Below are 144,179 nucleotides of genomic sequence, written 5' to 3' on the forward strand. Positions count from 1 at the left end.
CGTATTCGTTAATACTCGAGTATACACTTGGGGACTTTTCTAACGCATCACTTTTCAAACTTGAATATCCCAGTTATGAGTAAAGATATTGCTTAAAAATTTTACATACGATCACTTGACTACATTCTATGCAAGCTTATGATAAAATCATTCATCCGTGACGATTGGATGCTTTAGCACGTGGGGTAGGTGTGGTTCCATATTTTTGCACGTGGAAATGTTGAAACGAGATTTATTTCTAGTTTTATTTCAATTTAATTATTTTAAGTGGGTTCTTACACCAGAAAAACATAAAATTAATTTACAAAACAATATAGCTCGTATGAATATTCAGGAGCCCAATCGCGCACTTTGCATTTTACATGCTACCTTTCCCACTTACTTAAGCGTCCGATCGTCACGGATGAATGATTTTATCCTTAGCTTGCACATATATTAGTCAAATGATCACATGTTCAATTGTAAATAAAAAATATTTACTCATTACTGAGAGTTTTAAAAGTGTTGCGTTAGAAAAATCACCAAGTGTAGTAAAAGGCGTTATACATGTTATTCCAATTTAATTTCAGTTTCATAATTCTAGGTAAGTTTTTACACAAGAAAAACATAACATTATTTAAAGAAAAACAATATGGCTCGTATGAATATTCAGGAGCGGCTCAATCAGCATGTTCCAAGCCGGTCAGTTATTAAGACGTGTTAGTTATGCGTTTTACTTTTCAAATTGTTATTATTTAACTTTGTACGAGTTTGCGAATTTGACTTTTGAAGTGACGTTTTTAATTTGTTAAGTTATATATTTTGTTGTTTTTCAATTTCAATTAAATTTTCAGGAATTATCAGATATGTATTGAATTATTCTTGGTCCAAGTTTCAACACAAGCCGTTAAAAAATAAGGGAGCTATATTGATATGATTTAGTGATGCGTTAGAAAAAGTCTCCAAGTGTAAAAGTTGCAATTGTTTGTGTGTTGCCTTACGTTCTTTTTAATGTATTATTTCTTTGTATAATACATATCAACAAATAAAAGATATTTGTTGGATTTGGTGGAATATCGATCTTTATTCACGTGTGATCGAAGAAAAAAATAATATATTTTCTACAACAAAAGCAACTTTATGTGTCGGTTTCAAAGTTATTTGTCATGAATTTAATTGAAGTAAATTGCATTTGTTTTATAGTACTCTTCAAAAGATAGTCCATTGAATTTATTTTACATTTCTTTTTCATTTTTTATGCCTTTTCACGATTAAAATAAATATAATATGTTGACATAAAGGTCGATTATACACGATTAACAATATTGACCATTTATTTTATCTCAAGATAATACACAAAATGCATCCTCTAAAAAAATCGAAGGCCTTATATGTAAAGTTAGCATACCCAAAATCTTTGTGAAATCATGACAAGGTGTGAGATCGTACAGTTATACACATCTTTCTATCTCCTGCCAAAGGCGGAGGGATATATACTTGACTGTGTCCGTCCGTCCGTCAGTCTGTCCGTCTGTCATAAAACGTGTCGGGGATATATCTCAGACACTATAAAAGATATCAACATGAAATTGCATAGGTGTATCAATGAGGAGAAGTGCAATGCACAAGAACCATAACCCTGCACTTTCTTAAATAATATATGATTATATTGCCCTTTGTTTGTTTGTTTTTTGTATGATGAAACTTTTCAGGGATATATTTCAGTGTCCATGCAATATTTGAACATGAAACTTCATATGTGTAATGATATTTATGAGGAGATTAGCTTTAATTAAGAACCATAACCCTTCACTTTCTAAATAAGAGTTATTGTCCTTTGTTGTTTTTTGTATGATTGAACTTTTCGGGGCTAGATCTCGGATATTATACAGCAAGTCAGCATTTGTTTGTATAGGTCCCTGGTTTTTATAAACAATTTTATGTATACACTACGTGTCCATGAAAGTAGCTTGCGCTCTTAAAGGGGCCTTTTCACAGATTTTGGTATGTTTTGAAGTTTGTCATTAAATTCTTGATATTGATAAGTGTCAACATTGGATATAAAAAGCTCCAGAAAAACAATCAAGAATAAAATTTAAAAACAGAAAAAAAAGTAACCCTCAGCAGGGCTCGAACCACTGACCCATGGAGTCCTTTAGTATTAAAAAGTCTACCACTGAGACTACTCGGCCATCCGTCCGAATACAATACCAAATGTATTTTATACTTTATATAAGCAATCTTCGTAGTTTCACAAAATATAACAACAATAGAACTCTCCAAATTACTAATTCGTTTCGCGTTGTAACGCTTTATAATTTTCGGGTTTTTAAATCGTCAAAAGATGCATATGATGGCTTTTTTAGAGCATGTTCACTATTACACTTTCATCACAAATATCATAACTAAAACTTGAAAATCTGAAACAACTTTTTTCAATTTTGTCAATTTACCCAAACGTGAAAAGGCCTCTTTAAAGTTATGTTTATGGTACTCACAGTTGAACAAAATCGCATCACACCAAACTATTATGATTATTATTGTCCCTCCATATTTGTCTAATAAATGACGAAGTTATCAAACCAATTTATTAAGAACCATCAAAACGTTTTAAGACACACATCTGATTAACAATTTATATTAAGAGTAGGTATTTAAAATGCAATATTTACTTTCATTGTCGTATTGATGCAGCATGTATTACCAAACATATTTGTTTATAACAATTTATAATCAGATGAAACAATTATAGATCTATCTCACAACATAAGCATGAAACAAGCAAAGCCTGATGAGTGCAACTAAATAAAAATGGTTTTATGATATATATTATTTGTTTCATAATAAAATAGTCATGCTCGGAAATTATCATATAACGTTCATCCTTAAGATGTTCACAGATTCTACTGACTTATTTTATGATAATAAAATTCTATTTTAATATTTTATTCGTAGCCCTCTTCATTACGACAATTTAAAAGGTCTGATGCAGGAGATGTAGCAAGCAGCTTTATTGCATCATGGCGTCATACGTTTGTCCAAGTCGACTGTGTATGACACAAGTCATTAACAAAAACTTACTGGTTCGCATTAGAATTCAGATTAATTAACAGCATGTCTATGTTTAATTCAAGATTTCAAGTTTTAAACACTTATGTAATAAGTTTTTTTTTCAAAATATAATGTAGGATTGGATAAACTTTCACTTTGAAAATGTGTTTATATGTTAAACAAATACCTATTTCTCATCATTTCGGTCAACTTATGAAGGGATATCGCTCGCAATGACACGAAGCAAAAGTTGTTTTGCAGTAACGCAAATTTCTTCGTGCAACATTTATGGACTGTCCACAACAGGCAGTATTTAAATAAAAATTCTATTCGGAGTTAATCATACAATTTATTTTAAAGTTCGTCAGTGCCGAAGTTTCTCTGAAATAACATAAAGCGTAAAATACATACATGCTCTTTCAATCCTTCCTAAATTGGGATTGACGTCAGTGCGCTTTAATTGGGCTTCACTCAGTACAATAGTGCTTCTTCCATTATTATCACCTATCACTTTTTATTTATAAGATGTACTGAATGTAATATGTATGTGGGTTTAAGTGCTCATATCGTTTAATATGAATCTATTTTATATTAATAAATAGTTAGTGTACATATCCGTGTAAGAAGAACGAGTCTGTCAATAACATTTTTCAATCTGCCATAAAATTGTTATTGGTTTCCTTTCAATCATGATATTTATTTCATAAATACATGTATGTTATTTAAAAGTGAATTTTTAGAAACTTGTACACTTACCTACGCACATGGTCGCACTCTTGTATAAGCATGAATGCAACATTGATTGTATATTATATAGCTGAATGTGTTCGTTGTCAACAATAAAACGTACGTTAACGAGTCATTTTCATTGTTTGTTTACATGAATACTAGGAAATTAAACTAAAGTATTTTACTGTTACCAAGACATATTTACAATCGTATTCTTTTCTCATTTCAGTTCTCGTCCTGCAACAAAACCAAGACCCCGACTTATAAAATAACTAACAACAAGTAAAGATGGTGGTTGAACCTTCTGGTTTATACTTATATATGAGGTTACGATAAGAACATTCCTAAAATGTAGAAATGAAAAAAGTAACTGAAAAAAAACTATTCATTAATGTTGATACGAAGCATAATGCTATTTCAAACTTCATGGTCATGTAAAACATCTTACGAGAGCGATGCTATGGGAATAATGAAACTCCGGGAAAATGTGTCTTGTTCTGAGAAAGCTGGACTTAATTCATGTGCGTAAAGTGTCGTCCCAGATTAGCCTGTGCAGTCTGCACAGGCTAATCAGGGACGACACTTTCCGCCTAAACTTGATTTTCGGTAAGGGGGGACTTCCTTGAAACTCAAAATACCATTAAAGCGGAAAGTGTCGTCCCTGATTAGCCTGTGCGGACTGCACAGGCTAATCTGGGACGACACTTTACGCACATGAATCAAGCCCAGTTTTCTCAGAACAAGACACATATTATCAGGAGCATATTCACAAGTAAGAAACAAAATCTCCTAAATGCACATACATGCGTATGCACATGCGGATAGTGGATACAATGCGTTCTCTTATGGTTCCTGGTAATTTTGATCAAAGAAAGATGTGCAATCTTTAAAGGGACCTTTTCACGTTTTGGTTAATTGACAAAATTGAAAAAAATGTTTCAGATTCGCACATTTTCGTTGTAGTTATGATATTTGTGAGGAAACAGTAATCATGAACATTTACTATGCTCTAACATAACAGTTATATGCATCTTTTGACGATTTAAAACATGAAAATTATAAAGCGTTGCAACGCGAAACGATTGAAGAATTTGAAGAGTTTTGTTGTTGTAGTTATATTTTGTGACACTACGAGGATTGATTATATATGTACATGTATCCAATACAACACTCACTGTATAAGCACGGATGACCGAGTGGTCGAAGCGTTCGACTTTTATTTCATGGGTCAGTGGTTCGAGCCCAGATGAGGGTTACTTTTTGTCTTTCTTTTATTGTATTCTTATTTTTTACTTAGGCTTTTAAGATCCAATGTTTACAATCATCAATATAAAGCATTTAATCCCAAACTTCAGTACAGGCCAAAATCTGTGAATAGGTTCCTTTAAAGGTATACATATATATTAACCATATCGTGATAACAAGTTTATCGTCATTATCGACTTTTTACCCAAACATGTATACAACACAATTTTATAAGAATTTGATAACAAAAAAAAGTTAAATGATCACAATTCAAAGAAATAAATCTTATGCACGTGTCTTCACTTACATTGAAGAGGAATCATACAAAAGAACACATACAATAATAACAGTAATTAATAATGAATCAAACTTTAAACAAAATGCAAATGGCCTTTTACTAAAAGAGATTGTTGAATAAGATTACCGTTCAATGACCATTTGTGGTTTCGAATGGTTCAATCGGTACAAAAAATTTTTACTAATCAATCCGCGCAAGAAGATTAGTTTTACATTTAGTCATATGCAGTACCCAATTTATATACAACCTTCTGGCCAGTTTTTATAGTTATATAAACATCTATGTTTGTATTGATTGTCATATTGTATTGTATTGTATTGTCATGTCTATTGTACGCTAGAAACTAGTGTTTTATAAAATAATTCGAAAATCATTTGAACATGTTTTTTTTTAAACATACGCATTTATTTTGTTGACCACATGAGCACAAAAGATATTACTGCTTCAATAAATTAATCATAAACTCGATAAATTTTATAATATTTGTTGAATATGAGTCATTAAAACAAGCGGTCAAATGTTGAAGCTATCGCCTTTGCAGTCATTTCAAAAAATATATTTTGTTTTTTTGTTTAAACATGCGACACCAGTCCGGGATGTTTTGCAACTTTCTCTTGTACACAGTGTGCACAGTGAACCAAAGTACATACACCATATAAAGCATAAGCGATTCTCAAATGAGAATTGCAAATTATGCAATGAGAATATCGAAAATGTCCGAATAGAATACAGCAGTCAAAACATTAGCGAATCTTAATGAAGCACTACAAATTATGCAGCGTGAAAATCTATTGAGTCTGCATGCTAATCTATTTTATTGGTCTTTATGGTAACTGATTTGCCAAAGAGTATCCTGGGAAATACTTGTTTCTCATCCAGCGGTCAAATAATGTGATTACCTTTAACGAAAGGTGGAATTATAGGGTCGTAAATGGTTTTCACTCTGTCGAAATGTTGGCCATAATTATGACGGATTTATATTGCGCGATGATGGTGTATTAAGCATTTTTATTTTAACCAAACGACAGTACAGGCAAAAACCTGTGTAAGTTGCATTTAACAATCTCGAAATAGCAACAGTAGTGTTATTAAACGTTACAATTTTAATTGCTATTCAAATACGCATTTATACAATTTCTTCGGAAAGGACCCAAGAGCGAAATGTATAAAACAAATATCAGACATAATGGCTGAACTATTCATGCATACTTCAACCTTCAAACGAGTATAACATAACTAATAATACAGTTATATGTACCATAATTATTTTTTATAAGAACCTTTATGACGGCATGTTTGTTTCTATTGCTTTTCCGAAACCGAATTGTTAAATCTTATTTATTAATAATTATCTTAAGTCATATTTACAATGAAGTGAACAATACAATTAAACACTGCACAATGTATTTGATAGTTCAATTAATCCGTAAAACTGTAGAAAACACCGATACGTTACGAACAAAAATGATATCATCCAATTCTAGTATTATACTACTACTTCGAGTTCATAGTATACTTAGGGATTTCCATAACAAATTAAACGTTGAAGGAAACACTAAAACAAAACATATCGCAACATTTTGAACCTAGAGACCCTCATTATCATGCATTTTTTAAAGATTATATGAAGCCAAATTGATTGAAACAATAATAACCATAATTATGCAAGAAAGAACTTGAAGATAATCAACGTTCACTGCTTTACGGCCATCTTTTAACCGTTTTTTTTTCTCCAGTTGAAGGTTTAACGGAAACTGTCAAGGTCTAATCATGTAGTACAACGAAATATCCCTACATAAATAAATGGGGCATTTTCCTATACAGAATATGTTGTCTTGAAACAAAGGGTGTTGATTTATAGTTTAGCTTTGCACACCTGCTTATTTTGTGTACTGTAACCTTAAGCATAGTCAGAACATAGTTACATCCCGTGTTGGCATAAACGAAAGTAAATTGTAAGTTAAATAAAGTACCAGGCTATTCAGCAGGTAAACATTTACAGTTACATCATGTAACGTGTAAAGAGACCAAAACTTGATAGTTGCGGACTTGCAAATCGAATAGATAGTGCGATATAAACTATTTTGTATATTATCGAAGTTTGATATCGAAAGTAGGAAACCATGAATTGCGTGTATTTGAAAAATAGGAGCCATATAAATAGAAAAGCTTTTCTAACCTCTAAACGGGATACAATCAATGAGAACATTTCATACTATATCTCAAAAAACCCATTAATTCTCACTTGTTTCAATTGATTATCTTTTTCATAATTTTTCGACAACCTCGTCTTATAAATCTTGAAATAAGCACATACCTACCTTGTGCCTACCTTTTGTCTTCTAGGAAATTTCAATAGCTCGAACAGCTAGTTGATCTTTTAAACTTCTTCCCTTTTATATATCCACGCCGGTGGGAATTTGTATTGCTATTTATGTCACGAGTTAATCAAATTTTCTTGTTTTACCACTATTCAGTCAAAACGCTAAACCAACTTTAATGTGTGTAGCTTTGTTTGAAACGAAATTATAATAAAAAATAGTTTGTTATTTTGATTGAACGACTTCGCTACATACAGGCATGATATTTGCAGATGTTTCGTATATAGTTGTGTCGCGTGAATACCGCTGTGACAACCCCAAGGGTCAATGTCTAATTTTGAGTTTAAATGTTTAAAAAATAACAATGCCGACATAGGGCTTATCCGGACTGTTCATTTTAATTTGATTTAGAGATTTCGAAATAACTTTGAACAAAATTTATTTTTCATTAGATGCCATGTCACATGTAACAACCACATGGCTGCCTCAAAGATGAAGGCCGTACATTGAGGACCGATTGTGACATAGTATTTGACACACTTAAAAATAAACATACACTTGTCCTTTTCAGTGTTCATAACAATTTAATTATATTTATTTAATTTCAACACAACGTTTCCAATCTTCGTAAAATAGTCTAAACTGTAAGTTAAATGTACTGGCCTATTGGCCTAATGACAATAACAAATTGTGTGACCGTAATGATCGGCCGTCTCTTCCTCTCTAGCTACCCTCAACTGGCGAACAGTGTATTAATATAGATTGGAACACCTAATGCTGACGTGTCAATTTCCGACGGCAAAATCACTTGCCCAAAGGTAGCGAAGATGAGATAGACAAATAGGGAAGTACGCTATTTACATGAAATCATACAATATTCAATCCGCATGTTGCATACCACAAGACATCTTTAATGAACGAGATAAGCAATGATTAATTAACTTGTGTTATTTTGGTTTGTTTTGACGTTATTTAAAATTACCATCTGTGTTGGTCATCTGATATCGTTCTGAAGCATGTATTTGCTAATTCATTAATTAACTGGACTCTTTGTATGTAGGATATTGCTTATAGTAGGAATTTTAGCGAATTGAATTTATGTTGTGTATAATTTTCTAATGCGTATAATATTGTGTATACTTAAATTTAATAAAATATTTAACTCGTTACGTTGCACGATTTTAAGATTCGATACTTCATGCGGTCAATGAATGACTTGTTCGCTCTTAAAATTGGCAGCGAATATATTCAACTTTATACAGCATTGAATTCAAAGGCGTTATGTCTATATCAAAGCGGATTGTATCTCTATTAATATGTGTCATTGATGGATCGAGTCGTAAATGTATGAGAATATGCATGTTTTTGTTTAAACGGTGTACATATTATATGTTTACTGCACTTTTAATCATGCGTACTTTTCCGCACGATTCCCAAAATTCTTTCGCTATATTAGCCTCGGTCTTCACTTTTCTGCGGGAATTTAATTTGATTTCGTCCCTTTTTTTACAAAAAACAAGAAGCGTTTCCTGTTAGTTTAAAAAATAGTAACTTTTTTAACAGAAAAGTTTAATAAGGCACACTAAGATCCTAAGGCTCAATGCGACAAATATTTTTTTAACTTTAAATTTTCCAGCCTTAAAATCAATTGAATAATTAAATTCGAAATAATTACGAATCGCACTCGCCCTTTTTAGATATTATTATAATTATTATTTGGTTTTTTTTCCTATTTTAATTATTTAGTTTACAAAAGCGCTATTGCAATATATTCCATGGTGGCAATAAAGCTCTTCAAACACTTTTATTTTTAATTTAGTTATCGTTTGCATCCAAACCTATGGACTTTGAAATGGCATCTGTAGCCTATATGCTGAGAGTGGAATACAGTTTACCGTCTTTCGAAATGCTTCCGGATAAACGTAGCAATCGACATCCGGCTGCGGTTGATTCAATGAAGAAAATGGCAGCAAATTCGTTTTCAAAATCGACAATATTATTTATTTTATTGAAAAGAAGGGTAAGCATTTATAACTTAGTTTTGTACTCGGTTCATTTTGTTTAATTTACACAAATTGGAATTATGATAAGTCATGCATTGCGCATGCTTTTGTGGAGAGATCGTGTCTTAGCGTGGTGGCATATGTTGGTAAGTTTCCATTTATTTCCTACAGGTTGATGAGCTAAGGAACGAGATATGGGTTTGGAGCATAATTGCTGCTGACGGATCATATCCTTTGGAAATTGAATTTGATTATCCTTTGAATTATTCAAACTCACAGCGATCTGCTGGAACAATTCCGACCACAACTTGTTCAACAAGCCAGTCCGTTACCAACCCGCCATATTATAATTCAATTGCATCTACGCAAGCATCACCAACAACCGTAGTTGTAGCTCCACACGGCACTCAGAATATGTCACAACGGACATCCTCACCTGAAACATCCGGTTTTTGCGAACGTTATCGAATTGTCGTTGTAAGAAGCTTTAGTGAAATTGGGACTGTTTCTACACAAAATGTCATAGAATATCAAAATAATTTGGACTACGATACCGTTGATGATTTTGTATGCATAGCTGTGATTAGATAAGATAATGTTTGTTTACTAAAAAAGTGTAATTTTACCATGATGTTTATTGTTCACTTTTTGTTACATTTTGTTTTATTGCATCCGTTTTATGTATGAAGGTTTATTTGTTATATAAATACACCATTTTATATATTAACGTTTTTTTGTATATTCAAAAAATATTCTATTTACACCATTGCGTATCTACTTCTATGTATTGTTTTTTTGTATTTCTTTGAATATTGTTGCATGATGCATTGTGTGGCTAGCCGTTTTACATACTTAATGGGGTTTTTTGTTGTGCATGTTCAATGCTTTGGAAAATATTGAATACGTGTTCGTTTTTGTTCTTGCGCTGTCAATGCTGTCTCAGAGGGACAAAACTTAATCACACCGAACACCTTCGATTATTATTACCTCTCTATAGTTTTATAATAAATGGCGAAACTCTCCTGACGACATGCTACTGATCTTAAAATTAAACTTTTTAACTCGTGTTGTATTAATAATTCGTACAAATTGATTATCTATGACATGTTTTATTGGCTTGTACTTTCGTTTTTATTAATTGGTGTATCAAGTGGGACCAAAAACCATAGAAAACAATATACTTTGGAAAAACTTACACATGGCGTTGAAAAAGAAAATTGATAAGATTTTTCGACAAAATATATTATTCTTCAAATGTATTGTAAGAAAGTAATATAATTCATAAATCAAAGGCATTGTGTGCATGTTTTTACATTTATTAATATTATGCAGTGAAAATTCGTGTGTTGAAATGGTTCAATTAGTACAGGCCTTTTTATCAAAGTTTTAAAATCAATCAATCGTTGTCCAATGCGATTAAACTCGCAATTAGCTATGTGAAATAAATAATATATATACACCTACCCTGACACATGTTCACCAAAATATATAATCTTTTTAACATTGGTTGCCAAACAATAAACTGTTACCATAAATAAAACAGCCATTGAGTTGTCATTTGGAAACTTCTTTTTCTAAAATACATGCGTATTTTGTTAGCAGTATGAACACTAGCATTCCATTCAAATGCCAATGCTTAAATTAATTTATCAAAAGCTCGATAAATTGATGGCCAGTGGTCATAAATAATGTAACAAGTGGCAAAATAGTATTTTTAAAGATGTTGCAGTGAATACACCCCGTTTTCAGTTATTGAGACAGAAATTCATGTTATTTCATTTTTATGTTTTCGCTATTGGAATCATTTCCCGTTTTTGTTTTATTTTTCAGTTTCCTTGTTTATGTTTACAGTTTTTACCTGCCTAATAGTTTTGCAACGTATGATATAATCTTTCTCGGATACAAACTTCCTGGTCAGGTCAGGTCCTCAAATCAACGTTTGTAATTGTCGTTTTAAATGGATTATTTAGTTCGCATTATTATTATTTGGTAACAATCTGCTGATACTTAAACACAGGAAATCAACCAAGAAATACAACAGCATATAGATATTAAGTTTGATGGACTTTTGATCGGAATAGGAATATTTGTGAAATAATCCGAACGTAATATAAAACATGCAAACTACTCTAGCCACCTGCTTGTTCCGGTTAATGTTGTTTCAGTTGATTGAAAAATTTTCAGCACAAAGTCGCAACGATACTGACATACTCTTATAATACATTAATGAATAACTTTGTTGTTTCGTACCTACACTGCTGACAACAGCATTTGCAAACCATGGGAAGCCTTTTGTGTACAAAAGCACGTTGGCGGCGCATCTATGTCTGGTAGCATGTTGTTTGTGTCATATCGTTTCGTTTTATTTTATAAATCATTTTCAGCAAATGTTTTCGGACGAAAATCTTACTCATAACGCTTATGCAGAAGAATTTAATTCGAACCATGACTTCGAAAATTTCGAAAATGTGTTAGGTGACCTTGATAACCAATTAACATATAACGAAGTAGTTAAAGCTATTGCCCTCTTAAAGAAATGTAAATCGCCTGGTTTAGATAAATTGCTCAACGAATATTTTATAGAAGCCTGCGATATTTTGGCTGGTTATATAACAACGATTTTTAACATCATTTTGAATACAGGTAAATTCCCGTAAGCTTGGACAGAAGGGATTATTATCCCTATACATAAGAAGGGTGATAAATCCGATCCTAGTAATTATAGAGGTATCACCTTATTAAGTAACTTTGCAAAATTGTTTACATGTATACTCAATCAGCGAATATCGACATGGTGCGAAAACAATGATGTAATATCTGACGCGCAGTTCGGGTTTAGAAAAGGCAGGTCAACTATAGATGCAGTTTTCATACTCCATTCAATTATTGAAAAATATGTTAATATGAACAGACGATTGTATTGTTGTTTTATTGATATGAAACGTTGCTTTGATTCCATATAGTTAAATGCTTTATGGCTCAAGTTATATAAGTCGAATGTGGACGGCAAAATGTTGCGCATTATACGCAGTATGTACCAATCAGTCAAATGCTGTGTTAGACATTGCAACACATACTCCGAATATTTTAATATAGCAGTCGGGCTAAGGCAGGGGGAGATAACATCGCCGATACTTTTTTCTCTTTTCGTAGACGATCTTGGAATGTTTTTACAAAATAGACATAATGCGGGAATAAATATACAAGACATATGTTTAATTATACTTCTGTTTGCAGACGATATGGTTGTCATAGGTGAAACGCCGGAAGATCTACAACAGGCTATCGACCGTTTATATGATTATTGTAATACCTGGTGTTTGCAAGTTAACATTCCAAAAACCAAAATTATTGTTTTCCGCAAACGCGGAGCTATCAAACGTTATGAGCGGTGGGTATATGGTAACGAAAGCATAGACATTGTAAACGATTTTATATATCTGGGTGTAACACTTAATTATACAGGGAACTTTAATCTCAATACTAACACTCTGCGTGGTAAGTGTCTAAAGGCACTTAATATATTGCTATCAAACTTGAAAAACTATAGTTGTACACCTAAGGTAGCTTTACAGTTGTTTGATGCGTTTGTTTCTTCAATTATTACATACTCGGGCGAAATATGGGTTTTTTCAAAGTGTAGCGAGTTGAAAAAATTGCACCTTAAATTCTGCAAAGCTGTTCTTAGTGTAAGGAAATCAACTTCAAATGTAAGCGTTTACGGCGAAGTTGGTAGACACCCGTTATATATTAACAGATATGTACGCATAGTAAAATATTGGTTTAAAATAACTAAAAGTGAAAACATTATATTACGATCCATACTGGAAGAAGGTTTGGCTGACTTAAATGATAATAAATGTAACTGGTTCGGAAAGGTCAGGGAGTTACTATGTAAATACGGATTCAATTATGTGTGGTCTAATAACTTAAAAATAAATGAGGCAACTTTTTTGTCTTTGTTTAAACAAAGAGTTATCGACGAATACCTACAAGAGTGGAAACGAGATATTGATGATAAGAGGGTACTCATTGTTTATAAAGCATTAAAAACAACCTTTTCTCTTTAATCATATCTCGAGACGATTTTGTTAAGAAATCTAAGAATGGCGATAACGAAATTACGCATCTGTGCACATAACCTTAGAATTCAGACAGGTAGATATGATAGAATGGAAAGAAATATGCGACTCTGCCAATTATGTGACAGCAACGAAGTGGAAGACGAATTCCACTTTCTGTTGAAATGCTCCAAATTTGTCCAAATCAGAGAAAACTACATTAAAACTTATTATAGAGTCAGACCTAGCATGTTTAAACTCACGCAGTTATTAACCACACAAAGTAGAAGTGAAATGTTCAAGTTAGGCAAGTTCATATCAGAGGCACTAACTATTCGCCAAGTTTATATTCATAGTAATGTATAATTGTGTTATATGTATAACTGTAGTGTTATATGTATAAATGTAGACTGAATTAATTATGATACATTATGCTATAAAGTGATAGGCTGCATGTAACCATGCTGTGTAACTATTGTATGCTGATGTAGTTGTTGCATTAACATTAAGTATAAATAAAATTCGGTATTCTGTGTAATACTAACATTTAACTGTGATTCAAATTGTATTATGTTTTGTTCTTTAAAAGGATACTGATTTATTTTATTGATCATGTTGTGTAACTATTGTATGCTGATGGAGTTGTTGTATTAACATCAAGTATAAATACAATTCGGTATTCTTCGTACTAATAACATTTTACTGTGATTCAAATTGTATTATTTTTTGTTCTTTAAAAAGATATTGATTTATTTTATTGATCATGTTTTGTAACTATTGTATGCTGGTGGAGTTGTTGCATTAACATCAAGTATAAATAAAATTCGGTACTCTGTGTACTTCTAACATTTTACTGTGATTCAAATTGTATTATTGTTTGTTCTTAACATAGATTTTGATTTATTTTATTGATCATGTTGTGTAACTATTGTATGCTGATGGAGTTGTTGCATTAACATTAAGTATAAATAAAATTCGGTATTCTGTGTAATACTAACATTTTACTGTGATCCAAATTGTATTATTTTTTGTTCTTTACATAGATATTGATTTATTTTATTGATACAACGACATATTAAAGCAGTTCCATATATAGCTAGATACACTGTTATCATGTTTGTCTAAAATAGCTGTAAAGTTCATCCATTACCAAATTATGATATTTCTGTAAGAAAAAACGACTTACTATATTCATGTATTTTGTATTATCATTTTGTTTAACACTAGAAACTGTAAAGTTTATGTGTAATAAAATTCTGTTCTGTTCTGTTCTGTTTGATACAAAATGTTGTACATGGCGTCAATATGAAACGGGTTGATGAAAAATGTATGAGCATATAACCTACACATAATGTTATAATTGTAAACTTTCACAATTATATATCTCTTGCATATACATTTTTTTCACGCGAAATAAAGCCGGTGGACCAAAAGTCGACACAACATTGAGTTGGTACTATTAAATTATTAAGAAATCCCGATGGTGAATTGCAAATTATGCAACGTCTATATCGTCTTTGTAAGCACTAAATGGGTGATCTATTTTATAGGTTTTTCGCTCCATTAATTTGTCAAAGAGTGTTCTGGGAATGCGCGATTCTTTTCTGGCGGTCAAGTAAATTGACCGGCGTTAAATAGTTGTTAAAGGGTGCATCTCCGTCTAAATGCTGGCCATGCAAATTATTGATTCATGAATAACGTTTGTGGAGTGGTGCATATATGTCAACAAAATGCAATATACATACAGATAATTGTGTCATTTATATTTTGCAATCCCGCTTTGGTTATTGTGGAAATCAATGACATTAAATTTGAAATCTATTTCCATTAATCATTAAACAATATAATAACATGTTTTAGAAAAGGACCCCAAGTGGGTAATCTGTTATAAAACAAATCAGACACACAGGTGGGAATAAACCAATCTTTTTTTCATACTTAAAACATGACAAGAAAGTGAAATATAATAGGCAAAATAATATATGCACATGCTCCAGAATTCTATTTTGTACTAAACTGCCTGACGCATATTTACATCTAGCTCAATTCCGAAAAAAACGTCGCGTATGAACACATCCGCAGCCATAAGTGGATTATTAAACAATAGTGTACATATATATATATATATATATATATATATATTCATGAGTTGCCGAATGATGTATAAATGATGTACGACTTCCATTTCGAGAATTAAATTAAATAAGTTACCATTTACTTGTAATCGTTTTAAGTTCATCCAAAAGAAAAGGAGCAAACGTATTGCGCGAAATCGCACGTATTTTGTGTAAATTCAATACCATGGCAGATATAAATTTATTATTGATCATCGTAAATATATTTTAACGTGTTTATTTGAAGCACGCCTATAATTGGAAAGTGCTGTTTTAATATAAATACATTACTACAAGTTTACCCGTGGAATTCATTCGCAATATGCATGTTATCGGAGCAATATTGTCCATGACTTAAAATTATTTTTTGTCAAGACTCAATTCAGTTTTCTCTACATTGTCATGAAATGTTCTCGTATAAAATCTTTACCTCTGTGAGCATATAATATTGCAAGAGTGCAGGCTCGTCCGTAATTATGCCTGAAAGGAAAATGTCCGTCTTGCGTTAATTTGCATGATTACATTAACACACTAATTCTGGTAACACCATAATTGCTTAATAACGTATTGTCTAAAGATGTTTTGGTACATTAATTGATATTTTATGTGAACACATTGCTATTTTGAGCTAGACTCAATGTTTAGTGCAACGGTATGTAACTAAAAACTCGTCCATGAAAATTGTTTGCACCAGTAATTTTCATGCTGTTATCATGGGGTGTTAAGTTAATTTTCACAGAAAGTTTAATATTTTAATAACTTATTTACTTTATTTAATTTAGTATATAACGTATTGAGTATGTATGGTTTTAAGTAATAGAAAGACCTTTCTTTACATTATGTGAAAACCCGTAAAGAACATCAACTGATTACTGTCATACGTGTTTATTTGTATAGTAATGAAAGTTTCAAGTGTTATTGTTTTATTAGCAGTACTATGGAAAAGGTGCCTGTGTAATGATCATATCAATGAGATCTGTTAGTAAACATTCAAGTACATTTTATGTATACAGGGTGCAGGATGAACGCGGTTTACACCAGGACCTGACATAATGTAAAAACATCAAGAAAATCTTCAGTGCATAAATGACAGTTTTTTGTAGTTTCTGCCTTCTGCCCTAGACATGAATCCTGGAATACGTTCGGAATCGATGGAGAGTAAGTTGGTTCCTTTTTCCTTATTCAAATAAGGATTAAGGAACAATCTTCATTCCTTATTAAAGCATAGCATATCTTATATAGGGTTTTAAAGAAACTTAATGCATATAATTCTTAGGTGAATCTAAACAAAATAACTCGAATACATAACCATTATGTATTCAGTTACATGTTCATGTTTCTTCTTCGGGCTTGCAATGATTTCTTGTTTAAACCGAATCGGCTTTTTTATTCGAATACTTACTTCACATCAACAGAACCTAAAGCATATAACATTATTTTACATTTTTGTGATACAAAATACAATCAAGCATATTTCAACATGTTTAATTTTATATATAATTCACAGTCAGCTTTAATAAACACAAATAAAGTCAGTTTAATATTTTATATTTGTTTATGCCTTTTTGCAGTCTCATTCAAGTCATACACGTAATGTGTCTATTCAGCAGCATAAATGATACATTTTCCCAACAAGAAGTCCACGTTTAATTATCAGTGTTTGAAGAATGTATCGTGTGTGTGCGATGAATTCCAGTGAAAAGCATTAAGCATTCAAATATATCTATATGTACATACATAAGAAAATGCATTCACAAGAATATTCTGTGTCTAAAAGGCGTTTATAATAATTAATATTTTTTTAAATGTTATCATCAATGTCTTATACAATTAATATTCATTATATACATTATCAATTAATACGTTTTAGACATCTTTATTTATTTTATGTTATGAATAAACATATACTTTTTGTATCACAATAGATGTATAGTTGATATCTTTCGATTGGGCTGGTATTTTCATTGTTCGAATTATATTTTTATTATTAATATTTATTTAGGATGCTACTTGCACATATTTTTATGTAAATATGTGTTTCATTCAATATCAAAACTGTTACTTATTGCGGTCTAAATAAACTTCAAATAAAACAAAAAAAACACAATCGATTGGTGATAGGATATCAAAGTTTGTTGTTGTTTTTTTCAGTTTACATAACATTTCTTACTTTTATGCACAGTTTAAGTATTTTTACAAAAAGCCAGACACTTGTTTTTATACAAAACTGTTTCAAGAAAAGACAGGTGCACTAGAAAACATATATCTTTAACAATTATGATAAAAGTCATTTTACATGCAAAATTAATTCGGTCTAAACAATCTAAAAATAAAACAAACAAAACACAATCGATTGGTAATAAGAACATCAAAGGTTATTGTTAATGTTGTTTTAGTTTACATAATATTTCTTCCTTTTACACACAGAAATAAATGCTTATTTTCAGAGCACAAAATAGATTTGTTTTTAAACAAAACTGTTTAAAGAAAAGACAAGTGCAATATAAAACATATATCTTTAACAATTATTATAAAAGTCATTTTACATGCAAAACAAACAGGGATAAACACATGTTATAACACATTCTGATACTGTCTTACATCTCCACGAGTATAGCATTCGTACACGACGGATGCGATTACAATAACATAAAAGAGAGCACATGGACTTGCTAGGATATTTTTCACTTACATAGCAATACGTTACACAATACCTGCATAATGCACGTCACCTACTAAGTTTGTGGTAATAAAGGGTCATAAAGGCCTCTTGTTTGTTCCAGTTATTTTTATATCATCTGCAAACTAATTTACATGTTTACAATCATGGTCACACACAGACTAGTTCCCCTATTTCGACCCTGGATCTGAAATGAAAAGAAAGAAATTGTAAGTAAACGCGTCCTGTACATGCATACAGTCATAGATAACTTGGCTCATGCCATTCTTCACATCGATTGTTATTCTAAAAAGACGTAAAGTACCAACCCAATCTACGGATCTGGTGCACATTTTGCGTCTGCAAGTCGGTCATTGTCATCTCCTTCAAATTTATTTTGCATCTGCAATAAGAGAACATTATTTTTAATCAGCAATCGATGCATGCAGCATACTTGCAGTGGATACGCTGAAGCAATTCTAAATGATTCAATCAAGTGTGTACGTGCTCTTCCTATTAACAACACATAAACGATTTCGATCAGTAAGGACGACAGTAATAATTTTCTATTAGCAGATTAACAAATCTAGATTGTGTATGTATACCGTTTATGAATTGATATAAAACAAAAAAGATTCACACACACTCTGACAAGTATCATTCGGAAGAATCTCATAATATCACATAAGGATTTCGGTTATGATTTCCAAGTCTGCTATAATATAATATGCTTACGATTTTCCTTGGATTTTGACCAACATCACTTTCCCCGGTGCCTTTTCGAACATTTCTTCGGTGGACAAAGAGAGGTCAGACGGAAACGGACGCCAGATGCCCTGGGGGTCACACACCTGCCAGGTCGCCGTTGGCTCTTTATACGAAAAATAATTATGCATGTATTTCTTCTATTTGAGCCGTTCTCTGTGAAAGGGGGGTTGTGTATGTACGTCAAGTGTCGTCCAAGATTAGCCTTTGCAGTCCGCACAGGCTAATCAGGGACTACACTTTCCGTCGTAACTGGATTTTTGCTAAGAGGAGACTTTCATAAAACGAAAGATATCATAAATGCGGAAAGTATCGTCCCTGATTAGCCTGTGAGGACTGCACGTGCATTAAACCCGCTTTCCACAGAGAGAAGCTAATTTGTTATATACACTCGTCAAATCAAGTTTAATTTTACAAACAAAAATATAACGAACATTATTATAGTATCCTAATGTTTTTTTGTTTATTTTTATTATCATTATAATACAAAGTATTATTATTGTTATTATCATTATTATTCATAATTTGTTGTTATGATGGACATAACTAAAATTTGATACATTACTTTGCCCTTGCGAAATAAAGCAGAAATACGAACCTTTCACTTTTTCGCTGTAAACGAAAAATATTTCAATTATTTAAATGACGCAGAATTTTATTAATTTCCAAATTATATATACATGCAATTTACATATCTATCAACCGATTCCTAAATTTAAAAAACTTTTCTTGAAAGCCAAATGTAATGATCACAGGTTTACTAAAATCGGTTTTATTCTCTCACAATGTCCGAATAACGATTAAATAACATATGAATTATTGACAAATGTATAATAATGATATTGTTGATTTTGTTGAGTTGTTGTAAACAGAACATTATACTTACACAAGTTTTACGTGATACTTATTTCTGTAACCGTAGCTGTAATTTCCCCGTACACCGTGAATCCATAGGACCTGTGAATGTGTTTTATCTGAACAGTATGCGTATACATAACAGTTATTCTTTATTTCAAAACAGTAAATACAAAATTGGTATATAACGATAAAGTAACTTACTAAAAAACAGGCGAAACGTTAAAAAGTATATGATAATTGGTGAACAAACTTAAAGTACATCAACATTATTATCGTAAAGATATCATAAACATCAAAATGGACACATACATAAACGACGCTGCCATCAATTTTAGTGACTACTCCGGGATTGCCCGGCCCTCCATCCTGGTCCTTCCACTTCCAGTCGGGGCCTGCAAGTAGTACACATTTGGTATTTATCAGATAAGTGTGGACTTCTTGGGTCCGTCTTATTAGATATATAAAATAACTTAGCAACAACATTGCGTATTTAAGCTTACTAAATACCTCGTTCAACCACCGCTCCGATTTTCATTATGGAATGGTCGACATACTTCTCCTCTGTAGGTTTAACGTCGTACTGACCAGAGACTCCATACCGACACTTTTCTTCGTCGCCATTCTCCCAGATAATGGGCAGATATCCTGAACAAATGAGCCGCGTTCTGAGATAACTGGGCTTAATGCATGTGCGTAAAGTGTCGTCCCAGATTAGCCTGTGCAATCCGCACAGGCTAATCAGGGACGACACTTTCCTCTTTTATAGTATTTGTAGTTTCAAGGAAGTCCCTCCTTACCGAAAATCAAGTTTAGGTGGAAAGTGTCGTCCATAAATTAGCCTGAGCGGACTGCACAGGCTAATCTGGAACGACACTACGCACATACATTAAGCCCAGTTTTCTCAGAACAAACCTCGAATTATTTACAGTCTATTCATATTTCGTATTTAATCTTTAGGGTATGATGAAATTATTATTAGCAATAGCTGAAAACAAAATGTTAGTTTACAAGATAAAACTATGAAATAACATTACTACCATTCTGCCGTTTTCCAATCACTTTGCCAATCTGGTTAAGACGTTTACGAGCCTCCTCCCAATTCGGATTCGCTTTCACAGGCGTCGCAAAGTCGAGTTCAGCCACTTCGTCGATTTCATCTTCGACCGATGCTTTGTCAACTTCTGTTTCCTCGGATCCGGCATGATTCAGTGGAATGTTTTCTTCTTGAATTGGTTCTTCGCGGAGTTTTAAAACTTTAGATCGCGTTGAACGCGATTTGGCGCCATTTTCGGTTTTTGAATCATCAGACGCCTTGGCTTGATGTTCATGTGTTTGGCTGCCTTCAGCAACATTGCGCGTAAGGTCTCTCGCCGAATTAAGCATTTCGTGATTGTTGTGAACTTCCGTGCCTTCGGTTTTCACACTTTGAGAGCCCATACGGTTTTTCTCGGTAAAATTTCCATCCGATTGTTTTTCTTTCGTGGTTTTCATGTGTTCCTGCGTTTTAACATCATCAACGGACGCTTGTTCCGTCTGTGTCTTAGAGCGTTCGTGTTCCCTTAACGTGTGCGCCTTCTCTTGCTCTTTAGGCTTAAAGTTGTCAATATTTGTTGACATCTCTACCTACAAATACACAATCATACAAATATGACAACGGTATAGAATGTGCATAAATCGTAATAGGACTAACGCTGTATTTTATATTCAAAGCATATTTTTAAAAGATATACCTACCTTGGATAAAGGATGAAAATCAGTATTCTGTAGTTCTTCTTTCGCCTGATCGTGACTTTGTCTACCGGCTTTTATATTTTCTATATATGTGTCCAGTGCCATCTGTAAAACAAAAATAATCATTGACAAACATTGCACACATTAAAACACGTTACTAAATTAATGTACGCTAAAATTATTGAGCATTTAAATCAATATGTAATTCCTTAACTTCTGATGTACTTGTTTCGTCCGATACAGAGACCTTATTCCATATGGCATGTCAAATCATTTATTGATAACATACCTGCACTCGGAAGTGTTCTACTAAATAATCCACGTGTTCAACGTTAAATACTCTGTTATTTGAGACCTTCGCCAAAATGTCCTAAAACATATCATATTGAAATAATAATTAGCATTGATTAAAGCCAAGAACACAAGGCAACATCTTAACATCTTATCCGTAACCGCATGGTAATCTTTTAATCTGACGAATGCAAACAAAAGAATAATAATTAGACGCATTAAAAAAATGTCATACTTTTATATAATTTATATAATTTTTTACAATAAAACATGCGAATGTAAGCAAAGCGATAGAAATTGGCAGCATATAAAAAATATACCGTAATATTGTTCACATTTATTTTCAATTGAAATTCATTTATTTTACCTGACAAGAACTTGGATTCACGAGCAAGCAGTCGATTCCATGAAGAACGTCCCATTTCGAAACAAGAAGGTCATGCAATTCTTGGATTTCTCGGTTCGCCTGTTCAAGGAGCATAATATTAAAATACAAACACACTTTGCATTACGACTTTTTATATAACAATTGAGTTACTTATGTCAGAATATTTCGTTTGAGTATGTTTGTACCAAAACAAGAAATATTGTCAAACCAGTTTGATAAAAAAACTTTCGTCGGAAAGAAAAAATATAGATATGAAATTAAATATATAAATGGATTGCCATAACAAATGATTTACAAACCATATCATTTGAGTTCATGACATCCTTCCCATACAACTTTTGTTTTTCAGTCACAAACCCGTCAGATATTACGATTATCCTTGGGCGAACGGTCACGTGGTTAAGTCTTAGATTCCCACCTGTAATTGATTGGTCGCTATAAAGTATCAACACTTATTACCAATATAACATCAATTTTGACTTGTGCCGTAGTTTAAAATCATATACAAATTCAAAATCCAGCGAACAACTTTCAATTTTACAAGTAATCATTCAAAAGATATTATTTAATGATTTGAACGAATATCATGTCAAGTAAGTCGAAAGAAAAATCCAACACTTTTGTGTAATACTAAAATTAAGCCGCGCTCTAGAAAGTCTGGGCTTTATGCACGTGCCTGACATGTGGTCACATATTAGCCTGTGCTGTCCGTACAAGCTAATCAGGAAAAAGAGAGAATAAAGGGTTAATGTTGATTATAGATTAGGTTTATCATGCGAGACTTAGAAAACAAAAAGCACGAGCCTTGGCGAGTGCTTTTTCGTTTTCGTGCCGAGCATGATAAACTTGATCTATAATCAACACTAATCTATTATTCTTTTTATACCACTTTTTATTCAGTGAACCTTTTTATTTAAACAAAATTAGTTTTCATGAGTGTTTGTCGTACTTTGATAATGACTGTAGTGTAACCAATGTCAGTGTATTACTCCGCGTTCCAAAACTAACCGCTGATCAAATAATCATTTTTGTAAATCGGAATATCGTTCTGTGACAAAGAGTCGTGCATTATTAATTACAATTTAAAGGGATCTTTTCACGGTTTGGTAAATTGACAAAATTGAAAAAAGTTGTTTCAGATTCGCAAATTTTCGTTTTAGTTATGATATTTGTGAGGTAACAGTATTACTGAACATTTACCATAGTCCAATATAGCCATTATATGTATCTTTTGACGATTCGAAAACCTAAAAATTATAAAGCGTTGCAACGCGAAACGATTGAATAATTTGGAGAGTTCTGTTGTTGTCGTTTAAATTTACGAAACTACGAAGATTGCTTATATTAGGTCTAAAATACTTCACCTGTGTACACTCGACGGAATAGCCGAGAGGGCTAACTCGTTTTACTTCAGACTAACTCCAGGACTCCGGCGGTCACTGGTTCGAGCCCTGGTACCGGCTACTTGTTTTTCCTTTTTTAATTTTATTCTAGATTTTTTACTGGAGCTTTTAAGATCCAATGTTTACATTTATCAATATAAAGCATTTAATGACAAACTTTAAAATATGCCAAAATCTGTGAAAAGGCCACTTTAATTCATATTAAATTGCAAATCTACAAGTTTTATAACATTAATATAACATTTAGTTGTTATATACAAGGAACTACATTTGTAAACAACGTAGCCTAACACCACACACAGGTGAGAAGGTGCGTGGGAAAAAAGTAGTCCCGATTCGACACGTGCCGTGGTTTATAGCAGAAATTTAATTAACGGGGCTTGTATCAACCGCAATCGCTGTAAAATTGGGATAAAAAAAAACTTTAAACGCACAATTCCAAATAAAAGGAAAGTTATGGCGCACCAAAGGGGTCGAAACTTTAACTTATGCTGCAGCAGAAAAAAATTCCTGCCCGAGCAGCATGTTTTCTGCGGCAGCAGAAAAATCCTGCTCGACCAGCATTTATTTTTAGAATAAGCCCTTGAACCCGTCAGCCAATCAAATTTGAGCTTACAAACGGACGACATAAGCTTCCTCTACAGAAACGGAATAGACCTGATAATAGCTTTAGAAAAACTGCAACAAACTCATAATCTGTGTTTTTATCAATTATTATTAAATTCTGATCCTTTTTTTCGTAGTGTTTCATAAAATACCGGCAATCTGATTCTGATTGGCTGATGCCATAATCTAAAAATAAATGCTGGTCGAGCAGGATTTTTCTGCTGCAGCAGAAAAAAATGCTGCTCCAGCAGCAAATTACTGCCCGAGCAGCATCGATATGCTGCTCGGGCAGTAATTTGCTGCTCGAGCAGCATTTAAATGCTGCTCGAGCATTTTTTTCAGCAGCAGAAGTTAAAGTTTCGACCCCTTTTGGTGCTCCATAGAAAGAAGCGTCCCTAATAAGCCGGTGCGGACTGCTTAGGCTTATTTAGGATAATACTTTATGCACATGAATTACGTTTTCTTAAAGTGCGGCTTAATTTTATAAAAGTGAATATACCTCGCTTGGTCAGCTCCGTAAGACACAGTGCCAATCCCAGCCACAACGGCGATGTTTCACCAGTGGTAAGGTTGTCTAGGTTAAAGAAAAAGCGTATGATGTTATATGTGAGGTATTGAGCCTCAACGTTGAAATATTAATTTCTATGTAAGTCTTACTATTTAAAGACATTAAACACTTTGCAAAAACTACTTCAGCTTCTTTCAGTTACTTTTGTTTAGGAAATTTACTGTTGAAAAACCCAATTTTGATGCAAACAAAGTATAACGTCGAATACGAAATCTTAGATAGCGTTAACATTGTCGGACAATCAAACGGATATTCATACCACATACCGAGCTGATTGCGGATCAAATCGTAGTTGTTTGTCAAATGTTGTAGTACGGCATTCTTCTTGCCGAATGTTACCAAGGAAACATTTTCTTCCAGCTCGTGTTCGATAGAGTTCTTTTCAATTCCTGAAAATGTTCTGGCATTTTGAAACAAAGTCGGAATCAAAAACGTCACTTATTATTTTTGTAATAAAAGATTGATTAAAGTCAAACAGTGTTGATGACAGAGTATTTGGAAATATGACTCGATTGAAACTGATGAGACTGAATTTCAATAAATATATATAGCTTACTCGAAAATAGAATGGTCAAGTGCTGTGTAACGCGTTGAGAAAAATGTGTACTTTAATTTTAAAATCATGTATCGTCAAGCCTCGCCATGCGAAGCTTTTTTCACTTTGCCGGATATATTAAAGTAAACAAATAACTGAGCTTAAATTTTCTATGAATTAATTGTTACACAAAGATTCGTTTGACCGAAAAATGAATACTGTGTACCCTACCATCTAATAGCCGCAAGATCGCATCCTTTGCCTCTTGCAAAGGTTCACCCTCCATGCTTCCGGACAAGTCTAGGCAAATTGCAGTATCTGTGCCCTGTGACTTCACATCACCGCAACATTCAGCTTGACATAAAAAAATGCAATAATAATCATTAATGGGACGTGCTGGGACGTGCTCTGTAAAAGGGGGTTTAATGCATGTGCGTAAAGTGTCGTCCTAGATAAGCCTGTGCAGTCCGCACAGGCTTATCGGGGATGACACTTTCCGTTTAAACTGGATTTTTTGCAAACGAAAAGGTCCATAAAAGCGGAAAGTGTCGTCCCTGATTAGCCTGTGCAGACTGCACATGCTTATGTAGGACGATACTTTACGCACATGCAGTTAACCCCCTTTTTACAGAGCACGGTTCATTTATATTATTTCTCATTTATTGCACTGCAATTAAGTTATTTGCTTGAACTGTATAGTAATATCTTATGTTATCAAAATTTTAGTATGAGAGGATACATATAAGCAATATCACAGCTATTATAACAACTAGTTATGCTCTGAATACGCTACCAGTCTTGAGAGCAGATTTATAAATATACATGTTATTTTTACCTGATTCAGCACACGTTTGTAGCAATGAAGACAGAAAAGCATCAGTAACCATTCCATCGTTAGTATCTGAAAATATTTCATAATTTTAATTAATACTAATATGAACAACTAACAAACCAACTTGAATTATATTTATATAAAAATGGATATGTGACATTTGTAAATGTTTTCAAAAGAAACTGCATATTAAGCATTTTTTTTCATCACACCAACTGCCAATCTTTTCGCATACCTGATTCGAATGGCTTGGACGGCTCGTCGAAAGGCTTCTCGATTTTTCTCGGACCGTTTAAGACTAAATCTCTATTCGAAAATGATATTGATCCATGATTAGGAACTTCGCGTGTGTCTTGACTGAGTCTGAAAAATAGTTGCATCAGAGAATTACAAAAATGTATAAGCTGTGCGTACAGTTATCAACATTTCATTTATCATTATTTTGGCTGAATATTTTCAACATTCAGTTCAGCACTCAATCATATCATGTTTCGCAATTTAACCAATTATCATCACTCATAATTAAAGGCTATTGAGGCATTGCATGGATTCACTTCGCCTTAAGATATATATCCGTCTAGTGTGCTAAAGCCGCAAACATTTACAAAAGTAAAAGACGCCAGACACACACGCACACACACCTGTTGTCAACAGAGCCGTGGTACTTCCTCAGGGGAGATGCTGTTGGAGGCTGGCTTTTGGGCGAGACATTTGGTTTACTTGAGCTTGCAATCCCATATGTTTTCCCTTTGTCTTCTGATCAAGTAATAACATTTATTGAGTATAAAGAACGGCAATACGAAATTAAATTATACACAATATGTCATTTCTTTACATTTATCGACTTTCTTTTTTCCTTAATACATGAGCTGTTTATTGCTTAATGTTATATAATCATCTTTGTGATATGACTATTTTTTCATTTAAAATAAGAGATTAAATTTCGGTGAAAAAAATCGTAAAATTTGGCTGTAAATGTGGAATTATGAAATTACAGTACGTACGCTTATCTGAGAGAACATATCTGTAATTGTATCCGTGTCGATTATCCTCTTCAAATGTGGTTGTTAGTTTACGTAAAAACTTATATGGCATAGGTCTCTTATCTGATGAACTTTCTGTTGCATCAGGCGCATCTGTTCTGGAGGATGAGACAATAGTGAAGTTCAAGGCTGTTGGTTTTGTCCTGTTATTTGTAGTGTGTCCTTCTGTGACACTTCTTTCGCTCTCATTAGTCGTTGATGTTTCTGCCGTACTTGCATCTAGTTTTCGTGGTGTGGGGGTCGCTGTACCGTCTTCCTTGTGTCGAGTTATGTCTTCCTTTTCGAAAGGTTTTCCCTTTCCTGATTTAGCTCCGACGTCCGCAGTGTTTATACCGAGAGGCAAACCCTCAGACTGCGTATTACTCTCTTGAATATTACTGTGACTATCTGCCAATTCCTTCGAAGGTGTTGAATGTAAATTAATGTGTCCGTTGTCCGCGACATCAACCCTCATTATAGAGACCTCCCTCTTACTAGCTGGTGTCTCAAAATCTCCATCATCGTCATACCCTTCCTCCACCTCCTCCTCTTCCTCGTTGTCATCATCGTCGCTGCTGCTATCCTCACTTGTTTCTACGTCATTTTCTTCAGTATCTCTATCGACAGTTACGTTCCGTACTGTCTTCAGGACTTGTTGAATCCCAACTTTTAAAATATCTTGATGGTTACCGCAAACAGGACATTGGTCAGCTAATCCTTTCTTTTCAGAAGAATGATTTCTCACATCACTGGGTTGAATTACAATACATTGCTTCTGGATAGAATCTACCTTTTCAGTTAATTTGTCGATCTGGGTTTAAAATAGGAATACTCTAATGAACTAATAGTGTATATATACACATGGCTTATAACTGTTATTTCTGATTCAAATAAAATGCCTACATATATTTTTTGCATTAGTTATACTTATATTATAAACTTTATTGTAGCAAAAAAACAGTTGCGGACAAATGTAAAGTCTTATTGACCAAGTTTTTGAATAATATTATGAGTTATATTTTATAGACAATCTCGAACAAAATATTCTTATATACATCAAATCAAAACATACGGTCGAATGACAACCAATTGCGTATTGACGATCTTACAATATCGACGTTTTATGCCATAAGCAAAAATGGTAATAAATTGAAATCACTAGCTACGTTGAAGTAAGCATTGAAATCACTAGCTACGTTGAAGTAAGCATTGAAATCACTAGCTACGTTGAAGTAAGCAAAACTGTTTTAATGTAGAATGGTGCTTTTGTTTTAAATACGTCGCAAATTACTTGGCTGTAAATGTTTTTTACAAAGCTCTAATATCATTTTAGAAAGCAATCACTAGATGAATCATTAGTGTTTCCAATGTTTAAATATAAATGTGATTATTTAAAATCTTCATTCAATATGATATAATGCCCCAAAAACTTTATACATGCATAATAATGCAGACTGCCAACTTGTTGCTAACCTTTTTATGCAATCTGCGGACCATACGATGCAACTCATTGCCATCATCATTTGCTGCACGTTTCTTATTTCGGGGGCTTTTACCCACACTTGATTCGTCACCCATCACTAAGAATACAAAATAGCACGTGCAATGTGATACGTATGCTAAATCTGCAATAAGAGAGAGATAGGAGTACAATGTACAGGTCGTCGATTCGAAACAAGACAGTTTGTCGGGTACACCAATGACATGTACTTTTACGCGTCACGATAAAATCAACTAATTGTCGTACTGCATGTAACGCTCACATGGAGATAGAAATCGCAGTTATTAAATGCATAAATAGAATATCTAACAAATATTACAACTTCAATATCGTATTATATGGATTTGCCTTACACGTAAAAATGGATTTGAATCTATTACAAAATATCGTTTTGACAATTCAATTTTAATCGCAAGTTTTAATGTCAACAAAAACGGGTGATTACTCAAGAGGACATTAGCTTGTTTGTTGATTTTGAATTTCGCTCAAACCAAGCGATATCAGAGATAGAAAGTAGGAAAAATTTCCGAATAGGTCAAGATGAATTTTTGTTTTGGCACACAACTTCTAAATAAACAAAAAAGACTTCCGTACTAGATAAAAAAATCAGGTAAGATTTAAAATAGTATAAGCATACTTTCAACGAAATATTTTAGTTATCAACGAAATCGAAGATATGATAAAACTTGTTTAACAAATAAACAATGCTTATATAATTAAAAACAAACGCACTTATATTTTTATCACTTGTATCAAATCGATATTCAATATCAATAAACGGAAAACTGATAAACTATGGAGGGGTCAGTAGATATCCTGCACGTGCTTTATTGTATCCAAACTTCCAACTTACAGATTGCATCTGCGATTGGGATAACTTTCAACACTCTACATTATAGAAACACATTATAATCGCCATTGTGTTTTAAGTGCCTTTATGTAATAACTACTTAGGAGTCTTTACTGCATGTAGTATAAGACTTATTTTCGAATGACGCGGCTCATTTAATACCACAGGAGTCTGGCTACATGCGACATTCTAAAAATGTGTCCTCGAACCCGGGACATTTAGTTTGCGAGTCCCACATTGATCCACTGCACAATTAAAGTGCTTCCTAAGTGGTGTGTCCCTGTTTTCTTTACACTGGTAAACATATCTTATAGACGGTGACGAGGAAGTTATATATAGAATTCTTAAAATAAGTTAATAAAAAAAATCGTGTTTTTTCAGGCTTTTTAAATCAATGTAGGCAATTGTTGTATAAATCGACGCGTTTGCATTCCAGCTGGCTTAAATCACAGGAAAAAATGACTGCTCGTATCTCTTTTTCTCTGCCAACTTTTGAGAATTTCTTTAAACCCTCGTATAGCAAGATTGTAGAGTTGTCTAGTGCGATTATTTGCCCGCTATATAAGAGAGCGTTGCACGTCATATCGCATACTGTGTCAAATACAAAAACACATTAAAATGTGTTCAAATGAAATATAAACAATACAAATCACATTAAGCTAAATTTTTATATTCAGCTAAATGCGGAAGATATAAAGAATTATTATAGAAATAATTATTTTATTTATTTATTCTACTTTCGATTTGAATTTTTTTCATCAAGAACATAATTTCCTCCACATGTTAACATTGTTACATTTTCACAAATCTTAGTCAAATTATATAACCACTTTAAACTGTATATCTTACTTGTATGCCAACAAAAGCTGCGTCTATTCAAACTGAATTCCATAAAATTGTATATTCAATCAATATTTATATTATTTAGCGTAAATTTAAAATACGTATCTAATACCTGACCGGAACTAAACAAATCAATTGTTCGCATATTTTAACATCATTATGTTTAGTCTTAGTAATATTTCATTAAATTACCTGTATGGAATCCTTTAACGAAAAAATGTAAGAGTTTATGCTACAAGTTAAAACAAAAGTGCATATGAAAACCCGATGCTAATTTTAGACCGAAATCGAAAGTACAATTGTAATTTATCTATCAAATATTCAGGATTTGTCAAGGGCAAATAAGGCGTGTAACTGTTCAGTTAAATTATTTTTAAGAGTAATACGTTTATTGAATAGCTGATTCAAAGTTAAATACCTCTAATGAACTTCGTGCCTTATTTCGTACATTTCAGTTACCCCTATAGGTCTCCGAGAATGTGCTTAAAACTACGATAATATGGTCAAATTCAAAACAAGATATTTGTTCTTATATTAACCTCTACTGTATATCCTAACTGTCCCTGTGAAAGAGAGTTAATACACACGCTTTGCATATGTTAGTCCCGGTTTCGATTCCCGCGGGAAGGCTAACTGTTTTAATCAACGTTTTTATACTAATTTTAGAATCCAATTTATTCGCTAAGTCGAAATTCTCCTTCCGTATACATTACAGAAAACGTATGTTGAAATCCCAAGGTTTTAATAATTCTTTTCTGATATGTGAAGCAGTGTATGTACCATGTAAACAAAGTGATTGTTACGATAGAAGTTGATTATGAAATACCCGTCATTACATAATTATACGTGTGTTTGCACAATTGATCTATTATTTTCTGTAGCTGCCCCACGTCTTGCCCATCTGCTTGGTATTTCTTTGCCGCCCTTTCTCCCGCTTCCATTGGCGGTTTCAAATAAAGGATTGCAGACTAGGTAAGGGTGTGACCTATCCATCGCAAACGTATCGAAAAGATAACGTCTTCAAAAGGCTGCTGCTTTGTTCTTCTCCAAAGGTCTTCGTTGGTTATCTTGTCTATGGACATCGAATCTTTAGGATTTTCCTGATGACGACCTGGATTTTCTTTATGGTGGTGAGAGTGGTTCTCCAGTTTTTTGCTCCGTATGCCGTATAAGAGCCTTAACTTAATGTTGATGCTCATCGTGCTGGTTCCCTAGATGTTTTTCGCTGATAGAAGGCTGCTCGTGCTTTACCAATGCGGGTTCTGACGTCTGCATCCGTTCCTCCATTGTTGTCTAGGATTTTAATCGACCATCATCACGTGGTGAATAATGACGACATGTTTTGCTAAGAAATCGTCAAATCTCTTCGCATAGGTTGCGAAGGCAATATTAAAAGGAAATGATACGATTTTGTCAAATATTTATGAATTTATATAAAATGTGTAAAAAAAACTTATTAAACATATATTTCAATATAAATTAAAATAAAAGTTAAGAAGAACATGTTTCGAATAATTCGAAATAAGCCAGATATTTAATTCTGAAATCGAAAATGTCTGTACAGTTGAATTCATAAATATTTGACAAAATCGTACAATCTCACTCTTACATTTAAGTACATGTGATGCATTTTCACAATGAAAGCTGGAATGTTAAAAATAATTTGTAGGCGATTTCGCAAGCCTATTTCGTCTGTCGTCAGAATCCAGTACTACCAACACCCCCCCCCCCCCCCCTCCCTCCACAGTCATAATACTTCATTTGAAAGTATTGCGGGTACGAATGTTGCATAAATCAAAATAATTGGCTAGGTTGTTGTTACACATTAATAAAATCATACTGACTTAAGCTGGATCATCCCTTTTTAAAATTCAATACAACACTACAAACATAATATTTTCATAGTCTTAGGGTTGGTAGTGATATCAATATCTCCTATTTTGACCAGCACAATTAAGGTAATATTAACACAGGAAAGTGTAATTAAAAGAAAGTAAACGTTAAACAAGTTCATGAAACAAAATTCAAGATTCAATGAACTTTAAGACAAAATAATTTCAAAGCGCTGTCAGTAAGGACGCGCATACTTGTTCTATTGTGTTGTGTTAATTAACCTATCACAAATTAAATGTTTGGGAATTCCATATAGTGTGCATGAACTTTCTACTGGAATAGGCTTTATTCTTTAATTCTTTATTCATTCTAATACAGCATCCATCAACTTAAGCTGATTTTATTTCACACCCATAAGTTACAATAAGTTTGTATAGGAGATCTGCATAGCTTTTATCGAAGAATTAGTTTTAAACAGAGGCATCACAATGTTAGACTTGAACAATACATCATATGACTATTAATCAACTGTTTCTTTACGACTGTTATGTCTTCTTAACACGATATCAGTACTATAATATCACTATTTCTACCGGGAACTACCGGTATAAAATTACACAACCAGCGTTCACTAACAATATAAACTGACCACAATAGGGTGTTTCTTTTGAATATCCTGCAATTTGCAACATAAATGTGTTGTGTCATGGGGGTCAGTAAATCTCATAAATTTCCTGGACAAACTTATTTCATCGTAGGCTTTTTCAAGTACGAAGCGCACATCTGTATGTCATAAACTACCCTACATAAATGTGCATACAGGGCAAATGATTGCAGAAATAATAACATAAGAATTCCAACCCCCACACTCCGCCCCCACACAAGATATGTGGCGATGCTTAGATTCAAACTAATGCTTAACAAATTGACAATGTGGCACTCCAATTGAGATTGCCACTGAGAGATACAACTGAGTATCAATGAACAAATTCTGGGTCAGGATATGTTTTTATAATTTGGAAACAAATATGCTCTTTATGCCAAATATAGAATCTTGTAGCCGACAAATGCCTTATAAATCAACACAATTTCAATAGATCTTATGTAAATGCAATACAAATATAGCAACTGCTGCTAAATAATCACTGTTTTTTAACATCCTAAAAATCAGAACACCTGTGAAACAAGTGTTTCTGAAGTAAAGTTGTAAATGTACGAGGTAATTTAAACAGTCTCCATAAACATATCAATAATACTCTTAAAAATTGACTGTTACTTAACATGTATCACATAATAATCTTTAAAAAAATAATGAATACATTTTCATGTGGTAGTGTCTTTTGACTTCTGTTTCTTTCTGTTAATTATTTTCTCTTTCTTTTGTTTCCGTTTTTCTTCCTGTTCTGCCATCCTTGAGCGATGTTTTCTGAACTTCATCTTTATCATCTTTTTCCTCTTCCTTTCTTCCTCATCTGGATCCTACACAAATTCGAAAAACAACAAGAGATGTGTTTGTCAGAAACACAATGCCCCCAATTGCGCCACTTTGAAAATTGTTTTTTTTTATTTTTGACCTTGAAGGATGACCTTGACCTTGAACTTCAACCACTCAAAATGTGCAGCTTCATAAGAACGCCGCTTTGAAATTAAAAAAAAAAAATTACCTTTGACCTTGAAGGATGACCTTGACCTTGAAGGATGACCTTGACATTGATCTTCCACCACTCAAAATGTGCAGCTTCATGATAACGCCGCTTTGATTTTATTTTTTTTACCTTTGACCTTTAAGTATGACCTTGACCTTGAAGGATGACCTTGACCTCGAACTTCCACCACTCAAAATGTGCAGCTTCATTAGAACCCCGCTTTGAAATTTATAAAAAAAATTACCTTTGACCTTGAAGGATGACCTTGAAGGATGACCTTGACCTTCCACCACTCAAAATGTGCTGCTTCATGAGATACACGTGCATGCCAAATATCAAGTTGCTATCTTAAATTTTGAAAAAGTTATGGCCAATGTTAAAGTTTTCAGACAAACAGACGCCATATATTTGACATTTGACCTTGAAGGATGACCTTGACCTTCACCTTTCACCACTCAAAATGTTCAGCTCCATGAGATACACATGCATGCCAAATATCAAGTTGCTATCTTCAATAGTGAAAAATTGAAAAATGGCCAATGTTAAAAGTTTTTTTCAAATGGACGAACAGACTGACATACACACATACACACATACTGACATACTGACTGACGGACAGTTCAACTGCTATATGCCACCCTACCGGGGGCATTAAAATTGGTTAGAAAAGAAAAGTTCATTTAAGGAGGCAGAGGAAATTTGCTCAAGCCTTCCTGCTCTGGGCAAAGGATTTATCAGAAACTGATCAATAAGTTGGTGTTGAATGCAGTTTTGTATGACACACTGTCTAATGATGGTGAACAAATGTGCCAAATGATTTTAAAATCTCACAATGAATAACATAGTTATGGTCCGGACAAGCTCATTTATGGCCATTTTTGACCTTTGAACTCAAAGTGTGACCTTGACCTTGGAGATAGCGACGTAATTCTTTTCCGCAACACACCGTCCAATGATGGTGAACAAATGTGGCAAATGATTGTAAATTCTCACGATGAACGACATAGTTATGGCCCGCACAAGCTCATTTATGGCCATTTTTTACCTTTGAACTCAAAGTGTGACCTTGACCTTGGAGATACATGTATCGACGTAATTCTTTCGCATGACACACCGTCCAATGATGGTGAACAAATGTGCCAAATGATTTTAAATTCTCACAATGAACAACATAGTCATGGCCCGGACAAGCTGTTCTGCCCGCCCGCCAGCCAGCCCGCCTGCCCACCGACATATGCCAATCTAATACCCAGTTTTTTTCTTCGGAAAACCTGGTTAAAAACATAAACTACATGCTTCCGCTTATAAAATATATACAACATCCCAAGGCTTAGGAAACATTAACCACCACGATTGTAAGCTAAGAAAATAGTTTCCGCATATATTGGTTTAGAAAACTTAAAATCAAACACCTCAGCTCTAATAAACAGAAACAACAAATCTAGGCTTAAAAAAAAAAAACCACAAGCCTTGCCTAAGAAAATCTAAACCACGTGCTTAGATTTTGACAATTTTAACCAATATATGTTGTTTTGTTTTAAAAACCTAAACCACTAGCCGTGGCTAAAAAACATAAACAAAAGGCTTTGGCTTAGAAAACATTCAACACAAAACAAGGCTTAGAAAACATAAACCAAAAGCCTAAGCCCACAAAAACATGAACCATTTGGCACCACTTACAAAGGACCTGGACCTTTCACCAAGGGTTGCAAGACTTGTGAGTGAAACATTTTTCCTATATAGCAAACATTTTAGCTAATGTATTTTTTTAATTGCATAATGAATGATAAAGTTTCAGTCCAGACAATGCTGTAATTTAACAAAATTCGACATTTGAACTGTAGTTTACAGTTTGGGTCTGACCTTTGACATGATCCACTTATAAACTATTGATTATGAATTATCTAGTAGTTTTTGTGTTGTTTGTTTTTTGTTTCATATGTTTAAAAATAAATTCCGCTGATAAGTAGCTAAAAACCATGATTACTTTCCTTTTGCTTGACTCATGTTGAAAGGGAAATAAATGTGACATAAACAATCATTTTGCACATTCATAATTACTGAACTTCATCAATTATCTGGGTGTAATAATCCATGTAATTGAAGCTCACATGAATTTGCCATTATCATTTTCCATATATCTACATAATGTTGCATGAGACATTATATATGACTCTCACATGCAGCTAAAAAAAGAACAAAGGAAAACCAGATTTGAGCTAAAATGAAACTAAAAATTTATCTGAATGGTCTGAAGATGCTTAAGTATATGACCTGTTTTAACAAATTCTGTTCAGCATGAAACACTTAAAATTCCATGTGCATATACAATAAGCACTTTGTTTTAATTTCAACTTAATAATTGTGCTCACAACAGAAATTCTGGTACAATGCAATGGCCACGACTGGTCAGAACATATCTTTGAATTTCATTTTATTTATCAAACATTATCAATATTGCTTTTCAAAACAATTTCAAATGCCCCTGCTTAAAATGGTGTTATAGGTACATAAAAACAAACTAAAATGGCACCGTGACAATCCTCTTTAATGATGCCCATCCAGTAAAAACCAGAGCTTTGTCACAGACGTGACGTATACCCCCAAGTGCAGCATTGATACAGACTATTTTGCATGCTGTCTTCACAAAATAAGAGAATCTAATTTATGGCGATTTTTAAGAATTATTATGCCATTATCATTTATGGCCTTTTTTGACCTTTGAACTCAAAGTGTGATCTTGACCTTGGAGATATCAACGTAATTCTTTCGCTCGACACACCGTCCAATGATGGTGAACAAATGTGCCAAATGATTTTAAAATCTCACGATAAACGACATAGTTATGGCCCGCACAAGCTCATTTATGGCCATTTTTTACCTTTGAACTCAAAGTGTGACCTTGACCTTGGAGATATCGACGTAATTCTTTCACGTGACTCACCGTCCAATGATGGTGAACAAATGTGCCAAATGATGTTAAAATCTCACAATGAACAACATAGTTATTGCCTGGACAAGCTCATGTATGGCCATTTTTGACCTTTTAACTCAAAATGTGACCTTGACCTTTGAGATATCGACCTAATTCTTTCACGCTACACACCGTCCAATTATGGTGAACAAATGTGCCAAATGATTTTAAAATCTCACAATAAATGACAAAGTTATGGCCCGGACAAGCTCATTTATGGCCATTTTTTACCTTTGAGATATCAACGTAATTCTTTCGCACGACACACCGTCAAATGATGGTGAACAAATATGCCAAATGATTTTAAAATCTCACAATGAACAACATAGTTATGGCCCGGACAAGCTTTCGGGACAGACCGGCAGACCGACCGACAGACCGACAAAGTGACTCCTATATAGCCCCCATTACTATTGGTATAATAAATATGCCATTAATATTATCATCACCAATACCATTTGTTTCAACATCATCAGCGTCATCATAAATACCATCATCATAAAGATAATCATCATCAAAAACATTTTTTCCTGATGTATACCTTGCCATCCTGAATGAGTTTCTTTCTCTTGTTTATCTCTTTTTGCTCCCCAAAATCTCTTTCATCCAATTTCTGAAGTGAAAAATAAATGATGTTTTTGTTTAAAAACGTTTTTTTGTTACAAATCACGATCATTGGGTACTTGATATTGACACAAAATAATACCTGATATATTCATCAAAACAAGAGGGACAATATGGCTCTAGATAAGTCATATTTGTTTACAAACTAAATATAGAACAACTACACAAAGTTACACAACAAATATTTATCCTGTGACCCTTTAGGTTTCAAAAAAGAAGACTTTTAATGTATTTACTTACACTGTAAAAGTCTATATGAATTATGAGACCCCTGAGGTATGGCTAGTTTTGACCCAAAGAACATAATTTGAATAACTTTGGTACAGGATCAATTTAGGATGATTATACCAAAAAAAATTGAAAAACACGGTCAGAGAAGATTTCAAAATTTTCCTTTATAAATCTATAAAATATCATGTTGCACCTGGGATGTGGCCAATTTTGATCCAAAATGCATGATTTAAACAAACAAAGTAGAGCAACACTGTAAAAGCTTACACAACAAATATTAAACCCCTGACACATGGGGTTTAAGAGACAATTTTTAAGGTTTCATATTTTTTTTTATTATGTGACCTCTGCAATGTGGCCATAGTTGAGCTCTGGGGGATTATTGACACAGTAAATATTAAACCCCTAGCTGTTGTGGCTTAACAAAAGCAGATTTGCAAGGTTTCATTTTTGTAAATGTTTTTTACATAACATATGCAGCTGACCAGATCATTTTTTACAACTGAAAGAGGGTGACCTAATGATAATTCCTCTTAAGTTTTGTTTAATATTCCCAGCAGTTTATGATATGTCCTTTGAATTAAATGTTTATGGAAGAGGCATGATAAAAAAGGCATCCCAAAAGCTCACCCAGTGTATTGCAGAGGACAGCTCATAAAAAAAACTTTTTCTATATAACATTCTTCTACCTTCATTTTTTGTGAATTTACCTCAAAAGTATTTATCATTTGTTTTATTGTTGACAAAACCTAAACAACTTATCAAAATATTTGGAAATAGGTAACAAAATGATCATGTAAATTTTTGCTTCATTTAAACTCTTCATTTCAACTCCTCAATCATACAGATTTTGTGACGCAAAAATAATTTAACTTCAAAGACAAGTATGATGTAAAAAAATTAAACCAATATATTATACTCAGGAATGTTATCTTAAAATTAAAAAAATGCAATAAATCACTTGATATTGTGTGGGGTTTCAAATCCAGAATAAACAAAGTGTTTGATCTAGATAATTACAGTGATATCTCATACTTTTGCTGTTGTTATAATTATTTCATATGGAAACTGAAAGATTTATCATTTGTTAATATCATTAATTATGATTTCATGTTTACAATGTCCCTACTTGCTTCATTATTTTTTGCCAGTCATTGTGTGAACTTAAAAGAAGAGTGAACATATTTTCGCATTTCAACACACAAATGTCACTCCTATAAAACTTATAAAACTTGAAAATATCCCTGTTACAGTATTCAATATTTGGCCCAAACTTGGGAACATAAGTTTTACCAGCAAATACTGCTGGTTGACTGATAAAAATCCATCTTCTAAAACTATAATCACCAACATTTCTTCAATCGTGACTACATGTGTATCACTATTTATTGATACAGTATTTATGGTCTAAGAATGAAACCAATTAGAAAATCATCCCACAAAATGGGTGGACAAAATATTCAGTAAAATGTTATATAATTTTACCTTCGATTAAAAGTACTTCTGTTGGTATTTTTTTATTTCTGCATAACTGTGATTGACTGCTTGTTCACACGTCATGCTTAATTACTTAAGGATGGATGAGACTTATTGAATTGCTTTGCATAAATTTAACATGAACTTTTCCAACAAATACGTAAACAAAATGACAATTAAAACACAATCAAATATCAGATCCTGATTAATAAATCATCATTTCTAACAACACCTAATTACTTTGCAAAATCCAAAAAAAATAACTATCACTGTTTAAAGACAACAGCAAAACAAATTACCAGTAATGATTATCATTTTGTCATTTATGCAAATTTGACATAAACATTCTGACTTTAAAAACTTGATTTTTTTGTCCAATTATAAGACACACCAGAATGTAAGAATGCAATTTTTTGTCTGAAAAAAGTAATGACTTTTATATAGGAAAATATAGTTTTTATGCATAAGACTATATTACCCCTACTATTTCTTCCTCGCTGTGTTTAACCATATATCATCTACTATTACTTATACAATAGTACAACTTCTTTATACTCGAATATTTACATTATTTTCAGTCATGTGCATGCGAATAATAAAATAGCATTTGATAACATACAGGTCAATAACCGGTAAAAAACAGATACAAATAAACACAATATATTGTAAGAACACGTAAGATCTACCTAGGGGGTGATGAAATCTATTAAACAGTATAATTCAGGATCGTATTTCTTATAACTAGAGGTTCTTTTATGAATTTACATATATTGGAAATAACTAATCTATCCCAAGAAACTATAAACTTGTGGAATTTATACAATGGGTTAATATCAAAAGTAGGGTTAATATGTTTGTTTTCAAAAATTAGTGTAACATCAGCAAATACATATGATATGATATTCGTCTTCTAAATCAGTGTCATAACAATTTAAACAATTATGTTCATTTCGTGGAATGTTGTTTTGGGCATATCTGCCAATTTGATTTCTTAACAGGAGAGCAGAGACTCTTATTCTTACAAAAAATAAACGCATACGTCTAGGAAGAAACTCTTATTTCTTCATATTCAATACAGATTTATAAAAACACAAACTTCATCTGCCTTGTGTGCTACCATACAACAACTCCTATTTCTGCCTTCTTGTGTGCTACCATAATACACCTACTATTTCTGCCTTGTGTGCTACCATACAACAACTCCTATTTCTGCCTTCTTGTGTGCTACCATAATACACCTACTATTTCTGCCTTGTGTGCTACCATACAACAACTCCTATTTCTGCCTTCTTGTGTGCTACCATAATACACCTATTATTTCTGCCTGCCTCTATGCTACCATAATACACATACTATTTCTGCCTACTTGTGTGCTATCATCACATACCTGCTTTTTCTGCCTTCATCTATGCGACCATAATACATCTACCATTTCTGCCTCTCTATGTATGCGTACACAATACACCTGCTATTTCTGCCTCCCTTTGTGCTATCATAATACACCTATTATTTCTGCCTCCCTGTATGCAACAATAATACACCTTCTATTTCTGTCTCCCTGTGTGTTACCATAATGCACCTTTTATTCCCCCCCCCCTAGTAGTTTTACTACTAAATACACCTGCTATTTCTGCTCCTCTCTATGCTACCATACAAAACCTAGTTTTTCTGCCTCCCTCCATGCTACCATAAAACACCTACTATTTCCGCCTCCCTTTGTGTTACCATAAAAAACCTACTATTTCTTCCTCTCTATGAACTACCTAATAAACCTACTATTTCTGCCTACTTGTATTCTTACATAAACACATACTATTTTTGCCTTGATATGTTTTACCATGATACACCTACTATTACTGTCTCCCTGTATGCTTCCATTAAACACCTGCTATTTCTGCTTCCTTTTGTGCAACCAAAATACACTGACTATTTCTGCCTCACTGTATGCTACCATATTACACCTACTATTTCTGCCTCCCTGTGTACTACCATAATAAACCTGCTATTTCTGCCTCCCTGTATACTACATTGTATCATAAAACACCGACTATTTCTGCCTCCCTGTGTACTACCATAATACACCTGCTATTTCTGCCTCCCTGGTTACTATCATAATACTCCTACTATTACTACCTCCCAGTATGCTATCATAAAAAACTACTATTTCTGCCTCCCTCTACATGTATGCTTCCATAATACACCTACTTTTGCCTCCCTGTGTGCAATCACAATACACCTACTATTTATGCCGTTCTGAATGATACCACAATACACTTGCTATTTCTGCCTCCCTTTATGCTATCATAATACTCCTATTTCTGCCTCCCTTTGTGCATAATACACCTTCTATTTCTGCCTCCCTGTGTACTACATAATACTCCTACTTTTTCTGCCTCCCTGTGTACTACTTAATACACCTTCTATTTCTACCCACATGTATGTTACCATAATAAACCTATTATTTGTGCTTCCCTTTGTGCTGCAAAAACAGACCTACTATTTCTGCCTCTCTTTATGTAACCATTTTACACATACAATGTCTGCCTGCCTGTGTACTACCATACAAAACCTACTATTTCTGCCTCTTTGTGTCCTATCATAATACACCAACTATTTCTGCCTCTCTATATGTTACCATAAAACACCTTCTATTTCTGCCTCTATGTATGTTACCAAATACACCTACTATTTCTGCCTCTCTGTATGTTACCATAAAACACCTTCTTTTTCTGCCTCTCTGTATGTTACCAAATACACCTACTATTTCTGCCTCTCTGTATGTTACCATAAAACACCTTGTATTTCTGCCTCTCTGTATGTTACCAAATACACCTACTATTTCTGCCTCTCTGTATGCTACCATAATACACCTACTATTTCTGCCTCCCTTCGTGCTACTGCAACTTCAGTAAGAATCTTCATCATTTCTTTCTCATTAGTTGGATACTCCTGTAATTTGGTTTCTGAAAAGAAATTGTTTACAATTCCCTCATATTCATGTTTTGAGAAACATGACTAATAAAATTTATACACCACCAAGACCTATGACTTGTTTTCTAAAGGCACTTAATTAAAATGAGCCTGGGTTATTCTGACGTGCTAGGCCTATTATTGTGTAAAAAGAAGTTCTGGAAACGCTAAAAGACGGTTTTGTAAAATTTACATTCATGCTAAATAAAGAGATCCAAAAAACTTTAGACATACAAATAACTTCTCTTTTTTTACAAAAGCAAAACCACAAAGACTACATTTTATTTTTAACAAAACTTTTTAACATTTGGTTTGTTTGTTATTTGTTTTGCATGTATTAGCATAATAGCTTCACTGTGTTTTTTCAATACCTAAAACAAGAGGGCCATGATGGCCCTGTATTGCTCCACTGTTTTTTTATGCGAAAAAAGCGTGCAATGAGCATGGGTTGAAATGTACTCAAGCATTTGACTTGGGAATTGTCGCACAGGTCCTTTGCTTATAACGTAGGTACATTTATCTCTCCAAAAGATATTATTGTTCTTTCTATTTCACATATTTTTAGATGCTGAAGATCAAATCTACGCATGTTCTACAAGATTAATGAAAGTTCCTTCATTCAATCATGAATCTTTTTCCAAAATTCAAAAAAGTGTTAGTAGGTTTCAAAGTTTCTGTTACTAACACGTATATAGTTCATGACATATGTCAAATACCTAATGACGTAGATCACCTGAACTTTACTTCATTCTTGAGGCATTAGTGAGTGTAGCAGGATTGTTAACGTGGTGAAGAAATTGTTTATTGTACAAAGAAGATATTTGCCTTAGGAAACATAAAGTTACAAGTTTTTCAGATTCATGAGGTGCCGAAAGGCAGTAGGAATGATAACTTTGTAGAGGTTGTTTGTTAAACAAAGTAAATATTTATGAGACAAAAAATTGAATTATAATTCATCAGATGTTGCGATTATGGCAACACTACTTGCATATGGCGTGAGGTTTAAAGAGATATCATGACAAACAATTAGCTTGACCTAACTCTCCTTTACTTTTTCCATCTGACGTTCCAATAGACCATAACTCCTTCTGAAGAGTTTGTTTTCGTTTTGAAAACAGGACTTCGAGTTTCAAAAAAGAGAAATTGCTCATGATCATGCTCTTACATTTTTGGATTTCTCAAATGTCTGATATAAGTCTTTGTATATAAACTTTCATTGAACATGTCATGGTTAAACCTCCCACGGAATTCCACCATAATTAGTGTCCAATGAAAATTATTGGTTTCAACGTATAATAACATCAAATAAAAGAGGTTGTAATTGTGTAGTTGATATGGTGTTCACCTTGTAACCAGGTGGTCCTAGGTTTCATCACCATCCAGTTAATATTCTTAAGATTCATAAGAAACCAAGTTCTGCTCTTCACAGGAAACACTCTCAAGAATGTTTCTATAAGTACAAGCCTACATTTTTAATGAAATAAACCTTAAACAGGTCTTCCGCGGTCGGAGAAATATGCCCCCCCCCCCTAAACAAAAGGGCTTTGAACTAGTGACCCGAATTTCAATAGGGGTCATCTACTTAACAAGGCCAATTCGCATGAGAAACATCAAGCCAATCGGTCAACTAGTTAATGAATAATTGATAAGAAAAAAAATCACACTTATTGTGACAGTGACCTTGACCTTTGACCTAGTGACCCAAATTTTGATAGGGGTCATCTACTGTCCAAGGCCAATGCACATGGGAAGTATCAAACCAATCGGTCAATTGGTTGACAAGTTATTAATTGGAACAATTTTCACACTTAGTGTAATAGTGACCTTGACCATTAACCTAGTAACCTCAATTTTGATTCATTGACAAGTTATTGATCAGAAAAGCTTTTCCCACTTATTGTGCCAGTGACCCTGACCTTTAACCCGTGACACCAATTTCAATATGGGTCATCTACTGTCCAAGCCCAATGCGCATGTGAAGAATCAAGCCAATTAGTGAATCAATTCACGAGTTATTGATGGGAAACGATTTCACACTTAATGTGTAACAGTGACCTTGACCTTTAACCTAATGATCCCAATTTCAAAAGGGGTCATCTACTGTCCAAGCCCAATGCACATGTAAAGTATCGAGCCAATTAGTGAATCAGTTCAAGTGTTATTGATGGGAAACGATTTCACACTTAGTGTGTAACAGTGACCTTGACCTTTGACCTAGTGACCCCTATGTCAATAGTAGTCAACTACTGTCCAAGGCCAATGCACATGGGAAATATCAAGCCAATTGGTAAATCAGTTGACAAGTTATTTATCGGAAAAGATTGTAATGTTAATGTGTAACAGTGACGTTGACCTTTTACCTAGTGACCCCATTTTCAATAGGGGTAATCTACTGTCCAAGGCCAATACACATGTGAAGTATCAAGCAAATCGGCCAATTGGTTGACAAGTTATTGATTGGGATAATTTTCAAACTTAGTGTTATAAGGACCATGACCTCTGACCTAGTGACCCCAATTTCAATAGGGGTCATCTCCTGTCAAAGGCCAATGCACATGTAAAGTATCAAGCCAATCGGTCAATTCGTTGATGAGTTATTGATCAGAAATGATGCTCACACTTAGTGTAATAGTGACCTTGACCTTTAACCTAGTGACCTCAATTTTGATAGGGGTCATCTACTGTCCAAGGCCAATGCACATGTGAAGTATTAAGCCAATCTGTCAGTTGATTGACGAGTTGTTGATAGGAAACGATTTTCACACTTAGTGTGATAGTGACCTTGACCTTTGACCTAGTGTCCCCAATTTCAATAAGGGTCATCTACTGTCCAAGGCCAATGCACATGTGAAGTATCAAGCCAATTGGTCAATTGGTTGAGGAGTTATTGAATGGAAACAAACAGGTCTAATGACATTCAGACTTCAGAGTGGTCTACCAACATGGTCTACCATTAGACAGACCAACCTGCATCCAGCAAAACAATATACCCCTTCTTCTTCGAAGAGGGGCATAATCAGTGATTTTTTTTGCTTTAATTTGTTACAGCCTGTGCCTTTTGAATTGGGAAAATAAGCGCGATAAACCGTGAAATTGGGAAAAATAGCGCGATAAACCATGAACTTGGGAAAAATTAGGCATTATAAATAGGATTATAAGTAACAGAAGTGATATTGTGATATTGTTTTTAAGTGCATGTTCAGGGAGTTTTCTAGAAAAGGAGTCTGGTCAAATTGTTGTTTTTTTAATCAATAAAAGTGGCAAGTTTGGGAATGATTTATGGACAAAAATGACTAAATTCAAGTTATATATTTTGTAAGTTTTATGAGACTTCTTTCTAAAAAAAAAAAAAAAAAAAAAAAAAAAATTTATTTTTTTTTGGAAGTTGGGCTTTTTTTGGGAAATTTTGGTCAGAATTTTGGGAAAAAACGTGTATTTTTGCGATTGGGAAGCAGCCGAAATTCGGCTGTAAATTTGAGCAAAAAAAATTACTGATAATAAGTAAGTGTAATATAATACAATATACTTCATACTTATAGTGGCTTCAATGGCATGAACCAACTTGATGTCAAATTGGGTCACCAAGGAAACAGCCATACCTCCGCGACCTGAAAACAATGAAAAATGTCTCAATTTGACTGAATGTGCACCATTCCTGTCTAAATAATAACAGTCTCTGAAAAAATCAGCAGATATTGTATGAAATTTTGTTTTCAGAGTGTTACTTGAGAAAGATCAAAATGATACGCATTAGGAGAAAGGGGGGGGCTTATTAATCATCTGAACCTTAATTAAGCTTGACTGGTTGATTTACGGTGATTAAGCTAGCAAAATTGCCTAATCACGATTTTTGAGACATCTAATTAGTTTCCATTTCCAATGGTGCAAATTTAACAAATTAAACAATGTAAACAATGATTTTCTAAAACAGTTACAGTACAGACAGGTTTGCTTTGACATATGTACGATTATCAATTTCCTTTTTTTCATATTTACTATTATCGGATCAAAAGATTGTTGCTTTCCAGACTTCAATTTAAACAGAATTTAAAATAGAATTGTCATTTTATTGTTAATAAGTTGGCTTATAAAAATTAATTAAAACGAAAACTTTGCCACTCAGTTTACCCAAGTAATATAACAAAGTGATAACAAAAAACATAACAAGGATTCATTTGATAGAGAACAATTACTCTTTGTATAAATATAAAATCAATGAAAACTCATCAACCAAAACTTATGCAGCAGCTATTAATGTACATTAACCCTTTAACACTTGGATACGTATTTTTCATGCATGTGCAGTTCCTTAGAAAGTTATATTTAATTTAAGACCTTTCTTACTAGATTCAAGTTTTAAAGGCTTCATTTCCAACCCTAAGATACTGATGAGCAGCAAACAGCATAAAACCTGAACAGACTGCGAGTTACTCGTAGGCTGTTCTGGTTTTATGCTGTTTGCACATAGCAATTATCACTTTGCCTCTGAGTGGGAATGGGTTAATCTACATTATATAATAAATAAGAAAAGCTGAGAGGGAAGTGTGTTATCCACATAAACAAGAAAGTTATAATGACCTTAAAGCGCTCACCTGAGTCAACAGACACCAATTGTTGAAGAGTTGACCTGGTGAGTCTTTGACACCTCTTTACCAAGATTCAAACATGGTTTCAATATTTTCAAGATTAACATTCTAACCAATTTTCATCCAGACTGAATCACAAATGTGGCCTCTAGAGTGGACAACTTTTTTTTTAAAGATTTGAACTTGAGACCAAAATTTACGACAGACAGGGCCCAAAAAAGATGGGCTCTCCGTTGTAGTGACAGCCATTGTGTGAATATGTTTTTTGTCACTGTGACCTTGACCTTTGACCTAGTGACCTGAAAATCAATAGGGGTCATCTGCCAGTCATGACCAATGTACCTATGAAGTTTCATGATCCTAGCCATAAGCGTTTTTGAGTTATCATCCGGAAACCATTTTACTATTTCGGGTCACCGTGACCTTGACCTTTTACCTAGTGACCTGAAAATCAATAGGGGTCATCTGAGAGTCATGATCAATCTACCTATCAAGTTTCATGATCCTAGGAATAAGCGTTCTTCAGTTATCATCCGGAAACCATTTTACTATTTCGGGTCACCATGAACTTGACCTTTGACCTAGTGACCTCAAAATCGATAGGGGTCAACTCCGAGTCATGATCAATGTACCTATGAAGTTTCATGATCCTAGGCATAAGCGTTCTTGAGTTATCATCCGAAAACCATTTTCCTATTTCAGGTCACCTTGACCTTTGACCTAATGACCTCAAAATCAATAGGGGTCATCTGCGAGTCATGATCAATGTACCTATGAAGTTTCATGATCGGAGCCATTAGCGTTCTTGAGTTATCATCCGGAAACCATTTTACTTTTTCAGGTCACCTTGACCTTGACCTTTGATATAGTGACCTGAAAATCAATAGGGGTCAACTGCGAGTCATGATCAATCTACCTATCAAGTTTCTTGATCCTAGGCATAAGCGTTCTTGAGTTATCATCCGGAAACCATTTTACTATTTCGGGTAACCGTGACCTTGACCTTTGACCTAGTGACCTGAAAATCAATAGGGGTCATCTGCGAGTCATGATCAATGTACCTATGAAGTTTCATGATCCTAGGCATAAGCGTTCTTGAGTTATCATCCGGAAACCATTTTACTATTTCGGGTCACCATGACCTTGACCTTTGACCTAGTGACCTGAAAATCAATAGGGGTCATCTGCCAGCCATTATCAATCTACCTATGCAGTTTCATGATCCTAGGCATAAGCGTTCTTGAGTTATCATCCGGAAACCATTTTACTATTTCGGGTCACTGTGACCTTAACCTTTGACCTAGTGACCTGAAAATCAATAGGGGTCATCTCCGAGTCATGATCAATGTACCTATGAAGTTTCATGATCCTAGGCATAAGCGTTCTTGAGTTATCATCCGAAAACCATTTTACTATTTCAGGTCATCTTGACCTTTGACCTAGTGACCTCAAAATCAATAGGGGTCATCTGCGAGTCATGATCAATCTACCTATCGAGTTTCATGATCCTAGGCCTAAGTGTTCGTGAGTAATTATCCGGAAACCATTCTACTATTTCGGGTCACCGTGACCTTGACCTTCGACCTAGTGACCTCAAAATCAATAGGGGTCATCTGCGAGTCATGATCAATGTACCTATGAAGTTTCATTATCCTAGGCCTAAGCGTTCTTGAGTTATAATCCGGAAACCACCTGGTGGACGGACCGACAGACCGACATGTGCAAAGCAATATACCACCTCTTCTTCAAAGGGGGGCATAAAAAGAGCAGATATATAATCCCATGTACTTAATGAACTACTAGTTTTGCACAAAATAGCAAGATGTCCATACATTCAGTTTGGTAAGAGAACCAGTTGCTGCTTGTTATCAATGCAATTGTACTCAGTCACATATGACATGAGTTGTACAGATTTTATCTGCATAACTTATCCAATCTTTTAAATAATGTCTTTATTAATAAGGTTGCATCAAATTGACACTTAAACAAATGAACAAAGGAGGCATTATAAAGTCACCACCACAACTCTATGACAGTAATAACAGTAATAAAGTTGAAGTTTACTATAGATGGACATTATTTATTTCCTTATTTGCAAAGTTTGTAAACCACAACTAAACACGATAGTTTTGGTATGCATGTAAATCAATTATTTTATTAACAGAGTAAATAATGATATTGTTTTTGGGTCTTGACACAAAACAATCAAAAGTTTAAAAAAATGACCATTAATGTAAAAAGGTGTCAACAATAACAAAAAACGTGATGCATTAAAAAGTACCTATTGATGCATTCAATAGCAATTAAACCAGAAAATATCAGCAAAAGTTCAGCAAGTATGATGCTATTCATAATAATAAATTAACTGATAATGAATTAATAATTAGATGATTACTTCTTCAAAGTCTGTATAAAATGTTTCAAAAGAGAAGTGATGTTTCAGTGCAATTATTGGATAATTTTGCAGACTCATTTAAATGTAACTGACAATTGTGCAAGCATCTAATGATTTCAATAGGCTTGATTATGATTGCTGATGTTTTTACCTGCTCTAGCCGTTCTACCAACTCTGTGCACGTAGTTTTTAGGCTTGTTTGGGATGTTGTGGTTGATGATAAGGTCGACTGTAGGAATGTCCAAACCTCTACAAGCAGAAAGAAGTGGAATATTGGTATATTACGTAAATATCCCATGTTAAATCATGTAACTATCAAACATTTCATTTAACTTGTTAACATTCTATATCAGATCCCAGAGTGTCATCTTCAAAGCTTGAGTTCAGATCAGTTTTAAGTTGTTCTCTGAAGTGTTGTTTTGTCAAAGTATGAATCAAATGTGATCATAAATAAAGAAGTTATGGCAATTTAAGCAAAATTTATTAATTTGACCTTGAGAGTCAAGGTCATACATTCGAGACGTCCCGATCTCGGCAGGACAGTCCTGCTTTTGGGCTCTTTGTCCCGGCATCCCGATAAGAGACGATTTGTCCCGACATTCGTTAAAAACAATGTAAGGTCTACAAGTTCCCTATAAAATTCGCTTTTCAAGCTCTTTCTGGCTAAAACTTACCATCACTAATCCCTTTATTGCCCCCAATTAACAACCCACTTGTACTACTCGAGTGCACCAATGTGGTTTTTGACATCAGCGATTTATCGGCAACTTATTGATTTAATCAGGCATTCACACCATGGTGTTTTTATGATAGGGGTCACTAATTGCTATCGAAAGATGTATCGTACAAAAATAAACGCCACCTGCGTTTGTATTTCATGGCCCAATTAAGTCTATTATCCTGTGTATTATACAACCTAAGGTTATAAAACCTGTCAAAACACAGATTTTGTACATCAAACAAATTAAATGCTGACCAATACACATTGATGTTTCTCACAAATTAACTTTTGTTTTCGATTGATTTTCAGAAAATAATTTGTACATATTGCATCAATCTAAATTTAGATTTTATTTACGATTGGTTGAATAAGAACAGTGCTCGATGCGCTCACATTGTGTCACATGATTTACATATGTTCATGGGGATATCCCTGTACCAATTGGATGTCAAATCGAGGCATACGGGGATACCCCACATTTAAGTTTATGGAGTGTGTTTACTTCCGGAAAATGGAGAACGTCTGTGTTCACGAAATTCTGAACACACATTTATCGTCAATATTGAGCAGAAATTTAGAGTTTTTGTAAGTAATATACTGACTACTGACTTAAGAAAAGATGGAATGATAGATCGTTTTAGGTGTCCCGCTTTTTGGTCAAATTTCCCGACAATTTTTTATGGAAAGTCCAGATTTGGTCCTGAAAAATTCTGGCATGTATGGTCAAGGTCATTCAAAGGTCAAGGTCAAATTAAACTTGCTAAGGTACAGTAACATCATGATAGTAAGAAAGTAGTTGAAGTTTGAAAGCAATAGACTTGATACTTTAGAAGTAAAGTAGATTGAAACACAAAATTTAACAAAATATTCAAAGTTACTAAGACAAAAAGGACCATTATTCCATTTAAAAGCCAACCAGAGTTATGCAACTTACCCTGTACAATCCCCTTACGATAGTTAGCAAGTTTACCAAGTATAAAAAGCAAAAGCTTTGATACTTTAGGAGTAAAATGGACCAAAACACAAAACGTAACCAAATGTTCTAAGTATAAAAGGGGCCATTATTCTGTCAAAATGCTTGATACAGATGTCTGCTCTTGTTTATAGATTGGGGTCATGTTGGTAAAGAAGTATGCAAAATGTAAAAGCAATATGTCAAGGTACATAGAAAATATTTGAGGTGGTACGCAAACTTTAACATAGATTTATCAATAATAAGCGTATTTTAAGTGGAAAAAGGGCCACAATTCTTACAAAATGCTTGATACAGTTGTCTGCTCTTGTTTATAGGTTGGGGTCATGTTGGTAAAGAAGTATGCAAAATTTAAAAGCAATATGTCAAGGGACATTGAAAATATGTGAGGTGGTACGCAAACTTTAACATTGGCCAACGGGAACGCCGACGCCGGGGTGAGTAGGATAAATGTAACTCCACTATATATATATATATAGTCGAGCTAAAAATTGTTACTAAGAAATTCATATTTATAAATCCTTTTTTAAATAAATAATATTTACATGATGGGGTTGCATTACTCCTTAAAACACTAATTATGGATATATTACATGAGCTGTCAGAGGACAGCGCGCTCGACTATTCGAGTGTTTGACAGCATAACGTAAGCCATCATGGGGAAATTGTTCAAATTATTCCATAAGGTCAAGGTAATAGTTCAGGTATATTTTCCACAATCTATTGAACATTTGTAAAGACATAAAACAAACTAATAAGATTTTATTTCAAGTTTGATAGCAATAGCTTGGGTGGGAAGTTTGGACGGTCCTTCAAAAATAAAGTAAATAAATATTTGTTTTGTTTTTTAACCATGTTTCAAAGAAAAAATATTCTTTTTGGGTTGGGTAGGAGGGGGGGTTGAGAAGGGGGGGTATAATGTGGGGTGTGGTCATTTATTAGACGATCTTTCAAAAACAAGAGGGCCTGAAAGGCCCAAAGTCGCTCTCCTGAGATAACAAGTTATTATTGGGACAAATCTTCTGACCCGTTTCATGAAGATCGGAAAATAAATGTGGCCTTCAGAGTGTTAACAAGGTTTTACTATAGCCATATAAGGAAAAATGCCCCGCCCTCTCGCAGCCATGTTTTTCAACCAACCAGCATCATTTTTTAACTCATCCAAGATATTATTGGGATGAATCTTCTGACCAAGTTTCATGAAGATTGGACAGTAAATGTGGCCACTAGAAAGTTAACAAGATTTTACTATAGCCATATAAGGTAAAAATACCCCGCCCCTTGGAAGCCATGTTTTTCAAGCAAACATAACTATTTTTGAACTCATCTAAGATATCATTGAGACCAATCTTCTGACCAAATTTTATGAAGATTGGACAATAAATGTGGCCTCTAGAGTGTTAACAAGGTTTTACTATAGCCATATAAGGAAAAATGCCCCGCCCAGAGCTCTAGATAAGATGCGTATCTGCGTATTTACGCATTGAAAAATAAAAAAAACGCTTTAAAAATCTGCACAGTGCGTAACATTACGCAATACAAATCTCGGTACGCAAATTTGATCAATTAAAGTGCGTAGCCGGTTTAACAAATAATCCTGTTAAGGGTTTAGTGTAAGTTAACTATTGAATCAAAAGTAAGTCAATCAAAAGAACAGTGAAATAAAAATGGCGGCTCATTGTGTTCTAGGTTCGAAAAAGGGACGTTTCAATCGAACAGCGGCTCCTGCAGGAAGTAATTTAATATTACAATATGCCATAAATCTTATGATGCTTCTAGAATTTTTTTAAATAATTTTAAGCGATCTCATTGTTGAAGACGTTTATTGTTAACTTGCATAGACCACATAAAGTGTGACTTTATTTTTCATTGCACAATCAGTGCCATAACTTAATTTAATTGCGAAATGGCGTTCGTGGTGTACTACATGAATACTATATGCAAGAAAGACCCAATCAAGGCAGAGATACAACACATGTAAGTTGCACATTTTAAAGAAAGTCTGTTCATATCATCATTGATAATTTATTCTGTTTGAATTTATTAATTAACAAATAATAATAATTCTAGATTAAACACGCTATGTACTATGTCAGTTTTCTATGGAAATGGAAAATACACCTCAAAATTCCGAAATACCCTTTATGGCTGAAACAAAGGAGTAAAATACCCTTTAACAATAATTTCAGGGGGTAAAATACCCTTTAGACTAAATCCTTATCTAGAGCTCTGGCCCCGCCCCCTAGCGCCATGTTTTTCGACCGACCGGCATCATTTGCGAACTCGTCCAAGATATTATTGGGATGAATCTTCTGACCAAGTTTCATGAAGATTGGACAATAAATGTGGCCTCTAGAGTGTTAACAAGATTTTACTATAGCCATATATAGCCATATAAGGAAAAATGCCCCGCCCCATGGCAGCCATGTTTGTCAAGCAAAGATTACCATTTTTGAACTCATGCAAGATATCATTGGGACAAATCTTCTGACCAAGTTTCATGAAGATCGGAAAATAAATGTGGCCTCTAGAGTGTTAACAAGGTTTTACTATAGCCATATTAGGCAAAATGCCCCGCCCCCTGGCAGCCATGTTTTTCAACCAACCAGCATCATTTTCAAACTCATCCAAGATATTATTGGGATGAATCTTCTGACCAATTTTCATTAAGATCAGACAATAAATGTGGTCTCTAGAGTGTTAACAAGATTTTACTATAGCCATATATAGCCATATAAGGAAAAATGCTCCGCCCCTTGGCAGCCATGTTTTTCAAGCAAACGTAACCATTTTCGAACTCATCTAAGATATCATTGAGACCAATCTTCTGACCAAATTTCATGAAGATTGGACAACAAATGTGCCCTGTAGAGAGTTAACAAGGCAAATGTTGACGCCGCACAAAGCACAACGGACGACGGACAAAAGGCGATCACAAAAGCTCACCTTGAGCACGTTGTGCTCAGGTGAGCTAAAAAGTGAAAAGAATCCAAAATACCTTGAAGCAACATCTGTTGCTATGAGTATGCGGACCTGGTTGGACTTAAACTTGGCAAGGGCAGCCAGCCTCTCTTTCTGTCGTATCATAGAGTGGAGCACGACACAGTCAAACCCCAGCTCCTGGCATACCATGCCCAGGATCTGCGTATATCTGCAGAAAACATGGTTTTGTTTTTTGGAGTTTTGAACAGTAATATGATGTGTGTCTGTTAATCTTTCCCTTCATGAGAGCAAGTTAAAAAGGTCTAAGAAATGAACCTCTAAAAGGTGAAAATATCTTTGCTCAGAACCGACCAGTATTTTTAGACTGCATACATAAAGTTAAATGCAGAGAAGTTAAATATTTTTTAATTATTTTAAAATTGTAGAAGATGGTCAAAACTACAGCTTTATCCCTTGCTGATAGAAAAGCCTTAAACTTTCAACCTTAAAGTAGGATTTTGACCTTGAGCCGGCATTCTGACTCATATCCACTGCACCTTGTCTTAATGGCCCAAACACTAAAACCTACTTTCATGAAAATCCTTCAATGAATATAGGAGATAATGACCAGAAACAAAATCCAGGCTCAAACTTTTAACCTTGAAGAAGGACCTTCTGCACATCATCTCAAGTCCCATAACATTTCAGGAAAGTTTCATAAAAATCTTTCGAAAGGAGATATGAAGCAGACACAAAATGGAAGCTCAAAACTTTTACCTTGAAAAATTAAATTGACCTCTAGTCTGCATTACTGACTCCTGCCTTCTACATCCTCTCAATGAACTAAATATTTAAGCCAAGTTTCATAGAAGCTATGGAGCAGACATGAAAATAGAGCCTCAAATCTTTTACCTTTTTACGACCTACCATCACTGACTTCTGAACAATGCCCTCCTAATTGAGACATGTTAAATAAAAATCCATCACAGCGCATTGGAGATATGGAGGGGACACAAAAGTGTTACTGGCAGACCAAGTGACGAAGTGATGGACCAAACAAGAATTCCAGCTTTGGGACCAGCCAGGGATCAATAATGACTGAAAAATTTACAATCTGGTCAATCTTGACATTAAATTAAAGACTGATACATGCATATACATACATCCCACCACCATTGTAATAGCTATATCAGGATGACCAGAAGTGGGCAAGCCACAAATAAGATGTGTTCTGAGAAAACTGGGCATAATGCATGTGCTTAAAGTGTCGTCCTTGACACTTTCTGCTTTTATGACATTTTTCGTTTAAATGAAGTCTCTTCTTAACAAAAATCAAATTAAGGCGGAAAGTGTCGTCCCTGATTAGCCTGTGCGGACTGCACAGGCTAATCAGGGACGACACTTTACGCACATGCAGTATGCCCAGTTTTCTCGGAACACGACTCAAATTATCTTATGTAATCAGTCGATGAGACAATAGATAGGTTTGCATACTTGCATGTGGACGTGAAGATCATGATGGAAGATTTCGGGTTGGCCTCGCTGTACACATCAAGAACATGCATCATGTAGGCGTCCTTCACATCAGCAGACATCAGCACGTAGTACTGCTTCAGCGTCTCCACCGTCACAATGCTAAGGGACATTGTAGATTTTATAATTAAAAGAGTGTATGAATAATGTAATCAAAGGGCTATGATGACATTCATAAGCTCAGCTTTCATGGTACAACACAGACACTGCAAAAACTGTAGGACAGTAGTACACAGGCTTCGAAAATTTGCACACTATTAGCCTTTCTGCCTGACAGCAGAATCTTTTTTTAAACTGTGTTGTTACACTGTTTAAGTAAATCCATAAACATTTGCTTCGTATTTTGTGAAATGACATTCACAAAGTACCAACAAATCTTTGTTTGATATAATTACTACAGACTGTAATACAGGTAAGCCACTTAAAAGTCAACAAAGAAATTCATACTCATAATTTTGTTGCCAGAAGAAAGGCTTATTCATGGCCACCTCTTGAAGCTGTTTGAGTGTTTGTGTCATGGTGGCACTGAACAGCAGGGTCTGTCGTCTCCGTGGCAACACTTTAAATATCGTCTCCAACTGCTCCCCGTAATCATCTTCAATCAAGCGATCTGCTTCATCCAGTACCTGAATGTTAATTCAGAAGTAAACAATTGTAAATTATTCGCAAAATTGATTTTGTGCATCTGTTTTGTTTTTGCAAAGAATTTCATGGCACAAGAATTATATTTGATATGTGAAGAACAACCAAAAACTTGTAACAAATGAATCAAATGCGAACAAACAAACATATTTAATGGTCAGTCACAAACTTGCAAAAGTAATATTTTCTTACACATTTTCGCTTGGGAATACATGAAAAATCACTCATAAGATTGAGCTCAATAAGATTCTTCCTATCAATATTCAAAACACAATCATCCCATCAATATGAAATAACTAGACATTAATTACAAGAAACTTGATCTTCTTCAAGTTGAATGTATCGCAGCTCTGCAGGTGGTCGGCCAGTCTTCCAGGGGTGGATATGACGATGTGAGGCTTCACCTGAAGGTCAAGGCCCTGCTGTAACATATCTGTGGGGAAAAGAAGCTTAAAGATTCAGGCTACAGTTCAAAGACTAGAAATGTGTCCATAGCACAGAGATGCAATTGCTTTGTGTAAATGGACACAGATATGAGTGATATGTGACAGACATAATCTTAATAATACCCACAGCAAAAAAATAATTGATGAACGTACTAAAAGGTATGAAATTTTGTTTTTATTGTTACTATCCCTTTTATTTTCATTAGAATTGCCAAAATAACAGGAGCAACATAATAATAACACAGACTGGTATAAGCTTAAAGTCAAAGACAATATTCCTTCATCGCCGTTGACGATTGACTTATTTCATGATATGTGTTGACAGAAAACTTTTAACACGTGTCTTAACAACAGCATAAATAATCATTTGTGTTGCAATGAGCATTATTAGAAAGAAGTAAACAAAATCAAAGATAGTAGGAGTACAAATACTAAATGTTGAACACCTTTTAAGTAAAATAGTCATTATACAATGAACGTCATTTAAACATATAATTTTCATGAAATAAAATTACTCAAACTAAGCTTCTTTAGCCCAAAATACTAATTTTATTTCAAAACAAGAAAATTAACCCATTTATGCCTTGTGGACTCCCCCATCCTTCTAAACTGGATCAATTTATTTCCAAAATTAGGGATTTCTAGTATACTTATTTCTATATTTAAAATAATTCTTACAGAAATTCTTATAAGCAAACAGTGCAGACCCTGATGAGACGCTGCATCTACTTTTTTCTAGCAATAGGCATAAATGGGTTAATACAGACAGGTTCACAGAGACTAAATCTCACACAAAGTCCACATAGTTTACCTAGGCCTCCAGTAATCACTGTCACCCTGACTCCGATAGGTTTGCCAAGAACATTTATCTGCTCACATATCTGGAAGGCCAACTCACGAGTAGGAGTCAAAATCAGCGCAAATATTCCATACGGGTCTTCTGAGAGTTTCTGTAGGATTGGCAAAGCAAAAGCTGCTGTCTTGCCACTTCCTGTTTTGGCGCAACCAATACAATCTTGGCCTATAATATATATAATCAACATCATTAAAAATACTTATCTGCTGTTAATTTGTGTACCTCATTTTAACTACATCATTTAAATTAAAATGATTATGAGAACAAATACTAAAGTTTTCCCGGGCTACAATTGCAATGATAATGATTTTTTTTTCAAATTTTCACATGTGATCATGCAATATTTTAGATCTTTCTGTTTATTTTCATCAAATATAAGAAGTATTATAATTAACTAGTTGTGTATTATTTTTTATTGATATTTATACATTAAAATGAAATTTTATTCTTCACAGAATGACCAATATATTTAAATTAATAGATTAGATAAGAGCACTGGCACCTACAAAAAGAGCGCGGCCAATTTCGAGAATTATTTTTACTGTGCCCGTGACGTCATTATACATTGTCAAAACAAAAGTGCAGTTTTTTTTGTGTACTAAACCTATTTTTTGTTCGTTCGAAAAATTGTTCGCAATTTGTTTCGATGTGGCAGGAGTTCTGGAACTGAATTTATATTTCTCAACATGAAAAACAGCACTTGTCAGGTCAGGTCAGTCGAGTATTTAACAAACTTTACTCGCCAGACTGTCAACTTCACTCGCATATGCGAGCGGTCGAGTGGATTCTTCAATGCCCGACGCTTCATCCAGCAAAAAATAAGAATTAATTGTTTGGATGCATTATTTTAGTATTCAAACAATTACAACTTTTTTATATACAATAATGTCCATATTTTAATTACATTATATGATAGTCAAATAAGCTTTTGCCCGTAAATCAGGTAGCACCTTAGCTGAAATAATTCGCGTTCAGAATAAATCTGAATGCTGAAACTCCGGTCTGCAAAAACCATAACGAAAAATAAATACAATACTTTTATATCAATATGCTTAAAATTGCAAAATAACATTACCAACTCATAAAGTTTTAGTTAATTAGTCCATTTTTACCTCAAATAGCGTCGATTTAAAGTTAAAAGGCATAATTTGTTTCAGTTAAACTTCTGCTTAAATCGCAATACAATCACTGACCTCTCGCCATGTTATGAAATATTTAAATATCAACCAATCAGAAGAAGGCATTACGGTGTAATAGGCTGCGTTATCGATTAAAATCTACCTGCCGTATACAGCGGGCACAGCGATTGGAATTGAAAATGTGAGTAGTGTGTTGATTTAAATTGGTCAGGCGTGCAAAATTGAAAGAGTCATTACATAATTCTTACGGAACATTATTGAGAAATGAATTATCTACACAGGTATGTAAATATTATTGCAATCCGTTGATATTAACTGTCTGATATCGGGGCTTGAATGTTGCGCACCAAATTCCTTGCGCATCAATATAGACAAAGAAGGAAAACTCTCGCTATTAAAAAGATAGAGTGGACTATTGACGCCAAGAGTCTGCCAAAGCAAAAATCATCAAAAGACTCTTAGGCGGCAATTTATACGGGCAAAAGCCCGCGAAGCGGGCGTTGACCGTTCATACATATGGAAATTTAGACATAAAATTACATAAGAATACCACATATGGATAAGTCTCAAAAAAATTTGCCACGCGACATATATTTTCGCGATGCCAGGGCTTGCACTAAGCGGCGTACGGCCGTATATTACGCCCGATAATTGTTTCCATACGCCGATAAAAAAAGCCATGACGTCCACTGTACTTCCTTAAAATTGGTCATACGCCGCAAATAGCAACCCGTGACGTAAGCTGTCGATTAAAATAACACTTCAATCAACACTGCTTTCTGCCGACTCAATGTGTTTTGCACACGTGTCGATCAGTCTAAACTCCGCCTCCTTTTATTTGCTACCGCCCGCAGGTGATTAGCAAGTTTATTGTTTATCTAACGGTTACACAATTGACCAGTCGCCAACTCCGCCCACATTTTGTCGATCAGCCAATCAGATATCGATTTTTCACACACCCCTCAGCAACGCTTATCTGGCCGTCATTTTGTCCGACAAACAAAGCGTGTTGAACATATGGAATGGACGTAATTTTTAAGAGTTTACACAGATTTTATATCAAATGCATGATCATTACTGATCGATCATTATTCAAAATTGTAGGTGCTATACATACTTAATAAAAGGTTATTATTTTATCTTTATTTCTTGAACATATGAACGAGTATTGAGAAAACAAACACAATAAATAGTTTAACCACACCAGGTGTGTGTTCTATAAAACGTGTTATACCGTTTGATGCACAATATTATTAAGCAGTTTGGGCAACATAATAATTGCCACACGTGCTTATTAATCTCAGCGTAATTGTCGATGATTAATAAATAACAGTATGTTGCGTGGATCTCAGAATGAAGGAACATAAAGGCATTGTTAGGTACTGTACACAAGAAAAGAAAACTATTTAATTACTTAAATGATTTCCAATTATATATTTATTTTCTGTGGATCATAAACAAGGGAAATCATCATAAATTGTTAACTTAAATATTGTTTTAACTAAAGTAAAAACAACAAAAAGGTGATTTCAACGCGGCTTAGCCAGCTTAAAGCGACTTCAAGTGTAAAATGTACGGCTTATATTACAACAACAACATTTCTAATACAACATATATTGATACGGGGAGAAATGTGAAAATTGCAATTACCATATAAGGGTCATCTTGTTATAAATAAGCAAATGCATAGTATGCTAAATGTATTCAATTCGAATGTTCGTGAACAGCACCGTAATACCAACATTTCATTTTTTGATAGTTATAGGTTCGCATTAAACATAAATGTAATAAAATGCATATTAGACTATCTGTTAATGAAACCACGAAATCAGGCCTGTATTAAATTATGGTTACAATCAAAATTTAATTTATATCTAATTAAAAAAAATCGGTGTCTTTTTAAAAATAACACAATAAAACAAAGATCTAAACATTTTTAATAAACAAAAAACCCATCATGATATGGATATGTCATTTGAATTTAATAAAAATATTTTCAAAATTATATATGAATAGCCACCGGGTTCACTGTCAGACGGTTGAATACAAGTTCAAAATCAATATGAAATAAATGCTCATTTTTACAACGGATTTTTCATCACCTCCCTATATAATATGTATAAGAAACGTTTCTGATAGTCAGTCTGCCGTTAACTCATTTATTTTGATTACGCCATTTCTCTCTAAAGTTTTTTATGATTGTATTAACGTTTTACAAAGCAGTTTAGTTTAGTGTGCGGCTTTAATAATTTATTTTATAGAAAAAAACATAATACATCATTACAAATATAGAATTTCCCTCACGTAATCCGCTATAATTGCGATCTGCTTGTCGGAGTTTTCTAATCACTAGACCACGTGACTGTGTGGGCGGAGCGATCGATAATTTGGCGACTGGTCAATTTACCCCCCGCGCGGATCGCAAATTGACCGTGACAAAGCAGTCGCTTAAAATTGGTTGCTTTAACAACACACTCGTGTCTCTTCGCGTGCCATATGTTGTCTAATGATTAGGAGATAATTGCTGGTTTTGGGCAGACGGTACGGTAAAAGAAAGACGGCAAAAATAATTAAAGAAAAACAAAATTGATCAAAGTTTAATTAATTAAGTAGATTCACTACCGTATTAGGTCCCGCGAGTTTTCACAGTTTGTTAATCCACCGATAATTACGAGTAATAACCATCTTATATAAACTGGAATCACAGTTCATTTTCTATACTAACAAGTCATTTTACTAGTAAGAAACATTCAGAAAACACATTTCCTTGATTAGATATAAATTATCCGAGTAGAATTAAATTGCTACGTCATGATTTTCGACATTGCAAATGGCTGACCTGTTGTAACATTCAACCCGCGTTCAGTTCAAAGCTGGCGATTCAAATTACAAGTAATGTTGGTTCAATAATGGAGAAAACATTAAATGGATTTACAAAATGTAACAAATAGTTGATAAGGTTTGTTAAACCAGATAACAACAAGGAAAGTTTGGATTATTGAAGTTTAACTGGTAAGGCATTTATTAAGTGTACATATTTCGGACATATATAGTATTCGGATAAACAGTAATTGATATACTAGATGCTCCATCATGACCATTCATTAAGATTGTGTTTTGTTGCAAATGCAGTCATAGGAATGACGATAATAAAATGACAATAAATATGTGAAGAAAATGTGCAACCGCACATATCTCAAATTACTTAAATGTGTTGAATGACTTAAATGTGTTATGATTACATAGATTTTAATGAGAATTTATTGTTTTTACAAATGAACATAGTAAAATGATAGAAATAATCAAAGTTTTGAAATTAACATGTTTTGTTTTTTAAGTCGATATTGTTTGCACAAACTTATACCCTGATTTTCCAAACTTCTCCCTATTTTTAAAGCCTAGGGTAGTCTCCGCCTTGTTGTAAGATATACATGTATCTAGTTACTTTCACAGATGTACAGTGACCCAAAATGGATGGGAAGAGTTTGTGATCATTTACGCAGTTGACATTCCGTTAACATCAACATTAAAGTTGTTTGGACTTCCAACATTTTTGAGTGGGACTTCCATAATTAAAGGGCAGGAAGTCAGGACTTCCAAAATTTATTTCTTAGTGCAAGCCCTGGATGCTATTTATGAACTTGAACAAATCAAAAACACTTTGACATATGCTAAATCACATGTAAATACATACCTTAGAAAAAGTTATATCAATGACATCATAATTGTGTAGCGAATCGCACTAAATATTCTCGCATTATTTGTTTTTCTTCGCAACCGTTCCAAAATTAGGTCATTACTCAATTATCTCCCCTGAATGCTCTTCTTTAGTGGGTATAAGCCGAAGACTGGTTCACTACATAGAGTAACAGTCTTCACCGAACACAATTTAGGGGAACATAACCCGTCTTTAATATATTGCCGAATCTCCGATTTCTGTCGAATTTATTTGCTTTGATCTTTTCGATATCTTATTGTTATTATTATCCTGACAAATCACAAACGCTTGTTAAAATGTTATTTGCTTTAAACACTATAGTTGGCATCTCTATTCTTCAAGTATTCTCGCGGTATTTCAATAACGACACCCTACTGTTTATGTATCAGAATTTGTGACGCATTTTCCATTCGCTCTCAGAAAGAAGTTTTACGTTTGATCATGAGCAATATTCTGGTAAGTTGTCGTTGTTACCCAACAGAAATACATTTATTCACAAATTTTTAAGATATTCAGATCTAACTTTTTAGTCTTTTAGCTTTAATTTTAAAAGTATTTTCACCTCGTCTGCTCGCTCTTTACCGATATCCCAAAAGGTTACATATCACTATAAATAGTTTAGGCCTAAAACCACGAAATCCGATACCGTTGGAATTTTCGTACCACAATCTTACGTAAAAAATCTTCCAGATTCGAAATCAACAAAAAACAAGACATTTATAAATTGTCTGCATTATTGATCAAATTTTAAGATATTTGTTGGTTTTCCGTTTTTAGAAGTTGTTCTGCCAAGGCAAGAGCTGGGCATTATACAAGCCATTCTATCCAGCAAAACTGACAGTTTTGGTTTACAGAAATCAACAGAGGAGGGATTCCCGAACTATCAAAATTTCCAAGCTATACACACAGTTATTATCTGTGGTGATCTTTATTGGTTCTGATTGATTACTTGGATGGAACATGTGTGAACTTTTATAGAACTTTGAAAAGTCTATATATGTCTATCTATAAACAAAAATCAGCTATGGTATAATAAGATCAGATGTGCAAACACTGTCAAAGGGTTGTTAAATTAACAATTTGAAGGCAATTATGCTGAAAAAATATGAAAAGTTTCCATGCAAATTTTGTCTGTATATCGACAAGTGTCTGCCGATTATTGTCAAACTAGTAATACAAAACTTACCACAAGTATGTAAAAGCACTAAGTACCAGTGATCATTTTTAGTAAGATAGTGTAATTCTAAACAGTAGCAAATAGCTTGTTTAGTAAATGCATAATGCAATTAATATGATTTCCGTTCTATTGTGTAATTAATAAATTGGTTGTTACTTGCTAATCCATGATAAATGTTTTATGGCTAGTGCAAAACCAGCAATGTTAATTTTGTAAAAGGTAATACAATAACACCACTTTGTAATTTCATATACGTAAATATTCTTGAAATGTAGGTTGATGAGTTTTACTTATTTTGTAACTATTATTTTATGTGCAAATAAATGATGTGAAGTGTTTTGTATATCCACTCAATACCACATATCTTTTTATATATGTACTGTATTATGTGTTATTTGAATGTTTAAATAAAAAAATATGGATGATATAACATGATGCATTCTAATATTTGCATTTAAATTGTAACTGTAAAGCTAAGTGAATGCAGTTTAGACTGTGATTTTAGAATTGCTACAAAATGGCTAGTTTTTTAGTGGCGACACAATTTAAACTTTTCAACAATAGTTTGCGAAAGAAAATTAGAAACCTGCAAGATACCTGTATTTATTAAATATTTTAATTGCGAAACAAGTATGTTGTTATGCTGTTACACATAATTATACATTGATAATAAATAAGAAGACAATTAGTGGTGTTAACGTTTCCCAACAGTAGAAATCATTCTTCTGATGAAGTCAGTGGTATACAGACGAAAGCTCCAGGTATGGCTTTCAATACGTAGTGTGTGTTATTTGGCAGTCTAAAACTTATTGGATTAAAAAAAATCCTGTCAAATTTGTCAATCAAAATTGATTTGACACATCACATGTACTGTATGCTTAATGCAACTGCTTTAGCAAGCTGTCAAGTTGAATTGAGACATTTGATGAAACAAACTGATTCCTGGGTAGGACCAGTACTTAGTGTCTATATGACGTACCATGACGTCGAAAGTCTACAAGACCTTCTAGGTAGAACGAGAAATGTACTTCGACGTACAGTTTTCACCGACCCTTGAGTGTTAGCCAATCAGAAGACACCTTACATGTGTTGCTTTTAGAGATATTTGACATTGAACATAAGTATTATTATTATTTATACCAAATTATGCGACTATCGACCGCTTACTCATAGATATTGTGCGTATTTATTAAACATTATTATTATAATTTATACCATATTATGCGACTATTGACCGCTAACTCATAGATATTGTGCGTATTTATTGACCTGGCGTGGCGGAATTAACCTCTGACTTATGCAAGTTATGGTTATCACAAAATACGACCCACGGAGAGGTCATAATACATTATTTATCCTGTTAATGCTTGGTAACTGTTTGGTTACCGTTGGGAATTTCCTACACAGTAATGCACTGGACGGTCTTGATACTCCGCCCCGCATGATCAATAAATACTCACAATATGCTGAATAATTTTAATTTTAAAAAGGTAACAATTGAATCTTCTTCAAATTTGTATATAATCTATTTCAATGCATTAAATACTTGAAACTTCTATGTGTTGTTTTTTTGCCATTCTGATATTTTTATTCATTTTGTCCTCAATTAAAAAAGAGATTTTAAACATTTATTATGAATAAATCTGAAGGAAAAGCGGCTCAAGAGACTAGTGTTTTGATTGGCTGTTCAAAAAATGTGAACGTCGAAGTACAAATTGTACTTTGACGTACAAATATATACTTCGAAGTGTATTTTATATTTATGTCGACGTACAATTATTGTACTTTGACGTACATTTCTCTTTTTAACTTGTAGGTCTTCTTGACTTTCAACCCAAATGGTACGCCATAGTATGTCTTTAGGGTTATCTAAAGAATGCTCCCACTTAAGAGATCAATACAGAGACCTCCCAGTGACTAAGCCAGTTAGCAGACACCCCATCCACTATACCACAGACACCTAACCAGCTATAAATTCCTGTGGCTAGAAAACAAAAAATATATGAGATGCTAGATCTTTAAGCTTGGAACATGTAACTTGTTTTAAGATTGATTTTTTTTTTTGGATGCATTACTTAAATATTGCAACAATTATAATATTTTGAACACAATCATGTCAATATATTTATTAAAAATACATAGTTATCAAAAAAACTTAAAAAGCTTTTGCCCGTAAATTAGGTAGCACCTATAATCATATTATTGACTAGTACGGGCAAAAGCATGCATATGGGAATTTAGACATAAAATTACATAGGAATACCACATATGGATACGTCTAAAAAAAAATTGCCACGCGACATATATTTTCGCGATGCTATTTATGAACTTGAACAAATCAAAAACACTTTGACATATGCTAAGTCACATGTAAATACATACCTCAGGAAAAGTTATATCAATGACATCATAATTGTGAAGCGAATCGCACTAAATATTCTCGCATTATTTGTTTTTCTTCGCAACCGTTCCAGAATTAAGTCATTACTAAATTATCTCCCCTGAATGCTCTTCTTCAGTGGGTATAAGCCGAAGACTGGTTCACTACATATAGTGACAGTCTTTACCAAACACAATTTAGGTGAACATAACCCGTCTTTAATATATTGCCGAATCTCAGATTTCTGTCGAATTTATTTGCTTTGATCTTTTCGATATCTTATTGTTATTATTATCCTGACAAATCACAAACGCTTGTTAAAAAATTATTTGTTTTAAACATTATAGTTGGCATCTCTATTCTTCCAGTATTCTCGCGGTATTTCAATAACGACACCCTACTGTTTATTTGTCAGAATATGTGACGCATTTTCCATTCGCTCACAGAAAGCATTCTATACATAAATGGTGACGTCACTTCGTTATTTTCAGTAAGACCGGTGTGTACACAATGTCTCACAAAGAAGTTTTACGTGTGATCATTAGCAATATTTTGGTAAGTTGTCGATGTTATCCACCAGAAACACATTTATTCACAAAATTTGAAGATATTCCGATCTAACCTTTTAGCTTTAATTTTTAACGTATTTACACCTCGTCTGCTCGCACTTTACCGATATTCCGAATGGTTACATATCACTATAATTAGTTTAGGCCTAAAACCACAAAATCCGATACCGTTGGATTTTCGTACCACAATCTTACGTAAAAAATCTCCCAGATTCGAAATCAATAAAAAACAAGACATTTATAAATTGTCTGCATTATTGATCAAATTTTAAGATATTTGTTGGTTTTCCGTTTTTAGAAGCTGTTCTGCGAAGGCAAGAGCTGGGCATCATACAAGCCATTCTATCCAGCAAAACTGACAGTTTTGGTTTACAGAAATCAACAAAGGAGGGATTCCTGAACTATCAAATTTTTAAGCTATACACACAGTTATTATCTGTGGTGATCTTTATTGGTTCTGTTTGTTTACTTGGATGGAACATGTGTGAACTTTTATAGAACTTTGAAAAGTCTATATATGTCTATCTATAAACAAAAATCAGCTATTGTATAATAAGATCAGATGTTCAAACAATGTCAAAGGATTGTTAAATTAACAATTTGAAAGCAATTAAGCTGAAAAAATATGAGAGTTCCCATGCAAATTTTGCCTGTATATCAACAAGTGTCTGCCGATAATTGTCAAACTAGTAATACATAACTTACCACAAGTATGTAAAAGCACTAAGTACCTGTGATCATATTTAGTAAGATAGCGTAATTCTAAACAGTAGCAAATAGCTTGTTTAGTAAATGCATAATGCAATTAATATGATTTCTGTTCTATTGTGTAATTAATAAATTGGTTGTTACTTTTTAATCCATGATAAATGTTTTATGGCTAGTACAAAACCAGCAATGTTAATTTAGTAAAAGGTAATACAATAACACCACTTTGTAATTTCATATAAGTGAATATTCTTGAAATGTAGGTTGATGACAGTGTTTTAGTTTTACTTATTTTGTAACTATTATTTTATGTGCAAATAAATGATGTGAGGTGTTTTGTATCTCCACACAATACCACATACCTTTTTATATTTGTACTGCGTTATGTGTTATTTGAATGTTTAAATAAAAAAATATGGATGATATAACATGATGCATTCTAATATTTGCATTCAAATTGTAACTATAGAGCTAAGTGTATGCAGTTTAGACTGTGATTTTAGAATTGCTACAAAATGGCTAGTTTTTTAGTGGCAACAAAATTAAAACTATTCAACAATAGTTTGCGAAAGAAAATTAGAAACCTGCAAGATACCTGTATTTATTAAATATTTTAATTGCGAATCAAGTATGTTGTTACGCTGTTACACATAATTATACATTGATAATAAATAAGAAGACAATTAGTGGTGTTAACATTTCCCAACAGTAGAAATCATTCTTCTGATGAAGTCAGTGATATACAGACGAAAGCTCCAGGTATGGCTTTCAATACGTAGTGTGTGTTACTTGACAGTCTAAAACTTATTGGATTAAAAAAAATCCTGTCAAATTTGTCAATCAAAATTGATTTGACACATCACATGATTTTGATTATGTTAAATCAGTGTACTGTATGCTAAATGCAACTGCTTTAGCAAGCTGTCAAGTTGAATTGAGACATTTGATGAAACAAACTGTTTCCTAAGTAGGACCAGTACTTAGTGTCTATATGATGTACCATGACGTCGAAAGAGTACAAGACGTACTAAGTAGAACGAAAAATGTACTTCGACGTACAATTTTCACCGACCCTTGAGTGTTAGCCAATCAGAAGGCACCTTATGTCTGTTGCTTTTAGAGATTTTTGACATTGAACATTATTATTATTTATACCGAATTATGTGACTATCGACCGCTTACTCATAGATATTGTGCGTATTTATTAAACATTATTATTATTATAATTTATACCAAATTATGCGACTATCGACCGTTAACTCATAGATATTGTGCGTATTTATTGACCTGGCGTGGCGGAATTAACCTCTGACTTATGCTAGTTATGGTTATCACAAAATACGACCAACGGGGAGTTAATAATACATTATTTATCCCATTAATGCTTGGTAACTGGTTACCGTTGGGAATTTCCTACACAGTAATACGCTGGACGGTCGTGATACTCCGCCCCGCATGATCATTTCATACACACAATATGCTGAATAATTTTAAGTTTAAAAAGGTAACAATTGAATCTTCTTCAAATTTGTATATAATCTATTTCAATGCATTAAATACTTGAAACTTCTATGTGTTGTTTTCTTGCCATTCTGATATTTTTATTCATTTTGTCCTCAACTAAAAAGAGATTTTAAACATTTATTATGAATAAATCTGAAGGAAAAGCGGCTCAAGAGACTAGTGTTTTGAATGGCTGTTCAGAAAATGTGTACGTAGAAGTACAAACATGTATGTCGAAGTACAAATTGTACTTTGACGTACAAATATATACTTCGAATTGTATTTTATATTCATGTCGACGTACAATTATTGTACTTCGACGTACATTTCTCTTTTTAACGTGTAGGTCTTCTTGACTTTCAACCCAAATGGTACGCCATAGTATGTTTTTAGGGTTATGTAAAGAATGCTCCCACTTAAAGGATCAATACAGAGACCTCCCAGTGACTAAGCCAGTTAGCAGACACCCCATCCACTATACCACAGACACCGAACCAGCTATAAATTCCTGTGGCTAGAAAACAAAAAATATATAAGATGCTAGATCTTTAAGCTTGGAACATGTAACTTGTTTTAAGATTGATTTTTTTGGATGCATTACTCAATTATTGCAACAATTATCATATTTTGAACACAATCATGTCCATATATTAATTAAAAATACATGGTTATCAAAAAAACTTAAAAAGCTTTTGCCCGTAAATTAGGTAGCACCTATAATCATATTAGCACCTATTATCATATTAATGTTTTGTACACAACAGTGTCCAAATTTTTATTACAAAACATGGTATCAAATTAATTAAATTAAGCAGCAGCTATTATCATATTACTTGTTTGATCAAACGAATCTAACTGGACAAATAGAAGATCAGAAAATAAACAACAATACCACAACGAAACTTCGCGAATTAATATTGCAATTGTCAAAAACTCACCTTTCAAAATTGGTAATACACAATTTTGCTGAATTTCTGTCGGCTTTGATAAACCCATCGCTTTACACTGATCAGCTAGCCATTTGTGTAAACCTAATGATTCAAAATCTGCAATTTTTGTTTGATTTTCTGATGATGTGCTTTCGGCTGCCATTTTAAATAGGCTAACTCCAACTTGATTGCGGTTAGGCATCACATTGAAATCTTACCTTTAACTGAGCCTTATAAGACGGTATGCACAACAACATGTTATAGAATAAAAGCTTAGTAAATGAATAATAAATTATTAGCATAAGGATGAATACGTTTCGGAATTCTTGATTGGAATGAGGTGCGAGGAACACGATCCATACGATCGAGAGGGTATTGGAAATATTCCAGAATGCGGTCGGTCGTCCTTCCATCCTTTCGTTAAGTAGTAAATATATAAACAAAATTATTGATTTTTATTCAGTCAGTTTCTTTTATTTATGTATAAACACCTTTATGTAATCATGTGCATAGTTCACCATTCATTATTATTTACACTCCCATTGTTTATCTTGTTGTACTCTTTCATCGACTCACGACTTTTTTATTAATTCGATCAATTATTGATTGTGAGTTACTATGCATTAATCTACTACATTGTTCATACATGAATTCACTTGAACGTTTATTTCTGAACAACGTGTTAGTCACTAAAGTGGACAATCTTTGTTCAAGAGTAATTTAACGTTTTCCCCTTTCTATGCAATTTTTCTTCGTTAAAAAGTTAAACCACCAAGAGAGTTCTAAACCTAAGCAAACTATTGTGTCGTTTACTTGTGGCAAGGCACCACATAGCCAAACAGATCTAATAGCATTTGTTGGACATATTCATTAAGTACTCTTGAAAAAGGGTCTGCAGTGGCTGCCCACTTGTGAGCCGTATATGAACAGATACTAGACACGTAATGCGTCAAATTGGTTACACATGTTGATTACCGGTATTTTAAGACACATTCAACGTTAAATTGTCACGGACACACACACCATATGATGTTTTTCTTCACCGATGTTACGATTCCACTAACGCTGAATAATGCATACGCTATAAGAATCGATTGAAAGCCTGTCCCTTGTGACCCTACTCGCTCATAACTTACTGAATCCGGATCTTCAAGTTTCCCAAGTAATACTATTATACGAGAACAAATTTAATGAAACGATTACGTAAGATTACCACATGGGACTTACATGACTATTGGTTGAAAATAAAAATTATGATTTTTGTACAACTTAAAGCATTGAAAGCGTGTGTAGCAAGTTAAAATTTAAGAATCATCAAAGCGAACAATATATCATTGTTATGTTTTATGCATTGTAAAATCAACATCTGACCCTCAAAGCTTCCAATGCTACAATATGTGTTATGGATATAATTCTTGGTGACGGACAGGAAGTATGAAAACACCGCCGGACGAACGTATTCTCCAAACATCGACGTGTGTGTGCATACAAAGACAAACATCAAGAAAAACTTGAAATAAGCAAAAGACTGATAATTAATATATGCGTGTCATTTACACGCACGAGCAATCTTCTAAAGTAACGAAAGACGCAAGTAATGCGTCATTGGGTAGTGAAAAGAGGCTCAAAGCTCGTAAATAACCAACACGTCATTTGATCAGCTCATCCCGACTGTTAAGGAGCAACAAGTGAAGTGCCTCGGGGAGTGGTTTCGAGACTCGCTCAATGATCAACAGAGTATCAAAGACACGGTAGTGCAAATGGAGAACTAGTTGAAAGATGTGGACAAGTGTGGTCTGCCAGAAAAATTCACGGCCTAGATTTACCAACATGGCATCCTACAACGCCTATTGTGGCCGCTGCTGGTGTACAGTGTACCGTCATCAACAGTGGAAGCAATGGAGAGGACAATACATTCATTCCCCAGAAGGTGGATGGGGGTGCCAAAAGTTTCACCCGCCTCGGTTTGTACTGCACAGACAGCAAGCTGCAGATACCTCTCAGATCACTGACGGAGGAATAAAATATCACAAAGGCTCGGAAAGTCATCCTGCAAAGCCAAGTGCAGGAAGAGGTTCGCCGAATGGAGGAAGAATCCAGGCTCACCATAGCTGTTACCCTACGGAAGCAGGGAAAATGGCTGAACTGGGAGGGAGTACCATAGAGGAAGCTTACATGGAATGCGATCTGGACCATGGAAAGCGACAGACTTAGTTTCCTGCTTAAGTCTGTCAACGACGTGCTGCCAAGTCCAACAAGCATAGTGACTTGGGGACTTGCCGAAACGCCGGATTGTAAGCTCTGTGGAAGACCAGCGAATCTGGAACATGTCCTGAGCTTATGCAGGACAGCCCTGTCTGATGGCAGATACAGATGGTGTCACGACAGGGTTCTTGCTTCAATCACCGAGCATCTAGATCAAGCACGAAAAGTGCAACAGACGACAAACAAAGGCCCCTCATTCATTTCTTTTGTCAGAGTCGGAGAAGAAGGGGCAAAAGCCAAACGCGCATGTGGGATTCTTGGAACGGCAACAGATTAGAGAATGGAAGCCGATTTGAACAAACAGCTCAAGTTTCCACAGGAGATCACCGTGACAAACCAGAGACCCGACATAGTACTGTGGTCAGCTGCATCAATACAGGTTGTGATGGTGGATCTCACACTACCATGGGAAGAGCGGATTGAGGAGAGCTTCGAACGGAAGCGCGAAAAGTACCAGGCTCTCACAGATACCTGCACAGAGAAAGGCTGGAAGGCATGGTGTTTTCCGGTGGAGGTGGGCTGCAGAGGTTTCCCAGCGCAATCACTGTGGCTTACTTTCAGCAGACTGGGGGTTACAAGACAGGTCCGAAAACGGGCCATATCGGTTGTTGCACGTGAAACGGAGTCTGCTTCCTTGTGGCTATGGCGGAATAGAGAGGAGAAGTGGATAGGGGGACACAGGGCAGTTGACTAGCGACTGGCCACCGAGACATGGCAGATGAGGAAGTGTAGCGGAGGCCTACTATCTCCTGGCCGGAATTTTATCACTTCCTGTCGGCACACCATAGGAGGACGTAGTGGGACAGTGCCGAAGCGTCCGATGAATATGGCCCCACCTGATGAAGGTGATAGTAGCGGCATCACGGCTGAATCGGACAACGATAATTCCCTTGCATTAAATTTTAGAATCGTAATTTACTCACAGATAAATAGCGAAACAGCGAAATATATCGTAATTACGATCACAAATCATCCGAAATTTAATACATGTAATCATTTATAAGGTTTTACATAAATTTCGTATGTATTGATAGAGCGTCCTTATGCATAAAAATAAATACTTATGTTGAAGTTACAAAACAATTAAACCATTATTAAAAAATGTGTAATATATTGACTGTTGTAATGTGACAAATTCAATATTTGAAACATATCTATTATGATTATTTTTATGATAATCGGATCCAAGCTTATACAATCTTTTATTTCCAGTAAAACATTTCCCTATGTTCGCTTAATCATTATTTAAAAAATATAAATACATAATTTAGATAATGAATTGACTGAAGTAATCTGTTTAATATATTAATGTGAACACGTGTTTAGTTTAAGTTCATTGGTTCTGTTAACAATGACTCTAAAACAAGCATGTGCGCAAATTTTCATAAAAAGGAATAATGTGTACAATCAATCCATAACTTAGCAATGGTAGTTGCAGGGAACAAATAACGATGGGTTTTAATGTCACAGTCTTCCCCAGTAAGAGTGAAACACAAAATGGATAGACAAACAATCGCAAAGAATGCAGAAAGAAAACCAGAACCAGAACGCAACATACCGGTATTTAAAGAAAACGTTGTGCAACTTCTCGTAACAACATTAAAAGAATTCCTACGCCCAAGCACAACACAGTGAAACTGGAAAATTCATACCCGAGTATGTTCTTTAACTTATGTAAAAGAAGACTGAATTCTTCTAAAATGCATCATTAAACATTCGCAATACTTATAACAAATGGCAAAAGCGTCATAATATAACAAACAAATGCAGCTGCAGTTACTTCCGTTTTTGATAGTCTTATCATCATACTTGTTTAATTTGACCTTCCGCATTCAAGTCATTCAGTTGTTAAAGCTTGAGCGAATTCGCAAATACGTTAAGGAGAAGTTGAGTAACTTGATTATATTCGAATAATTTTAACAGGTATTGGTCACTTGCCTTATATAAAGGGCCAACTAATTGTTTATAATAAGAATTCAATATTGCTCCAACAGCTGGAGTTTCACTTCTTTATATTGGAATCTATAGACCGAAACATCATGTTCAAAGGTGCCTTTGTAGTTTTTTTTTAAATGTGTTTCCTGCAAATTCGCAACAAACTGATGCGAAAAAAATAAAGCAACTATGCCATACTTATCAAGCCTATGTGCTTTTATAGTTACATATCAGATAATTTTTGTCAGATAAACGATGGTTGATTGTAAAAGTATTTCGATTCCTTCTTGATCTTACAAAACATTGTCAAGCGAAATGATAACTAAATTGGGTTTTGCCGCACATGCTAGAAATTTCATGTTGCGACCTTTATGGGATTATGTCATCATAATTTCTTTTCGTTAGACCTTAGAAGATGAAAAAATCATAATTTCATTAAAATTAGTTATAATCAATAATGCAATCCCGAGACATTGCGTTGTCGTGTTAATACACTTATTCATTAAAATGTAAACTCTAAAGAAAAAGATGTTGTCATGCAAAATTATTCAGCCACTGATTAGAACTACGAATGCAGCATTTTTATGTTGAAAACTCCATTAATAGAACCAACGGGCAAGCGGACACAATAAGGGCTTCACAAATGACGGATTAATTGATGTAGACAAACTTCGCGAATATTAAAGCCATTTATCCCAAATATTAAAAACTCATTTTTTCAAAAATTCTATACTATTTGATATCATACGGACAACATTAAACAATCCTGCATTTAAATCGGCAAAGTAATAATGATTAAGTTTTAAATATATGAAAAAATGTCCCTTTCGTACAAATCGTACATTTTTTATTTGTACAAAGAGATTCAAAACAAAGGCACAGTTGAACGCAATTCTGAGAAGAGAAAACACACTAAAGTTATATAAAGTTTGTATTGTGGATTTTGAAATTGTCTATGCTAATGTTCTCTGTCTACCATCAAACTGTGTCAAAACGTTGGATACATATCACGCGTCAACTTTATTTTTCTGCACATACGCTTTACACGGGTTATATTGATCAATGTTATGGGTTTTTATTTTATTTGTAAGTTCATAATTATATCCGTTTGCATCCATGTAGGTACTAGACAAATGAAACTGACATTGTGCACATCTTCTTAAGAAGAATGCTTCTTTATGACAGTGCTGTTATTACATAATTGCATGTCATTTATTTGATAGATATTGCAACTTCAACATCATCTAGAACTGAAACACATTTGTAGCACACTGAATTATTATTTGTAGATTGTGGTGATCTTTCTCCCCAATTCGCTTTCGGTGCAACATACATTTTAAGTAAAGCGTTCAATATTTATTCAGTATGGAAGCATATTTGTGCCACCACTTAACTACTTAAAATAACATGAAAATAATGGAGGATTTCGCGAAAAAGAATTTTTTTCGCGAAAACAGATACATTTTCACGAAAATAAATATATTATGTTAACATGAATTTATGCATGTTAGTGCTCTAAACTGCCAACACATTCAGATACAATTTTCATGAAAATAATGGAAGATTTCGCGAAAACAAATAACTTTTCTCGAAATCAGATACTTTCATGAAATTATGAATATAAATTCGCGAAAGATGCCAGTTATATATAAAAATAGATGCTCTTCAATCGGTGAACATTGTCTTTATCCTACAGACCAAGAACTGGAGTGTACGTGCATACTGTAGCAAGTAGTAAGTTTCCTTTTATTGTTTTATTTTTAATGTAAATGCATCTTTGTTGACGAAAATACATGTAGCTGTTTTTACAGATTTATTTTCAGACACAAAAAATGGAAATTACTGGGTGAGAAATGGATGTGCGATTTTTCTGTATTCATTAATGCAACAGTCTATACAGTGTCAATGTCACATTTAGAGTTCAAAGGTCGAAAACGGTACAGTACCAATGTGCCCCTTTGGAAAGCCACTTGTTAGACCTTTGGATTTTTTATTTGAATAATAGATCTCTAATTTTCTTTATGGTAATTCCAGATCCCGCCCGCATACGATATTTAGGACGCCGATCTTTAGGGTATGTCATCATCACAGCTTATTGTTTTGTATCGTCAGAGAGGTTATTCTATACGTGAAACTCTTGGAGTTATGGCCATACGACATGGAAAAATAACAAGCGAACGATTAATTTTCCGAGTCTTGAGGCGTTACCGCCTGACTAGAGGCCAAAGTCAGCACAGTCTCGAAGAAATTTTTCAAGGAATATTGCTTGAGTTATCAGCTTCTGGTGAAAATGCTGGTTACCGGCAAATGCGTCAAAGACTCCTGATTAATCATGAACTTGCAGCTACATTTGAGATGGTTCGTCTTATTTTAGGACTCATTGATCCCCAAGGTGTTGCATTAAGGCAGGCTGGAAGGTTAAGGCGGAGAATTTATATAAACAATGGTCCCAATTTTGCAATCCATTTAGATGGCTGGGACAAATTGAAGTCATACGGTTTGTCAATCCATGGAGCAGTGGATGGATTTTCCCGTAGAGTGTTGTGGCTGAAATGTTGTGATTTTAACAAAAAGCCGATGTACATATCTAGCTTTCATTTAGACAACATTAGGGAAATTAATGGCATTCCAGTTCGGGTTTACGGTGACCGCGGTACAGAAAATTCTATCGTCCGTGATGCGCAAATTGCATTACGATGGACAGACGCAGATCAGTACCAGGGGATCCTAAGCTTCGTCTATGTTTCATCTAACAGAAATGTCAGAATTGAGAGGTTTTGACGAAGTCTTAGAGAAATGTGTGGAAATATCTGGATGAACCATTTTAAAGATATGAGTGATTTCGGATTATTGAACACATCTGATAATGTGCACTTAGAATGCATGAGATACTGTTTTCTTCCTGCCATTGGTAAATACCTGAATTAAGTTTGCAATATTTGGAATACTCATCGTGTTCGTCGAAATAACCGAATTTCTTGTCCTGCAGGATAACCTGAGGTGTTCTTTCAGCCAGAAGTATATGGTGCAAGAGATTGCAAAATACCACTGGTTGACAATAGGGAATTAAATGATGTGGAACGGGAGTATTCTCAACGCCCTCCAGAGCTTGGTGTATCACAGAGTTCCTGACAATTGCAAGAGCAGCTGTCGGAGATTTGAATCTTAAATACCCACCTAGAAACAGAGAAGAAGGAACAGAGCTTTTTGCTGCAATAACCATGTACATTGAACGCCTCGTTTAACACGGAAATGAAACAAAAATTAACTTAATGATACTTCCTTACAAGCTGGCTAACTTGTGCATTGGTTGACAAAATGTCAATTAATAGATATAGTTGTGCCTGAAAGTAGAGCAAGTACTAGTTTTTAACAAGCTGTTGGCTTTGTATGCGCTGTCATTGCCATGTATGATTGTGTGTCAATAAAACAATACATATTTTGTCAGTTTCGCTTTAAAATATCATTTTAATATGTGGCCAAAATGCTAGCTTTATTTGTTATGAACACCATGAAATAAAAAAAAACACAAACCAGGTTACGGTGTATATGGAATCAATACCGTCACGGGGGAAGTAGTGTTACACGAAGGGTAGAGTGTCTGGAAATATAATTTCTGGATCACTACACTGTTTGCGTAACACTTCCAAATTTCATATGAACGGTGGAATGCTTCTGTCCTGCCCATGTGTGACAATCGCCCTTATACTGTCAAATAGTTATAGAACAAAATTGGCATACGGTATGAACAAGGCAACACAAGGTGCGCCTTGAGTCGGTTCTGTAAAGACTAAAGATAAACGAGAGAAACTGACTCATTACGACTGTCAAATTTGATATCATTCTGTCTTGCAGTCGTGTCAGGGGGCTGTCAGGTGTCATTTTCTCGTGTTACCTTGAATGCAGGGGTTGTCATAAGGCACTTCTCGTCCTTCCTTGTTCCGCCAATGTGGGGTGAGCATAGCAGTTTTATGCCATGCAATGAGAGTGCTTCATATCCAAACTAATTTTCATTATGCAGTAGTCTACATGTGACCTTTACCTTTAAGTAACATACCTCAAACACACCAGTATACATAACTAAATACATCAAGAGTTATGTACAGCTAACTATTTGTTAAGGTACAACTACACCGAGTATGTGAAAGTGCAAAGGTAAGTCAGAGGTGGCTGTATTAGTTGAATTTGTTTTATGGTAATCAAGATGATATTTAAACAAGAACCGTTCGACATCCACACACTCGACTTATCTCAGGGCAGTGCTAGATTATTATATAAAATGAAATCTAAGTGAAAAATATACGTTGAACATGGGGCATAATTCTGACAAAATATTTTTTTGGATTATCTGTCTTGCAAGTTTGTGTTCTCCTTTTGATAGTTAACAACAGCCCAAGACTGATGTCCTCAGGTACAATGGTCTGACAACAATAACTCAACATGCGTCGAAAAGTAGAGCTAAAACACATTAACATGATTAAGTCAAGCAAGGGCAAATAAAATTAATAATGACACTGTTTATTTTAGAAATTATTTATTTAAAATAAGACAGACTTTTTGTCATGTCACAGCATAGCAATCAATGTGAAATCAATGTTATCAAAAAGTTAAGAAAATAAGAAAAAACAACATAACAACAAGACCTCCGCGGACGAAATTGTGCTACGGACGCAGGCAGGACATGAAACATTGTACCATAAATAGAGATTTAACCTATAAGTCTTAGTGTGACCTTGACCTTGGGGGTAGGGACCTGACTGTTCAGCATGACACATAGGACAATGATGATGAATATTTGTGCCGAGTTAAATGAAATTCACTTGAAAGATGACGAAGTTATGCTCCAGACACGAATGAGACATGAAACTGTATCATATATGGAGATTTGACCTATAAGTGTGACATTGACATTACCTGGGTGTTTAACGCGACACATCGTCTAATGATGGGGAACATAAGTACCAAGTTAAATGAAATGCGCTTAATAAATGACAAAGTTATGCTCCGGACACGAAATATTGTACCATATAATCATATATGAACAGTTGTCCTATAAGAGTGACCTTGATCTTGGAGGTAGGGACCAGGGTGTTAAAAGCAACATATAATCTAATTATGGAAATCATTTGTGCCAAGTTAAATGAAATTTGCCTGATAAATGACGAAGTTAGGCTCAGGACACAAAAACCTTGTATCATATTGTCATATATAGACATTTGACCTATAAGTGTGACCTTGACCTTGGAGGTAGGGACCAAGCGTTACTCATCGTCAAATGATGGGAAACATATGTGCCAAGTTAATTAAAATTCGCTTAATAAATGACGAAGTTATGCTTTGGACACAAAAAATGTATCATATTGTCATATATAGACATTTGATCTATGAGTGTGACCTTAATCTTGGAGTGTTGAGCGTGACACATCGTTTAATTAGGGTGGACATTTGTGCCAAGCTAAATGAAATTCGCTTGATAAATGACGAAGTTATGCGCCGGACACGAAACACTATCATATTGTCATATATGGGCATTTGACCTATAAGTGTGACCTTGACATTGGAGGTAGGAACCTGGGTGTTAAGCGCGACACATAGGCAAATGATGGGGAACATTTGTGCCAAGTTAAATGAAATTTGCTTGATAAATGAAGATGTTATGTTTCGGACACAAAACATTGTATTATATAGTCATATATAGACATTTGACCTATTAGTGTGACCTTGACCTTGAAGAATGTGACATGATTGTTATGTGCGACTCATCATCAAATTATGGGGAACATTTGAGCCAAGTTAATTAAAATTTGCTTGATAAATAACAAAGTTATGCTTCGGACACCAAAAACTGCATCATATTGTCATAAATATTTATTTGACCTATAAAAGTGACCTTGACCATGGAGGTAGGGACCCTGGTTTGTAAAGCGCGACATATCGTCTATAATGGGGATCACTTTTGCCAAGTTAAAAGTAATTTGCTTGATAAATGACGAAGTTATGCTCTGCACGCGAAACACTGTCATATTGTCATATATGGACATTTGACCTATAATGTGACATTGATCTTGGTGGTAGCAATCTAAATTTATGGCGAGACACATCGTCTAATAGTAGGGAGCCTTTGAAGCAAGATGAGTGAAATTTGATTAGTGATAAATGGCAAAGTTATGATCCGGACAAAACGGGACAGACACACAGACGGACGAACGATCGCGATTCCCATATCCCCCTCCGACCTATCAGGGGGGGGGGGGATAACAACTTAAACTGAAGGATATAAAATATGAAAAAAACTTGAAAATTTGTGTAATTTAATCGCGAAATCCGCCATTATTTTCATGTTATTTCATCTGGTAAGTAGTAACACAAATATGCTTCCATAATTCAGCACTCACGATTAGAGAGAGAGAGAGTTGATTCATTTAACAACATATATACTTCTGATCATTGTTAACATTAGCATTCAATGTCATGTTTTGACAACCTAAAAATCATTTATTACTATTTCCTAAACACGTTAAGCTCATAAATTTAAAACATCGGTTTAATGGATGCTATACATTATCGCGATTTATATCTCACCGTTAGCACATAAGTACGTTTAATAGGTAAATCACAACACTGCTGTCAGGTTCAATGATAAATTAGGGTGCTGTGTTTATAATTTGTATCTAAATAGACGAATTTAAGTTCAAATAAAGGTAGGCATTATGCTCACTATAGGAATTACACGTCACAAATTCGCCCAACACAATCACAAATCATATGCTTATATCATAAAAAATATCGTAAAAGAAAAACAACGATTGTAGGTGACTTATGGGTATAGTTGCACTTAAAATCTTAAGGAATATAAGCTTGAATGGAAGTCACCAGTTATTTTTACATTACGTTTATCTTGTTAACCTTAATTATACAATGCTTACCCGCTTTCTTGTGTTATTATTGCTTTTATCACACGGAATATTAAGATTCATACAACAATTGTTTTCATATTACTCTTGCCTCATTTATTTCCAATGCAAAAGGTACATTTTACAATGTTTATGATTTAAGGACAGCAACTACCAATGCTTTTTAACATTTTATGTAAATTTCTTTTAATACAAACAGATTTTCTAGCAGTGAATAATATATATGTATAGTGTCTTAAACTACAAACATGATACTTGCTTACCTTTAAGCTTATGTAAACACTTACCAAATATAATAACGTCTTTCTGTTCATCTATTAATGACACGTACCATCTGTAAGTGGAAAACTCGATCCTCCAGTGAAAACGTGACATGAAATCAATCATCGAGTTCGATGTTTGCAGTCGTTAAACGTAAAACAAATCTACTTTTTATTATTTTACATACTTATAATATATAGTTGGCCTCCCTTTCTTGTAGTATCCGCAGTTTCACAGTGTGTGTGTTTTCACATATCTTGTTATTGAGATCAATGTTGAATGCGAAATAACTTATTGTGTAGCAATATTACATTAATATATCAACAGGCCGATACCTTAAAATTGTTGATATCTTGCATCAACATTTAAAAAGAACAATATCGAAGCGTACTATTCGAAATATTTAGTTTATACATATGTATTGGTTCGGCGTATAATACATAACATTCAAATGTATATGAAGAAATAATATAACCTTTCATGGATTAGAAGACAAGCATCTACCATGCCTATTTGAGTTCTGTTTCATGCTGGAGTTACAAGAGTTAAAGCAATATATATCAGGTTGTTAGAGATGCTATTGCAAGATGACCATTTTGACGTTTCGTTCTCATACAGTTTTGTTGTTATTTCCTTGTGCAATGATTTCGATTGATTTTTAAGTCATTCTTAACAATTAATACATGTAAAAGAAAAAGGTTCCTTTTGTAACGACCTATAGGAGATCAGCGGGATGTTCGATCCGAAACACTGTCTAAATGTCAAAGCGTTCGGTTGCTGCAATGAAGCATTGGACGCGTTGAAATAGGTATGTGTTTAAGTGATCACCTCCAAAAAGTACATACATTGTTTAAAGTCAATGGACACGGCGGAGAATTTGAAAGGAATGCGTTACGTATGTTATCAGAGTTTGGGCACTGCAGGAAGTAGTGGGATGGCGTTTATTCTGCACCACAATTATACCGTGTTACTCATAGTTCAATGCGCTACAACCTAGATGTGGACGGCAGACGAGAATCTGCTTATTATCATTGCTGATAAGGTCAAGAATATGCGATCATTTGCTTTGTCTGTTTGTGAGCTTTTGTTTGAAATAAGTAATCGCAGTTGCGTTACGTGTCAGCGTTAAAAGAGAAATCCATAATCAGACATGTTGACCCGTATAGCTGAGTCTTTGTAAAGATTGTTTGGATGTCGTAATTGCTACACAGCGAATAGGTACACTCAAAATTTGCGGGCATCAGGTTGGAAATATATAATGGGTGGGTTGTTGTATATCATCCTAAACATGAGAAGGAGCTTATGATATTTTCTTTTGTCGGCTAGTGATTCCATGTAAGATCCGCCAGGAGACGGTCAAGGCTACACAATTCGGTAGCTCCAGTTACGATCCTTGCAGCCTTGCTTTGGAAAGCTTCAATTTCATGACTGAATAAAAACAATTGTCCATACTCCAGTAGGGGTCGGATAAATGAAAAATACATGCTCTCTAAACTTTTGCTAGATAGTACATACTTAAAGGAACGGAGGATGCCGATTCTCTGACAAGCCTTGTCAACCATGATAGAGATTGGAGTTGCCCATTTTGCATCCTCTGCTATGGTTTATTCATGCATGTATCGTTGTTTATATTAAATGCCTTGATTCAGTTTTTCTTTCAGCTCGCGCTTATTAAACTTATCAAAGTACTGACAGTACTGGTGTGACGATGCTTTTGAAGATGATTGATATAAAAGCATCTATTTAAGTTTATCTACATCACCAGAATTGTGTATGTGGGTACAAAAATTTTGGGTAGGAAAAAAATGGGTACGAAAATTTTGGGTACAACAATTATGCCCAAAAAAAATTAAGTATGTAATAAGATTTGGTTACGAAAAAAATTTGGGTACGAACAAAATTGGGTACGACAAAAATTTGGTTACGAGCAAAAATTTGGGTACGAACAAAAATGGGTAAAAAAAAATTTGGTACGAAAAATGTAGGGTACGAAAAAAACATTGGGGGTACGGGGAAGTAGTACCCGTGGGGAACTTGATCCTTTCAGCGAAACTGGGAGGCGGGTTACATTCTCGATCAAATATAACAAGAAATATCTTTAAAAAGGTATTCGACGTGTATTTTCTGTACCACTTATCTTAAAAAACTGTCTGTTACAGTAAAACGTTTGTGGGTTACAACATTTCGTTTCAGCATATAAATTCAAAACTTGACATGCTCTTTAATTACACCATGCTCTTTAATTTCACATGTATATCATACCAAACTTCATATTTCGTTGTTTCCTTTCCTAAGTTAATGATGCTATGTGTACGGACGTGATTTTACAATCCCATGTGCATGAACATATACTTTTTCTCTTTTGATTATTGTTCTTTTTCTCAAATTCAATAAACTTGGGCATGTTTGTTCGTTAAGTACGGCAATAATTTCATGATGATTCCCGATCGAAAGTGGGTATGAGCACATAGTCGTAAGAGCACTTGAATACGTGAGTTCGCCCATGAACACATGGTAAGGTTAACTAAATCTCCGCGATATGACCTAATATGCGTTTAAAACAGCAAACAATATCCAACAAACGAATGAATTGTCAAACATAGTATGTGCACTGATGTGGCTCTGTAATTTATGTTTGAATAGTTTATAAAATATGCAAAATGAGAAAGCACTCAGAAGAGCGAGTATCACAGAAATGATACGGCTATTATGCTGTTTATATACCATAGTCGCTACAACGTTTACAAATGGCAGGTTCGAAATAATTCGTTTTCTTTACACTCATGATCGCGTTGAAAGTTAATTATACACGTTTTAATTCGCAATTTATTTACTGAATCACGACAAATGTCAATTACAATACAGAAAATGCATAGTTGTTTCATTGATCTATAAACATATAATGGATTGAATATAACTGATTTAAAATTACCGTTTTCAAACTATTATTAAATCTTTTTCCAGAATATGCTGTCCTATTTTTAGCTGAGCTTCCTATACCTTTATCAATGATAATCAGCGAGGTATACCGATTAGAAAAATCGAGCTATCTCAATCGGACTGGCTCGGTCTTTTACATAGGTTGCCATTGTGAAGAATTTTTCATGATATGGTAACTTAGACGATGCTTCGCAGCATCGTCAAAAAGTGTACTGTCTCTACCAAATCTAAATACGTTTAGAAGATGATGAAAAAAACAGTTCAGCTCATTGGTTTTTCCTCGTTCATATTAAGTGATTTTTTTCATAAGTAGACCAATATCATCCACAAATGGATAACGGAAATCGAAAAAAATATTAAAAATAAAATACAGCAATCATAAGAGAAAGGCTATGAATAGTATGAGAAGGATATCATCCGTGAATGTTGAAAATTATTCAAATGTAAATATACATCAAAAAGCTCATATTCCAAACTGTTAAACGAGCTGATTTTTTCCGTACATTTGAGGACAAAGGTGACGATAATATAAGAACGTTTGAATCCAAAATGTTCTTATATTGAATTGATAATAGGCAAAACACAGAAACTTCGTGCTTCGAACTATATTGATAGAACAAATAATAAGACAACTAAACGGTTGCATAACAATAAAGCGCGTGATTGTTTATATGAATACTTGATAGAAACAATGAAGGACACCGCCATTCCGTTAGAAATATTGTTTAATTACATTCTTGATAAAATGAATTTTCCAAGGAGCTGGGCATTCGGAGTTATCATACAAATACATAACAAACTTTGCGACATGTTAGATCCGAATATCTATCGCGGAACCACTTTGATAAATGTTTAAACAAAACTGTTTTCAAACTATAAAATGAACGTTTTAAAGAACGGTAAGAAACAAATGACATTTTTACGGATTCACAAATCGGCTTTAAACCAACCTGTGGTACGGTCGATGCAATATTTATTCTTAAAGTTCTTTTGGAAAAGAATTTACACCGTGACGATAAACTATATTGTTGCTATATCGACTACCGGAAAGTAATGCCGATATCAAACATGGTCTGACATCACGGCTGACATCATTTATGCACTGCTATTTGGTGAAGTTGTGTATAGCGATCGTTATAATATGTCTATTAATAACTAATACATTGTACGTTTTCGTATCACTACGCCTTTTAATAAACCTGTCGTCAAATATCGTACTACATTAATTCTCCACTAAATAAGCAAATTAGAAAAACCACAAAATAAATATTTTTTGATCATGTTTTGTTTTTATACAAAACCAGAAAGTTTCGCGTATTTGCCCAGATCCAGTGATATTTCCCCTGTGATCAGTTGTGGATCAGTTATTTATTAAAACAATTAGCTTTGCATTATTGGCAATAAATGTGGTAATAAATGTAATAGGCACAAATGCAGTACTTATTTACACTAATTTACACAAAAAATCACCACAATGCAAGATATTCTTAAAACACAAATTTATACATTGATCCGTACAATAACTTCTCCTCCCATAAGCGAAAAAAATGCATTACATACTAGTCGCCGCTCTCCAGAGCGACGTCAGTTACAGATATGAAGTTCAATGCTGCGCAATGTCATTATGAGTAGTCATTTTTTAAATTCAGTATACGAACAATCGTTAAGTAGGGCTGTCACGATACGCTGTGAGCGTACCGCGGTATATCGTGGTACGGCAACACTGTATCGCGGTACGTACCGCGATATTTTACAGAATATGTATCTGTGAAGAAAACAGCAGAATAACAAGTTTTACAAACTTTATTAAACTTAATAATCAGAAAACACTGGTATCATAGTATGACTAGAAACTGTAAAAGAAACTGTAATAAACTTGATAGAAGTAGTCATTGTTATTATTCGAGTCTTTTTCTAAAATGTCCGCCATGTTGTTTACAATAGCTGTGACTACGATCTGTATAAATCGAACGCTTCAAGGGCATGTTCAAAATGCGGAGTCAGCGGGCCCAGTATTGAAAATCCGTAGCGTTCTGACTCTTCCTCGACTTATTCAGAATCTTAAGATAACATGATTCGAAAGTGCCATGCTTTGAACGATCGATATACTAAAGTTCGAAAATGAGAAATAGAATAAACATCTTTTGGATAATAATGAACTTATTTGCAAAGGAAATCTGTCCCTAATTCCAAAAAAGGTACGGACCCATACATCGCCGTATTTTAAACGTGAACGTTAAACATCTACAAGTGGAATCGCTTGCTTGACCTGAATATTAACGGATTATTTATTTAGCCCCTTTGAATCGCTTCTACATTTTTCAAAATGATATCTATATCAAAATAATTATGTAATGTATTTATATCTGTGCTAATATAATAATATTAAAAAAACCGGTGCGGCAACGCCGTACCGCGGTGCGATTTTTTTCACGACATGCACCGCGATATACCGGTATACCGGTGAATCGTGACAGCCCTATCGTTAAGTAATTCAACATTACATTCGCAGGGTGCAAGATCAACGTGGTTCACAGTTTATACACGGGCTGGGCAGAATGTAAATACACCGTGAAGAACTTTATTTTTTGCAAAAAAATAATCTAAAGTTATTGAAATACATAAGCAAAAGTCATAAGTGAATAAACGTTTTTCTTGCAGTTAGTGCCGATATCTTAAGATTTAAGAATTAATCATTAAATCTGAGATCGATGCCGAAATTTCACGTGCTGCATAACCGTGTACATGAATTTCTTACACATCAAATTTTTGGCGAAGAACACATATATTATTTGTTGACCTGTAGTGTGTTCCAGCACTCCAACCTAATGAACTTACTAGACTAACGAAAGTTTGGACGAATTTTGAATTAAAGCTGCAATATCCAGCTATTTATGTGTTACTGAGAGCTTTTTCATTTGTTGGTGTTGGGTGGAAGTACCCGGATGAAACTATAACTGTCCGGTATGGTGACCACCGATCAAACTCACATGCTGCCGGAAACGGGAATTGAACCCGGGTCGCTTAGGTGAGATTCGAATATACTAACAACTGCGCTAGCCGGACATCCATTTCAATGCTTACTTTTATATTTTATGCCGGACTGCATCGAAAGTGGGGTAGGATTGTCAAGATAACCAAAGCTTCCGATGTGCAAGGCAGTTTGATTTTTTTTAAATATTTAAACGGTTCATATGATTGGCGTTAAAGTGTTTAGACATTGACTGTTGATATTTTGCTTAAAAGTTAATAGTACACAATTGCAGCAGTAATTGCTTAAGTCGCTTTTAAAATCATATACTACTTTTCTTCTTCTTGCTCTGAATCAGCGTGTAACACAATTATCAGCGTTCACTGCTTTTGACCAGGAACAATTATCAGATTTGCATCCAGCGGTATCATAAAAGTCATATAAAATATTGTAGCACCCCTTCGTTGGCACGTATACTCTGACCTTCGTGTGCCATCTATGATTGGAATAACATTGCCACGACACATGGGTAGTTTGTAAAAATGACTTTCAAAATTCCACCACAATCATTGGACCTGATTTATATTGAGACGTCATTATTGGTAATTTGTTAGTATGACCAAAGAGGATCTTTACCGACTAGAATTGAAAGGAAACTCCATTTCACAAAAGATAACAGCATATACACAAATTAATTAAATAACACTGGAAACTGCTATTAACAGCATTATGGGTTTATAGCTTTGAACGCCTTTGGCAGATGAAATAAATTATTATAGCAATAAACATGTTGTCTTTTATTCTGCGCTTTTCACTCTCTCTGATGATTGCGAAAAAAACGGAAATATGTAAAAAAAAAATCATGTTCGCTCCAATGATTGGTGGCAAATTCGTAGTACAAATGTTCAATTCTCTATAGCTTAAGTCTAGTTAACATATTCATAACAATTATACAAGGAAAAGGGTTCTCCATGGTCTGTCAACATGTAAGAGAGGCCTTTTAACCTTCCCATAATATTTTTATTACCGCTGTATATTGTATAATTAACCTCAAGACCAAAGCAAATAAAAAGTTCATACAGCATTACTGATCGACAAATACAACACAATTTTGTAGAAAATGATTAATGTTTACTTAATCGTCTTTCCTCTTAAGCTGTTCATCACCAATGACATTATAATGCACAAAAATATGTGAGATAAATGACTTTTTCAACCATATCGAATGAAAAATTCATCATTAAAGCATAAGCATATACTTATTTAGCATTCTTTGGAATGTCTTAATAATAAATACCTTTAAAATTGACAATATGCAAACAATACATTCAAGCCATCTTGAAAACTATGTTTAAATATGTTTGTTTTTAATAACAATTGAAATGTTTCAAATCCGACGGTATAATTTATCAAACACCCATAAAGATAATTGTTACAGCGATCGGCTTCAAGACCAACATGCAGTCGGTCATTATCAATCACATATGAATGTGCGTACGTATCATCATTATTCGCGCAAGATACATAATTAACATAGTGAATTTACTGACGTAAAATGTGCCATATTGAACTTTGGTACTTTTTTATTTACATTTTAAGCAACATTTACAAGGTTGACTATGACTGTAATTGAAGAACGAACGCACATGTTTATCAAAATTTAACAATTAACCGATTGGACCATGATTTAGTCTTGATAGTTTTTGTACATTTCTCGGTTGTGCTTTACATCTTTATCATTCATAGAAAAAATCAAAAACAAGCATGAAAAAACGGATCTTAAAAAGAGCAGAAAGATGTGCTGAACCTAAGCAATACATATCGAAATGAAAATATTTGTTTTTTGGTTGGTTTTATTATTGTATTAAAATGCGGAAGAATTGATCGGCGTGTATTTTTGGTCAAATGGTAATCGTTTAGTATATAAGCTACGCGTGAAACCTGAAACAAATGAGAAAGCTTACTATTTGTTAATTTATGATGATCTTACCATATCTTTGCCATAAAATAAACAAGAAACATCTCATGCAATCCATAAAGTTATTCTACGGAAATTATTGCAAAACATTTTTCAAGTAACTTTTTCAAAATACCTTTTGCATGCCTATTGTGCATGACGGTAACACAAAACTATGTATTATATAGTTTGATAAAATGATGTGTTTTGGCAGGTGACCTTTATTAACAACTGACAGTTCTGATGTGATCTTTAGGAATTCAAGTGTTAAAGTACATCAAGAACATTCATTTTTAGAACCGTATATGTCATCATCATATAATTATTGTTGTGGCGGAAAATATGAGTCGATGTTATGTTTTAGTTGCATATGTACCATAATGGGACGTTTCTCTTTTTTTCTGTTCCTATCATTAACTTGCTCTTATCTGAGCGTTAGACGGAAGAGACGGAGCTAAACCGGGATGCTTTGCGCCACATTTAGGTGATACACCCGCTTTGGTGTTCAATACGTAAATGAGTTACAATTTTGTTGTTGAACACCAGTGTCCGTTTTGCCTTGAACGCACTTTGTATTGATGTCAAAATGACTTTTAAAATGCATACCATAGTGCGTTTGATGCTTGGTGTCAGGTGTCAAAACAAGGCGGGTGCGAAAGTTCATCAACTCCTTACATGTCTTTTACGTGGGTAAACAATCGTCTTATCGTTTTTCGCGTTAAAAATCACCAGGCAGTTATTTTAACATAGTTAAAAGTGTTCACGTTTGACAAAATAGCTTAGCAGGTTATATTCATCATAATTGTGCCGATGATGATAATGGTTATCCTTGATGATTATCATTGTTGATTGTTAGTGATGATGATTTTGATGACGACGATTACGACAATAATGCTGTTGCTTCTGCTGCTGCTGCTGATGATGATGAACCTTTTCTTCTCTAATTTGAAAACAAGTACCAACAAGAACAAAAAATGCTGGTAGTCTTTGCAAACACAAATTGCAGTGTTTACTTGCAGATCTTAAGGCCCAGTTACAATGAAGCAACCCATTACAAATGCAAAGCGTATATATAGGATCTGGCACGAGTTGTCATATCATACCATATTTTATTAAACGAGTTTAGGAATTTTGTTAGTAAGCGAGCCTTTGGCGAGTTTACTAACGAATTTCCTGGACGAGTTTAATAAAATATGGTGCGATATGACAACGAGTGTCTGATCGTTTTTTTATCAGATGCTTTTAAATGAGCAAATTAAAAATAATATTTACGCAAACATAATGATAAATCTCGAATGTTGTTTACATTTCGTGACGTCATTTGACGTTGCAACGTCATTTCAGCCAAATAACAAAATGCGTTTTGTAAATAAACGAAAGCTAAGCCAATGAAAACGCTTTAAAATGTTGTATTACACATGTGTAATATAAAAAAAATATGTAATGGTTGTATTACATGGGAAACAGGCTATAGCATGTGATAAAAAATAGTACAAATATAATTTATTGATATACTTGTTCAGCCTTGGGTATTATTCGTATTGCTACGTTGCTGTTGGCTTTTAACTTCTACTTTTAATTACATCCACTGATACTCTGTGGATTTTCTCAAACTAGCCTGACCACATTTAAATAAATGGTTCACAAGCCTGGTCCTCATGGAGCACAGATTGTTCTGACTATCTAATTTCTCATGTAAATACATGTACATCATTTACTTTTGTTTTTTATATCCTCATATAATAATTGAGATTGAGCCATATGAGTCTTTTGATAAATCTATTTAGGAAATTTACATTTAGCATTAGGAAATTAACATTAAACACAGGTTCGATGTTTTCTAATTGTAATATTACCACGTCATATTATATTTTCGAAAAAATGCACTCTTTCAAAATTTACAAATGTTACCACTGAACAAACAGTTCATATCCTGTTGCCAGTTGAATGACGTACATTCGTAAAAAGTGTTAGAGTTATTAATTTGCAGTTGATCATTTAGAAAACATGAAACAAGTTTTGCCACAGATTCGCGAGTGGCACACCTACACGGGTCCGAATACGCATACCGCTTACTTGTACGTGCGTAATTCATGAATCCGTGACGACATTTCGATTGGCTGTATATATACATGATAATTAGTTGAAGCCAGTAGGGAAAATTCAAATATTTTATAACTACTAAAAATGGATTTGCACTATTTTATTAGTCTGAAACACGTTACAACCTGATCAGATAATTGCCACGCACAATGTTTTGTGTCAGCTACCGGGCCGTAAATGCGTAACAAAACTGCAGTTTTGATCATTAAAAGGCAACATAAAATAACTCTTTAACAGGTAGCATACAATAAAAGAATGCAAAATTGAACTTAAGACCAAGCGATCAAAAATTATTCTTTATTATTGACTGCTTCGACAATAAAACGAAATCTTTTAATATGTTTATGTATTATATTTATAATTTCATCATGAATTTCGCCTTCATTAGAAAAACAATACTACTTTTGAAGTCCATAACATGACACATAGTTAGATTGCTCTACTTTTATTTGCAATATATGGACCTTAACTTCAATATACCATTACCTTACTAGTCAATTTATAACGCATTGATTTGAATATGGACGCATAAATATAATAACTACTGTCGCGTAACGACTTGTGTAAGCCCAGTACATGAAAAATACTTTCTATGGTAATGTATATAAGCTAACAGATCAGTAACATTATACGTCAAATTAAAACACTTTCTATTTAATATGAACAAATTATTAAACATTTTTTTTTATGTTTAAATGTGTGTGTAAATATTTAAATTATAACTACTTAACATTGTCTAGATGAAAAAATAAAATAACAAATCCGCAATATGTGAACACTAAATAGTAGCTCAGTAGCTAAATTTGTTGATATTATTTCTGATTAAAACCTGTTAATTATTGACAAAAAACACACATATAAATGTTACCGTTGTAATAAAATGAAACACGATGTCAAGAGACTGGTGCTATATCAAATATCGTACCAAACATGTAGGTTGTAACTTTACCTTTGCTTTGCGTTTTGTATCACAGTGATCATAAACATAGTAAATAAAACATAATCCTAATAAATTGCTAATTGTTTCGATGACACAAGACAATTATTTATGTTCAGACACGTTTCGGCATCTTAATTAGGTTATGAGGTTTAACAGGTTGACAGGCATTAGGTTATCAGGAACCTAATAAGAAAAATGAGTTTATACTCAAATATATACTTCAATCGCAATCTCTGTAATTACTGCAAAGGAACAAGTATCATTGCTCGAAAGAACAACATTTGTACCATGTAATTGAGAAATAATGTTGTTGACATGTAAGTTGATGCACGCATGGAGTAATAGCAAAAATTACAAAGAAAAATAATACTACAAACATATCTGTCGAGAGTCTTACATGACACTGTAGCAAATAATAATTTAATACAACTCGACAAATAGATCGAAGCATGAAAATGCATATTCAGACTACAATTGTTAATGCGTTATGTTAAACAAGAGGCCTGAATCGCTCTTCTGCTATAAACACTGTGCAGGTTTGGAAAGAATAAGATGGAAACTGTATCAAACAAGGAGAATTTTCTCAAATTCAAGGGGAGATTATTGTGTACTTATTTCTCCGATACTGCTCATATTCAATAGGGTTCAAGTCCTCATTGATATAAAGATACTGTGCAAATTTGGAAATAATTGGATGAAAACTGGGGAATGAATTGCGTAAACAAGCGGGATTTCAAACTTTTCTCATATTCAAGGGGAAGTCATTCTGGACTTATCGCTTCGATATTGCTCTTTTTAACAAGGGCTGTTTGTGAAACATGCTTGCCCCTCATATGGGCTGTCAGTTGTAGTGGCAGCCATTGTGTGAATACGTTTTTTGTCACTGTGACCTTGACCTTTGACCTAGTGACCTGAAAATCAATAGGGGTCATCTGCCAGTCATGATCAATGTACCTATAAAGTTTCATGATCCTAGGCGTAAGCATTCTTGAGTTATCATCCTGAAACCATTTTACTATTTCGAGTCACTGTGACCTTGACCTTTCACCTAGTGAGCTGAAAATCAATAGGGGTCACCTGCCAGGCAATTATCTCCTCAAGTTTAGCCTATTCTGAAGATATGTTATAAAATGATTAATATTGGGTATACTGTTCTGGTACCTATTTCTTGAAAAATAAAAACTTGCCAACAATTAATAAAATTAACAATCTGTGTCAAATTCGAATGACCTGCTGAAACGTTAAAGAAGCTTATATGTTCATAGTCAAAATTTGAAATAAACGGCCAATTCGCTGTTTGTTCGATATACACTTTAACACCGTTCCAAAAATGTTGAATTACAGGACATTCCCAAAACTTATGCACATTCGAATCTACTGACATACTACAAAAATCACAAATATTTGATTGTGTTAAACCACATAACAATAGATAGCTATTGTTTGGAATAATTTGCATAATATATTTATACTAGAACGATCTTAGCTTGATATCATGTGTCAGTCTAAAAGGTTGAATAAACAATTTATTCGTTTCTATTTCTTTATTTTAAAAAAGTTCCTATTTTGCGATTGCCTTAATTGGATTGATTTGCTTTTTCAGTACGAGTTTTTGGTATACTAATTTGCAGATTTTAATTGACTCTGAAATTGAAGAGAGTGAATATTCTTGCGGTTGATTACTTTTGTTTTCAGATTTCAGCTTTTCTTTCCATTCTAGTGGCACACTTTTTAGAAGAACTTTTTAAAGTATTTCAGGAAATCTCTGGTATTTAACCCGTACAAGTTTTGTAATTGCTCAAAACTATAAAATTGCCTTGTTCCATAGTCGTATATTTGTTCTACATGATTGATTCCTTTAATATGCCATTCTTTGTAGAAAAATAAACCGTGTGAATTTTTTATAAATGAATTATTCCAAATATTTTTTTTCCGATTTGTGTGATGTTATTTTGTGCGTTTACCTTATTCCAGACCTTTAAAATGTCCTTAAAACAGGGATCGAATGTTTAGTTTGTTTGTATCGTCAGGTTTGATGCGATTCTTTAACATGAAATAATTACCATAATTTTCTAGAAAAATACTGTATAATTTGGTTATTTTTGATTCAGGTTGATGTATAAATCGTTAAATCCAAGAAGCTTTGAGACCATCCACAAAGCTATCTATATCAATCATTTTCAAACCGAAATTTTCATATTTCTGTATAATTTGATCACGTTTTATCCTGTCGGGTTGGTCATTCCATAAAAATTTGAAAATATTTGTTTTTAAAGTTTTCTTTTTATTTTCGTCTGGTCTTTCTAAACCTATAAATGGGTATATTAGTTTTGGTAATGCAAAAGTTTTGATAACAGTGATTTTTCCTATCAGTGAAAGGTTTCATTTTCTCCATTCATGTACACAGTTTTCAAATTCTTGAATTTTATTACATATATTGTATTCAGCCGTTAAATTAGTATTATTGTATATTGTTATTCCAAGTGTGGTCGCGCTTTCACAGCTCCAATCAAATTTGTTTGTGGACAAAATTTTACATTTCTGTTTATAAGTGCTCATAACTTCATAAAAGAGCATTTATTGTTATTTTATTTTAAACCGGATATAGTGGATAATTTGTCAAGGGTAATAATTAAAAATTCAAATCACCTTTGACTGCCGTCAAGAAGAAAACATGCATCATCTGCGAATAATGTTTGTTTGAGTTCGATGTTGCCTATGTGAATTCCTTTTATATTTGTATTATGTTTTATATAGTTAGCTAGTTATTCAATGCATATGATAAAAAGATAGGGCGAGAGGGGACAACCTTGACGTACTCACTTTTTCAGAAAAATACCCGTTATTAATTACACAAGATTTTGCATTACTATAAAACAGTTTCCCCCACTGTATTAAAGACTGGCTAAAGCCCATGCTATCTAAACATTTGTACATAAAATTATGGTCTAAGCTATCAAAAGCTTTCTGGAAAATGTCAATCCTGTTTCATTTAAATCGTTCAAGTCAACAATGCTACTATCAATAAATGCTTAATAATAAATGATTCAGCATTATATTTAAGTTCTTTTATTTGCAATTAATTTTCAATTGAACTATTGAAATCAAGTACATCTGCAAGTAAAATAGATTCAACGCATTTGCTTCAGCATTTGCAAATTTAGTTCACAACGCTGTTATGAACTAGAATGTCTTACAATAATTGAATATGTATAATTCACTCCTTTCAAAATGAACCTTATTTGAACTGTTGTGCTGAACGCCGCACACCGTATGCTGTAAAAACAACTTAGACATTTCAATTTTTCCTGATAAAAGTATGTGTGCATGCATTTAAAGGCTGAGCTTATATGTCATGAATGTAACCATTTGATTCAAAATATTCACCAAACCGACATATTCGAAAATTGAATTAGTGACTTACTTGCTATGCTTAAAATTAATATTGATTATATTTTCTTTTTAATTTTGTCAAATAACTCTTTTAAAATTGTGAGGTTTCGAACTCCATCAAACCGCCAATTCATTTCATTGATTGTAACAAGAATGTATATTTATTTCGATGATCCATTTTCATATATTACTGCGTTAATTAAACGTTAGACAATACGTTCTCTATTTCAATTCTTAATAAGAATATTATGTAAAACATAACTTCTAACTGAGGACAAAAGAGACTTAACGCATGTCACTGCTTTAATAATTTACTTTCATAAATACCACGTTTGCACTGTGATATTGATCGTCGGTCTAAGATGACATTAATTCCGGCATGAAAGCCTGGTCGTTGAAATAAAAATTATATTTTGTATTTGACATTGATTGATCTTAAGACACATATTTAAAATGAACGTTATTTAAATAAGTAGAACTATACACTGCAGTTCAATGTTTTTCTTATAGAAATGGTATCTTTTTCAGAAACTTAATTGTTTTATTGTTTATATGGCTTATTTCTAGTTATTACTGGAAATGTTATGGTATTTTAAACAATTGTAAAATAGTACAATAGCCAATAAACATAATTCGTATATGAAGAACATATTGGAATTGTTTCGTAATGTTTTTCTGAACTGTTGTTAATAATGTTGCGATTAATTGCTTCTAATCAACTTCTTTCCAAACAAAACTTGTCCACTTATCAGTCTAATGTACATCGCGTATTATGTAATTCTTAATACAATGGCGATGCAGGGTTATTTTAAAACAGGATTTTTTTAAACAGGATTTAAGTGCAATACATTGTTATTACAGCAATTCTCCTATTTCACTTCTTTAACAGCGCCTTCAACTTCAATATACATCGCCATTTACGTCTTTAATAAATGCAATATCAATATTACACCGGCAAAATAGATGCTAATAAAGACATATGACCACATTTAAATTACTTGAAGGTTTATGTTTTTAGTGTGACATTAAATGTGGCATTTATACTTACGCTGAAAATATTTATGATCGAGATGAGTTAAAGAAAAATTAGTATTTTGTATTAATTACCTTTCACGCATGTAAATGCTACAAAGCAAAGTTCATCGAGTTCCCTTGTCTGGCCATGATGATGATACATATGGAGCTTAGCATCAATGCGACATTTCATTGAGTAAATGATGTAAAATTTGATAATATAGTTAACATAGCATGTTTCGGTGCTCTTAAACGGGTTTAGCATCTCAAACAGTATACTTTGTGATGACACCAGAAGGACGGTGTTCCCATATTTATTCTTTGCTTTTGTGTGTGTCATACTTTTGCTATGTGTCTTACACCAGAAATTGATAACTTGTTTTAAATTTTAAAAAAAATGTTGTGATCAAAATTATCTTGTTCTTTTGCAACTTGAGGTTTACATTATTCATTTGCATATGTGTATTATTGTTCTTGATGTTCCATAAATAAAGATTTTTTTGTCTAAGATGTATTCGAGGTTGTCTGTATTTAAGAGACTTCAAAATGAAAAATGACACAATGCTTGGAGTTAGCAAAACTGTGCTAATATTGACACATTAAATATAACCGTTGAAAATGTAAATCTAGTCATTGACTAATATTAACTTTCATCTGATCAATGGGCCTTAATATTATTTCAGGATGGTGGGGAGTAGGCAATTCTTTATGAAACATCGATAAGTTTTCTGTGTTATAAAAAATCTTTTAAAAATAAAAGTCCCCCTAATCCATTGAAAATCACTAACAAGTAGATGTGGCTATTTAAATAATTAGCATATATTGTGTCATTCTCAATGGTTGCAAAATATTTTAACGACTGACACATTTCACATGTCAGTTTTTATGATTGATTGTTAGATTTATACTGATTTCGTAATTCAACAATTTATAATCTTAAACATGTAAATAATGGTTAGTTTTGAGCATAACATAATTACATGTCTTTTTTCCAGCGAAGGGATACACTCAATAATCTGTTAAAGCCAATCTGTAAGCATTCCCAGCTACATCAATTTAGTTATTGGTTTATGTTCCCTTGTTATTTGAATATGATTGAAATGTCCGTCTACAGACGAAGGTCGTCAGAATACCGACGCGGACATGCTGTAATCTGTTAACAAACCTTCAAAATTTATGCTGAATCAATCACCCTTAGTTATAATCACTATAGCATCAAACTACATGTAGTTTATTACACTCAATAACATAAATGTTAATGGACTCGTTCGGAAAATAAATGCTGTGGAGTTTTATATGTTATGTAAAAACACAATACTATGACATCATTTTATTATCTGAAACCTGGACAAACAGCAGTTAAACATCGAAATTGATGGATACGCCAGTTTCCGTATACCTGGCAATACGCGTTTCGGGGTCAAAAAAGGGGCTCATCCGCAATATGGAGCACAGCAAGATCAACCGATAAAGAAGCCGTGCACGCGAAATTCTTAAGCAAACTATTATGTGTTTATCAGTCAACTAATCTCAGTGCTCTGTACTGTTGAATTAGGACGAACTCTATTCAAAGAAATACAAAACAATAAATATCGTCAAATACTTTTTAAACTGCTATCGTCAAATGAAAGTAGCGTGATCCGACTAACATATAACAGCAATATTAAAAAAAAACGATGCAAATAACGATATTACTCACGGCAGTCAAAACTGGGCTTGGCACGTGAAAAACATTCTGGAAACAGTGGGATGTCTGAGCTATGGGTAAACAAAAACGCTACTGAAGTACAGTTACAATGTTGTAAACAAAGGGCATTGGATATTCATACAAAAAACATAGCCGTCTCTTTTCGTTTTGCCTATTGAAACACCATTTTAAGCTTGAAACACATTTAGATTAAGTAAATGAAGCCAAATAGAGGATCGCACTTAGTAAGTTCCGATTTTCATCACATAATCTTGAAATAGGAAGGGGCGTTATCATAATATCAAACGAGAAAAAAGCAAGTGTTAAATTTGCTCCATGAATGCAATTAAAATTTCTTACAAGTATGTCCAATATATGCACACCTACGGAAAAAAATTAAACCGCACTATTGCAAATGGCTAACAATAAAGAAATTTGCAAGATTAATGTCCAGCGGAAGTAAAACTGAAATGATAAGTGCTGCACAATATATTTGCGAAGCAATTAACTTAAGACGGTATCTCGATTCGTAATTTCTATATTTGACCGATAAGGTGATGATAGCTGACTAAGTTGTAAAATTAACCAGAATCATCGCTTTTCGCATTCGTTATGTTGACACAACCCAAAGATGATATTACAAAATTTAAGTTGTTAATTTTTCATTTCTTACCTTTTAATTTTAGCCAAGTGTTCAAAAAAAAAATGAAGCCTACCATCGCCTCGCACTTTACATCACTTATGTAGCTTAGGATTGTTTAACCACATAAATGTCTGTTCATCCGGAAATCTCATAATAGGTAAATATTCATATAAAGTTGTGTATATTTATAGATGCATGTATTTATGTATTGATATAACTTAGATATATTTAGTTTTTATAACTGAAATATTGCAAGACAGGCATGCTAGGAATGTATATAGATTAGCGTGGTCACACACATTTACCCATATAACATTTACCCATAGTGTGTATTCACTTTATTATGTTTCAGGTCATAAATAAATCAAACGTAAAATAATAAGATGAAACTTAGCATTAATTGATTTACTTGAATTTTAAAACAGTATGTTCATTAAGTCATTAATACAAACGTGTATACATGTATACAATCTCACAATTAGTTCAACATAAATAATTATTTTAAATCATTTATTTTAAATATTTCACGTTTTCAAAACGTGTCAATATGTTCATCCCCTTACTGCAAATTCTTCTAATCGTATATCTTGTAAGTAAATTAGTAAATATAAGATGTTCAGTTGCAATATTAGATGCAATTAGTTATTCCCTTTTATAATTGACCATGCTAAACAGTTCTTAACACTATCGTCCAACTTTTATCTTCTACCATTACTTATAAATTGTATAATGCATTTATAATGTAGGCTATGACCTTATATTAGCTTTACTGCTGAATAAATGAGGTTGTTTTTGTTGTTGTTAAACGTGACGGACCCACTTCATGCGAAAAGTACTCGATGTAGAAATTAATCTTTAACAAATCACAAGAAGCGTATAATTATGTTATTGTAGGTCACAGCTAAACTTAGAAATAACAATAGAAATAATAATAAGAAGAATGCGAAGACACATTTTGCAATGCATTCATGTTTGTGTGTTTTGTTCCACGCTGTTAACAATCAACTCATGTCAATTTTGATGGCTATACAGAAATAACATAATTATGGGTATAAACTCCATAGGTCATGGCTGGCATTTCAAACTAAGATTCTTATCTCTAAAGAACTTACGGAAGTCACATTAATCATCTACTTTGTACGATATAAAATATTATATAGCATGTATAAAAGTAATCGATCGGAAACTTCGAAATTCGAAACCTATCATGCTATTGATTTCCAAAGGCTTATCACCGACGCTAAATTACAATACATTATTCAAAAATAGAACGCCGTGGATCCACAATGACAATAAAATGGAGCAATTTAAATGTCGAATTGCATAGCAAACGGCTGACGTGTATTTCCTTTTGTCATTCTTGTCGTACATCTTCTATTGTTTTATAAAAACACATATTTAATGACGTTTATATTTATATATCAACTAATAGGAATTTTTCGCAAAGCATTATAAATGACTTAAGTTGTTGTTCGTTGTTTTTGTTCCGTTATTGAAAACCTTTGAATACGGTAGAGTTTTTATTTTGCTATTAAATAATGCATTTTAAATGGTATTTCTTTTTCAGAGTATTCTTATTTGACGCAGCAATTGACGTTAACCAGTGTCAAAGGTCACTTAAGTTAATTCACCATGAAATCAATAAGGAGTATCACATGTACATGGCAGTGGTGTCTCACTGGTGGTATTGCGCAATTTTTTTATTTAATTTAATTAAAAAAATAGATTCACAAATTTTCGTTCTAATTATGATATTTGTGAGGAAACAGTAATAATGAACATTTACCATGCTCAAAAATATCAATTATATGCATCTTTTGACGATTTAAAAACCTGAAAATTATAAAGCGTTGCAACGCGAAACGATTGAATAATTTGGAGAGTTCTGTTGTTGTCAGTAGTTCGAGTCCAGTTGAGGGTTACTTTTTTCTTTCTTCACTTTTATTCTTCTTTTCTTACTGGATCTTTTTAGATCCAATGTTTACAAGTATCAATATAAAGCATTAAATGACAAACTTCAATACATACCAAAATCGAAAGGAGATAAAAAGATGCATCATATAATGCGAAGTTTTGAACAATTCGCTTATTTCATTAACATTAATTTGAAATGATTTCCAACTGGTTCAATACGTAAAATATAGTGCAATTTAAGATGCAAATCTATTAATATCAAACATGCTGATTCCGTAATATCATTCTTACTAGAAATTGCGCGGCAGAGGCCGACGCGTATCCCCACGCCGCATGTTTGACAAAGGGGCGCCCCAGGGTTGGCAATGGGGCCATGCATAGTTGAGATTGACCGTATTGTCATAAGAGAAGTTCAGTATCAATTAGAAGTGAATCGGTATTGAAATGTAGAACTTACAGCAAAAGCAATTTTGGGTGGCGTGGCCTATGTGGGCGGGGCGCCACAGAGTTGGTAATGGGGTCATGCATAGTTGAGATTGACTGTATTGTAATAAGAGAGGTTCAGTATCAATTTAAAGTGAATCGGTGTAGAAATAAGGAAATTGTAGTAAAAGGCAATTTTGGGTGGGCGTGGCCTATGTGGGCGGGGCGTCCCAGGGTTGGTAATGGGGCCATGCATAGTTGAGATTAACCGTATTGTCATAAGAGAGGTTCAGTATCAATTTGAAATGAATCGGTGTAGAAATGAAGAAGTTATAGTAAAAGGCAATTTTGGGTGGGCGTGGCCTATGTGGGCGGGGCGCCTCAGGGTTGATAATGGGGCCATGCATAGCTGAGATTGACAATATTGTCATAAGAGAGGTTCAGTATCAATTTGAAGTGAATCGGTGTAGAAATGAAGAAATTATAGTAAAAGGCAATTTTGGGTGGGCGTGGGCTATGTGGGCGGGGCGCCCCAGAGATGGTAATGGGGCCATGCATAGTTGAGACTGACCGTATTGTCATAAGAGAGGTTCAGTATCAATTTGAAGACAATCGGTATAGAAATGAAGAAATTATAGTAACATAACCTTTAAAAAATGAGTAAAAATCTCTGACCCGGTTCCACCCCAACCCCCATAATTATTGACCCAGGGGTCAGATCAAAATTTCAAATAGTGCAGGGTCGCTCATATGCTCATAGCTACCATGTGTGTAAGTTTCAATGTTCTAGTGCTAATAGTGTAGGAGGAGATAGTGGCCAGTACGGACGGATGGACGGACAGACGGACGGACGGCGGAGATAACCACAATATCCCCACGCTTTTCAAAAAGCGTGGGGATAAAGACAATTTTGGGTGGGTGTGGCCTATTACGGGCGGGGCGCCCCAGGGTTGGTAATGGGGCCATACACAGTTGAGATTGACCGTATTGTCATAAGAGATGTTCAGTATCAATTTGAAGTAAATCGGTGTAGAAATGAAGAAATTATAGTAAAAGACAATTTTGGGTGGGCGTGGCCTATGTGGCCGGGGCGCCCCAGGGTTGGTAATGGGGCCATGCATAGTTTAGATTGACTGTATTGTTATAAAAGAGGTTCAGTATCAATTTGAAGTGAATCGGTGTAGAAATGAAGAAATTATAGTAAAAGGCAATTTTGGGTGGGCGTGGCCTATGTGGGCGGGGCGACCCTAGGTTGGTAATGAAGCCATGCATAGTTGAGATTAACTGTATTGCCATAAGAGAGGTTCAGTATCAATTTGAAGTGAATCAGTGTAGAAATGAAGAAATTATAGTAAAAGGCAATTTTGGGTGGGCGTGGCCTATGTGGGCGGGGCCTATGTGGGCGGGGCGCCCCTAGGTTGGTAATGGGGCCATGCATAGCTGAGATTGACCGTATTGTCATAAGAGAGGTTCAGTATCAATTCGAAGTGAATCGGTGTAGAAATGAAGAAATTATAGTAAAAGGCAATTTTGGGTGGGCGTGGCCTATGTGGGCGTGGCCTTTGTGGGCTGGGTGCCCTAGGGTTGGTAATGGGGCCATGCATAGCTGAGATTGACCGTATTGTCAAAAGAGAGGTTCCGTATCAATTTGAAGTGAATCGGTGTAGAAATGAAGAAATTATAGTAAAAGGCAATTTTGGGTGGGCGTGGCCTATGTGGCCGGGGCGCCCTAGGGTTGGTTATGGGACCATGCATAGTTGAGCTTAACTGTATTGTCATAAGAGAGGTTCAGCATGAATTTGAAGTGAATCGGTGTAGAAATGAAGAAATTATAGCAAAAGGCAATTTTGGGTGGGCGTGGCCTATGTGGGCGGGGCGCCCCAGGGTTGGTAATGGGGCCATGCATAGCTGAGATTGACCGTTTTGTCATAAGAGAGGTTCAGTATCAATTTGAAGTGAATCGGTGTAGAAATGAAGAAGTTAATGTAAAATAACATAAAAAAAATGAGTGAAAACCTTTGACCCGGCCACGCCCCAACCCCCATAACTTTTGACCCAGGGGTCAGATAAAAATGCCGTCACTGTCACCGTCGCACATATGCTCATAGCTACCATGTATGTAAGTTTCAAGGTTCTAGTGCTAATAGTGTAGGAGAAGCAGGTGGCCAGGACGGACAGACGGACAGACGTACATCAATATTATTATCATTATTATTATTTGCTGATGACATGGCTATTTTAGGCAAGTCCCCGACTGAAGTTCAAACTCATTTAGATAATTTATACTTATATTGCAATTCTTGGGGGTTAAATGTTTACACTGAAAAAAACGAAAATAATGGTATTTCGGAAGAGAGGGGGATTAAAAGAAAACGAAAAATGGGTATATAATGGTAATGCTATTGAAGTTGTTGATAACTTTAACTATCTAGGCACAGTGTTGAATTATACTGGAAGTTTTAAACTAAACCACGAGCATTTGATTGGTAAAGCCCTTAAGGCCATGAATACATTATTGTCTAAATGCAATGAATTTGACATAAAACCGAAAATATTTTGCCAGTTGTTTGACTCTTTTGTGGGTTCGATATTAAATTATGCTTCAGAAGTATGGGGTTTCACGAAGTCCGATGATTTAGAACGTATACATTTAAAATTTTGCAAACGCTTATTACAAGTAAAACTAAATACATGTAATGTTGCTGTTTACGGAGAATTGGGTAGATATCCATTGTATGTAAACAGGTTTGTTAAAATTATTAAATATTGGTTTAAAGTTCTGAACAATGATAATATCATAATGAACACTGTGTACAAACAAGCCTTGAGCGATTGTTGTAAAGGTTATACAAACTGGGTCTCAAATATCATGAACATGTTAAATAATTTTGGATTTGGTTATGTTTTTGAAAATCCAAACATTGTACATGTTAATAGTTTTATTAGCGAGTTCAAATGTAGAGTTGTAGACAATTTTAAACAAGAATGGTACGAGAAAATGAATAATAGTACTGTTTTATATATGTATAAAGTTTTTAAAAGCTGTTTGGAATATGAAACATATTTGGATTTACTTCCTAGACGACTGCGATTATTTTTTGTAAGATTAAGAGTCTCTGCACATCCTTTGAGAATCCAAACTGGAAGATACGCCCAAAATAACATACCACGAAATGAACGTCATTGTTTATGTTGTTATGATTTGGATTTAGAAGATGAATACCATTTTATATGTATATGCCGATGTTTCACTGATTTAAGGAAAAAATTTATAATCCGTAAATTATATATAAACCCATCTGTATATAAATTCCACAAGTTATTAGTTTCATGTGACAAATCAGTTATCTCAAATGTATGTGAATATATGAAGGAAGCTCTTGCTTTAAGAAATACAATTCTTAATGATATTGTTTAAAAAATTCATTGCCGCTTTGATGAAATTTGCATTTTCTTGCAATTGATTGTGTTTATTTATTTTTGTATTCTTAATTGACCTTTTATGTTATGTTACGTTTAAAAAATTCATTACCGCTTTGTTGGAATTTACATATTCCTGCACTTGATTATGTTTATTTATAAACACCGCTTTGATTGAATTAACGTATTCCTGCAATTGATTGTGTTTATTTATATTTATACTATTAAATGACCATTTATGTTATGTTATGTTTAAAAAATTACATTACCGCTTTGATGGAATTTACGTAGTCTTGCAATTGAGTATGCTTATTTATATTCGTATTCTTAAATGACCATCTATGTTATGTTATGTAATGTAATGTTGTAATACCTATTTATGGGACAGAAAATAATGTATATATTTGTGTATGAAGACGATGTACTTTTGTATAAGTCTAAATAAACTGTCTGTCTGTCTGTCTGTCTGTCTGTCTGTCTGTCTGTCTGTCTGTCTGTCTGTCTGTCTGTCTACAATATCCCCACTTTTTCTGCGAAAAACGTAGGGATTAAAATGAGTGAAAGTATATACCCTAATTTCTCCTCCTCATCCTGCTCTCCTAACAAATCTAATAATGAATCAACTTCACTGTAGTCAATTATGTACATGTCATCCTAATTGGAATAACTTATGAGATGGCTGAACATGCTCTCTTATAGCCAATCTTCTTGCTTCTGTTTTGGAAAAGTTATGTTTTGAGGTTAAATGGCTGACTAAATAGAAGCGTCTCAGAAATTTGCTATCGCAATCTTGTACACAAGAATGAATATGTTGAATTTCATGTCTGTCTTTGATGTGCCTGTTCAAAGTCCATCTTGCTTTCAATTGTTTCTCACATTTTTCCCACTTGAACATTTTGACAGATTTTCAGTAATGAGTCTAAAATTGTAATTGCACAAATTGAAAGTTTCAGCCCTTTTGTAGATTCTTGAGGCTCTATTCCATGAGTTTCTCATGCTTTTTATGCTTGACTGCATTCTATCTCTTCTCTCATATACAGGTGTCCTTTTGCGCCAATATTTTATAATCCCTTGTATAAACATTAGATGGATGAGCTAAACCATTTCACAGATGATTTAACACGAACAATTGAATACTAAATACATCTCTGCGCCACTACTGTGTAACTCTATGCGCCACTTTGATTTATTTAAATTTTTTATATCATTTGGCAGATTATTTACTTACCTCCCTTTAAAGCTTAAAACTTCCCTTGGATTAGTTTTTTTCACCTTTGACCTTGACGGATGACCTTGACCTTAACCTTTAACCACTCAAAACGTACAGCTCCATGAGATACACATGCATGCCAAATATCAAGTTGCTATCATCAATATTGCAAAAGTTATGGCCAATGCATCATACCGGTGGCATAAAACTAAGTGAAAATCTCTGACCCGGCCCCGCCCCAACCCCCATAACTTTTGACCCAAGGGTCAGATCAAAATTCCGTCAACGTCACCGTCGCACATATGCTCATAGCTACCATGTATGTAAGTTTCAAGGTTCTAGTTCTAATAGTGAAGGAGGAGCAGATGGCCAGGACGGGCGGACGGTCGGACGGACAGACGCACATCACCACAATATCCCCACTTTTTCTCCGAAAAACGTGGGGATAATAAGTTTATATGGCGACAGAAAGCAAAAGTCAAACTAAACTGGCAAAAACAGTTGTCTGATATATATTCAACAATTATGTATGTGTGTATATATGCGTATTGAAATAAGTGACTATAGAAATAAATATTAAATATTGAAAATCTAAAATCTATGTTTATGTTTTCGAAGTGTCTACACATGAAACCTATTAATATCCTCTTTAGAGTCGTTTCAGGACTTGTTTTTGTCATTTGGAAACCCTGCGTTATGTATCCAAATATATAGCATAAAACACAATGCCATTCAATCATCAGTTGAAACGCATTAAAATAGTAATATAGTTGGTAATATACATGTAGTTATCATTTTTTAACAAATTAATAATACGATATTAATGATGCTGATACGAAAAAACCTGGCACTTTTCAACATGTGCTTTCAATATTTATAAAGTCAATTATTGCATCTTATGAATAACATTAAACAATAAATTAAGTATCACGACCATCCAAAGTCGCTCACATAGAGAGCCCGATGCTCAACATCGGCTTAGCTTTATGCCATTCAATGTTTATGCGTTTCATTCACAATCCCATGGGACAGTTTTTGATATATCTTTCAGTGCTGTCGGGTTTTCCATCCACGTAATCACGTCCTTTGCGCTAACCAAATACACGTCCTTCAATTCTACCAGTTTTTCAATGAATTTATTTAGGCCCTTTAAGTTTTCGGTGTATTCCGGATGACTGAACCAAACCTGACGAAGATGGACTCCAAACGGGGCCCTGTTAGACTTATAGTTGTGCTGGAAGTTGTCCCAAAGAAAGTCTTCCGTATTCTTGGATGTAGGTGGATTAAACATACACCCATCTATGTAGGTACACGGAAACATTTTACGGTAGTCGTTAAATGCGATCGATGGTATTTCCCACAGTCCCGGAAACTTTCCTGTTGGACATTCTGGGACTAGACAATCCCCTTTGTAGCTGTAATCGAGCGTGTACGGCCAATGCTTTGGAGTGCCAACCCTTGGAATGTTTTCATGGAGTGTTGAATCATACTTAATTCCGTACTTCGTCAGCAAACGGAACTGTTCATTCCCTAAAGATTTCAACTCAGGTGTCTTCCATCCTGACGCGTTTAATTTAAGAAATTCAAATACTTTAATTTGCTCTTGAAGTTCTTTTTCAAGATGCTCGGTGGTTTCGAAATGGTGTTGATGAATACCCCTCATGGCCAACTCAGCGCCAATCAAATGAAGCTCCCGAAGAAGATTATAACGCGTACCCTCCATGGACACGAATATTGTACCCTTTACTCGACATCCATTAGGATTCTTTTTCCCTATCATAAAATCACGGTACCTGTGAAACAATGCAGTGTTTACTGATCCATCAATGGTGACGTAGACCATTTGCGGCGTATCGGCGGGCTTCAAATTATTTGGAATACTATTACCCTGGCAGAAGCAGTTAGGTAGATGGCAGTTAAGGTCTTGTAAACACTTTGTACCCTGATTATCTATTTTTGAAGTATCTAAATTAGATTTCCACCACGGCATCGCATTTTCCACTGAGATACCAAGTCTGACAATGTCTGTTATATGATCTGAGTTATCTACTATGTGCCAACTTTGACTTTGATGACTTATTGTTTGCAAGTGCACTTCAATAGGATTTACGGCGGTGACAGTCGTAGTTGTAGCTGTTGTTCGTTGTGTTGTTGGCGTGGTAGATGTTGTTGTAGGCTTAGTGGTCGTAGTAGTTGGTGCATTAGTCGTTGTTGTCGGTGCAGTAGTCGTAGTAGATGGTGCATTGGTCGTTGTAGTTGCCATTGTGGTCGTTGTAGTGGCTCTAGTTGTCGTTGTAGCTACCGTGGTGGTGGTCGTTGTTGGCATGGCTGTTGTGGGCGCTGTCGTTGTTGTTGTTGGCATAGTAGTTGTTGTTTGAGATGCTGTGGTGGGTTTAGTCGTCGTCGTTGTTGTTCTCTCTGTTGTCACAATACTAGGACTCTGTCTATTATTTATGTTGCCTCCTGATGCTCGTGTACCGCTATTGACTACCACCAAAGGCATCGGGGTCATCGGTTCTATCTTGCGATCGGTTTTCCAGTCCAGGGGTATGAAGGGAGACCACTGTATATGGCTGGTCAGTGGTGGGTTGGATTCTGGTTCAGTAAACCGTGGTTTACTTGTCTGCGGCTCACCGACGACTGAAACATAAATGTAAACTCAAATTATATAACGATCGAAATCAATAAATATGTCCTAAAAGGCATTGAAAACGACAAACAATATAAAACAGGAAGCAGGAGGTGTTAACTATACAACTATACAATACGCACGCTAGTCGGTCGTTATTAGCTCTGACAAAGATGAAGTTATCCGCCATTACATTATTTAAGGCCATAAAACGAGTGAATGTCATATTGATTTGATGGTTGCGCGACGATAATTTAAACCTTATTAAGGTTCAAGTATTAATTAAAATTATATTTTGAGCAATCACACGATTCAGCCGTGTCACGCTGATGCGATGAACGATTAACTTCCGCTACACGTTTTCTTATCTTATTTTGTATATAATTTCTTACCGCTTCTAGGAACATTAACCCATTTATGCCTAGTGGACTCTCCCATCCTTCTAAATTGGATCAATTTATTCCCAAAATTAGGGATGTCTTGTATATTTATTTCTATATTTATAATATTTCTTACAGAAACTCCTTTAAGCAAAAAGCGCAGACCCTGATGAGACGCCGCATCATGCGGCGTCTCATATGGGTCTACGCTGTTTGCCAATGCCTTTTTTCTAGACGCTAGGCTTAAATGGGTTAAAATATGTTTCGCAATATGATCTTTTACAATGTGGATGATGTCTATTTTAGGGTTATTTGAATATTTAATTCAGTTTTATGATATAACGCCACATTGTACGTCGTTCTTGACAAAATAAATTTTGAATATAAGAAATATATAATGTTCACATTTATGTGTCCAACAATATCAAAATAACTACGAATGTCAAAATGCATTTTGAACACAACATTTGTCAAGTTTTGCTTACGTCAACATCTATAAATCGCATGTAGTTTCGTGTTAAAGTAGATAGAATGCAAAACAATTAATTTCGGATAACGTTAATGTACTAAAATAAATTTTTGCAATGAATGGAAAACAGCGCATTAAATAAGTAAGTGGAAACGAAACGTTAAAATGGATGGTAGTTTTAAGATGGCACGTAAAGCCCCGTTCGCTGGTTACTTAAAAGATACATGATAAATTGTAATTGCAATCTGTAATTAATTGTATATCTCAGCGAGTAAAGGACTAGAAGTAACGTATACAGTATGTTTACCTTCTTGTATTTGTACAAACCAGAAAATTAAATTTAAGTATTAACCGCCGTTTGCAAACATTAGATGAATTTTGCTGAATACAAAATTGCGTGTGTTCTGCTCTGGTTACGCCGTTGATCTTTTGTTAGAATCAAGACGATTTGGCGCTTTTTATCGATAATGGATAACATGATTAAAGAATAGATGAATGCGTGTCAAAGAAGTGATGGTCGTAGCTATGTTTAAGAATGATTGTGTAATTTCCGAGTTTGTGTGATCGATTAACGTTCTTACATCCAAACAAGCCATATACATTGCATGCGGACGTTTCAAGACGATTTAAGTCCGAAACCAGTGTAAAAGAATATTTTATTTATTGAAGTCCATTATTTTAACAGAAACATGTATGCATGGAAACATATGACCATATTGGGTTCTCTGAGCTGCCAAAGAAATGTTTGTGTTTGGAGCAAGACAAGGGTGTAAGTCAGTTGTCAGTTGATGATGCCCTTGTCGTTTTTGCTACTTTGTATATTTTACATAACCAAAGCAGTAACCGAATCGTGTTGATCAGTTAAAAAGAACACGTTAAAATAAAATATTTCGTCAGCCAAATTAATGAATAAGTAAAAAATAAAACCGCTTCCTTGAACGAAACTATATACAACTTTCTTGCGGCTTACATTTGACAAAGATGAACGATGTCACGTATGAACTCCAGTTCTTTGATACATTAACAATAAACAACTGATATGAAACATGAAAAGTTTGTTTGAATCGTCCCAAAGATTGTAACTAACTGATCCATTACTGCCAGTTTTCTGCTGACAATTGGATTGCTGATGAAAGACACGATAGCATGTGATTTAAACTGAGGTTTACAGAATTTATTTGAGAAAGGGAGATTATACGATTGTAATATGTGTTAAATTGTAATATATTGGTAACAAATATGTTACAATAACACAAAATAGGCAAGAAAAATTATCACTACAGACTAATTTTATAAAATGCAGCAAAGACAAATAAGCGCCCCGATCCGATTGTGACGAAAATATTTTGTACATATTTTCCTACAATAACCGAAGCATTCGTCTTTTTATTAGGATCGGATTTCGTGTTCGTGTGTCGTATGAATATATATCGTTGCAGGAAATTAAAATGATATGTAAAACTAAATTTGGATTCACATCGTTCATGCATGATATAAATGCTGGCGAATTCGAATTAACAGACATTTTTGATTTCCGAATTAAATATCTGGCTTATTTCGCATTTTTCGACACATGTTATTCTTAACTTTTATTTTAATTTATATTGAAATATATTTAAATATACAAAATCGAATAATCTCCCTTTAAGGTTCATGGGGGGGGGGGGGGATAAAATTCATTAAAACTTCGCTTTGGATTTTCTTCATTCAATGTGGTACAATATGGTCAAACTATATATCATTTTAAAGCTTAAGACGGATAGAATAACATAAACACATTTTTGACATTCAACATTGGTGTGCTTTATTCATAGTTTGGTTTAAAACCAATACATTTTTACACTAATTTACAAAATCTCAATCTAAAGTTAGTAAGGATATGCACTACCGTAAGTTGAATAAATACAAAGCTATATACATATACAAGGTCAAGTTAGCAACATTTCACAGAAAATTATTGTCATAAAACAACAAATGAGTTTTTATTCAACTGCCTTTTTTGGATAAATTTCCAAAACAAAGTTCTAAAAATAACTAAAACGTAACTACTTTTTAAAAATCCAGGTATGGTGGATAATAGGAGTCACAATTCTATTTCAAAGGCTGAACAATTTTGTTATTTACCTCTCAACCACCATTTTAACCATCTCAAATTGAAATAGATTGCAGACGACATATAAAATTGTAAAGGAATATAAAGAAATTGGCAAACCGATTGATTTTATATTTCGATTCCTTCTACCGATTTTGAAAGCGTGGCATCGCTGTGCTCCGTAGGAAAACGTGAAAAACAAATGGGTCGAAACCACGTGCAGTGGTGAGAAAACCGGGTATGTGTATACACATACCTGAGAAAACACATACCTTATTTTGACAGTTGGGTGGCAACTAGTAAAACAACTATTAATATTAATCAGCAAGAGATCGCACTAAATAACAGAAATGACCACGTAGAGATATCATCACTTACACTACTTCAAATATTTTCCAGCTGAAAATTGTCCCCAAAACGTCTTTTTTAGTTTATTTGTATTGTTTTTCTGGAGCCGAAGTGCATCTCACAGAATATCCATCCAACTTCCGTTGTTTTCACTTTCGTTATCAAAAACTCCGTTTAAAAGAATTATTTTTACTTTTAGATTGTTAAAGCGATGTATTATTATATATTATCATTATAATAGTATACCGTGATGAATTGAACGGAGTTACGTATCGATCTTTCTGTCAGTCTATAAGCGTACTATTGTATGCGCATTTATATAAGTAATGTGATTCGACAACGACTGTAAACATTGGTGAAATGCTTCTTACATAGTTATTATTTTGAGTGTTTATGAGGTCTGATCGTGCAGTTTGCAAACATCAACGGAAAGATTACAATCCAATTCATTTGTCATCGTCAACCGTTTGGAATGTCAATTAGGCGATGAGTGAGTTTTTAGCATGTTTCTTTCTATTTTATTAATTTAAAAATGGCTGCCCCCATGGCGATGAAATTACATGTGTTCGAGTTTTGATATTTCTAGATATGTAAACTTTTTTTACTATTTAATCGTAACTTGCCCTGATCAATGTCGATATTAATCACTAGTTATATATTTTTCCGCCAAAATACGTGGAATAAACATGATTCAGATTTTTGAAAATAATGTATATTTTATTGTAAAAATCGCTTTGTCTTTTGATTGATTTTGTGGATGTAATGATACGTTGATGTACAAAATTGGTAGCAGTTTGAAGGAAAAACATCCTTTAAAGCATACATGTATACATTTTCAATGTGGCACTCTTCCTTTAGTCAAATTTGAGTTCAATGCTAGGGGTCCCACATTTTTCAAATTGAAGCCTCTACATGAACCTTAATATAAATATTATTCCTATTGTTAGTTTGAGGTTCAGATGTGCTAACGAGTGCATGTATACGTTGGAACAAAAATTTATGAACTACTGACATTCGTTAAGACTTAAACTTCCAATACGATAACATATGACTTTCAATTACATACAACGTATCAACAAGTGGTACGCTTAATCGTGTTAAACTTCGTAAGTCTTAACATCACATACATATAGTGGGGGTTGATTAAATTAATGTATGTCTATATGCTGACTCGTTAAAACTCCGTATAATAACAAATAATTTGGCTAATTTTGCAAATTGACCATAAATCGAAAAGTAAATGTAAATGTGGATTAAATAAAACATCTAATTTACTTTAATAGATCAACATTTTGGACACAACGTTCGGACATTGTACCATCTACTGGAGTTATATAAAGCAAGATACAAGGCATACACTACACAATCTTTTAAATCATGCAAGATTGTTGTGCACAGCTTACTTTCCAAAATTGCAGCTGAAACATTTTATAAAAAAGGTAACATAACCCACCTATTGGCTGCATGGCGGGCCGAGTAGGGCCTGTAGCCTCTGGGCACTGCCACGACTGCAGCCTGTGTATGTTGGACATCGGGGTCGGGTTGCGCATCCAATCTAGCATCTGCTGCACTGTCACCACATAGACGTCATCCAATTTGGCTATTTCGTCAACGAATCTCATCATCGCCTTCAAGTTGTAGCGCGTATAGAACCACGCCGCGTGCATGTTCAAGCCAAACGGAGTTCGTGTTGTGTTGTAGTAGGCCATAAAATTCTCCATCAGGTATTCGTACGCCTCGTCTTCGTTTCCTGCTCTTACAACGCAGCCATCGATGTAGGAGCAAGGGTATTGATCTTTGTGGTCCATGACGCTTACCACTGGTACCGCCCAGAAGTTTTCGACTTGAGCTCGCGTAGGACATGGCGGTACACCGCATTGGTATGGCCAACCGTTTTGCATCGTAAACGGCCATGGTTTAGGAAGGGCCCTTTGCGTTCGCGAATAAGTGAATGATATGTCATACTCATATCCCAGTTCTTTGAGCACAACGGGTTGTGCATCCCCAGCTGGTTTCAGAAATGGTGACCGCCACCCCGTGATCTTTTCAGCGGGAACTCCGGCAAGGCGAACAATGTTCTCTTTTTGTCGACCGGCCTCGTCGCGCAAAATCTCTTCTGTATCTATAGCGGAGTGTGTAACACTATGAACCGCAATCTCATGACCTTGGTCATAAAATTGTTTTACACGCTTGTAATCCGTATATTCGTGCGAAACAAAAAGCGTCATCTTAATTTTGCAGCCATTCGGGTTTTTTCGGTCGGCCGTAAAGATCTTGTCATACAAAGACGACATCACGACATTCACAGCATCGTCGAACCCAAAGTAAACCATCTGCGGAATTTCTTGCCTATCCATTGGATAACTGAATCGGGGACAGGAGCAATCTGGAGGGTTACAATCAGGCTTGCACGGCTGCCCAAACGAAAACTTAAATCCTCCACAAACAAGAAACACCACCGCATAAATTGCAATAAAGTTCTCCATTTCTGCCGAATAGTTCTTAATTTACTTAATAACTTGATGCGTGTTTAAAATAAATGCATGTCCCCTTCAAAGGTTTTTATAAAGAATGCTCCATGTTATTTTATAGTTTAAATTTAGTTTGAATTATCCCAGCGGAATGACGCACGTTTTTGCGGATCACGAATAGATATTAGTTAAGCTGTGGATGGATGAGTGTTCACGTCAAGGCGGGCTGTGAGACGATCACGACTGGTCGACCGTCTTTTAACGTCGATCGGTTGTGATGTAACGTCATGGTTACGCATCAGTTGGTATAGGACATACATTACTTTTAAGCAATTTGAAAGTGTTATGTGGTTAAAACTAGGCGTTAGAGATTTGATTTATGTAATTGTATATCGGTTTGAGGTCTAACGTCATGAGCATCTGTTGTTATTAAAGATATTTTCCAATATTGCATTTTTTCGAAATGTTTGCAAACATAATTATGTGACAATAAAAGCATTTTGAACGAAATATCTCTCGAAATAGCATTAATTATAGACATCATTACACATTTTCAATAAGATTTATCGGCAGACAAAGTGAACACGTGTATTGACTGTGTATGAGATTGTTTAATTGAAAACTGCGGAATAGTTCACAAATATAAAATAACGCACTGCACTCGCGCTTTCCTGTGTTGTTTGCCGGAAATATAAATTATTATGTATTGGCGGTTGGTTAGTCTTAGTATAAACAGAAATGCTAACAAAAACATGATCGTGATATACCAAGCAGACGACCTTTTAAATATTAGGCATATCATCAAAACAATGCATATATTTAATTTCAAGGAATCGTATTGTTGATCACCATATATTGTAAACAAACGTTGCCACAAAACATGCTTCAAGAACATATATTTCAATACAATTTTAAATAAAATGTGTGTTTCTAAATGGACATTGGAACTAAAATATTAAGTTGTTGTTTTTTCCCAATATATGTATCATTTCAATTTTGTGTGCGTGTAATAACTCATGAAAAGGACGGTCACATCCGTTTGTAGATCGTGCGAAAATGTAAATGCGACAGTAAATCATTGACAGTATGTTATCGTTACCAGACAATTTCGTTTTTTTTTTCAAATTTAATATATCTACAACGAATCTAATCGACCCTCATCCATAATGATTAATTCCACTGACGCACATTTTGCACTTTGAACTGTTATTTCCTCGAAAATTATACGCATACCTTAAAAGAAAGGAATAACCGCAAAAATATTCGATATTACAATTACATCGGCTAAAAAATGATTTGCGAACATTCCTCCTTTGATTGAATCCGGTAGATAGAACGAAAGTTCATGGTTAATATATATATATATATATATATATATATATATATATATATATATATATATATATATATATATATATATATATACTTTTTTATTTTTTATTTTTTTATATAATACTTCATTTTACTTGCAACGTGCACTAATTCATAGGAAAATGTCTATAATCAACATAAACGTTTGGTCTTATAATAACGGTGTGATTCGCTTGTCATATTATGTGATGTTGTCTGTTTTTGCCGCATGTCCCTTAACGTGAAAAAAATCTTGACATGAAGTGTCATATAAAAAAATCTGGCGCAAAGAAAAATTCTTTGGTGAAATTTACAAACGCACACATACAATTCATATTAATGTAAACGTATAACGCACATATCTTTCAATGAATTTATCATTTAAGCATTAAGTTGTGTAATAAGTATTTATATAATTGGAAGATTCCTCTTCATTAATACTGGATTAAACGCGTTCGTAACAGTTTGCAATATTGTTAAATGTATACTTTAGACGACAGCTGGTTTTGCTTTATTATGTAAAAAAATTCATTATGTGTGAGAGGTTTATCTGTATGTGGGTCCTTTCTCTATTTGAAGTGAGTAAAATAAAAGTGTGATACTGTAAAGCTCATCTGGATGGTCATTCTTGAGACATGGTTTCTCAGAAAAATATAAAAACACTTGTTTTTCCGAAAATAGTTGATGCATTTATTATTGTAAATAAGTTAGTTTTGAAAGAACACAACCCGGATTTACTCGATGTAAATGTAAACCTCTTGTTTCAAGGGGAATCGAGAGTTCTTGCTAATGTGATCATTAGAAAAATTAATGACATTATTTCAGACGATAAGATCATGATTCGCTTAATTTACATTTACATGAAATGATTGATGATACCTCCGAAATACCAGCGCACACATCACATTTTTTACAATGATGTAATTTGCCCAGCCGAAATCACCAAATGTGTGTGAATCTACATATCCACCAGTAATATATTATCTTGATTTAAAAAACAACAACATTATTTATTGAAATATGTTTCAATAATATTTCGGTAACAACGTGAAGCTTTAATAAATATGCTGCACAAGTAAGTATTTTTATATTTGTAATATAAGCATAGCACTTGATTATCGTGCTGTTAAAAGTGCCGTGTCACGCCGCAAATGCGTGCCGCAGCGTGGACGCGATATATTCGCCTATAATTATGCTTTAATCACCATCGAATACATTGGACCTCGACAGCAGGAGACAGGTGGAGGCTTTACAGAAGATCACCCATGGCATCCTTTACTACGGACTTCAAGTGTTACGATGAAAAATTAATATAAACCCGAATAATTAAATATTGTTATAAAAAGTTTTAGCTCTTTCGACCTTTTCACTTTTACCTTCGTTGATCTTGTTTCAAACGTAAACAGATATCATAAAGTCAAATATTGTTTTAAGATTCGTCAAGATTGGATTGGATGTGACTGTACATTTTCTATTAAATCATCCAAGTTGATGAAGTGTCGTACTTCACAAAAATATATAAAGAAATACAAATTATGTAAAAAATTAGTTTCCATTCGATAAAAAAGACCTATAAGGTGCCATTATGATTGTAGTTATATTATCCTTTTTTAAAGGATGGTGAATACTTAAAGATGTACTTGTTATGAGGCAACAACGCGTGTGTCGAATAAGCATAGCGACCTAGCTATGCGTTGCGCGGCGCCACGTGGTCGAACCTCTTAATGTTTATGTCTCTGCACTATAAACAAGAAATATCTTTAAAAAAGATATACGGCGTTGATTGTGGTCGATGTTTATGAACGATCAAAAGTTATCTCTATGAGATAAAAAGTAGCGGATGCCGTTTTTCTGCGCAGTTCTTAGCTCAATCACAAGCAAATCAATTACGGGATTTTGCGCCAGATTTCGTGGCTTATTTTGCTTTATGTGATATTATTACTCAGATATCTATATTTACAGAATAGAAAAACACAAGAAACATGAAAATAAACGAGTGCATATAGGTCAGCCGAATCTTATTTAATTGCATAATTATAGTATAGTGAATTATCGTGCTCATGCTTAATAAACTGGTCTAAATGGATAAATATTTCTAATTAATTTTATCAAAATTGGTCCTTATCATGCAAATGTTGAAAACATATTAAAAATCGATGATTGACATACCACAATAATATCGCCGAATATCTTTATTTAGTATCTTTCTGATCAAAACAGACTTCAAGTGCACAAAGTTTACGAGACGGCGTTTATATAAAGATTTCTGCAACTGACCGCAAACTGACCTTGATACCTTGCGGATTGAATGCAATGCATTGAAGTTAGGTAACAATTCTGCTGCTGAAACGACGGCTTGTTTACGCCAACTGTACACGACCAAGGAGCTAAATGAAACAAACAAACACCAACAAATGAATCATAAGAATGCCATGCTAAACATCAAAGCATATCATAATACGTAACTGCACAGTGGTCAAGAAGAGACTCGAGCGAGTTTGGTTGATAGTAACATACCAGACAGGTGGGGTTTCTTACCGTTACTCCGGTCCCCCGACCTCGTCTCCGTAACAAGACCACGCCGAAACAAATTTCAGCTATAATTCGAAATTCTTAACAACTTTCGTGAGTCTAGTTATTTAATTATGTAGGTGTACTCGAAGACACGCCGGGCAATCACATAGTTTCTCTTTGGGCGCGGTGGACCTCATTAACTTTGAAAAACAAAACATGTTGCTAGCCTGCTGGATGCCAGCAAATAACCGAGCAGCAACATTCTCGAGACATTCCTAATCTTTTAAGAAAGGATCTAAATTGGCATTATAATGAACACTGTCTGAACTCTGTTAGCAAGACTTCCACGGTATATCAGACGAGTATGTAAACCAATGTTTGCCATACCTCTCTGTTCATGCCGTTGTTAGATCGGCAAAATGTAAGAACCTGGAGTTTTTAGAAATGGCGGACCTTTAAGAACTTACGAGCGCTGGACATATCGTGGTACAAAAATAAATACCACTTTCGCTTATAATTAAATGGGATTATTGTTTACACCCAAATTATCGTGGAACGCGGGGCAAGATAAACTGAGTTCACACGCTCAAAAAGCAATATTCTCAGTTTATAGTTATAAAGGAATTTTTGGAAACTTCCCTATTAAAGAACTCTTTTTACTTTTTGATAGCATGGTTAAGCCGATATTGTGTTACGGCTCACATATATGGGGATATGAATACTAGTATGTAAATGCCATTGAAACTGTCCAAAATAAATTCTGTAAACGCCATTTGCATGCAAGGAAAATACTAATCCATGTACCTGTATTGCCCTTGGTGAATGTGGCCGACTTCCCTTATCTGTTACATATTGTATAACTTGCATTAAATATTGGTGTAAACTGTTAAACAGTGCCTTATAACAGATTTGCTAAACCATGCTATAATATGTTAATACCAATAGATAACGCCGGGCGTACTTGCTGAGCAACGAATGTAAAATCCTTAATATTTAGATATGGTTTCGGGTTCGTCTGAATCACTCAGGATGTTGGCTATGAAGATTTATTTGTATGCAATTTTCGTCAGCGTATTATTGATTGCGTCACCCAAATAAGCAATTTATCTAAAGGTAACCATTATAAGAACTATAAATCTCTATTTAACACCGGAAGGTATTTTCAGTTGGAAATTCCGCTTAGATATTAGAAACCCTTTGAAAATTTAGGTGCTCCAGTCACAAATTAAATATTTGAAGTTGGTATGCAGTTGCATTTTGCATATAATTTGAGTATTTGTAAGTTTTGTTTTTACGGGAATAATGAACACAATGAAATATGTTGATATATTATATAGTTAATATGATGTGTTCGCATCTACAAACATGTCTTATCTTTTGTGTCAACTACTGTGTATATTGGGCCAACGGCCTTTACTTACTTAATAAACTGAGTTGAGTTGAGTTAAAATTAAGTTGTTAATTGTTTATAAATCATGAAAGTAAGGTGGTCTCATTTTTATTTATTGATTTAAAAACGTATATAGCGATGATGCGCATAAGTGACACTTTTAGAGATGGTAAACCAGACTTGTGAGAAGTTTCATAATACCCAACAGCGGTCTTTACTCAGTATGGACCTTATGGGTCCTTATAAATAAACTGTAATGCGCTTTATTATATCAACTCTTTTGTCTAGGTCTTTGTATATCCGGTGAAGTAGTATAATTGTAAAACACACATCGACATACTTTTTCTGGTATCTAGATCAACTGTTTCGGGAAGGATGACAAGCTGTAAGTGTTTAGTGCCCTGTAACCTGATTATATTCGCACATGGTTTAGCCAGCACTCAAATTTTCCTATTTTCTATTAATAGTAACATCATTACAACTTCCGGAACACGTCAATCGCGTTTTGTCATAACTTGATAGTTAGATTGTGATATTTTTAGATGTTTTGTAATTACCGTTTTTGGAATACATATTAGTTTCTATGCTTTTAAAAAACTTCTGCCAATTATTCCAACAATCTCTTTAAATTCGGTAGGTTTTATTAGATTATTTCTTTATTTTATTAAACGTTGATCAATATGTTTCAGTTTATTGAGCTGATGTGTGTTTTTGTTGCTCACATGACATTTAGTAAACAAACATAAATATTGATGCTGCAGCTTATGTCTTTCTCTCCACTCTGTTTTCAGTGACGTGGCTGCTTTGATGTAATTGCTTCCATATCATTCAACACATGAACTTTGACCCCTCCAATAAGCAAAACATGGCGGGGCCCCAAACAGCGATTTTAGATTTGCTGTTTGATCAATCAGATGGCGTGCTTGTGAAAGAGAATATTCCAGACCTTCATTCGTTAGATTTCGTAAGTGACTGAAGTGATACATTTTCGATGCAGCTGTATGCCTACAAGCATGCATTATGTGTTGTGACAGCTGTTGTTGACGTGTTCTTAATCATCCGGTTTTTGCACTCTGGTGTTCATGGTTGCGATTAAAATCATTAATGGTTGCTATTTTTAGAATTTATGATTGTTTATTGTAAGATATCACACACATGTAACATTTTTAACAGGTGGCATGCCAAAATTCTATGCTATTGCATCTTTAATAAAGTAATGCAGGCATTTATGTCTGAAATATTTTATTGTTTACAAAATGGATATGGATATTTTTGCTGTGTTGAACACATGTGATTATTCAATAAAAGATGTGGATTCTGACTGGAATACAATGGTAGTGTACTCTTAAGATGTTGTATTTGTTATGTTTTTAAATATGCCTAGTGGATGCTGCCATAGTGGCATCATGATGCTGATCAGAAAAGCTTACAAATTTAATAATCTCTTTTTCATAATTCTGTTACTCAAATGCATTTTGTGATGGAGTTATTCCTGTTTCATGGTATGTGAACTTTTCTTCTCAATGTAACATTATACAAGAATTTTTTATAATGCTTGCAAGTATTTAATATTTTCAGTTTATTCCCCTGTGCATGTGCAATGAACTTACATTAGCAAAATTGCACAGCTTTCATTGCACATGATATATTTCAAGAACTTCTTAATTTCAATACCATTTTATGAACTTGAGACATGATTATAACATTCTTATGCTTATTAAATTGACATTGTTTAAACACCCACAAATGTTTGTTTCAGTCTGCGTTGGGGTTAACGTTAGATGGATTTGATGACATGTTTGTTGAAGATCTGCTTGGCATGCCAGAAAAACCCTCTTCACCAAACATCACAGCTTTTAAAGATCATGATTATGTGATGCAAGCGACGAAATCACCAGCAGGAAGTGACAGCGGTGTCTCGGTAGATTCAGACGGCCTTTCACACATCTTTGATTTGACCACTTCTTGCAGCAGCGTGTCACAGATGATCCCTCATGTGGGCTCGCATTATGGTGAACACAGCCCATGTTCTGCAAGCGATACACTGTCAACTAGCCCTGAGGATATGGCTATGGATGCTTTAGATCTGGAAAACTTTGATTTTGGGGATGTGAACTTTGACACTATTGAACCCAGTGATTTGATTGATGATGACCAGAATGTTCATGTACTAGACAACAATGTTTCCATTGATTTAGGTAACTTCAAATGTCAATATTACGTTGCAGATAAAAAGACTTATTTATATTCTCAAATAATACAATATTGAATTAATATATTTTAAAGCTAAAAATTCTCCTGCCATACTGAAAGAGTATTAAACTCTGTTTCTTCCATATTATATATAAAATGCTTGGATAACATTTCATTATTGAAATCCATCAAATATTCAGACTATTCTTTATGACCAGATATCACAAGACCTGTTTCGTAACATATTTCAGAATCACACTCAGACCTGATGACATTTAGCACGAAAACGAATACTGCAATATCCCCAGACGGCATCCACACAAAAACGATCAAAATAATTAAAGTATCAAATAACTCAGATACCCTGCCTTTCACTATGAAAGATGTGTCTACTGGAACAAAATTGAGCGGCTCATTTCCAGAATTGAGATTGACAGATGAGGAGAGGGACTTATTGGCCAAGGAAGGTGTGGACATACCCACTGACATGCCTCTAACCAAAGAAGAAGAACGGGCTTTGAAATCTGTCAGAAGGAAAATCAGAAATAAGGTTTGAGAATTGTACCTGTTTACTTTTTGAGTGTGGTCAGTGTATTTGTGCAGACAGGAATACACGTGTACGAAGGTCATAATAATTCACAAATGGTTTGTTATGTTGAATCCCTGTAACTATTATAAAGGGTATGATTATAAGTGTTTGTTCTGCAGTGTAGGCATATTTTTTGTTATGTAAAATCAGGAAAAATGTTGATTCAAGCTTAACATTTTTAGAAAAGACAAGTTTGTTTTGGGCTTAAAATTAGACTTAGTGTAACTATGTATAACAACGAGAAAACAAACATGATATATTGAAAGCATAAACATTAATTGTGCAGACCATGACTGTAAATTACATATTATGCAGGTATCAGCAAAGGAAAGCAGAAAGCGAAAAATGGATTATGTGGATGGTTTGGAGAAGCGAGTGAAGAAATGTACCCAGGAAAACCAAAGTCTGCAAAAGAAAGTGGAAACATTGGAGAAACAGAATGTGTAAGCATTCATGTCTTAAAAAGAACAACTGTTCACTTCTTAAATTTTGTCAACATTAGGATACATTTTGTTAACCTTTGAACATTGGCTCTAAAATGAAAGTGCTTCCACCTACAACTTTGAAACTTCATATGTAGATGCACCTTGATGAGTTCTACACGCAACACCCATTCTGGGGTCACAAGGTCAAAGGTCAAGGTCACAGTGACCTCTAAAAAAAAAAAATCTGACAAGCTTTCATTTATTCAAAACTGCACCCCCAGCCTAGCGTTGGCACCCATTATGCGGTGCTCTTGTTTTATTTATTTATCAAGGATTTGATATGGAACAGAATTCTTCTGATGCAAGAATTTTCGAATTTTATCACTTTTGACAAGTTATCTCTTTTTGAATAATTGTGATGAAAATTTTACCAAAAAAGGGAAATTCAAAAGTATATACTGTATCTATATCATCCTTTTTTAGCTCGACTATTATATATGAAATATATATAGTGGAGCTATCCTACTCACCCCGGCGTTAGCGTCTGCGTTCAGATGTTAAAGTTTTCGTACTACCCCAAATATTTTCTTTGTCCCTTGACATATTGCTTTCATATTTTGTATACTTGTTAACCAACATGACCCCAACCTATAAACAAGAGCAGACAACTCTTTCAAGCATTTTGTCATAATTATGGCCCCTTTTCCACTTAGAATATGCAGCAAATGTTAAAGTTTTCGTACTACCCCATTTATTTTCATTGTCCCTAGACATATTGCTTTTTTATTTTGCATACTTGTTTAACAACATCACCCCAACCTATAAACAAGAGCAGACAACTCTATCAATCATTTTGTCATAATTATTGCCCCTTTTATACTTAGAATATGCATATTATTGATAAATCTATATTAAAGTTTGCGTACTACCCCAAATATTTCCTATATCCTTTGACATATTGCTTTTATATGTTGCATACTTGTTTACCAACATGACCTCAACCTATAAACAAGAGCAGACCACTGTATCAAGCATTTTGACTTAATTATGGCCCCTTTTACACTTAGATAATTGAACATTTTAGTTAAATTGCCATAACTTCTTTATTTATGATCACATTTTATTATTACTTTGACAAAACAACACTTACCTGAATACCACAATGGATTCCACCCAAACAATACCCCACGCCCCTACTAGAATCCCTTCCCCCCCCCCAACCTCACCCACCCCCCCCAAATTTTTTTTATTTTATCTTTTTTAAACATCATCTAATAAATTACCCCACCCCACATTATACCCCCTTCTCACCCCCCCCACATTTTTTTTTTAAACATCATCTAATAAATTACCACAACCCACATTATACCCCCCTCTCAACCCCCCCCCCCCACCCACCCCACTCCCCCCCCCCCCAATTTTTTTTTAATTTTTTTCCTTTTTTATTTTTGAAAGATCGTCTAATAAATTATTGAATGTGAACAATTTTCCCATGATGGCTTACGTTATACTGTCAAGCACTCGAATAGTCAAGCGCGCTGTCCTCTGACAGCTCTTGCTATGGGACTTTTTGCACAATATTTAACTAAAATAGTTTATTGGCAGTAGTCAAATACAAAATATTTTTAGTCATTATGCCCCCCTTCGAAGAAGAGGGGGTATATTGCTTTGCACATGTTGGTCGGTCGGTCTGTCGGTCCGTCCACCAGGTGGTTTCCGGATTATAACTCAAGAACGCTTGGGGCTAGGATCATGAAACTTCATAGGTACATTGATCATGACTTTCAGATGACCCCTATTGATTTTGAGGTCACTAGGTCAAAGGTCAAGGTAACGGTGACCCGAAATAGTAAAATGGTTTCTGGATGATAACTCAAGAATGCATACGCCTAGGATCATGACACTCTATGGGTAGATTGATCATGACTCGCAGATGACCCCTATTGATTTTGAGGTCACTAGGTCAAAGGTCAAGGTCACGGTGACCCGAAATAGTAAAATGGTTTCCAGATGATAACTCAAGAACGCATACGCCTAGGATCATGAAACTTCATGGGTAGATCGATAATGACTCGCAGATGACCCCTATTGATTTTGAGGTCACTAGGTCAAAGGTCAAGGTCACGGTGACCCGAAATAGTAAAATGGTATTTGGATGATAACTGAAGAACGCATACGCCTAGGATCATGAAATTTCATAGGTAGATTGATCATGACTCGCAGATGACCCCTATTGATTTTGAGGTCACAATGTCAAAGGTCAAGGTCACGGTGACCCGAATAGATAAATGATGGTTTCCGGATGATAACTTAAGAACGCTTGGGGCTAGGATCATGAAACTTCATAGGTACATTGATCATGACTTGCAGATGACCCCTATTGATTTTGAGGTCACTAGGTCAAAGGTCAAGGTCACGGTGACCCGATATAGTAAAATGGTTTCCGGATGATAACTCAAGAATGCATACGCCTAGGATCTTGAAACTTCATGGGTAGATTGATCATGACTCGCAGATGACCCCTATTGATTTTGAGGTCACTAGGTCAAAGGTCAAGGTCACGGTGACCTGAAATAGTAAAATGGTTTCCAGATGATAACTCAAGAACGCAGACGCCTAGGATCATGAAACTTCATGGGTAGATCGATAATGACTCGCAGATGACCCCTATTGATTTTGAGGTCACTAGGTCAAGGTCATGGTGACCCGAAATAGTAAAATGGTTTTTGGATGATAACTCAAGAACGCATACGCCTAGGATCATGAAATTTCATAGGTAGATTGATCATGACTCGCAGATGACCCCTATTGATTTTGAGGTCACAAGGTCAAAGGTCAAGGTCACGGTGACCCGAAATAGTAAAATGATTTTTGGATGATAACTCAAGAACGCTTTTGACTAGGATCATGACACTTCATAGGTACATTGATCGTGACTCGCAGATGACCCCTATTGATTTTCAGGTCACTAGGTCAAAGGTCAAGGTCACAGTGACAAAAATAGTATTCACACAATGGCTGCCACTACAACGGACAGCCCATATGGGGGGCATGCATGTTTTACAAATAGCCCTTGTTTATAGCATACATTAATTGTGACAGGCAAGGAAACAACACATATACATGTTCATGATACTTGATAAACACTATAAGTTGACATTCAAAGTGTTAGAATTAAGAAATATCTTAACAATAGCAAAAAAAAATCAATTAAAGAAGACAAGGAAGAGATTATTCAGAAAGAGCATTTTGTCTCTGTGAAATAGTTTCTTTAAGATATTTAAATAACCTGAAATCGTCTTAATGTTTTTATGACATTACACAAAAATCCAGAAATGGATTACAAAGGACTTTCAAAGCATTTCAAACAATCAAAGTTTGATTTCAAAAAAGGGTCATAAGACTCGTATTATTCTAAAAATCCTGGTTTTATCCTTTATGATGGTAACATATATTATGGGTTTTCCAAAGAAAAAGTTATGGTGGCTATTAAAGCAAGTGTCATAAAAAATGTGTTACAATTAAACTTCTTATTAACCTGCTTTGAAAAGAATAACAAGATTTTAAAATTGGTATCATCATCATTGGTAATTGTTTGCTTTTTGTAGAACACTGATCAACCAGCTGAAGAAACTGCAGTCTTTGATCACCATCAAGTCAACCAGGACAGCTCAAGCCTCCACCTGTGTTATGGTGCGTGACAGAATAATGTCAACTTGGTTTCATATTTCTGCAGCAGAATTATATTATAATTTTTTTACTTATTTATCACTTATTTTGGCAATGTGATAGGCTGCACTATTTATATCTTGCCCATCACAAAAAACTAAATGACAGTTACTTTGAAATATTTGAAGTCAAGATTTGTATTTAGTTTCCTTGGGCTTTAGTTGACTGTCTATTGGTACATTTATAGAAATTACATACATATTCTGTTTTTTTGCCGAACAATTCTTAAACTTATATTTAAAAAATCTTAAAATTAAGTTTAAGAATAAATAACATACTTTTAATTTGAATATTCAAAAATTCGTTTAATTTTGCATTAAACTTTGCATTGACTGCATCTTTCTATTTCCAACTCCATGTAGAATATTTTAATAAGAATCGCAAGCTTTAACCCATATATATTGAAACACTGGTTTTATTTTTCTTGGTTGTAAGTCTATTATTTACTCTTAAGTCTTTTAAAGGGTTGATGAATACGGGCCCTTATCAACCCTTTTAAACAATTCTCTTAACTAAATTACCATTTAAATCTTGTTCAGGTGTTGCTGTTGTCATTTGCGTTCCTCATTGTACCAAACTTCAACCCATTCCGTGACGGAGACTCTATGGAGGACACAAAAACAATCCCAATACCAGGCAAGTCTCGCAATCTTCTCCATAAATCTGGGAGTGACCTCCTGTCAGGTGACACCGACAATCCTTACGGAATCTCTTCCAAACCAGTTGCATTCTGGGAACAGCCCCAGCAGTCTCCTGTTGTTCAGGATTTCACTGAGGAGATTGTTGAGGAAATGGAGGTGGAAGGAAAAAGCAATGTAGATAAACTTGGTGAAGTTCTTGGTACGCAGGAACAAGTGGTCTATGTGCAGATAGAGAAAACTGTTGAGGAATCTAATGTTACTTACGTCACTGCAGAGGAATATCAGACTGACCATACTTATCAGACACGATCTACTAAAGTGGAGCAGACTGCTGGTGGTACTGAGAATGGGAGGGGACAAAAGAGAAAGCATGATCTCTGAGACTTGTGCTGGGAAATGTTGGACCTATTTTAAATGCTCTTAACTGTGAAGTCTTGTTTACTTTTTGTTCTAGTTTAGATGTAAATGTTCTAGTTGTATCAATCACTGAATGACACTGATAATGAAATCATTTCACAAGAGAATGATTTGTGTGTGATTTTTTATTGTTTTCTGTCTACATTGTTGTAGTGTTACAGTATTAGGTAATTCGGTGCAATCCAGAGAAACTTTTTAAAATGGGAGTTTGTTAATAATCTCCATACATCACATACTTGTTAACTACTAATTTTGTATGCCAATCTCTGGGAAATTGCAAGACAATGCTCAGTCATACCTTTAATGTTCATGGTCACATTTGTTTGTTTTGCCACAGAATAAATCCAAAATGAATTTGACTTATGTAAATTAAATGTATTTGTTTGATAAATTATTACACATTAGCAAGTTTATTGTCATTTACATATAGTGGACTAGTATATTTTTAAGCATACCATTTCTGTTGCATGATTGTGTGACTGTTCATTGAATACCCTTCTTTTTTCCAGTATTTGAGGTTTAGAAACAGTGTTTTTCTAGCCACAGAGCCAATGACTTACTAACTTATTTAAAAAAAAGTTCTCAATTGGTATGGTATTTAAAAAATAAACTTAAGAATTTAATAACAGTGTAGTAAAAAGTTCATAGTAACTAACTGAATAAACTCGAGCAGAGTTTCATGTTCGGTTAGTTTAGGCCTCAAACAAAGTTTCAATTAACTTTTTTATAAAAACTGGCCTCCATTTTGTTGCAACAAAATGCCAATCATAAGGATGATAGTTCAACATTCATTTTGTGTTTAAAATAATAACCATGTATTTGAAGTCATTTCATGTGTTATTGAATGGGTGTGTACAGTCCAGATTTTTTTCAGTTGCATGGTCACATATTTAAAATTTTCAGTCAGTTGATGGTCATTGCATGTATATACATATAACAATTACAACAAAAAGAATATCTTTAATTCTTGCATTCACATCTATGGTGTATACATACATTTCTTTTGCATAATACTGGGCAAATTGAATACGTTCATTGCTTAAAACTTGTGTTAAGACACTACCTTCATAATGATTTTATGAACATATTTTATATCTGTATTTATTACCGCACACGAGTTCATGGGCAATGTAGGTACTTGTATATATTGATTGTTATCTGATATCGTTATCTGCAGCCTGTCACCATTGTTGTTGTCACTTTGTGATGTATGCGATTCTTTTCTAAATAAAATATTTTTATTGTGAATCTGCAGTTTTTCTTTTGTTGAAATTGTTCTGTGCTTTTTGTACATTTTGGTCTACACAATGCAAAATTACAGGGAAAACTTTGAAAATTGTGTACTTTAAATTTTTAGCAAAAGCTACAGATACAGTAGGAACCATGTATGATTTACCTGTAGTCATAAGTAGTCTTTATTACCAAAATTTTAATCCCCAACAATGTGGTTAAAATTATCACAGGCTACACCTAATGTGTGTGTGTAAGTCAATAGTTTATCTCCAGGTCCTCTCAGCGCCTCGGCAACTGTTCTATGTGCGGACCTGCCCCTGTGATCTTTCAGGAGAAATTTTTTATATTGTGCTTAAGTAGGTCAAATTTATCTGACTTCCCCGATATTTGTCAAAGATATAAATTTGATCCAAATAGAGAGGGCTATCTCTTGTTTAAGATGCAATAATAAACGACCATTCCTGCTTCCAAGGTACATGTATGTCTAAGGACCGGAAGTTTTAACATGAGGTTCTGAAAGGCCCAAGTCGCTCACCTGAGATACAAAGGAACTGACCTGTTCTGTGCAGCCAAGATATCATTAGAACAAATGTTCCTACCAAGTTTCATGAAGAGTGAACTATAAATGTAACTTTTAAGAGTGCTAACAAGGTTTCATTATAGCCATATTAGGAAAAATGACCTGCCCACTGGTGGCCATGTTTATCATCAGACCAGAACCATTATTAAACTCATACAAGATATCATTAAAACAAATGTTCTGACCAAGTTTCATGAAGATTGGACAATAAATGTGACTTTTATAGTGTTAACAAGTTTTTACAATAGGACAAATGCCCAGCCCCCCCCTGGCCGCCATGTTTTTCAACCAACCAGAACCATTTTCGAAGTTGTTCAGATTTGAATGGGACAAACCATCCGACCAAGTTTCATGAAGATCGAACAATAAATGTGGCCTCAAGAGTTTTAACAAGGTTTAACTATGCCTCGCCCCCTTGCAGCCATGTTTTTCAAGGAGCAGGAACCAATTTTCGAACTCATCCAAGATATCATTGGGACAAATCATCCAACCAAGTTTTATGATGATAAGACAATAAATGTGGCCTCTAGAGTGTTAACAAGTGTTTTTTTTATAGCAAAATAAAGAAAAAATGCCCCGCCCCCTGGCAGCCATGGTTTTCAACCAACCAGAACCATTTTCGATCTCATACAAGATATCATTAGAACAAATGTTCTGACCAAGTTTCATATATTGGATTATAAATGTGACTATAAGAGTGTTAACACATTTTTACTACAGCCATTAAAGGAAAAATGCCTGGCCCCCAGGCGGCCGTGCTTTTTAACCAACCAGAACCATTTTTTAACTCGTCCAAGATATCATTGGGAAATCTTCTGACTACCTAAGTTTCATTAAGATCGCACAATAAAAGTAGCCTCTAGAGTGTTAATAAGGTTTTACTGTAGCCATATATAGCCATAAAAGGAAAAATGCTCCGCCCCTGGAGGCCATGTTTTTCAACTAACCGGTACCATTTTCGAGCTCGTCATTGGGAAAAATCTTCTGACCACGTTTTATGATGATCGGACAAAAAATGTGGCCTCTAGAGTGTTAACAAAGTTTAACTAAAGACATATAAGGAAAAATCCACTCCATGTTTTTTAACCAACCGGAACCATTTTTGAACTCTTCAAAGATATCAAGATGGACAAAAGGTGACCACAAAAGCTCACCATTGAGCTCCTTGTGCTCAGGTGAGCTAAAAATACACAAATAATTCTACAGGGTGAATAGGTTTTTTATGAATTTTTCAAACTAGTATGAAACATTTTAAAAATCGCGAAACAAAGTGCGATTTTGCAAAGATTAACTCATCCACAAATGTACAGAAACATTAAATAAATATAATATATAATTTTTGTTTTAAAGGACTTAAATTTTTAAGGTGGTCAGAAAGCAATTGTTGTTATTTGAATATGCAATTGTTGTTATTTGAATATGCAATTGTTGTTATTTGAATATGCAATTGTTGTTATTTGAATATGCAATTGTTGTTATTTGAATATGCAATTATTGTTATTTAAATATGCAATTGTTTAGTAATGTGATAATGCAAATGGGGCTACAGACTACCTGCATAAAATTGATCATAGATTGAATCAGAAAAATTAATCCTTTATGACCTAACAGGTATTAAAATAAAAACCCGTATTGAACAAGGGCTGTTTGTAAAACATGCATGCCCCCAAATGGGCTGTCAGTTGTAGTGGCAGTCATTGTGTGAATTTTACTGTTTCAGATCACTGTGACCTTGCCCTTTGACCTAGTCACTCAAAATCTAAAGGAATCGTCTGACAGACATGACCAATACCCCTATGAAGTTTCATGATCCTAGGCCTAAGCATTCTTGAGTCATCATAAGGAAACCATTTTACTGCTTCAAGTCACTGTGACCTTGAACTTTGACCGAGAATACTGAAAATCAATAGGGGTCATCTGTCAGTCATGACCAATGTCCCTATGAGCTTTCCTGATCCCAGGCTTAAGCATACTTGAGTTATCATCCGGAAATAATTTTACTGTTTCGAGTCTCTGTGACCTTGACCTTTGACCTAGTGACCTGAAAATAAATAGGGGTCATCTGCCAGTCATGATGAATGTACCTATGAACATTCCTGATCCCATGTGTTCTTGAGTCATCATCTGGAAAACATTTGGTGGATGGACCGACCGACATGTGCAAAACAATATACCCCCTCTTCTTCAAAGGGGGCATAAATATTCCAAAACATAGCAAGGAACTTAGACAACAAGAAAAATAGATATGTAACAAAGCGGTGTTTTCAATGTTTTAGATATTCATTGAATTTAAATAATTGTACAATCCCATGCTAGGTCTGCATATCAGCTATCAAAACACAAAATGTAAAAACCATACCCCATACAAGCTCAAGCCTTTACGAGATCTTGACCTAATATTCCTCCAATGGAATCACAAGTAAGGTACATACATGTACGTAAGATACCTATAAAAAAAATTATCATAATATCTCCATCCATTTTAATGTTTCTAATTCATTTCTAAGTAATAGTAAATGATACTCATTATAATAAGATGCATCTCATTAAATCAACATTTTTCATGTATTAACATAATAAATTACCTTGCCTTACAAGATTTATATAAAATCTAGTTTGATATATGCTAAGAATAATTAACCAAAGTTCAAGACATATTCACAATTAAGAAATCATTTTAAGATCCATTCATGTAATAAAGAAAACTTGATTCACTTGATATATTAGCAAAATGTACACAGTGCCATACGGCGATATAGATATGCAGACACTGAATGTAAATTATACTTTTTTTCTATCTTAATGAACGAAATATGAGATAATGGCTTAATATAAAACAATTTATTAGCAAAGAATTTACATTAAAGTTAAATCCAATTAGAATTTCCTTATTTTCATTAATTTATTATTCTCTTTCATTGTCATCTTCCGGAGACGTCGCCAGTATCGAGTATCGTCTTCTGTCAGTTCTTCAAGTGGAATAGGTCCTTTCTCAGTCCGCAATTTCCACAGCCAGTCTGGATAGTCTTCATCCTTGCCTAACACTGGGTCCTCCCCTTCCTTAAAGACATTCCCACCACACAGACGGGTACACAGCAGCTCTGCATTGGTCTCCACTTCAAACTTTTTTTTTGCACCTTTTTGGGGAGGTCCTTTTCCAGCAGCTGCAATCAGAAAAACTTGATTGGATTTTTTTCCATGTTTAATGGTGTTTAATTCATACTACAGCTGATGTAAATTATTCAACTCACATACTACAGTGTAACAATTTGTGATAAAAGAACAGCCAGTTGTGACTTAATAATTATGAGACAATACCTGCTCTCACTTGTTATGCTATGGCCATTTAGTGAATTGTTTACCTTTGGGGGAAATGTGGTATAGACCTTCATATGGAAAATATTTCAGTAGAAGAGTTTTCTTTTCTTAGGGAAGCATAATTCGATTTGTTTATGCTTTTTTGAAATAAAATAATAATATTTTACTGTTTTATTTTATATAAATTATACTAACTTTGAGGCACATATTTTGTTAGATGAATTAAGAGCAGTTGGGAATACAAATGTAGTTAAAAAATTATGTTGTCACTATTGTTCCAGTTTTGGTCAAGAGTGCAAAGGAAAGCTCACATTTGGGGAAAAGCCATAACAAAGAACTTAGTTATATTCTCTTCAATCATCAAAAGAAATTATCAAAGATGATTGCACCATTTTTTTACTTCCATGTTGTACTTTATGTTGAAATCAGCAGTTGGACGTTATGAATTACATTGAAACACATTTATTATTCATGTTCCCTCGTTTTAAATACCAGTTACATCTCATGTACATGTATGTATTGTTTCTCTTTTTCTTCCAAAACAAAGAGCAAACCAAGTGCAAAATTGAATTCGACAGCATGGTACATACATGTAAATTACATTCCCTGTTTACTGCTTATACAAATATTTCTTTTAAAATATCATTATTATGAAGTATTCTTAACTCTTTCAGTGCTGGAATCGAATTTTGAAGGCCTTTGCAAACAGTTTGAATCCAGATGAGACACCACAGAACGTGGCGTCTCATCAGAATCCAAACTGTTTGCTATTCTGATAGTATTCTTAGAAAAAAATCGAATAAAATGCTAATTTTAGAAATTCAGCAGACAACATTTTAGCAGACAACAAATTTCCCAGCATGCAAAGGGTTAAAAATGGTTGATAACATTCCATGCAGTTTATTGAGCCAAGAGGACCCTGAGGATCCTGGAATGCACATTGGTTGCACAGTTGTAAAATACTTGCCTTCTTAAGGGCTACATTTGACAACAGAAGTATAATTTCAAGATGTCTTTATTTGTAAGTCTATATTAAACCTATCACCCCAACAAATAGGTGTGGCCAATTCAGACCAAAAAGGCATTTCTTGAACCAACTTAGTACAGGACCACTATCTGATGTTGCATGTTAAAAATTACAACTATTGGCCTTGTCTATTTTAGAAGAAAATTCTGAAGTTCGTTTGCTAATAAAGTATTTAATGAAAAGAGCCATTATATGTCATATTTTTTCCTATGGGACAATTTGAACAAACTTTGTTGAGGGATACTATCTGATGATACGTTCTCAGTGTCAAAACTCTAGGTCTTGTTATTGCAGATAAAGTTGTTTTGCTTGACCATTAACCCTTTGCATGCTGGGAAATTTGTCGTCTGCTAAAATGTCGTCTGCTGAATTTCTAAAATTAGCATTTTCTTCGATTTTTTCAAAGAATACTATCAGAATAGCAAACAGTTTGGATCCAGATGAGACGCCACGTTTTGTGGCGTCTCATCTGGATCCAAACTGTTTGCAAAGGCCTTTAAAATTCGGTTCCCGCACTGAAAGGGTTAAAATGAGTTGTCCCAAGACAGCACATCTCTCTCAATTATTCCACTGCCAGATACTATAATGTACATTTTCTGTCAGTAACCTGATATGAGTGCAAAGACATGTTTAAAGGTCAATATCTGTAGTAGTTTGAAATGAAACCATGCTACAAAACTAGAATTCAACTTTGAACTATCTTATTCAGTTGAATTTTGCTTCGGGCAGAACCAGAAGCACAACGCAGTTCTTATGAATAATAATTATTTTATTAATTAGCGGGTATCAAGCCAGGACTTCCTGCTCTTAGCGATTCAGCAGAAAACAAGAGCTGCATTTGAGAAACACAATGCCCCCTACTCCACTCTGATGCCACACAGAATGATGCTATATCTGGATTGAAAACCTCATGACGAAGTTATTATCCATTGATATTTGACAAGGCCAGCAACTTTATAAAATAAATGGACCAGAAAGAAAACTCAAACTTAATCTGTTACTATGTAGGTAGACATCTGAAAGCATTTCGCCAAAAAAATCCAAAAATGGTTATTATGGAGAAAACTTCTAGAAAATTGTTAAAAGGTTGTTTGTTTACTTTAAAACAATATATTTGATAGAAGGGTAAAAACTATTTAATAATGAAACAAAAATTCCCACCACACACAGCACCACAGTAATACAATTGTATGTGTTTATAGCAGACTAGATGTCCTTCAACAAGGCACAAATAGTGGCTTGTAACCTAACATAAACAAGTGTACCCTATATACAATCTCAGGTGAATTACGTATTTTTTTCTGAGAAATTCACCTTTTTTAGCAGGTACAGCATACTGGGCTACTTGGTTTAGAAATATTGAGCCCTTGAAAACGTATGTGTTTTTAAAATAACACGTTTAGGTAAATGCAACAAAAATCGTCCGGCTAGTGTCATTGTTATTATCGCACCGTTTTGTAAAATACAATTGTTTCGTAAAAACTACAACACTTCAAGGCTATTTACAGGTTAGTTTTAAAGCAACTGGACATTTTGGAATTACAAACAGTGTTTTGCATATTAGTATCATTGATGAACAGGGAGGTGTATAGTTTTAAAAATTTTGAATGAGTTTTTAGGTGTCAGATTAATGAACCATATTTCGTCACAGGGCAAAATTTGATTTGTGCATTTCTTTATAATAGTGGTTGCCAGCCTCAATAGTAGGGCATGGTTTTTGCCTTCAAATGGCAGTGCCGGTAGCTGTCAACCGGTTCATATGCTCTAACGTAATTATTTAGAGTGCACAACCGTATAGAATTTTTTCAATACAGTTTTTTGTAAGTTGTGAAACCACCTTTACAGTCTATGTATAGTTATATATTGGCTTATCGCTCGGTCATGAGTGAAATTTGAGATCAAGATATTGCGAATTCTATATATTTAACTGGATTATACGAAATTATTGGGCATGTGTAACCTTTAAGAACTTCCGTATACGGTCTTAAGGCCTACTTCACTATGTTGACAATTTACCATCAAAATCTCTCTGTATGAAACGGGGCTACCAGATGTCACCGGGACCCAGGGATTAAGGGACGACCGCAATTGGGCTGTTGCACTTGGGTTTAAGGGGTTTAAATGCTTGAAAACCACTCCCGAAACCTGTTCCGAAGACACCGGGAAAGACTACCGGGAACACTCGGTATTGTTTTTCAGTGACATTTTGACATTAATTTGCATCAATCTCAATAATGAACCGGTTCCTGTCGGTGGTTCATCTGTATTTATGGCTATTGTTTACTTTAGCCTTTTACTATTTAAAATGTAAACCGTGTTGTTTTTCCATGCAAGCAATTTTGGACCACACTGCTATCTGCCTTCGCTTTCAATCCCGCCAGGCAGATCTACTCAGGATAACACTACTTTGCCTTATTTACCTGACCGGATATCTTGCTGAGTTCAAGTTAAATCAAGTATTCAGCTGGGCATTACCGGCGATAATGGGCTCTGCTTTCTTTCACCGGGAACGATGTTGTTGTGATAGACCGTGCTCTGAAACATTCAGGGAATAATGTATGAGTGACCTGTTGATTATACGTAACCTAAATGTACATTTATAGGTGGTGTCGAATTAGTCTAAAGGAACCCTATCAATGCTGCATCCAATTGGTTACAAGTCCGGCTGAAGTGACATTATATCAAATAACTGCACAGTATGACTTATTCGGCGTCCCTCAACACTCGCCCGTCGTGTCGAGAGGATCGGTGTCTTATGCAGGTTAGTACGTCTGCGTATTTTCAACGAAATCTATTGTAAAATGATTTCTTTGATATCATGGCACACACTTCTGTCACCAAAATTAGGCAAATTGTTGTTTTTTAACAATTACTGCGCTCTGAAACCACATTTTAGTCGCAATTAAAGCCAGTGTGAACGCAATGTGATAAGGATGGTTACTTATCCGTTGCCAGTAAATAAAGCCACACAGACTATTGAGCGCTTACTGTAATGTAAAAATCCCACTTACCCGATTGTAACCGTATAGCGCCCTGTAAGTGGTCGTAAATGCATGCACTTAACAGGACTTATTAGTTTTCCGTCGAATTACAATTCATTGAGCACCCGGGCCAGACTGACACTTTCCGAAGCCTGTCCGAGATAAGGAACTCGAGCCGGGTATCATAAGTTCCCCGTGTGACAGAAACCATAAAGAATCTGTCTGAGGATGACGTTGAAACGCGTCAGGATTTATAGTGTTTGTTTTCCTCGTCCATGCAAGCAGCCTTTGTTGGAATCAAATGACATCAGAATGTTGCTTCGCCATGCAGATTTATACCTAAATTATGTGCCAAAAAATATATAAAAACCTGAGATATCCTTGTTCAAACTGCTATGATGCATGCAGATAATGCGGGCTTGATGATAGTTTTCACTTCGCATGAAACCATATGTTACATCTGCTATGACTTTGGAATGGAAAGTGATGCCTTGTATTGTGTTTAAGTGCTGTCTGTATGATGTAAAGCAACGGTCGCACTTCTACCTTAATACTTGTCGTGAACACATGCTGATTACGCGCTGACGTTTTCCGTCAACGTCAACTTATAATGAATAAATCTGTGTGTCATGTACTGGAACTTTGTGATCTTTTTTAAAACAGATATACCTCTGGAAAAGTGCTTTATTCAATTTGAAGGGGTTGGGTTCCCTATAGGTTACATTATCCTAAACGGAAGTGGAATTTGGGGGGTTACATGCAGTCGGTTTGCTACTTAGTACATATGATGCAGGTCCTGGTGCATAAGATTTTAAAAATGTATCTGAAATGAAGAGTTTAGGTGTCAGTTTAAGGTACATGTGTAAGTCACAGGGCAAAGGCCTGATTTGTGCATTTCTTTGTATGTTAGTGGTTGCCAGCCTCAATAGTAGGGCATGGTTTTTTGCCTTCAAATGGCAGTGCCGGTAGCTGTCAAAACCGTTCATATGCTCTAAGGTAATTATTTGAGTTACACTACCCGTATAGAATTTTTTCAAATGCAGTTTTTTTTGTAAGTTTATGAAACCACCTTTCCAGTCATGTATAGTTATATATTGGCTTATCGCTCGGTCATGGTGAAATTTGAGATCAAAGATTGCGAATTCTATATATACAAGAAGGAATTAATTGGGCATTTGTAACCTACAATGGTTAGTGTTATATGCAGACGCGCAGAACAGTTTGAATTCAGAAAACAGATTTTGTGCAGATTGTGTATCACGTGATGAACAGTTGGAGGTGTATATTTTGCGGCACTATTAGAATTTGTAATGCAGATTTTAGTGCAATTATTATGATGAACCCTATTCGTCTGCGTCAATAATTTGTCGTAGAATTGTGGTTTATAATAGCGTAAGAAAAAAAGATTGAGTTCTGAATACAGATTTTCAGTGAAGATTGTGTAACTTCTATTTGCATATAGACGTTATATGTAGAACGTGCACAACAGATTGAGTTCTGAATACAGATTTATAGTGCATTGTGTAACTTCTATTTACATGCTTCTATACGATCTTCGCAAGTTTTATACGCGTGGTATAGCGTTGGGGAACAAATGAGCACATATAAATTTGTATCCAGATAACTTTCACATCGTGCTTATACGATTTAATTCTGGATTATCGAGATTGTTGCCTATTGATCTGTGTACATTGAAATGCGCGTATACGGTCTTAAGGCCTACTCTCACTATGATGCCGGTGGAGCCCCGGTGCGTGATCCGGATCTACCGGGATGAACCGGGCTCTACCGGATGAACCGGGGACGATAGGGTGAACGGAGACGACCGGGGACAACTGGGGTCTCCACGCTGCACCGGGTAAGTATTAAAATGTTTAATACCGCGGGAAGAACCGGTAGTTACCGTGAGGACCGGATCGACTCGCGGCGCGGCACCGGTAACAAACAACCGGGACGGCACCGGAACAACCCGGTGCCGGACGGCACCGTTGCTCCACCGGGGGCTATACATACCCGGCAGAGCTACAGCAATGCCCCCGGTTGTCGCCGGTGGTGCCCAGGTGGAGCCCTGGTAAATGCCGGCAGAATCCCGGTATAGCCAGCTCATTGGTATAAAGGAAACCGGCGCTCTGCCGGGACGCCACCGGCACATCGGGGGGTCATTACCGGCGACGACCGCAATTAAACCGAACGGGCGTCGCCGTAGCTCTGCCAGGTCTGTTGCCAGGATAGCCCGTGGCCTGTGAGTCTCGGCGGAGTTACGGTAGACCGGGGCTTTGCCGGAACGCTGCCGGCTTTTACCGGGGCTCCACCTGGGCATTACCGGCGACAACCTGGGCTCTGCCGGGGCTTCACCGGATAAACCGTAGCTTGTTCGGGGTTGACCGGGACTCTGCCACATAGGTTTAATAATGATGAGTATCTGTTGATCTATCCCAGTTAACATTCACATGCGCATATTATCGGTCTTACTTGCATTACAGAGCTAAAGGAACCCAATCAATGTGCATCGAGTCGATATATTAAGGTGGCTTATTCGCTAGTATTATATTAAATAACTAATGACATTATATTTATCTGCGTCATACAATTTTCGCATGTTGAGACGTATTAAAAAGCGTTGTGGAACTTATGAAATTTTATTAATTGCGTATAGACAACGATTACATTACACGTGCGTATACCAGCAAGACTAAGGTTGTTCATGGACCGTTCTACGTAACAACTGAATACATTTTACACTTACTCTTGCATGTTTAATTTAAATAAAAATACTTTATTCGCAATTCAAAGCGTATAAGAATTATATGGATAAGGATTGCATTACTTATTTAATGCCATAAAATAAGATTTCGTGTCGACTGAGCGCAAATGTATATGGAAAAATCCCATACAATCCCCGATTGTAACCGTATACTCGCCCGTGAGTGCTGGTAACGATAGACAATTAACAGCGACAAACAAGATTTCGTAGTTGATTTTTTTTATTTTAAAGTAACTCTCTGTACAAGAATAAATCGTGTGAAATTATTTAAATAATAAAATGCAATATATACAGTATAACAGTAAGAACACACGAACCGGTACTGTAATCAAACATTTTGGACTTACCAAACTTATAATTTAAAGCGATCAATTATTACACCCGGTTGCTATGCTGTTTTCTGTAACTGTCAGGGCTCGAAATTAACACTCGCACACTCGCAAAATGCGAGTGAAAAATGCCGATTGCGAGTTAAGTTTTAAGCCACTAGAATTTTTTTGCAAGTGAAGAATAGTGAACAAAAAGAGTTATATTGCTAAATGCGCTCGATGTTGTGAACGCTTAACCGCAGGTCAATTAATAGAAAGTCCGAATACCCATATGCGGAAGCTCGCACCTTGTATGTAGACTGGTATACTTATAGTACATATATGCGGATTATATTGGTACAAAGAATATGAAACAGTCGATTATCCACACATGTTCACTATAAAGACAAAAACCCTGAACAGTCATGTCATCGAAGCGAAAAATAACTAGTTTCTTTTTGCCCACAGATTGAAATAACAATACCAAATATAAAGAAAAGTTAATCGTGTGAGTTGAGAGAAAAAATCGGAAATTAAATTCTTCCACGAAAAGTCGAAAACAGTGAAAAAGTGGGAAAAGAACTTCATATATAACACCAAAACTTTTGGTTTACATACATACTGTTTTCGTCTATTTGTTTCACTGTTTTTTGGGAGTACATTTTACTGTTTTCGTATATGAAAAAAACTGAATGCAGATTATTTTTATTAAAATTAATTTAATTAAAAAGTATTAACATATATGTTGAAATATCTTTTAACTACTATTCGTTTTTAATCCAGGCATAGGAAAAAGCGATGTTTTCGTCTTAATATTCAATGTTTTCATGTAATAAAACACTGTTTTCAGTAAATTATGCTGTTTTCGCGGAAAACAGTACTGTTTTCCATATCAAGTCATAACGGGAACACATGTGTCAGATAAGTTCTTTTTTAATGCTCTGAGCTTTTATGAGTACATATGGACACCTCCCAGGAATCAGTATTAAGGTTTATAGCTGCGAGTTGGATTATTGCAACTAGTGTCTGGTTCCTTTGAAAACCAGCATTTCTTGTTTCTCTGTGACCAATTATTGTAATAATGCCTTTGTAATCATTCCTACAAACCATTCAAACTTACTCAACATAAATAGAATCAACAGAAAATGTTTTATACTAACTTTACCTCACATATACATGTATAAGATAACTATTTTAAGTAGTATATTATTTATTAGAAAACACTTATATACCTTATTTATTTCCTTGTTGCAGGTTTCCTTTATCTGATCTTATAGAAGGAGTTCTAAAAAAAATATATCACAATACTGGACCATACATTAGAAGACAAAAAGGAGACCATTCCAAAGCATCAAAATGACCCCCACCACAGACCTATGAGCTGACACTTTTTACAACAATGGTTGTCCTATTTGTAGGAGCAATCTTTCTGTTTTTGTGTATTAAATTGGTGCTGAGTGTTATTCAGAAGATAATTGATCTATCTCAGTCTGGAAAAGAAAAAGCACGGAGACTGGAACAGAAAATGAAGAAAGTGAAGATGCCGACCTAAGTAGCAAAAAAGTTAACTAGCGCTTCTTCTAAACATTATTTCAAGGAATTTCCATAAATTGGTGCTCTCGTCAAAAGCACTTCTAAAGCAACCCTGTGTGTTCAACAAAACGTCAAATTATATATAAGCAGTATGATTGAAACCTGAAATGAAAGACACAGTCTGTATATAAAGTTGTTTATTTGATCACCAATGCAAAAAGCGCTTGAATTACTTGCTTATAGATCGTTTGGTATTTAAAGGATAGAAATATGTGTAGACAGGGGACCCTAAAATTTCTGAGATAATTACTGATTTCCTCTGTTCAAGAAATATTGTAAAATAAGTGTGTGTTTTTTGTGTTCAAATTTATGCCTGAAGGGTGAACCATTCCCAATGGAAGCAAGTGGGATGGGGCCTAGAATTTCCAAATTGAAAGTTAAAAAAAAAGTAAATCTCAACATTCAGTTCATTTCCCATCAAGCTATATAAGTAAAGACCTTGGTAAATTTATTCAAATCATTTTTATGCCCCCGGATCGAATGATCAGGGGTATGTTGTTTTTGGCCTGTCTGTCTGTCTGTCTTTCATTCTGTGGAAAACTTAAACTTTGGTTAAACTTTTGCAGTATTGAATAACTTTTGCAATATCGCAGATAGCAGCTTGATATTTGGCATGCATGTGTATCTCATGGAGCTGCACATTTTGAGTGGTGAAAGGTTAAGGTCATCCTTCAAGGTCAAAGGTCAAATATATAGCTTCAAAGCGGCATCAAAACTTTAACCTTGGTCATAACTTTTGCAATATTGAAGATAGTAACTTGATATTTGGCATGCATGTGTATCTCATGAAGCTGCACATTTTGAGTGGTGAATGGTCAAGGTCATCCTTCAAGGTCAAAGGTCAATTTATGGCTTCAAAGCGACGCAATAGGGGTCATTGTGTTTCTGACAAACACATCTCTTGTTAATTTTAATTTAAAAGTATTTGTTAGCAAAAAGACAGGAACACTAATGTCCCAAAATTGAGCTTATTCAACCAGATTTTACCAAATACAAAGCCGCGTCAAAGGGATCCAAATGTAAAATCTTTGTTTCTAACTTGCATACTAAATCACTGAGACAGCCTGCATCATTTATTTGTCATTATCAATTCAATAGACTTGCTCTTAAGACATATCTGCAGTGTGATTATCAAATAAAAGTTCATGAGCAAACACATATAACTGTGACCTGCATTTAAGCTGAAATACTTGCAATGGTAGTAAAAATTTATCAAGTTCTAGTTTAATTACTGTAGCTATCTCTGTTAATACTGCAGTTTTTCCCTTTTAACTGGAACAAAGTCCAGAAATACAAAAATATTTGTTTCTTATTTAACTATTGAACTTCTTTGAATTAAAACTAATGAACATAAACACATTTGATGCTCAGTTACAGGCTGCAGGATCACATAACTCCGTGGGGTTCGCAATTGAAAGTTAATGGATGTTAACACACCGGTATGTGGTGCTTTTCTTCTAAGAACTTTTTAAACAATTTTTCCTTAGAATTTAAACTAATGAATGAACGCCAGTTTTTTATGGCATAAGCTAGTGCATAAACAGTCTCTAAATTATCAGCTCATAAGAACATTATGTTAAAATGAATGTACCGGTATGTCACTTGTTTCTGTGTTCAGTGAAATATATCCGTGTTCTTCCTACACATTTCTAGTTTGGTGAAAAGTGATTCATAAGTATATATATATATATATATATTATATAACTATATATATATATATATATATATATATATATATATACCGGTATATATATATATATATATATATATATACACTTCAACAATTTTCAATTTATTATTACACTACTATTGAATTATGTAAGTAAAACTGTGTCCTGCTATTTTGGTAAGATTACAGTTTTATGCCATAAATGCCAGAAACATAGACATTTTATTGATGTACACAAATAACGAATCATTATCAGAACTAGTTTTTGTGGATTTTACCTCATGGCAAGATGGTTATTTAATGCATCTATCTTTTAACAAAATTATACCAGAATGGTACTTAAACTTTGCTCTATCTAGTTTTATCAATAATTATCAACTCTCTTGTTTCACAAAAAATATTTTTGAGTGTAAAAAGCATGCAGAATCTAATATCATGTATCGGTGAATGGGTGTCAAATACTCAACAAAATACAATACTTTGCAATATATAAAATGCTTGCTTTACAACCTGGTAGTTTTGTTATAAACACACTATTTTTGAGTATACATATGTTTAAAAATAAATTTACTTCAAATGAGTTGCGGCAAGATAATTTTATTTATTATTATTGGTAATATATTTTAGCTTTTATAAGCATGTTATGTTTTTGATACAGTATATAAACATTATTATTATTAATTTTTTTCTATGTCGATGACATATGCCTTAATAACATAATTAAATACAAATATGAAATTGTTTACAAATGTTTTCATTTTATTTTGACATGTTTTTTTGACATTTTATTGTTTTGTTTTTGTAAATATATACAAAATAATAAAGTAGTGAAAATCGCCCAGTAGTTTTATTATTTGAAACATAGATCTTAGTGTCATATTGTATATTGTATATGTACCTTAGTTCAAGAAACAAAGCTATTAATGTCACAAATTACTTCATTCAAATCAGAACAAACTTCTAAATTTATTTGCAACACATAAACAAGTAATTTGGCAACCTTGCATTATGTTCGAACTCATGACTATTGAGGATGCACCCAATCACTGCTTATCATATTTAACATCGAATCTTATCTTGAACGTACTTCATAAGTAAATCAGTTCATCGGCTTAGAATAAATTGCCATTTATTTCAATGTTGACCGTGCAGTCGAAATGTGAAAGATCTGACTATAGAGACGGAGCCTCATTTTGGACATGCAAATATTTGGGAATAAGTTGTTAGCCTATGCCTTATATCTATTTAAGAATGGCTCTTGCTTATGAGCGAGATTAACCGCTGCCTAAATGGATTGCACTTGACCAGCACAATAAATTACCCTATTAAGGTTTTATATGTTTGTTACGACTGCATATGATACGTAACGGTATGTTTCTGTGAAATTAAATTTTCCTGGATTATATTGGTGGCTAAGATGAGTTTTTCAGGCTGTCTTTATGTATGAATGATATTTGACAAAATTAATAGTATTA

General features: G+C 34.4%; 6 protein-coding genes across 10 annotated transcripts in view; 2 read left to right on the top strand and 4 right to left on the bottom strand.

Moving 5' to 3' along the window:
• Positions 1-17,270: 17,270 nt before the first annotated feature.
• LOC127877742 (uncharacterized) lies at positions 17,271-31,209 on the bottom strand. 3 transcript variants are annotated; one of them, XM_052423930.1, is made up of 20 exons: positions 31,072-31,209; positions 28,933-29,039; positions 27,442-28,270; positions 27,079-27,193; positions 26,673-26,800; positions 26,441-26,506; positions 25,837-25,959; positions 25,337-25,459; positions 25,002-25,076; positions 22,793-22,911; positions 22,473-22,571; positions 22,104-22,184; positions 21,814-21,919; positions 21,121-21,702; positions 20,591-20,728; positions 20,393-20,475; positions 20,112-20,182; positions 19,196-19,837; positions 18,790-18,863; positions 17,271-18,668 (listed from the first exon to the last, which is right to left on the bottom strand). In XM_052423930.1, the coding sequence occupies exons 2-18, from the start codon at positions 29,035-29,037 to the stop codon at positions 19,744-19,746; spliced, it is 2,937 nt and encodes a 978-aa protein (XP_052279890.1). In that variant the 5' UTR covers positions 29,038-29,039; positions 31,072-31,209; the 3' UTR covers positions 17,271-18,668; positions 18,790-18,863; positions 19,196-19,743. The 3 variants fall into 3 exon arrangements, with proteins under 3 accessions (XP_052279890.1, XP_052279889.1, XP_052279888.1); XM_052423929.1 differs by lacking the exon at positions 31,072-31,209 and adding an exon at positions 30,846-30,966; XM_052423928.1 differs by lacking the exon at positions 31,072-31,209 and adding an exon at positions 30,660-30,717.
• A 1,621-nt stretch (positions 31,210-32,830) lies between these two features.
• On the bottom strand, positions 32,831-69,782 carry LOC127877714 (probable ATP-dependent RNA helicase DDX49). Its single transcript, XM_052423846.1, has 11 exons — positions 69,614-69,782; positions 57,437-57,646; positions 56,491-56,612; positions 55,985-56,163; positions 55,499-55,639; positions 54,081-54,233; positions 49,540-49,637; positions 45,941-46,015; positions 42,312-42,400; positions 37,648-37,719; positions 32,831-33,965 (listed from the first exon to the last, which is right to left on the bottom strand). Exons 1-11 carry the CDS (start codon positions 69,765-69,767, stop codon positions 33,810-33,812), a joined length of 1,449 nt encoding a protein of 482 aa, XP_052279806.1. The 5' UTR covers positions 69,768-69,782; the 3' UTR covers positions 32,831-33,809.
• Positions 69,783-106,090: 36,308 nt separating this feature from the next.
• LOC127880257 (uncharacterized) lies at positions 106,091-114,207 on the bottom strand. The gene is made up of 2 exons (XM_052427572.1): positions 112,966-114,207; positions 106,091-108,234 (listed from the first exon to the last, which is right to left on the bottom strand). Exons 1-2 carry the CDS (start codon positions 113,996-113,998, stop codon positions 106,604-106,606), a joined length of 2,664 nt encoding a protein of 887 aa, XP_052283532.1. The 5' UTR covers positions 113,999-114,207; the 3' UTR covers positions 106,091-106,603.
• Positions 114,208-119,714: 5,507 nt separating this feature from the next.
• On the top strand, positions 119,715-128,479 carry LOC127877063 (cyclic AMP-responsive element-binding protein 3-like protein 3). The gene is made up of 7 exons (XM_052422662.1): positions 119,715-119,870; positions 120,029-120,201; positions 120,997-121,435; positions 121,682-121,980; positions 122,335-122,462; positions 126,053-126,137; positions 126,713-128,479. Exons 2-7 carry the CDS (start codon positions 120,073-120,075, stop codon positions 127,193-127,195), a joined length of 1,563 nt encoding a protein of 520 aa, XP_052278622.1. The 5' UTR covers positions 119,715-119,870; positions 120,029-120,072; the 3' UTR covers positions 127,196-128,479.
• A 2,824-nt stretch (positions 128,480-131,303) lies between these two features.
• Positions 131,304-138,477, bottom strand: LOC127878692 (uncharacterized). The gene is made up of 4 exons (XM_052425221.1): positions 138,274-138,477; positions 135,865-135,924; positions 134,704-134,788; positions 131,304-132,208 (listed from the first exon to the last, which is right to left on the bottom strand). The coding sequence occupies exons 1-4, from the start codon at positions 138,475-138,477 to the stop codon at positions 131,922-131,924; spliced, it is 636 nt and encodes a 211-aa protein (XP_052281181.1). The 3' UTR covers positions 131,304-131,921.
• Positions 138,478-143,754: 5,277 nt separating this feature from the next.
• Positions 143,755-144,179, top strand: part of LOC127876838 (myotubularin-related protein 10-B-like) — a 33,299-nt gene continuing 32,874 nt past the window's right edge. The window contains exon 1 of one of the 3 annotated variants that reach the window (XM_052422322.1): positions 143,755-144,179. This exon is cut by the window's right edge and continues 258 nt beyond it. The gene's annotated coding sequence lies outside the window, so the exon portion shown is untranslated. The other 2 variants (XM_052422324.1, XM_052422323.1) reach the window with 2 other exon arrangements.

This window comes from Dreissena polymorpha, chromosome 4, assembly GCF_020536995.1.
Source record: "Dreissena polymorpha isolate Duluth1 chromosome 4, UMN_Dpol_1.0, whole genome shotgun sequence".
Classification (NCBI taxonomy): domain Eukaryota; kingdom Metazoa; phylum Mollusca; class Bivalvia; order Myida; family Dreissenidae; genus Dreissena; species Dreissena polymorpha.

Coding starts and splice junctions, on each gene's coding strand:
- LOC127877742 (XM_052423928.1), bottom strand. CDS start 30,702: ATGGAATTCAGTTTGAATAGACGCAGCTTTTGTTGGCATACAA. Junction 25,460..25,836: donor GATCTTGCGGCTATTAGATG/GTAGGGTACACA, acceptor GAACATTTTCAG/GAATTGAAAAGAACTCTATC. Junction 20,183..20,392: donor TTGATGGCAGCGTCGTTTAT/GTATGTGTCCAT, acceptor ACACATTCACAG/GTCCTATGGATTCACGGTGT.
- LOC127878692 (XM_052425221.1), bottom strand. CDS start 138,477: ATGAGCTGGCTATACCGGGATTCTGCCGGCATTTACCAGGGCTCCACC. Junction 135,925..138,273: donor GAGTCGATCCGGTCCTCACG/GTAACTACCGGT, acceptor TGAATGTTTCAG/AGCACGGTCTATCACAACAA. Junction 134,789..135,864: donor AGCAGAGCCCATTATCGCCG/GTAATGCCCAGC, acceptor GCATTTACCTAA/ACGTGTTATTTTAAAAACAC.
- LOC127877714 (XM_052423846.1), bottom strand. CDS start 69,767: ATGGCAGCCGAAAGCACATCATCAGAAAATCAAACAAAAATTGCAGAT. Junction 56,613..57,436: donor AGTGATTACTGGAGGCCTAG/GTAAACTATGTG, acceptor TTTTCCCCACAG/ATATGTTACAGCAGGGCCTT. Junction 42,401..45,940: donor TGCCATTGAAGCCACTATAA/GTATGAAGTATA, acceptor ATTTCTTTTCAG/AAACCAAATTACAGGAGTAT.
- LOC127880257 (XM_052427572.1), bottom strand. CDS start 113,998: ATGGAGAACTTTATTGCAATTTATGCGGTGGTGTTTCTTGTTTGTGGA. Junction 108,235..112,965: donor GCCCGCCATGCAGCCAATAG/GTGGGTTATGTT, acceptor TTTATGTTTCAG/TCGTCGGTGAGCCGCAGACA.
- LOC127877063 (XM_052422662.1), top strand. CDS start 120,073: ATGAACTTTGACCCCTCCAATAAGCAAAACATGGCGGGGCCCCAAACA. Junction 121,436..121,681: donor CAATGTTTCCATTGATTTAG/GTAACTTCAAAT, acceptor AACATATTTCAG/AATCACACTCAGACCTGATG. Junction 122,463..126,052: donor ACATTGGAGAAACAGAATGT/GTAAGCATTCAT, acceptor TGCTTTTTGTAG/AACACTGATCAACCAGCTGA.